This window comes from Zootoca vivipara, chromosome 2 (genome assembly GCF_963506605.1).
Source record: "Zootoca vivipara chromosome 2, rZooViv1.1, whole genome shotgun sequence".
Classification (NCBI taxonomy): domain Eukaryota; kingdom Metazoa; phylum Chordata; class Lepidosauria; order Squamata; family Lacertidae; genus Zootoca; species Zootoca vivipara.
In genome coordinates this window covers 48,759,746-48,881,641 of record NC_083277.1, presented here as the reverse complement: position 1 = coordinate 48,881,641, position 121,896 = coordinate 48,759,746, and the positions used below count along the sequence as shown (strand labels likewise).

General features: G+C 42.2%; 1 protein-coding gene across 1 annotated transcript; it reads left to right on the top strand.

Moving 5' to 3' along the window:
• Positions 1–2,576: 2,576 nt before the first annotated feature.
• On the top strand, positions 2,577–93,890 carry SLC6A11 (solute carrier family 6 member 11). Its single transcript, XM_035106212.2, has 15 exons — positions 2,577–2,854; positions 3,215–3,447; positions 10,469–10,603; positions 11,417–11,557; positions 13,103–13,193; positions 33,701–33,833; positions 48,795–48,929; positions 77,276–77,379; positions 80,557–80,681; positions 80,880–80,992; positions 82,367–82,504; positions 88,982–89,084; positions 91,371–91,471; positions 92,441–92,611; positions 93,645–93,890. Exons 2-15 carry the CDS (start codon positions 3,228–3,230, stop codon positions 93,789–93,791), a joined length of 1,857 nt encoding a protein of 618 aa, XP_034962103.1. The 5' UTR covers positions 2,577–2,854; positions 3,215–3,227; the 3' UTR covers positions 93,792–93,890.
• The last annotated feature ends 28,006 nt before the right edge of the window (positions 93,891–121,896 follow it).

Genomic DNA, 121,896 nt, shown 5'->3' with positions numbered 1-121,896 from the left:
TCTGTTTCTTTAGGTGCTACTTGCATGATATCAAGTGAAGCAGTATGTTCAGTATGTGTCTGGGGCTCACTTGGTGTCTTCTGCTTTTTGAAGAAGTTGCTGATACATAGCTAAACAAATAGAAACAGCTCTCCTTCTTTGCTTTTGTCTCTAGCAACCGTAAGTAGAAACTATTGTGCCTTCTTTCAACCCTCATCCAATCAAAACAATAGCACCAGAGCAGGGTATTTGCCACCCATTTCCTGAGGACCTTTTCAGAACTTTCAGTTTCTATTTCTCTGGGTTACTTTTGGTTTCTATTCTTCTTTTCTCCCCGACATGTTTATTGAAAGTTTAAAAAGTACATAATTATATGTGCACTATACATGATGAGATGTAAATAAAAGAGAGAGAAAGGGAAAGAGAAATTGTACCTGTGTAGAAGGGAAAATAAAGGGGGGAGGGGAAAACCCCAATATTGTATACAGTGTATTGCATACAGTGGTACCTCGGTTTTTGAACGTCTCCGTTGACGAACATTTTCAAACACCGTAAACCTGGAAGTAAATGCTTCGGTTTTCGAACACACCTCGGAAGTCGAATGTGCCATGCGGCTTCCTTACTGAGTTTTCCGTATTGAGGCTTCCGTATCGAGTTTTCAGTTTCGAATGTTTCGGAACTCGAATGGTCTTCCGGAATGGATTATGTTCGAAAACCGAGGTACCACTGTACTTTACAAAGTTGTTATTGTACTACACCAGATTTTAACCTATTACAGTATTTGTAAGAATGGATTCCAAATATCATTGAATTTGTCCATGGAAAGTCTGTGTTTATATGGAAGTTGTTCATATGTTGCGATTTTGTACAAATCTTCAATCGTAGAAGGGAGCTGCATGTTTATTTTTCCAGTTCATCAGTATCAGTCTTTTTGCTATGGTAAGGGCACGGAGAGCCCAGTCGTACTGTCCTTTTGTACAGTTCCATGTGCTGGGAATATAATTCAAAAGAATATTTTGCTCTGTAAATGTAAGGTTGTTCCGTACAGTTCTGTTGATAGTTTCAGTCACCTTCTGCCAAAAATCTTTCAATATAGGACAATGAAAAAACATATGTTTTAGAGAAGCACTATCCCTTTTGCCTCTCCACTTTTGGTTTCTATTCTTGGCCACTGCTCCCATACTCCTCTTGAAAAGCAGGACCAGGTGCAGCAGCCCTCTGTCACAAGAAAGGCACCACAACTCATTTGTTTATATTATCATTGTATTTCTAGGGTTTCTAAACCTTGTAACATCTGTAGAAGCGGCATCCTTAGATCACAACAACAGTTTGAGCTGCCTGCTGCTCAGGAAGGTGCTCCTCCAAAAAAGTGCTGAGTTCAAGTCTAGCAGCTACTTTCAACAGGAATGGTCTTAGAGATCACTTCAAAACTCTTGTTGACTAGATGGCATAGCAGCCAACTCCTAGGGGCTGAGGGGTCTTCGGCTCCCCCAAACAAAATAATTGAGGAGCCCTATGGAACTTGCTCCAGAGGAAGCAGCTATGGCTACCAACTTGGATGGCTTTAAAACAAGATTAGACCAATTCATGAAGGAGAGGGCTAGCGATGGCTATCAGCCATGGCGGCTATGTTCTTCTTCCACAGTTTAAGGCAACAATGCTTCTGAACCCCGGTTGTTGGAAACCTTACCTTTGTTGGCTCACCACCACAGTGAAGCCAAGGCCTCTGCCACCTCAAGGCCTCCATTGAGGTCCACTGCTGCTGGAGACATATTTTAGGAAGCCAGGCTTCACTTCTGGAAGTGCAGGATGGTAAGTTGGCAGGAGGCAGTGGGCCAAGGCAGCCTGGGCACATTTGCAGGTGTGTGTGTGGCAGCAGCAGTGGGCCAGGTCAGGCGGAGGCCAGGTGCGTTGCATGGGTCACATCACAGGCGCATGATGCGCGTTGCCCACATGAAGTTACACACACGCATGACGCTGGGGCCCCTCAATCTGGAGTGCAAGTTGGCGCCTCTGCTCAGTGGTGAACTTTGGCTAGCCACGGGCACATCCCTGGCAAACACCGGTTGCCTCTGCTAATGCTGAGGATGCCCCAAAGGCGAGGCTAATGACATTGTTGCCCCTGGTTTTAGACCATTGCAATCTCGTGGAACATTTCACACACCGTGTCTCACGCGGGTGGCTTCTGGCTTCTCCTCCCATTCTCTCATTCGCCCCTCAGCCCAGCTTCGCCTGCATTTTGGCAATGACTTCGTTTTCTTCCTCGGCCGCATGGCGCCCTGGGCTAGCTTGCTTCAGCTTCCCGCACCCATGTGGCCAGGGCTAGTAGCTCTTGGCCTCCCCGCCCCTTGCTTTCCTCAGCTCGTAATGTCCTAAAGGCGGGAACGGGGGGGGGATATAGGAGGTGGAGGGGCGGGTAGGAATAGACACACATATATATTTGTCGCCGTTTAGGAGGAGGTGGAGCGCGGGCTTGTGCTGTTCTGCCGGCAGCGAAGCGGAGAGGAGGAGGGGAGGCGGGAGAGCTGGTGGGACAGACTGAGGTGGGTGGAGGGGGCGGGTGTTGTGCGTTTTCCTCAGCGAGCGCCGCCGAGCAGTTGCAAATTTCCCCCTCAGCAGCGTGGCCAGCCCAGGAGCACCCCAGCCTTTCTCAGGCAGCGACAGCGGTCAGGGAGAAGACCAGACGTCCCTGCCTATCACGAGCCTTTCCCCCTCAGCCACGGTTGCAGCCTCCGCCGCGGACGCCTGCCTCGCCGCGGGCCCCCTCTGCCCAGTTTGACGGCGCAACAGGACGAAGAGGGACGCAGCCCGAAGGCTGAGGGGCGAGCCCGGCACCGACCTCTTCCCTCTCCCAACAGCGCAGGCAGAGTCCTGGGTGAGTCGAAGAATCCGGCCTCCTCACCACGCGTTACATTCACCCTAGGAAGATGCCGGGCAGCCCCAGGGATGCATGGCAGTTTTGCAAGGCTGCTGCATTTGGTCAGGGGAGGGATTGTGGGGAAAGGGAGCGCAATGCTCCTTGTCTCCGTTTGTATTTGTCGCGCTAAATAATCCCAGCAGCAGCAGCAGCAGCAGGGATCTGGCAAAGTTTTGCATCTCCTGCGCTTTTTATTGAGGCTTTTGTGAAATAGGGGAGATGCAAAGCAAACGGTGTGTTGACCAAGTAGAAAGGGATGTCTCAACACCCAAACCTTCCTTACTATCTCCCCTCCCTTTTCTCCTTCTCCTTCTTCAGGCTGGAAAGAGTCATGACAGCTGAAAAGACTATTCCTATAATTAATGGCAAGCCAGATGATGCTCTGGACCCGGAAGCCTCAAGTACCAACTTGGTCCACAGCAACGATAAGAAAGTGCATGAAAGAGGCCACTGGAACAATAAGGTTGAATTTATGCTTTCTGTGGCCGGGGAGATTATTGGGCTGGGAAACGTGTGGCGATTCCCGTATCTCTGCTACAAAAATGGAGGAGGTAAGATGGCATCATGTGTAAATGCATAGCTTTCATGCCCTGGGGAATCGCTGAATGGTCTGTTTGCTTAATGTCAGGGAAAAGAGGTTTTCTCAGTGTATGCTAGTACAGTATTCAGGCAGGTGTGAGCATGGCATGTAAAATGCTCCACCTGCGGTATGGAATTTAGATTAATGTAGTGACTATGTAGAGTCGTGTTGATAAAAGGAAAGGTTTGTTGGCTAGACTGAATTGAAAACACACCATGCAACCCCTTTGAACCCTTTGAAAGTGGTGGTGTTTTTTAAAAAAAATTCATTTAATGACAAATATCAGTTTTGACTCTCAGGCAGAAGGTTTCTTTTCCTAAAGCTTGTTGCTGGTGAATATTATAGAGTTTAGACAAAATCCATGTTAGCGTCTCCTAGCAAAGCAGTGCTACCACATGGGTGTTTATTGTGGGGTTAGAGTTCCTCAGACATGCAGGTTTTTAGCAGCATTCACATGTTGTTGGGTTTAAAATGTCAGACTGTATCTTTTGCCCATTTAATCCAGATGTACAATTTCTAAGGGATATATGATGTTAACAACAGCACACTTGTTGCTAACATCCTATCTGAAAATCTCAATGGCCTATTTTCAAATTAATCCCCCATCTAAAGTAAAGGGAAAGGGACGCCTGACCATTAGGTCCAGTCGTGACCGACTCTGGGGTTGCAGCGCTCATCTCGCGTTATTGGCCGAGGGAGCCAGCTTCCAGGTCATGTGCCCAGCATGACAAAGCCGCTTCTGGCGAACCAGAGCAGCGCACGGAAACGCTGTTTACCTTCCCGCTGTAGTGGTACCTATTTATCTACTTGCACTTTGACGCGCTTTTGAACTGCTAGGTGGGCAGGAGCTGGGACTGAGCAATGGGAGTTCACCCCGTCGCGGGGATTCAAACCGCCAACCTTCTGATCGGCAAGCCCTAGGCTCTGTGGTTTAACCCACAGGGCCACCTGCGTCCCACTAATTCCCCATCTAGAAGCACCCAAATAACATGTGCATTGTGCAAGATCTTTTATCGGCAGCAACACACTTCTTTAACTGCATGGTGGACAGTGACTGCATTTGCGTGTTTGTGTATGTGCGTGTGCGTGCACATATATTTGCTAGTCTTTAAGGTGCCACTAGACTTTTTGTTAATATAACTTTGGAAAGTATTACCAGTTATACTGGCACATATACTATACTCTATACAGTTATAGAGATTTTATGTTGCATACTGAAGTTATGCTCACAGTACAACCTTAAGCATATTTATTCAGATGGAGTTCAATGGCGTCTTGGCATGGTGTTGGCACAGCAGCCTCAAGTTTCTGTTTTTACAAATTAGGTAGACTTCACTTATATTGTCATGGAGCTCTGTGATGACCGCCAGCTTTAAATAGCTTCTAAAAGTGATTTTAAGGTCTGCCATTGGCTACTAGCTATGTTAGTATTCAAAAATATAACCATCAGCCCAATTCAACACACAGTGAAATGCTTTTATAAGATCATCGATTCTCTGTGTCAGAAAGAACCTCTGAATGCTGTTCTTGGGACAGTCAACATGGAATGGATAGTTCTATTTTGCTTTGCTCATTGTAAACAGGTGTTAATATATCTGAGGATCGATTGAATTTTCCACTTTTAAAACATTTGAATAGTGATTCTTAAAGTCATGCCACAGTAAATGCTGCTTTTGAAAGTGTTTCAATAGTATTTTGCTATGATTCATTAGTGTGTGTCTGTGTGTTTGTGTGTTGGGGGAGAGGTGACTGATTCTTGAGAACCACAAGTCAAAGATGTTTGGGATGAGTAGAGCTAGTAGCATGGTTCATTGGATCCTGCCCTGAATGCTAAACTTGATGAACTTCTGCTCTGTAATAGCAGAAGGAGGCAAATATGATCAATGTTTTCAAAGGAAAAGAGGGTGGATTGTAAACTGAAGAAGGGACATACTGTTACAGCAAACTCTAAACAGCATTCAGCACAGTACTGTGATATTGTGAGGCAGGATGAAACGTAATTTGGATTAGTTATTATCCTTAGATTATTAATGACAAAATATTCTAGGTATTATCTATTCTAGGTATATATTTATGGATCACATTCATAATAGTAACTATACAATGTAAGAAACATATAAGCATATATGCACATATGATCAATGATAAGAAAATGCATTCTCTAGACTACTGGTTGCCTAACTCCCCCCACCCCGCCCCCATTATTAACCACTTGAAAACTGCTGAGGTTCTTGACAGTTGTAGCAATTATAATGCACTGGGCTAGATGCTGATTGATTTTCATAGAAATGAAATTGCAATTCAATAAAAACAATATAAGATATAAAAGAAGCAATAAAATACAGTTTAAAATGTAAATTAATATTTAATGCAGAGGCACTGTGTATCACCTTAATGAAGTTCATGGACTACTGATGGTCCATGAACCTCAGTTTTGGAACCCCCTACTCTAGTGGTTCCCAAACACCCCCCTCCAAGGACCACTATATTTTTGGTGTACCACTTAATGATTTTTCTGCCTCTTTAAGCAACTTTAATTCCACAGAATTCAAATTGTAATACAATAAAGTACAATAGAAGAAATAAAACAAGAAAAGTACAATTAATAATCAGCATAGATATTTAAAAAATGATGGATATGCCACCTTCCATCTTCACCCACAAATCCAGAGACATGGACACTAGTTTGGTATACATAGTTCCACTTCCCTTAAAGTTATAAGGCTACAATTCTAAGCACACTTTTGGGACTAAGGCCATTGAATATGAATGTAATTTATCTACAGATAAGCTTTTAGACCAGAATTTAAGCAATTGTGCAACCAGTTCCATGTGGTCAGGGGGAGATTTGGATTGTCCATTGAAGAGTAACCTCCCATACTATATGGCTAGTAGGTTATGCTTTGGCAAAGAGGTGATGCTCTTCAAACGTGGAAAAGTAGAGGTGCTGGTGGAAGTGGGAGGGACTATGATGTGTGCTCAACCTATTGAGTACACTTACAATGCCTATTTCTATCCTGACCTAAGGCATTTGTAAGCAGGTATACTGCAAAGATTCAAACACTGCCAAAAGACATGGGGATTGTGTTCTTTAAACAACATGAGGGAAACTGTGTGTTGGGTAGCCTGTCAAAGCAGCACAGAAAGTGTGAATCTTTGTTTCTTGTTTCTCTGCCAACAGTGCAGGGCCAAAATCTTTCGTGTTTCTGTACTGTGAAACACCATCATGAATTTGGCCCATTTGGTTTGCTACGTCTCTTAAAAGCACAGTGTGTAGGTTTACTTGCTTTTCTTTATTGTCGTCTGTTGCTACACAGTGGCAGGAAAACAAGATCTTCTGTATTAACAACGATTCTTGTTTGTTACTGTTAGTCAGTTCCTCATGCTGTTTTGTTACATGATGTTGACAAAGCTGGGGGTGTCATTTTTATGCCACATGATCAAGCAAATTTCCTACTTCAATGTATACATTCATCAGGGCAAAATAAGAAATATGTTTACATAGGAATACAGAAGCTCATTATTATTATTATTATTATTATTATTATTATTATTTGAGAGTCTAAGTACTGCTTTTCAGTTGTTAGTGCAATACTGACTCAGAACTTCACTTCTTCCATGTTAAATTTAGTTGATATATTAGAGACCATGGGACAAATTCAGCATTGCACTATTATGATCATTCCATCATTCCATTTCTGCTTGCCAGATGGAATGATCTCCCTTTCCCTGCCCCAAATGATGACATGGGGATTCTCCCAGTACCCCCAGACTTGAGGGGGGCACATGGGGGAGGAAAGGGGGAATGCCCCATTGTGCTAGTGGGACTCCTGCTAGCACAGCTATTCAATTGAATTCTGCCCATGGTTAAATTTGCATGAAACAAATTGATCATTGTTCAAATCACAGACTCAAGTGGGGCAAAACATGGTTTGAGGATTTAGGATTTTATCTAAGAGATGCCAACGAACCAGTTTCTACATAAATCATTAATTTGTGTGGTATGAGTGTTGAGTGCTAAAATGTATCACCTATCTTTTCTTGTTCACATGCATATTAGAGCATGCACATTGATGATACTTGATTGGTGGTGCAGTAAATGTACAGTTTTTGCTTAGGTATTTTGAGAATTGATGCTTGTTTTCGACACAGAAACTGGTTTGTTTGCTTTTTTATATATAAAGGCCAAACACTTCAATCCTATATATCTGTACTCAAAAGTAAGTCATACTGAGTTCAGTGGGTCTTATTCCTGGGTAAGCAGCAAGGGTTGCCATCCTTTCTGGTTTTTTGGAATTCTGAGAGATTATTTTGACACCACTACTTTGGTTGCTTTCCTCCCCACTTCCCCAGATCTCTTTTCCTTGCTCCTCAACAGACAGACAGACAGACAGACAGACACTCATGAACACGTCTTTGCTTTTATGAGGGGTCTAGGCAAAAGTCTGATCCAGTAGAACTAAAACAGACCTTGAATTTGCATGATTTTATGCATCCTCTGAAACCACAAAATTAAAGCTTGCAGTGGTAGACTGCACAGTAAAAATTACAGATCTGATGTTTTCTAGCACCACAGAAGCACTGACCCACAAAGGATCCTCATGGATCTTCATAATTTTTACAAAGGCTGATGACAAAAACCACCCAAAAAACTCACAGTGTACCCAGAGTACAGTGTACCCAAATAAAAATAAAATAAATTACGGTGGATTTGTGCTTTGCATCTAGGAAAGAACCAGAATTCTGTATTCTGAAAAGCTTTGAAACAATAGGTTTCAGCAAATGGCCAATGTAATTTATTTCCGAAAGGAAAACCAAGAATTGAAGGTGTTTCTGAATAAAGATTGTGCTCTCTTTGGAAGACTTGAAAAATTAAATGTTTGTTGAAATGCTGTTTCATTTTTCTCAAGTAGGTGTACTTAGAATATCATTACCTAATGCACTAAATTATTATTAGAATGCTTCAGTTACTAAGGTCCACTGGTGTATATGAGAGAGGTGAAACTGTACTGGAAGAAGATTCAGTTTCTTAAAAATTCTGCATGCCACTTGCTCTCTAGAACCAACCCAGCAATATTTTCTAGACTTTACCAAACTACTTAATGACACATGAAAAATATTCAGCTTTCACTGTTTGTCTCCCCCTTTTTAGTGAATGTCTATTACTGTGATCCTATTTACTATCCAAATAAAATAATTTTGTTTGCAAACTTATTTAAGGAAACCTGCTATATTTTCAGGGCTAAGTAATAGCATAGTATATGCTTTGGTGTGCTGCATGAATGGAAGGCAAAACAAGAATATTTAACTGTTAGTTTCACCAGTTAAGTTTAGTTGCTTAAAAAAGTATAGACAAATTAAAGTTAAAATAGCTTAGAACTATGCAGTTGGAACTATTATTAGTATCATTTGTTTAGGTAATTAGTCACTTTACTAGTCTCTAAGCAATTTACAAATACAGTTGTACCTTGGCTCCCAAACACCTTGGGAGTTGAACATTCCGGCTCCCGAACGATTGAAAACTGGAAGTGATCCAACGTCCAACGGGGCTTCCCCAGTCAAACATTTCAGAAGTCAAATGGACTTCCAGAACAGATTCTGTTCGACTTCCGAGGTACGACTGTAATAGTAAAATGCAATGCATAAAAAGCAAAAAAAGAAGTAATTCAAAGTGAAGTGCAATACAATGTAACCAGACCATAAAAGTTATACATTTACTAGTTAGATTTTCCATGCTACACATTTTGTTTACTGTTCAAGTATCTTCTCTTGTTACATTTGCCATTGGTGCTGCAGCAAATATAGTCCATATGGTGACTGATCAATGCTTGACCCGTAATAGGAACACTTATGAAATGAACTGTAGCCTTAATGATTTGGGTCTCCATGCCCACTTTCTACATTCCTTGTAATGACTGAAGGGTATGTGGAGGCACACATGACGGGTTGAGAATCCATGCAGTAAATGCTTCTAAATGTCTTCGGCTTGGCAGGTATCTTGCCACAGAGAGGTCATTTTGAGTCATGTCCCAATGGCATAAGCGTTGTACAGTAGTGCCATCAAGTCAGGGCTTTAGGACAGAAGTCAAGGGCCCCCAAACTCAGCAGGACTGGCTTACCGCATTTTGAAGTGAAGACAGAATGCCATCTAAGGAGGTCCCCCCCAACCTCCCCCCCCAATCAAGTCCAGGATCTATGATTGCCTAACTGCATCATTAGCACTGTGTGCTCTACACCAGGTCCAAGTCAATAACATCCAAGCATTTAACTGGGAATGTCAGTTCTATTGATATTTCTGGTTGCAAATATTGATAATATAGTAGTTTTTTATCCATAGTGTGTGAATGCCTTTGTTTTGTGAGTGGGTTTAATACTCACATGCACAAGATTATTATAGCTCGTATTTATAATAAATTTTTAGAGACCATGGGTACATGTCCCAGAGTATGTTAAATCTGTGACTCAGGTGTAAGTAAAAGTCAGCCTGAAATATGTATTGGATAATATTAAGCTTATTGGTAGAACAAATTGTTGGCATTTAAAAATCAATTTTGAAAATTCAGGGGCCAGAGCTATGCATCTTTACCCGCATGAATATTCCTTTGCTATATCAATGATTCAAGACAGAGGCTCATCCATACTTGCTCTTGTCCTGTTGCTTTCCCCTGGAGGAAACTGCTCTTCAGCGCTCAATCAAAGCAAACAGCAATTCAGGTTTCTCCCAGATTGCCATTTTTTCCAATCTATCACTATAGAGAGGTTTTTCCATTGGGAAGGAGTGGGGCAAGGGGGAAACCACTCAGACCCATGCTTTCTAGGCATGGTACAAGGTCAAGGGTGGATGAGCCCAGAGTGTTGTTTGAGATAAGACAATAAAGTGATGCTATGTACGGTAGTCTTGTATAAATAATTTATGCATGAAATTAAACTTATTACTTATCTTTAAGGACCTGGATCAAGCAAAATAATACATATCCAATCCTTGCTTTTAGGTGCTTTTCTCATACCCTATGTGATTTTCTTTATTTGCTGTGGAATACCAGTGTTTTTCCTGGAAACTGCCTTGGGACAGTTCACTAGCGAAGGAGGCATTACATGTTGGAGGAAAGTTTGTCCACTGTTTGAAGGTACACGTCAAATTATATCTTGTTTCCCATATATAAACATGTATGCGTCTATCTATGCATGTGCACACACAAAACATTCATGAGTTTTGAAAATATCTTACAAATGGAGCAAACATATTTTTTTACTGCTTCCTTCAACAACAAAAACATTGCACCAGCCATTCTACACACCTTTCTTACTGATGCTTTCAGAACTTAGTTAGCAAATCATGCCAATTCCTGACCAGTGCAGCACATCAGAGGACCAGAAAACTCAGGAATCCTCAGTTCAAATCCACTTTAGCCATGAACTCATTGAATAACCGTAGCTTTATCCCACCCAGTCTATAGTATGGGGATAATGATACAGTGCAAAAGTTAATGATACCAGATCACCTTACAGGTAACCATTAGCCAGATAATGCATGCAAAATATCTGGAGAATTTAGGAAAAAGTTAAATGCTTTATTAAAAGTTAAATGTTAAATGCTTTGTTGTAAACTTAGAATGTTTCCTCTTCTCTATACATTGAAACAGGACCTCTAAAATCATTTTTCCAACACTTTAACATGCTTTACTTACATTTGAACCCATTGCATAGCCCTGCTGTTCTCAGCCTTGGCCTTATTTCATTACAATGCCCAATTTGTCACATATATTCAAAGACTGCTCCCCCCATGACCAGTTCTTCCCTTACAGCCCTTACATTTATATTTTCAGGATTTTCTTTTTAACAAGTGACAAACTTAGAATCTGAACAAAAACTGCTTTCTGACTCTCGTTCCTTGTTCCTTTAACAATGCTGAAACAAGTTCCTGTATTTGTACTTTGCAGGTATCGGATATGCTACCCAGGTTATTGAGGCACATTTGAATGTTTACTACATCATCATTTTAGCATGGGCCATCTTCTATTTGTTTAACTGCTTTACAACAGAGCTCCCCTGGGCAACCTGTGGGCATGAATGGAATACAGGTATGGGCACAATGAACATACAATCTGTATGAATGTGTTAAAAGAGCAGCAGAGTGATTTAATATTTAAATGATTATGGGGCCAAACAAGATAATGGTGAAAATTAGCATAATTCAGATTTGCATCACATGATGTAAGAATAAAGGGATGAATTCCAATAATTAATGTTGATTATTCCAATAATAAAAGTAATGCCTTCAAATCTTCCCCCATACATCATTTTGCTTCATGAATTAAAGAGTCTGGTTTAAAAAGCATGTATTAATTTTCGAAAATCTTACCTTCTAAAACACACTGGTTTGAAAAGTGGTGGTACAATATGTTCCTTAACTGTTTATTAAAACTTTGCAAACTAAACATAGAGAGGGTATATGTAGGGGGTTTTTTTTACCTCTTATGTAATGGCATTTAGTCTTTATTATTATTATCATTATCATTATTATTATTAATTTTATTTTAAAAACTTACATCTGAGCTCACTGTAAACTTTAAGACAGCTACTGCTGGATAAAACAGCTTTCCATCAACAGATGGACACATTTGCATACTATTGTGAATCATTAAACATTGCAATGAAAAGTGTGTGCAAGTGTGTATATGGAGGCAGAGATTAAGAAAGGGTCACATGTGTGCACTAACACAAAAGGTGTGGAAGGGTTGCCAATCTGTTTATACTTCCAGTCCTACCCCTTCAATTTTTTGTGGGTTCTTTTTGTTGAGTCCAGTGGAAAGCCCCTCACACTAACCTTTGGCAAATATTAATTCTCTTATAAACTACAAACCAATAACCTCTTTTATTTGGTGATGTATAAGGGCACGTTGAATTAGTTCATCCCACTTGAAAGGGAAATAATAAATTCTTAAATGGTAAGGGTTTTATTTTCATATTCCTCATCTAATGAATTTTTAGTAGAATTGTACTCTTTCATCCTCATTCTTTTATTCATTTTAACAGTTTGGGACTCTTACTTGAATCTATTGATGTTTAGGTAAATTAAAAGTCTAGTATCAAGTCCATCAGAAATGATAGTGCTTCAGTGTCCTTTTTGGCATCTGTTTAGGAAAGCCTAGCCAATATTCAATGCTGTCCAAATAGTAAGTGTCAACTCAATAATGGAGAATTGCTTTGATCTCTTTCTACCATTTCTCTCATGCCAGAGATAACAGTGTGCCAAATGGTAGCTTTGTCACTTGCCATATTAAGTCCACCTTTCCTCTGGTAGAAAGAGATTCCCAAGCCAGTGATAGGCATTAGGAATTGAATTGCGGTCAACTGAATCAAGCACAATGCATGATTAAACTCCCTAGCAATCAGAGGAAATTATCCTATTTCTGCTGCCTCCAACTGGTCTGGCTGTTGCAGTTGTAACAGGACAAACCAAAAGCAGCTAGTGAAGACCTTTCTGAGGACAACCAGTATGAATTAGTAATCAAAGCATGTGACTGAATCTTGTTTTCAGATCTCTGTGGCCATGATCTTAACATATTCAAAGTGAACTTGTAAGTTTTAACATCACAGCATTATTGTTTTTCATTCTTTTATAGAACACTGTGTAGAATTTCAAAAAATTAATATGACCAACTGTTCTCAAGAATATTTGCAGAATGCTACTTCTCCAGTCATGGAATTTTGGGAGTAAGTATAGTTAAACTTTTATTCTAAACTAATTACAATATTAACTCTCTTCAAATGAAAGGTGTGGAGCAAACAATAATAGCTAAATGTAGGTTTATGGCAACGTGAGAATTTCAGCAGCAAACTGTTTTTACATAAAATTCACTTAGGTGACACCAATAACTCTTCCGTAATAATAGGAAATAAAAAAATATTTTTCTATGGGAATGAATATGTGCAATCCAGACACATTTACTTGAAAGCACATCTCATTAAAGTCAAACTTTGTTCTGCACATGATGGTTAGTATTTTGTGTATACAGTATGTGTATGCTTGTGTGTTAAGAGGATGGGAATGTTTTCATTTGAATATTACAGTATCTGTAAGAGTTCATTGCAAGACTTTCCTGAGTATGGCCCTGAAACTTCGATTTCTGTTGGAAGGGACTGCTAATCTCAGCCAAATATTATCAATGTGTAGGAGATGGCATATCGTACATAATACCTTATCTGAGCATTTCCTGATGTTTAGGAAATTTATTGCCCTTACTTTGGTTTTTGGCTAAGGTTATATTCCAGTTGTGTTCTCATTTTAGTGATGAATACTTGGCGAGGGTGCGGGAGAGTGTTCCTTTGCTTGTTTTGCTCCCAGTGCTTCAATGTTTCTTTGGCTATGTTTTTCTGTGCTAACTATGCTGGCTGAAAGATGTTCACAAAAATATCTAGTGAATTTTCCCCTGCGTTTCTAAGCATTAGGAGAAGGAAGCACAGGAGTTCTCTTCATGTGTGTTTATATTTCTGGCCATCTGCTGCTACAGCGTTTGTAGGGAGTAATTGCATCTAAAATGCAGAGACACAAAATTTGCATGGTCAAATGTGTTGAGTGGAGTTTCTCTATTCCTTTCTGCCATAACTGTACATAACCCAGGAGCTTGTGCCTGGTCATCTTTGGGAAGGCAAAGCAGTCTATTGTTTCCCCAACAATTACTGTTTTTCCCGTGTTGTTGTTTTTTTATATAAAAAAAACTTGCATAACTGGACATCATCCGTGGCTTAACCTTGAAAATTGATTAATTTCATTGGTGCTTCTGAGATGTTGCATTGTTCATCCTGAATAACTGCGACCTGATAATAACTCTCTTAACCATGAATTGTATCCACCACTCTTGCTCCATTCACATAACAGACCTCTGCTTATGCAATGAAACTTGCCTTTTCTCCCTTGCTGTAGAGGGTCCAGGTACACTCCAAAGCAGATTTTGGGGGTGTGCAGAAAGAGAGATGTTACGTTGTGAGAGTAGAATGCTGATTGTGCACCATTGGACACAACCACATGCGTCTGGGCATTTCCACTTCCTAGAATCCAAATATTAATCATTCAGTCCAAGTAGGAGTGTGGGCAATGATTCTGGTAAATGACAACTTACCAAATTTTAAGTAATAAAAAATAATTTATGCTAAGCCAATTTCCTTGCTATCTGGGCAATTTATTTGTACAAAATAACTATCCTGTGAAAAACCTGAAGCATTGAAGCATTTGTTTGGTGCAGAACTGTGCCTCAGAAGAGGAATAATTTGTGTGCACAAGCCGCTAAGACTTGTTTTTAAATGATTGATGAGAAATCCAAGCTTTCATTTCAGCAAATGTTGAGCAGGTTCTCTTGTGTTTTTTAACCCCATCAGTCATGCTGTGCTCAGTAGACATAAGTGTTCAAAGCAACAAAATTAAAAAGGAGCATGTGGTGGAGTATAGATGTGCTCAGAGGCCAGCTGCACACACACACACACACACACACACACACACACACACACACAAACACTGAGAGAGATCAGAGAGGAACCTGAGTCTTTCCTTTTAAAAGTGTAAATGCTGTATTTCTACTAAAATTCTGCAGTAAGGTACAGGGACCCCCTGACCATTAGGTCCAGTCATGACCGACTCTGGGGTTGCGGTGCTCATCTTGTGTTATTGGCCGAGGGAGCCGGCATACAGCTTCCAGGTCATGTGACCAGCATGACAAAGCCGCTTCTGGTGGACCAGAGCAGCACACGGAAATGCTGTTTACCTTCTCGCTGGAATGGTACCTATTTATCTACTTGCACTTTGATGTGCTTTCGAACTGCTAGGTTGGCAGGAGCTGGGACCAAGCAATGGGAGCTCACCCCGTTGTGGGGATTCGAACCGCCGACCTTCTGATCGGCAAGCCCTAGGCTCTGTGGTTTATCCCACAGCGCCACCCCTTTAGTCCCTCATAAAAAGATAGACACAGAACAGTGTTCTATAAAAGTATAAAAAGAGTTTACTCACTCACTCATTTTGTTCACAAATGGATTCTAGAAGGCAGACTTAAGTTACAAAAGTAATATACCTGGAAACTACCCCATAAGGAGATAGCGCCTTTGTCCTCTCTTGGTTGGAAGCCAAGAGAGCATATCAGACTAAGAAGATGTTGCTTCCTCAACGAATGGAGTCAGAGAGAGAGAGAGATGGAAACCAAAGTGTGGCTTCTGATTGGCTGCAGGAAGCTCCTGTAGCCAATCAGAAGCCCTATCAGATGTTCAGCTTCCAAAAATATTTCGCAAACCGAAACAGTCACTTCCGGGTTCGTGGCGTTTGGGAGCCAAAACGTTTGAGAACTAAGCTGTTTGAAAACCAAGCTACGACTGTATATTTTTAGGGATCCCTTAGTTGCACGGGGAATGAAAGCAAGTGTCTGAATTTGCAGGCCACAAAATGTAAAAAATAACCCCATGCCTCTGTATGAAACTTCATCTCTGATAAGCTGTGGTACTGCAGGGCTGTTGTGTGATGTTGGTTATGCTATAACTATAGTGGTGGAAGTTCCTTGATGTATCCAAGCCAAGATGGTGGTTTATTGATCCAAAGGCTGGAAACAGTTGAAATGTACATGTTATATAGAATGGGAACGAGACTTACTTGACAACTAAACCTTCATAGCAGGGAAGATCATCTTCTATCAAATGAGAAGGGTGCAGCTGAGGGAACCCATTGATGTAATTTTTGCTTACTGGCTCTGTTCAAGTCTTTTACCATGGTTTAGAAATACAGCTTGCTGCTTCTTAGAAAAGGATTTGGGTAAACAGAGGTGACACGGTGGTGAAGTTATTTCCACCTCAATAGTTTCCTTTGTTAGGCAAGTAACAACCCAGACCTCTGCTAAAGAAGACCTAGTTGTTAGCCTGTCATTCAGTGGAAGAGGTGGCATATCCCTCGTGTTTTCAAGTAAAGCCCAGTGAGAAAAACATTTTCTCAAAGGAAAATGAGCTATGCTCTGTAGAAGGAAAAGGTTAAAAAAAAAACTTGACAAAGTCAAAAAGAGTTTTTCCTGCTTTATTCAGGTTGCAAATAACTGCAGGAGACACATTGTTATTAATCCCCACAATCCTAGGAAAAGTCATTAGCATGTTTGGGCCTGATTCTGGTGCACTTAGCACCCACACACTTATTCAGTTCCTCTCTGGACTGGACCTTTTTTGTGCTCAACTTGAAGAACATTTTGCTGTGCCAGACTCGTCGGTTTGTGTTCAGTTCACAGAAGGCCGTGTGAAAACATTCTTTCATTTGGATGAACACAAGTTTTTCTCCGGGTTCTGCCTCGAAACCACAAGCTTTGCTTGGTTTTATTTGGAAGCACTGAACACGGCTGAACCACCTTCTCTTTGATACTAGGCAAGGTTTTGAGTTATAATAAGGCATCAATCCAGAAAATTTTAAATAGTTTGAGGAATCTGCATCATGTGTTTCTATGATGCACCCTAGACATTATGCTACCTGCAAAAGCAGAACTTTCCAAATGAATTTTGAGCAAACATGGCAGAAAAAATATTTTGCAAAACATATAATGCAAACATTTAAACCAAAATATGCATCCTGGAATACATCTTTCCTTGGGATTTTTAAAATATTCATTTACCACGGATTTCTTCATTATTTCTGTTTGGTAATTAGGAATGATGGCAGGTGCCTTGGGGGATTATATACAAGGACACAGAGTGTCTTGTCTGGACGTGGTGAAAAGTGACTCCTTACTTTTATATCTTGTAACAAAAACGAGGAGACATTTTTGGATGGTTTCAGAATGACTGGCAAAAATTGACTTCAATTTTGGGAGGCACTTACAATTGGAATGCCTGATAGTATAGACAACATTGCCCCCATTTTTCTTTTTTGCTGTTATGGCAAGTTACACTCCTAATACACTCCACAGCACCTTTGTGGAGGGACACCATGACACAACACAGCATCCTTCAAGTGATATTGTTGCAGGAGAAAAGGGTTCCATGATTTTTTGATTAAAGATTCCAGCTTTAGTCAGATCTCATTTTGGCAAATTTGGCATGATTCAAAAAGAGTGCTATAGAATCATAGTTAGGAGGAACTTTGGAGACTATATCCTGCACAATGCAGGCTGTTAAATGCAGAATGCAACTGCCACATTGCTTACAGAGGTCTGTCAAACGTCGTCAGCTTAAAATATGCCCAATGATGGCAAAATTCACCAGCACCTGAGACAGCCTGTGGCATTTGCATTTATCGCTATCAACACTATTTTGTTCTTTTGCTGCCTAATGCTTTTGAATTACAACTGGGTAGTTAATTATACATTGAAAGCAAAATAGGTTAATGGATGTTAGTAATTAGTTTATTGAAAAATTGGTAAAAATATGTGCTGAATCTTGACATGTCTAAACGTAGAAATGTTTACTCAAGGGTAATTAAACTTTAATTAATAGAATTACTAGTGAGATGTGGTTCTTACTTTGACTCTTAAAGGAACTCTATTTATTGGTGCTGCCTAGGAATGCTGTAGTGATTTTTAAGATTAAAACAGATACTGTTGTTCAGTTCCGTGCAATTATTCCACGTATTTCTTGTGTCCTGTTTTATATGATGTATTTTTCTTTCAGGAAGGATTGTATAGGAATGCATTATATCTAGGGCTATTAGCTGTTATAAAACCCAATACTTGATTAATATGCATAAGTTTAACTTATTAAAATGAATGAAGTGGGTTATTACAATAAAGACTCTTTCTCCTCCTGTTTTCTATGGAGTGCAACTCAAGATGAAGTGTTAAGAGCAATATCTCCTTTAAATAAATGGTGTGACTCAAAATCACACTTCACACTTCACATAAAAGTCCATTCCCTTACATCACAAGATCAAAACGGAGCTAAGAAACATGGCATAATTAAAGGAATTGCCTAGTACTTTGTGTTGTGCAACAGTGTGGTCACAGTCATCAAGAAAATGGAGAAATAATATGCATCTGTGTAGATCTTTGACAGCATAATGGAACTACCCAAGAAAAATATGTACTTCGACACTAGATGAAGTTTTAATGAAAGTGACAGGAGCTGATTATTTGGCAAATTAGATGGCTCAAGCAATTTCTGGCAAATATTTGACAAACCAGAGCACTAAACTGGCTGCATTTAAGAAACTGGTAGTTTGCCTGTTCTTTATGGAGTTGCACTCCACGTGAAGGAGCAGATATATAGCTTGGAAATACTCTTAGATCTGTCCCACATCACTGGAGACACAGAGGCTAAGACTGTTTTCTTCCGGCTTCAGCTAGTGTATCTGCTATGACCATTCATGGTCAGGGATAGCTTGGACATAGTGGTTCAGGTCTTGGTAACTTCTAGATTGGTACTGCTTTGTGAAGAATCTTCCTCCCCTTTTACAGGCCAACATAGAAGGTGGAACAACTGACCTGCCAATCACCTGAGGTAATGAAACCAGATGATTGGCAGGAGGATGGACCAGTGGGTAATCGGTACAGGATTATACCTAAAGGAATCAAATCTCTCATTGAAAATTTGGAGAAAAAATTATGAAAGTAGGCTTCTGCCTTCTGAACAAATGCCAACATGCATGGCCTGAAAATAGCTTTCTTACATTTTGAATTTAAAAGAAAACACAATAGAAGACCTTGGAATATCAAATTTGTGCTCATGAAATTCTCTAAGGAAGTTTCTTCTTACTATATTTCTCCAGGCTTGGAGAAAAACAACTGCAGATTTTGGCAGCAGTGGCAAGGCAATCTGAGACTGTAGTCCTAAAAACACTATTGGAATATGTGAGACATAATTACAACCAATGCATTTAGGCTTTGGGTACCAGTGATGCAGAACAGAGTGAGCGAAATGCCAATTTTAATGAATTATGAGTCCAGAAAACACTTTGCGCTCATGCAAATGCAATGAATCTTCAATAAGGGTTCAGTGAAACAAAGACCAATTCTAATGCTTGAGTCTTTTAAAGGGAAAAAAATTAAACTAGCAAATCCTTCCCTTAGGAGGATGCAAGATGGTGAGAATGACCTTAGCTATGAGGGTAGTTCAGTTTTTAAGTATTACATTCTGGTAATTGACAAAGGAAGGTCACAGAAATCTTTATGAAGTGCTATATTTATCAGAACTGAGCACAATGCTTTTCATTCCCGTTAACATCAACTACTGGGAACTACTTGGGATATTCTGCCCAGAATTTCTTCTGGGGGCACAAATGTGACTTTGCAAGCCAGGATTCATGCATTTTGAATAGGGTCACATTTTCAATTCCTTGCTGCTTACCAAGACTATAGTGCCAATCAGAATCAAACTAAGTGAGACTCAGTTCACACAATCATTAATTGTGTTTAGTTTTTAGAAAAGTAAATAGCTAGCATGTGGGAGAAGCACCAGATAGAGACTACAAATAGGCTACAATTTCAGACATTGTCATATATCAGAATATTGTGATGTTTAGCTGCTGATATATCATGATACTGAAAACCAGGTATTGCTCAGCCCTAGTTGGTTGTGGTTTTTTTTGTTTTTTGTTTTAGTATACCTAAGATCCTTTGATTATTGGGGGCTACCCCACATTTTGTTCCAAAAATTGCTTTGCAGAGGTAACTACCATAGAGTTATCAAAATGTTCAAAAGTAGATGGTCCGTGGCTTGGCTTTTGAAAAATAATGGGTCCATGGTAATTAGCTAATTGGGAACTACTTGGCTACAAGATTTTGCTTTTCACTGTGGTCCTAATATTGTGTGAATGGCAGTGCAAATAGCGGGTGCAACTGCTAATCTGGATCAGTAGCTCAGCAGGAATCAAAGGATTAAAGCTCCCTACTCCCAATGTCAGAGGGCTCAATCCAGGTGGACCCGGCAGCAACTATCATATATTCCGGCGTATAAGACGACTGGGCGTATAAGACGACCCCCAACTTTTCCAGTTAAAATATAGAGTTTGGGATATACTCGCCGTATAAGAAATACGATCCGGTATATAAGACGACCCCCGACTACGACTCCTGACTTTTGAGAAGATTTTCCTGGATTAAAAAGTAGTCTTATACACAGGAATATACAGTGTATTTACTTTGTAAGTCATTCACACAGTTGCTATTATTGAAGATGCATCTATCATTTAAAAATGTTTAAAAGAAAGACTTGATGTGCAAAAAGTGCTGGAGATCAAGACTACTTGAACCAGTAATCTACACCATAGCTTTCTTTTCCAAATTTTGAATCTTGTTTGGGAAGAGCCTCGGTAGGGTTTAGCATACTTCGGTGAATGTCCATCCACCTCTCAGCAGTGAGATTTGTGGAAGAGGCTCTCCTTTAAACAGAGATGCTTCTGAAATTATCTTCATCCTTATTTCTTTCTGAGTTTCCCAGATTACATGTACTTCTTTCTGAAGTGGAACTGATATTCTAAGAATTATTGGTTGTTCTCTTTTGGTTCTGAATTTTGTACAGAGCTGTGTCTGTAGAATTTGTCACAATGTTCTGTCAGTTCTGTCCTCCTCCCCATTATGCACCACTATGATAAAACTTTAAAAGCGGTCTTAATGTAATTGTATGCATGACTGCATCAATATTCTTTCTTTCATAATTTTTCAGAAAAAAACACAAGTGCAGTCGCAAAACCATCTTAGATAGTAAGTAGAAAACTGTATCAAGATTTAGTTTGCAAGGACTTCCATTTGGCATGAAGTACATACATGTATATCAGCAACACTGCACAAAATAGTATTAGTGCATTGAAGAATATTATGCATTGTTTATCAACTGGAAATCAGCAATGTGTGTTTGGAGAAATAAAGTAAAATGGGTGAACTGAAAACTGTGGCAAATAGTGTCTGTTCCAATAGCAGAATTAACTTTGATTCTCCCAGTTAAACTTGAGTTCACGAGTGGAAGACAGAGCAGAGAGTATCGGATAAACAATAATGGAATGGAACAGAATGGAAGGAAATCCGCTCTTCCCTAGCTCTTAAGTACCATTCAAGAGAATGGTTTATTGTTCAGAAGCTCAGAGCTGGGCTTTTGCAGTAGTTACACCACAGTTATAGAATTCTGTCCCCAAAGAAGCTGCCCAGACTAAGCTGCCTTATTATTGAATTTTAAGAGAGCAGTTACAGCTTTACTCTGATCTCTGAGAATAGTAGGCAATACTGTATATTGAATTTTACACATAGCATTGTTGTTATAAAATACCACCCCTAAGACATTATAATGAGAACAACCATAATTAACACATGTATGGAGTTTAAAGCCCTTCACATGCATTATTAAGCTTTAATCCTTACAACGGCCCTATAACGTTATTATTCCTCATATTATAGATGAGGTACTGAGAGAGAATGGCTTGCCTAAGGCCAGAGACACTGCAGTCCTGTGCACATTTAGTCAGGGGTAAAACCCATTGTGCTGAGTGGGACTTACTCCTTGATAAGTGGGTTTAGAATTGCAACCTCAGTGAATTTATGGCCCAGGTAAGATTCAGTCCAGGGGAATTCCTGATTTGCATGCCAGTCTATGCTCCTCTGGCTTTGTTTGGTTTAACAGTGCCTTGGGCTGCTGTGAAACAGGAAATATGAAGCGTATTTAAAATATGTTTGCATGGGAGCTGCCTGCGTTTACTTTATATTGTGGGGAAGATGCCTTGTACATGAAACGCTTTTCTGTTTGCTCCAAGTACAGGTGTAGTGGAAGTTCTGATTAATTTATGAGAGAAGGAACCTGAATTGATACCCAGAAAAGTATGGAATCTGTGAGCCCTTAATTTTTTTCTCCTTTCTATGCTCCTAAATGGGCTTTCCATATTTATTAATTATTAGTGAAATTAATATCCCACCCTTTCTCCCAAAGGAGCTCAGGGCTTCTGAAAAAACCAGGCCCAGGGCTGCCCACCCCTCAGTATGCCCTGCTACTCCATACTGGTACTTTTTAATTTTACTTTGAGTGACAGCCTATCCCAAAAAAAAGAGGAAAAAAAGACCTGCATCTCTCCTTAGAAACTCTGGTCTGTTTGGAGTGGGGGGAGGAAGGAAACTCTCAGTCCCTTGCTGGCTGTGGGAGATTCCTTCACTCCATGTAGGGGCTTGTTTTAAAAAGCAGGGGGGGGAATGACAGGGATGTCCCTGCAGGTTCCAAGTGTTGTTGCCTGCCAGTCAGCTGCAGGTGTTACTTTCTCCCTGTGTAGGGGCTGTTTTTATAGTTGCAGAGGAGGAAGGCACATCAGGGATCATCCCATTTGCCTTGCTTGTTAGTTGCTTCTTAATTGGATGTAGTGTATGCGTGTTCACTCAATATGCTGTCTGTGTGTCCAGAAGAGAGAGAGAAGGAGGAATATGTGTGTTGTCTTTGTGTGTACATGCATGTGAGAGAAAGAGAGGGTGTGTGTGCACATGTATGCGCAAAAGAGGGAATATGTAGGCGAATAGGTCTGTAGGTATGTGTGGTGGACATATGAAAGAGAAAGGGGAAGGAAGTCTGTGTAGTCTGTGTGTATCTGTGAGATGCACTTGGGGAGGGAGAGAGAGAAAGAGAAGAGAAGAGAAGAGAAGAGAAGAGAGAGAGAGAGAGAGAGAGAGAGAGAGAGAGAGAGAGAGAGAGAGAGAAATATATTTGTGCTGTGAGATATACAGTGGTACCTTGGTTTACGAATTTAACCCGTTCCGGAGGTCCGTTATTACACCAAAGCGTTCTTAAACCAAGGTGTGCTTTCCCATAGCAGCGGAGGACTCAATTTACAAATGGAACACACTCAACAGGAAGTGAGACATGTTCTTATTCCAAGGCAAAGTTCACTTCCAGGTTTGCAGCGTTCTTAATCCAAGTTGTTCATAAACTAAGCTGTTCTTAAACCAAGGTACCAATGTACATAGATATATAGATAATATACTCTCTCTCGGGGGGGGGGGGCTGTGTGTATGGTGAGTGCATGTTTGTGCTGAACGTGCATCTGCAAGAGACAGTGTGAGGCAGCCAGCTTGGATAGTTTCCCTAGAACTGGGGAATGTTCCTTGTTGTTAGGCAACAACAGCATCACTATGCGTGTGTTTGTGAAATTAGTAGTGTGATCCCCTCAGTCCCTGAGCTGCTCCTTTTCATTTTTTTCCAAAATAGTATATTCAACAAATATATGTCTCTACAGGTGGTGTTGTGGGTTAAACCACAGAGCCTAGGGCTTGCCGATCAGAAGGTCGGCAGTTTGAATCCCTGCGACGGGGTGAGCTCCCGTTGCTCGGTCCCAGCTCTTGTCAACCTAGCAGTTCAAAAGCACATCAAAGTGCAAGTAGATAAATAGGTACTGGTACTGCTCCAAGCGGGAAGGTAAACTGTGTTTCTATGCGTTGCTCTGGTTCACCAGAAGCGGCTTTGTCATGCTGGCCACATGACCCTGGAGCTGTACGCAGCTCCCTTGGCCAATAACCCAAAATGAGTGCCGCAACCCCAGAGTCGGTCACGACTGGACCTAATGGTCAGGGGTCCCTTTACCTTTACTAGTTTAGTAGGAAGTACCTCTTATGTAAGAATTTGGTTCATTGGTTATGATTTCTACTTCTTTGCAGTTTCAAAAGAGTATTTCAAATAAATATTACTATATAGAAAGTTCATCTCAACGTCAGTACAGAAGGAGAGGAATAGGTGTTTTGAAATTTATCAGGATTTGAGTACCAGTCTCTAATTTTTATTTTTCTTCAAAAAGGGCCTGGCCAGGGCTGATGCCAGTGTAACACTGAATGATTTTATTCTGTTATTTTTAGGTAAAATTGTAACATAGCCAGCCAGAGGATATGCTGTACACCTTAGTTTATGGACCACTCATATGGCAGCCTTTGTCAACCTGATGATATTTTGGAATACAGCACCCCTCAGCCCCAGGACCTGTAATTCAAAACATCTGGCAAGCTCCCGTATGGCATTCTTGGTGGTGGGGAGAGTAACATTTTGCTAGTAGTGACTGGGATATTATCCCTCTTCCTTTTAAGCAGGTTACTTAATTTCCTAGGACTGTTATAAATCCCTTACTTATTTTCAGTTTGAAATTTATTAGCAGTCCACTGATACCTAATTCATATTGTATGAAGATTTTATTTCTTGTCACGCTCAATTTTAGGTAGTCACAGCTTTTCATATGAGAGGGAAACTGTTTTGTTCAATGGCTGCTGTGGATAGAACACAGGTTAAGCATTAAAAAAAGAGTCTTGCTATAAAATTGTTTAGAACCCAACTGGGTCAGATAAAGCATGTATTACCTCAAGTGTTTTTTTCTTTAAAAATGCTGTTTCAAGTGGTGCAATAGGAGAAATAAACTCTAAAGACCTCGTCCCCAGATTAACAGACACCTTGCATACTGCTCTAAAATAGTTAACAGACACAACAAGACTTTCCCAAATAAGCTGAATTTGTTCTTTAGCTTCTCCAAACCATGAAACAATGCAGTAAGTACTCTGGTACATTCTTTTCCATGAAACGTTGGCAGTGATTAAACCTCTTGCTATTCAGGAGTGTGTTACAGCTCTACATGCTGGAAAGCTCTATTAAAGAAACCCTTTCCCAGGAAAATTCAGTGTACTCCAAGCCCATGGGAAATGTAATGCTGCAGCTACTTCATCCAAAATGGGTACACTTGTGGAAAATGAGGCAAACACACTGTCAGGCTTCCAAAGTGCTAATCTTTTGAATTCAGATGAATATATTGCATGTTTGTTTCTAATTGGGGGGAAGTTGCACAGAATTCTAGTCCTGAGGACCAGGGAGAGTGTTGGGCAGAAAGAACTATTCTAGAAGTGGGTTTGTCTAAGATCTTATCTCTATGCTTTGTGAAGCCTTCTGAGGACATTATTAGGGCATGCCCAATTTTTTTGAATCAATGAGGTGTATTCACAGGTTAGTAAAAAACTAAATGCAGCAAACCAGAAATAAGCCATGTTTTCTTTAAAAGTGGTGGGGAGCGTCTACAGTGGTACCTCGGTTTAAGTACACAATTGGTTCTGGAAATCTGTACTTAACCTGAAGCATACTTAGCCTGAAGCAAACTTTCCCATTGAAAGTAATGGAAAGTGGATTAACTCGTTCCAGACGGTCCACGGAGTACTTAAACTGAAGCGTACTTAACCTGAAGCGAACTTTCCCATTGAAAGTAATGGAAAGTGGATTAATCTGTTCCAGATGGGTCCGCGGAGTACTTAAACTGAAAGTACTCAAACCAAAGCGTACTTAAACCAAGGTATGACTGTATTTAAATATTATTATCATAACTAACTAACTAATTAAATTTGTATACCAACCTTCTTTTGAAGATTTTAGGGAGATTCACATCAGAAATATACACAATGAGAACATATGGTACACATTAAAACAAAAACAAACCAATAACATCCCCCCTTTCCGCAAACACATTTAAAAGGCCATAGAATGTTAATCACCGAAAGGGTTGGTTATAGAGAAATGTTTTCACCTGATGACTAAAGATATGAAATGAAGGTGCTGGGCAAGCCTCCCTGGGGGGAACATTCCACAAACAGGGAGCCGCTGCAGAAAAACACTGTTCTTCTGTTGCCACTCTCTGGACCTCTTGTGGAGGAAGCACATGAAGAAAGGTCTCAGATGATGATCTCAGGATCTGTGTTGGTTCAGAAGGGAAGAAGCTGTCTGCAACAGGCCCTGCACTACCCAGAAAAGCTGCAATGGTGGTGCAATGGAGGCAACAACGTATGCCTTCTTTGCTGCCTTCACTGCCACTAGGTAGGCTTGATGATGAGCCCTCACCAGTCTGGATGCAACAGGACTGGATCAGGTCAGGTGTCCATCTAGCACAGCATCCTGGCTCCCCAATTTCATCCAGATGCACCATGAAGCTCATAAGCAAAGTTTGAGGCTCATTTTAATTATGCTAAACAGTTTAGAGGTTTACTACAATCAAGCAGTATATACATTTTGTTAAATGAATAAATGTACAATATTAGTTATATGAATATATAACACTTTAAGAATGAAAGCAGATTATTACTGTTTTCCACAGCAGCAGCACCATCTATCCATCCAACCAACCACAGTGGCTATAGACCTAAAATGTGTTATTGCGGTTCAATCCCGTATGCTCACTGTCTCTGTATGAGAAATACAAGGCAACAGAAAAATGCCCAAGCCTGTTGAGTTTGTTTTATATAAAATATTTTCCAGAGAGCCAAGCAACCTTCATCCAAGGGGCCTTTGTGTTACACTTTCCCCCCATTAAATGCAACCAGTCACACAGTTTTGGTACAGTGGATAATCAGCCTCATATGCATTCTAAGGAAGTTGAAATTCTGACTTTTCTGCTAATATATTTCACCTGATAAAATGGGAAAGGGGGAAATGTACGGATGAACAAAAATAGAAAATGGGCATCCTGGGCATGGTGCCTTGGATTTACAAGAATAGAACTGGCTAGGCTTCTGGCATGACTCTGGGCAGCCAGAGTCTCAGCAGGGGAGCTGAGGGGAAGGAATTAGGCAAAGCTGTGTTGTGCCTGGTGAGAAAATCACTGTTTTTCTCTTTTCTTACATGTATTCTTTGCATAGAGAGTTTATGGAACATTGTACTTTATGGATTTATTATGTTTCATGCTTTCTACCATTGGCCTCCATGGTAGTGAGGCCAGGACAAAACAGAGTCCCGCCCCCTCTTTTCTTTGAAAAGCTTTGAATACCATATGCCACTAATTCAAAGTGATTGGCAGCATATATCTTTGAACAGGAAGGCTAAACACCCAGATGTAAATTTTCCTTGTATTCATTCCCTAGGCCTAGGCAAAAAGCTTCAGCTGTGAATTAGGTAACTTATTAGAGAAAGTAAAATAAAAAAATTCCTTCAGTAGCACCTTAAAGACCAACTAAGTTTTTATTTTGGTATGAGCTTTCGTGTGCATGCACACTTCTTCAGATACTTCTTCAGATATTTTGGTAGCTCATACCAAAATAAAAACTTAGTTGGTCTTTAAGGTGCTACTGAAGGAATTTTTTTATTTTACTTCGATCCAGACCAACACGGCTACCTACCTGTTATTAGAGAAAATTCTTGTGGTGGCTTGTCTGGTCTCTTACTCAAACAATACAGCCACAACCTCAAAGTGAAATACACACAACACTCCTGCCTAATTTACTTAAATCATGATGAATTTATCTAGATAAGAAAGGGGGGAAATCTCTAATCTATCAGACTGTCTGCACAATTACCAAAATAAAGACTGCAGTTCTTGGGTGCTAAAGCTTCTGTCACTACTGTATGTCCTGACCTCTTACAGGTGCCCAGGAGAACATTTGTAGGGCCTCTAGTTTCTAGAGGTAAAAAAATGTTATGCAAACAAAATGTACTTCTATGCCAGGGATGTCCAACACGTCAATCACGATGTAATCCCTGCAAGGTTTCTGTAGATTGTGGTCAATCGCTGGCCCCCTTCCAGCTCCAGCTCTGCCCCCGCCCCCTCTCCCTGCGCCACCCTCTATTGTTTCAGAAGGCAAGCCGGAGTTTAGAAACAGAGGCTGTTATCTGGCCAGTGATCTTCACCTCCCCCCCAAAAGGTCAACCACTTTGACCTGAACCCCTGAAAAACGGGGGTAGATCACTGCCAGATTATAATTTTGAAAGTAGATTGTGGTCTCTCAGGAGTTGGCCTGTTCTATGCCAATCTTGTACCCTCAGATAGCTGTACAGAAGAGCTTTTTTCAAATGGGGAATAAGTTGAAAATCTCTGCCCAGTTTGCAGTGTCAGGGGAGTATTCCTGCAGGTCTCAGCAGCTTGCTGTAACAATTTGGGAAAACAATTGGAAGATAAAATTGCTCAGATTTGTGTGTGTCCCACAATTACATAGTAGATAGTAATTGCAGTCATAGTAGATCGCTCGATGAAGATGTGGGCCCAGTGTGCAATGGTCATAAAAATGGCAAATTCCATGCTGGGTATCATTAGGAGGGGAATTGAAACTAAAACTGCCATTATCATGTTTTCATACAAATCTGTGGTGGGACAGCATTTGGATAGTGTATGGTGTGACAGCATAGTGTACACTACTAGTCACTTAATCTCAAAAAGGATTATTATTATTATTAAGTTATTATTTATACCCCACCCATCTGGCTGGATTTCCCTAGCCACTATGGGCGGCTTCCAACTGAATATTAAAATACAATAATCTATTTCAAGGATATTGCAGAGCTGGCAAATGTTCAGAAAAGGGCCACCAAAATGATGGATGGATGGAGCAACACCCTTATGAAGAAAGGTTGCAGCATTAAGGACTTTGTAGTTTAGAGAAAAGGTTAATAAAGGCAACATGATAGAAGGTTATAAAATTATGCATGGTATGGAGAAGGTGATATAGAAAAGTGCCCCGCTCCGGCCCCATCTCTTTAACACTAGAACTCATGGACATCCAATGAAGCTGAATGTTGGAAGATTTAGGACAGATAAAAGGAAGCACTTCTTCATTCAGCAACTATGGAACTCACTCCCCCGGGAGATGACCACCAACTTGGAGGCCTTAAAAGAGGATTAGACAAATTCATGGAGGGCTATCAACGGCTACTAGCCATGATGGTTGTGCTCTACCTCCACAGTTGGAGGCAGTAATGCTTGCTGGAAACCATGGGAAGGGAAAGTGCTCTTGTACTCATGTTCTGCTCCTGAAGGAGCGTCTCCACCCCCATTGTTCTGAGGTCCAGTACCGAGGGCCTTCTGGCGGTTCCCTCGTTGTGAGAAGCCAAGTTGCAGGGAACCAGGCAGAGGGCCTTCTCGGTGGTGGTGTCCACCCTGTGGAACGCCCTCCCATCAGATGTCAAAGAGAAAAACAGCTACCAGATTTTTAGAAGACATCTGAAGGCAGCCCTGTTTAGGGAGGCTTTTAATGTTTAATAGATTACTGTATTTTATTTTTCTGTTGGAAGCCGCCCAGAGTGGCTGGGGAAACCCAGCCAGATGGGCGGGGTATAAATAATAAATCATTATTATTATTATTATTATTATTATTATTATTATTATTTCCTCACAGGTACCTGATTGATCACTGTGAGAACAGGATGCTGGACTAGATGGGCCATTGGCCTGATCCAGCAGGCTATTCTCCAGAGAATCAGTTTTTAATTGTTGTTGATGATGTGGAGATGCTGCTTGTATCTGTGGGATGCATGTGGACAGCCTGCTTGTATCAGCTAACCAGGTACCTCCTCAATTCTTGATCATTGTGGCTTATTAAAAACTAACTGAGGGAATTGACAGGCTGGGTTAATGATGCCTCACTATGGGATGGTGAGCTGCCACCTGCCTTGAAAACGTTAGTGGTGTGCTCCCTCCATAAGAGGATCTCACCAGCCCCAGCCACAGAACTGTTAAATAACAAAAAAATATCACCCAGTTGCAAATATACCCTCCATAGGCAAGGTGCTCAAGAAGGTAGCAGTGGCACTGCTGTAGGCATTATCTGAATTCATTTCTGGCTTTAGGCTGAGATTTAGAACCAAAATTGGTTGATGACTTGTGGTGGGGAAGAGAGAGACAGGAAGAGTGCAACCCTGTTATTCTCCTTAACTTCTCCCTGGTTTATGATACAGTTGGCTATGGGTGTGGTAGGAACCATGGTTATGCTACTTAGGGGACAGGTTCCAGTCAAAGCAATGGAGGACACTGTTCAGCACCATGGAAATATATCTGTTCTTTTCCCGCCATACGCCATCTTTTACCCAGTTTAACATCCTTATGAAGCTGTAGGAAGCTGTCATCAGGGCAGTTGGAGTGATCAGCACGCTGATCATACACAGATTTGTCTCCATTCCATCTGAATCAAGAGAGGATGGCCTTGGATGTAGTAATGGGCTACATGAGGGCCAATAAATTAAACCTGAATCCAGACAAGATGGGAAGGTTTTGTGGTCTGGGTTATTGAGTGGAAGTCTGTCTTACTTGGGTCATACTTTCCTGGAAAGGGCACATCTGTAGCTTTATCCAGCTTTATCACTTGAGGCCATATTTGGCAATGAGTCCCTATTTCCAGCTGCAGCTGGAAATATGGACTGTACCAGAAAGATAAGACTAGGGAACTGTATCCTAGTAACCTTCCATCTGGATTACTGTAATGCATTTTATGTGGTGCGTCCCTTGAAGATGGTTTGGAAGCTGCAGTTAGAAGCAGAATGCAGCTGAATACATGCAAGTGTGACTGGGAGATCTCATGCAATTCCTATTATGGGACAACTGCACTGGCTGCCTGTTTGCTTCCATTTAAGGTTTGTCTTTGGCATATGAAGCCTTAACAACTTGGTCTCACATACCTGAAAGATCCACTCCACTTACACAACTCATCCCAACTGGGGCTGTGTTCATTGGGGGAGGGGGCTCTGTTAGAAGCTGTTCATCCTCAAGGGTTCAAAGTGTGACAGAATGTGTAAGAACCTTCTTGGTAAAGATCCCCAAGTTCTGGATGCACACTTAAATTGTACACAGTTTGGCAACATGCTATGATGCATCTTTTCACCTAGGCTTTGAGAATGACTGAATGTGAGTTTTCCTCTCTGTATCTGATGCTGTATTGCTTTTACAGTGCTTTATGCTTTTTATTTTAGATATGATTGTATTTTTAGTCTTCTTAGACCATACCTTGGGAATTGTGTGTTTGTGTAAAGGGCAGGTAGCAAATATTTATAAAAAATATCAAATAAATATAAATATCAAATAATCGAGGCAAGGTTCCTGCAGGAAAGTATTTAATTAAGAGAAAAACATTTTATTTTTTTTGCTTCTACTATTAACACTGCAGCCGTTGCTCATTGATATTGCTGCCCATGCCTCCTCTTTCCTGTTGCCAGCTCTTGAAAGGCAATTTTTTCATACCTGGCTTGGATGCAAGAGGAGAGGGAGAAGCAGAGCCAGGTGGATTAATGGGAAGAATCTGACAGCATTAATAGTGGATACCATGTATTTGGGGACAAAGGCCAGAATTAAAGAGACAGAACCCATAGAGTGTTCAAGTATTCCATGTGCTTACAAGTACCCGGCCATCAGGTAGTAGTACATCTAGGCATGATAGCAGGTTAACATAGGTCATCCAAACACTAACTCAAAACTTTTAGTGAAATGTGCCTAGCTGTTTTGTAATGAGCACAGAGCAAGAATTAAAAGTGCATAATTCAATGATATGAGAGTACCTGTGGGAGGCATGAAGTGTGTGTGTACACACCCACACCACTACAGTATGAGCACAAGGAGTGTGGACTTGTGCACAAACTGATTTGGCCAAATGTGCCAACTTTAAACCACTTTATGATCCTGGCTTGTTAGAATAAACCAAATTTAAAACTTACCACACTACCTAGTTTGATCATAAAAGAAGAAGAGTTTTGGATTTGATATCCCGTTTTATCACTACCCAAAGGAGTCTCAAAGTGGCTAACAATCTCCTTTCTCCTCCCCCCCCCACAACAGACACCCTGTGAGGTGGGTGGGGCTTCTGGCAACGAGGGAACCACCAGAAGGCCCTCAGTACTGGACCTCAGTGTCCGGGCAGAACGATGTGGGTGGAGACGCTCCTTCAGGTATACTGGACCGAGGCCATTTAGGGCTTTAAAGGTCAGCACCAACACTTTGAACTGTGCTCAGAAACATACCGGGAGCCAATGTAGATCTTTCAAGACCGGTGTTATGTGGTCTCGGCAGCCGCTCCCAGTCACCAGTCTAGCTGCCGCATTCTGGATTAGTTGTAGTTTCCGGGTCACCTTCAAAGGTAGCCCCACGTAGAGCGCATTGCAGTAGTCCAAGCGGGAGATAACCAGAGCATGCACCACTCTGACGAGACAGTCTGCAGGCAGGTAGGGTCTCAGCCTGTGTACCAGATGGAGCTGATAGACAGCTGCCCTGGACACAAAATTGACCTACACCTCCATGGACAGCTGTGAGTCCAGAATGACTCCCAGGCTGCGCACCTGTTCCTTCAGGGGCACAGTTATCCCATTCAGGACCAGGGAGTCCTCCACACCTTCCCACCTCCTGTCCCCCACAAACAGTACTTCTGTCTTGTCAGGATTCAACCTCAATCTGTTAGCTGCCATCCATCCTCCAACTGCCTCCAGGCACTCACACAGGACCTTCACTGCCTTCACTGGTTCTGATTTGAAAGAGAGGTAGAGCTGGGTCTCATCCGCATACTGATGAACACCAAGCCCAAACCCCCTGATGATCTCTCCCAGCGGCTGCATGTAGATGTTAGAAAGCATGGGGGAGATGACAGAGCCCTGAGGCACCCCACAAGTGAGAGCCCAGGGGTCCGAACACTCATCCCCCACCACCACTTTCTGAACGCGGCCCAGGAGGAAGGAGCGGAACCACTGTATGACAGTGCCCCCAGCTCCCAACCCCTCTAGACGGTCCAGTAGGATGTTATGGTCGATAGTGTCAAAAGCCGCTGAGAGATCCAGCAGAACTAGGAAACAACTCTCACCTTTGTCCCTAGCCCGCCGAAGATCATCAACCAGTGCGACCAAGGCAGTTTCGGTCCCATGATGAGGCCTGAATCCCGTCTGGAAGGGATCCAAATGGTCCGCTACTACCAGGCATGTCTCGAGTTGTTCAGCAACCACTCGCTCAATCACCTTGCCCAAGAATGGAAGATTTGAGACATTCAAGAATAAAACATCTTAAAGGCTTAAAAAATAATAATTTTTCATCATGCTAGAATTGTGTTTGATCCAGCCGGATTGTTTCTATGGTACATATCAGGCCAATGTGGGGACCAGACTGTGATTACTTTTTTTTTACTGAATATGTTGTGTGTCTGGTAAATGTATACCAGACTTGAATCAGGATAGCAGCTAAATGGAATAGCTGCTTTGGTTTGATGGTACAAATTCTACCACCAGTTGTCTTGGTTTACAGAGTATGCACTGCACATAAAATTGGTCACGGAGCAGGTGCCTTTTTGTGCTTGCTCTGAGCATATGAAACTGCTGTATGAATGGGAACCAACTTTTGACACATGTGACTTTCCACATTTAGTTGGCAGTTTTACAGATTGCCTTTTTGTTATACTAACTGTAACACTAGCCAATGTGAAAGGTATCATAATAATTGACAATGATCCTTGCTTAGCACATTGATAGATTTCTAGCAATTCTTTTGCCCTCTTTCTTTCAAACTTTCTATAGACTTCATTAAAAGTTTCCAGCAATTTATGGCTTCTTTTATTCTTGTGCAGACGCAGGGTGTTGGCCATATCTGATGGAATTGAACACATTGGGAATCTTCGCTGGGAGCTGGCACTATGTCTTTTGGCAGCCTGGACTATTTGCTATTTTTGCATATGGAAAGGAACCAAGTCAACTGGCAAGGTAAAAGTAATGGTTCTATATACTATGTAAGCTTATGATAGCTTGTCATAATGGGCTGAATCCACCACTGCAGCCCCATTGGCACAAAAGGCTTCCCACAACACAACAGAGCTGATGCTTCCTCTCCTGTCTCTTCTAGCAACATGTGCCCCCTAAATCAGCTCCAGGGGGCTGAGAGACCCTCCAGAGCAGGTTTTAGTGTGGAGAGGAGAGCATGTGGAAGTCCCTTTGCACTCGTAGACGTCTGCTACCACAGCTTTCAATACAACCCACTATATTGAAATGATAATATTATTTAGGCTGAAAGCCTATGCACTATTATCTGGGAGTAAGTTATAATAAAGCCAAAAGGGCTTACTTCTGAGCAGATGTGTATAACTTCACACTGTTAGTATGAATAAACAAACAATAGCAGTATCTTTAACATATATGAAATTTGTCTTTTGCAAAACAGCTTAAGATTTCTGGAAAGGCAAGCTCATCTAATCAATAGAAAGGAATGAGAAATTTATGTACTGTTTTGATAAATACACAAGATGAGGCCAGCCACAGAAATCATGTAAATGTAAATTGATAGGGCTGTGATTTGCTATGAAATTGTCAAGTTCATTGTGTTCACATAATTTAGACAGCATTTATTTAGAAATGCTATTCTTGACACTTCTGTTAATGCAGAAATGAATATTTACCCGCATTCAGAGTACAGTGAATTTCACAGATTCAAAGCCAACAAATTATAATACCGTTTTTTTTCTGCTGCATTTCAGTGCAGTTAAGATCCGTAACAAAACCCACATGCTTTTCCCCAAGTACAAGCAGGGGTGGTCTGTGGCATTTGGGCACCTGAGGTGAAACACCTCACTCCTACCCCCGTGATGAGTTTCTCCTCAAGAGTTTCTCCTCAAGACGTTGTTGCAGAGTCTTCCCCACCAGGCGCAGAGGGGGGAGAGATCAATTCTGGATTCCCTTCACCCACCCAGCAGCAAATTGGAGCGGGGAGAAAATCTGTCAGTGGCAAAGCTGGCTGGTGGAATGCCTCCCCTCTCATTGACTCAGCAGATGGGGAGGTGTTCGGCAGAGCTTTGCTACTGGTCCCTCTCTGCCAATAGAGGCTGGGCAGACTGGTGGCAAAACTGAGAACAAGTGTGCCACCTGAGGCAGCTGCCTCGTCCTGCCTCATGAGCTGGCTGGCTCTAAGTACAAGACAGCCTACTTCTGAGCACAGGATGCCATTGTACACTGCTGAGCCCTCAGTGCTGCTAGTCACCCAATGGGATCCAAATACAGTGGTACCTCTACTTACAAATTTAATGCGTTCCGAACGCACATTTGTAAGTCGAAAAAAATTGTAAGTCGAATCCCATAGGAATGCATTGAGGGAAAAAATTCGTAAGTAGAAGCAACCTTATATAAAAATTCGTAAGTAGAAAAAATCCTATCTAAACTGCATCCAAGATGGCGGATGGAGCTCCATTCGTAAGTAGAAACATTCGTAAGTAGAGTTATTCGTAAGTAGAGGTACCACTGTACCTACTTCAAGGTTTCTCTGTGTGCTCACAGAAGTTTCTTTTCTATGAAAAAGTGACTCAGGGCTGGCTCTAGGGGTAGGCTGGGTGGCGCGGGGCGCCAGGGCGCCGGGCTGGCAGGGGGCGCCTCACGGCAAAGCCACGTGGAAGCCGTGCTGCACGCTGTGCCCGCCCACCAGGGCGGGGGCGCCGGAGCAATCTCCGCACCACAGCACCAGGGTGCCTGACCTGCTTGAGACGGCCCTGAGCTGACTGTCACATATCACAAAATGTTCGCTTCAAAATAGTTTGATATGTGTCAATGCAAGGCACATACATCTACATGAGAGCAGTGTGGAGAGAAACGTGGCAATGTGGGGCACTTTTATTTTTATTGCATTTATTTGATCCTTGTTATATAAAATGTCTCAAAGCAACTTACAATTGCAAGACCCTTATATCCATTATTTTAATCATGCTGGCATCCTTTTTGGATTTGTTTGTTACTTTCACATCTCAAATACAATTATTATTAATGTGGCCTTTTTAAAATGGATTCCAAGGACTTTATGGATACTAGGTGATTGAAGTATTATTTTGTTTAGCCTTTTAATTTAATCTGCACTACAATCCGTTGCTTGACTATTCAGAAGTAAGCCCTATTGAATTCAGTGGGGCTTACACTTAGGAAAGTGTGCATAGGACCCTTGTGCATACTGCTCTTATAGATTTTGCTGCTTTAGTGTATTTTTGTTTATTTTTAACTTGGTTTATTTGGATCTCAAATTTTGTAAATTTTGGGGATTTGATTGAAGAGCAGGGTATACATCATTTTAATAAATAGGTTAAAAAAATGGCCATCCAGTTCACTTAGAATCCTTACTTTCTAAGTGACCTTTCCTGTACATGGTGTCTTCCAGATGTTTTGGACTAAAATTCCCATTCACCCTGGCCATCACAGGTGAAGGGACCAGTTTGAAGAAGACTGATCTAAGGTTACTCTTGCTAAAAAAAAAAATGTATACCAAAAACTGGACTAGTTCACACCTCACAGTGCGCCACAGTAAAAAAATGAAAGGGGGCTTACTGTGCTGGTACAAGCTTATTGGTTGCTCCTGCTTTGCTTTGCTTTGCCTTGCTCTGCCTGGAGCAAGGAGAAGCAAAAGCTTAACATATATGACAAGTGTACATGCTTTATTACTCTCTGAAGAAACCATTTAAGTAGATAGTCGATTAAAGCCTGAAAGACTACACCATACAACCAAAACTTGCCATGATTCTGCAATGGAGGAATTGTTTTATTGTGCTGTCAGAGTAGTGTTAAGCCTTCACTGAGATGTAGTGGGGAAATGCTTATCATAAGTATTTAAACAATCAAATGACCATTGCACAGTGTTTCTAGCTCTGTAAGAAACTCATCATGCAAAAAAAAAGTTTTTGATTCTGTAAATTGGTCCTTTGAAATACCATCATTGCGGTTTACTGATGTGAAAAAAGCTTCAAAACATGGAATTGTAACCTAATCTTGCTTTTGCATTGTTCATACATAATCAGTGGGAATGGAAAAGGTAGCTTTTGCTTACTGAAAAGTAGCAAATTGTTCAAAATTCCATTGCTGTACTTTCCAGTGAAGCTCATAAGTGCTGTAGTGTGTGTATGTGATTAGTATGTGTTAAAGTACATAGCTATGGTATGCTTTATTGAATCACAGAACATAAGTGGCTGCTTGATCAGGCTAAAGGCCTGTCTAGTTCAGCATCCTGTTCTCTACTGGCCAACCAGATGCCTTTAGGAAACTAGTGAGCAGTACCAGTACAGTACAGCAGTACAGTAGCACTATCTCCATTTGGTATAGAAACACGGGTGGGTGCTGTAGTCTAAGCCCCTGAGCCTCTTGGGCTTGCCAATCAGAAGGTCAGCTGTTCAAATACGCGTGACGGGGTGAGCTCCTATTGCTCTGTCCCTGCTTCTGCCAACCTAGCAGTTCGAAAGCATACCAGTGCAAGTCGATAAATACAGTAGGTATTGCTGTGGCAGGAAGGTAAACGGTGTTTCCGTGCACTCTAGCACTCGCCACGGTGTCCTGTTGTGCCAGAAACGGTTTAGTCATGCTGGTCATGTGACCTGGAAAGCTGTCTGTAGACAAATGCCGGCACCCTCAGCCTGAAATGTGAGATGAGCACCACACCCTATATTCACCTTTGAGTAGATTTAACCATCCAGGGGTCCTTTACCTTTAATTTTTAACCATTTGGTATTCCCAGCAACTGGTAGGCAGAACTGTCTAGCATTCTCAAGACAGCTAAGACTGTTTCCCAGAGCAGTTCCAACCAATCAGTGAAAAAGTTGGAAAGGTAAGAGTCATCATATGAACTGGGGGGAAAATATTCTCTGTGAAAATTTGCCTTCCCCTATTTGCTTCTGTCCACTGAAGTTGTGTGGCAGAGTTTTTTACATTTTCTTCTTTCATGAAAACCTTTGCACACTGACCAAGAAATATCTACTTGTTGCAGAGGATTCTGATGATTATTTTTGAGTGCACATTTTGTTAGGCTGGGTGCTGATTGGGGCCCTTTGGGACATAACATTCACATCTTGCTAAATTATGTTTGTCAAGCTGAGATCTCAGCGGTTGTTAGGTGCACCACCAAAGTTCATAGCTACTTGGTTTGCTAATAAATCTAGACAGTTCATAATGCTAAAACATATTAAATCAAGGAGCATTTCACCAAAACTATTTTCTGGCTCAGAACATAAAACATTCTGCACATAGACGGCAGCATTCAGCAGATCAGATGCCAAAAGCCAGATTCTTTGTAGGCACATCCTCAAAGATTCATTAATATTAAACCCTCTTCATCAGTGCTATTTTTCTAGAAAAAGAGGTCACCATGAACTTCTTCCTTGTTCTCTTAGCATGGAAACGGTGCCCACCTGAGAGGTGCCGGAGCTGAGCTCTGGTAAGATCCTGCTTTTGGGGGGGGGCTGCGCTTCATCTGACTGGAATTATGAAGTTACATGAAACGCCAAGCTAGTACATTGTTCTTGTGCCACACCTCTCTCTACTTGGACTTTCCAGAAGCTTTGGATTTCTGCCATTTTTCTTATCGTGAAATGTTTTGAGCCAGAATGTATTGTTCATTTCTGGAGATAGTAACACCTGGCAGTGGTGTATTCATCCTTTGACTGAACTTCTCAAACTGACAATAACATTACAAATTCAGTTGAAATGCGGAGAGTAAGATGCAGAAAATTGCAGTTCATCCTGCTGCTATTGCAGACTTGCCAGTCACTTATCACCAATTATTTTTTTGCTTGTTTAGAGGAGAGTGAGGATAAGAAAGCTCTCATGTAGAGGTGAAGTTGAGCCAACATAACATGTGCACATGTTCATAAAGTTAAGGAGCAGTGCCTGTGTACCTTTCACCTTCTAACTCTAAAATAATCTCATCAGAAGGAGTTAAACTGTACTTGCCAGCAGTTAAGGCTCACTCAGTAGTTCCACACAGAAAATTTATTTTATTTCAATAGTAGACTGTATAAAGAGTCTAATGGATTCAATGAGGCATAAGGAAAAAGTGTAAAGGGACAGCAGAAGAAAATAAAAGAGAAAGATGTGCGAAAAAAGAAAGGAACTGGGGACCATTGTAAGTCTTCAGGAAAGGGAACTAGGCAGCAATGATTATATCTCCTGAAGTGTCTTTTGTTTCAGCTTGAAGTAATAGCAGAGAAAAGTCCTTCGTAGTGAAGCTTTAACATGCAGCCCAAGATTGATCTCTGTATTCAGGGGAGGAAAGTAGAACGTTCATGAGATGCATGCAGAGTTTTAGGCTTTCCAGCCTTTTCTCATTGAAGTTTTAAAACACTGAAAAACACTGTTTTTCTTCTTCTTCTCTTAACACATTGGTGAGGTTTTAAGGACATCTCAGAGCAGCTTGCTATAGAAGTCTTTCAGGGTTGCAATGTATTTCACATGCAATTGCAATCAGCATGGAATTGCAATAAAAACAAACTATTTAATCCCTCACCCCATGTGGTTTTCTGTTGCAGATATCTTTAATTGGCACTGGAGACTAGATTAGGCTTCAGTCTAATAGACATGAAAAGGAGTTCAGCTTCACCCTAAAAATTAAGCAGGAATTTTTGGGCTCTGACAATGCATACATTGAGGAACTTGGGGGTCATTCCCATGTGAGAGATAACGTAGAGTAGTTTCAGTCTTACAAGTGGCCTGATTGCCTGAAATTAATATTTTCCTTTTTTTAAATCAGAGCTTCTGATTTCTCCTTCACCCTGTCTATTTTTAAAAAGGTAGTACTGTACAGGGAAGTGAGTCAATAATAGCCTACTAGGTAAGTAAGTGACTGATAAAATAAAAAGACAAATACTTTTACATACAACTACAGCGATTATTTCAGTGTTAATAATTTATGACTTGACATATTCAATCTGTATTACTCACATAATCTCATACTAATGAAAATGTATGTGTAGATTGTTAATTATTTCTCATATAGTCAGAACCACATTTTAGCCTCTTTAGATAAAAAAGGGATGGCAATGAAAAACTTTTGCAGACAATTTGAGTTTGCCAGGAGACACTGTAAAGAGTTATGCAGAATAGCTGAATGACTTTTTGCATCTAAGGCAAAAAAATAAATAAATCCAAAAACCTAGCCTCACTTTGAAATTATGTTAAAACTTTAATGGTAATTGTGCAGCCTTTAATGTAATCCCAAATCTGACAACTGAGATGAATATCAGTCTTCATAACTGATTCCATTCACTCATACATTTTAAACATTGTTTTTTCTGTTGTTTAATCCCCTCTTAATTTCACATAAAATATTTTTAAGTCATTGCACAGGTCAAGCATCTGAGGAATCCTAGTGGAAGGAATAAATAAATAACACTAGTAAAAACTCATTTCTAAATGAGTATGGAGATTTCTAGTCAGGCCAACATTCAAAGCAAAGGAAAGCAAAATGTGTTTTGGTAAATCTGGGCAAAGTTATAAAACGCTAAACCAAAATGCAACCATAATTGTTAAACTGAAGTGAGAAAAGTCTCACTGTAAGGGATTGGGAGCCTTCAGGCATCCTTTTCTTTGCACGTTCATGATGATTTGCGCACTTTATATTATTGGGTTAGTCATATATCATCCCATTTTTCAGTACTGTTTGCCCCTGCAAAAGTTTTGGGGTGGTTATAATGTCTTATTTCCAGTTGGTGCATATCCCTGCTGAAATCCTGTAACTTCTTATATCACAAATACTCTGGCTTTTCTTTTCTTTTTGTCCCATGTTTGTTGCACTATAGCCCCGCTGGACAGCAATAATGTGGCAGCATTTGGGGAAGCCACCACGGAACAACTAATAAAGCAGAATTAAACCACCACTAATGCACTGTTATTGTGTCAAGAACATTTAGCAGAATACAGTATACCTCCAATAAAATGGCAGTCTGGAGGGGCCCATTTTTGCAAATAAATAAATAAATAAATTTTGATTGGCTAACAAATACCATGGTATACGCACAATGCAAGTAAAGCAAAAGAGTAAGGTTCACTACAGCCAACTCTTTTTTTCTGATTCATCTTGAAGTTGTGGTGATATAGTGTGTGAACATTAAACTGACATGCTGCGTTGTAGCAGCAGCCTGGGAAATCTATTTTTAACTTTTCCAGCTAAATTCGCCATGCTGAGTGCTTCCTATTCTGTCTCAACAGGTTAAAGATAAACTGTATTGTTCCTCCTGAGGTTTGCCTTACTTCTGTACTGGCTCTCCAGAGTTAAGTGTGCTGCATTGCAAACTGTATATACTGATCAGAAGTCTCAGTTTATGTAATGACTCAAACTTGCAGTCCAAACAGATAGGCTAGATATTTGTTTTGTTTTCTCAGCACACTGACATTGCTGGGGCATAGCGGTGATGTGGAGGAACTATTTTGAGCATTGGTATGCAAATTAATACACTAGGCAATTAGAGGCAATTAAAACAGGATCTAGTGTAATTAGAAACGATGTTGTCCTTGTTTTATTCAGAGAAGTTTGACATGTTGGAGAAAAGAAAAGAAAAAGTACAGGAAGCTTGCAATGCTTTTTGAGATGTACCCAGTAATAATAACAGCAACAAAGCTCCATAATGACGGTACAAGTTAACAGGTCCAGGTCATTAAGTGGGGAATCAAAGGGCAGAAGTTGTATTTAAGGATGGGGATAGTACAACACTGAATGTTAATGCGTAGTATGCGTGACTCAAATTTAATGTATTGTAAATGGGAGCCAAAGCACCCAAATTATTACCAGGATATCCTGCAGTGCAGACTAATCTAAATGTACTGTTTAACTGATACTGCAAGTCCAAACCTTTGATCCAGGGCGATCATCCATTTCTCTCCCAGGAAAAATTCCCTACATTTCCACAAAACGACTCAGCCTTTGGAGTGGTTCCTGAGGCATCTCCTCTCATGGAATGGAGTCAATCCAACCCATTGGTCCTCTATAGATGATGAAACATGTGAAACGGCGATTAGAGCAAGATTGGCAGAAAGCTCTGAATCAATCAGACCGAACCCAGGTTGGAGCCTATTTGAAGATCTGTTTTGTGGCAGTGTAGGGAGCAAAATTATTTTTCCCCTCTGTCTCCATTGCAGCAGCAAGGAGCTGTCCAGCAGAGCTCTTTCAAGTCTTCAGGGGTCTTTTCGACCACTTGACAGCCTGCTGTGAACAATCGGCTTAGCACTTCAGGGACAAAATCGATCCTTTCTGACTTGGAAACTTTAGTTGATACAAGTCCAGTGGATTTAAACTATGGCTTCTGCTTGCTGGATATTTTCAGTTTGTACAGCTCAAGGATGTGGCAGGATACTTGGAAATGTGAGAGCTACCATAGGTATACTAGAGCCTTGCTTTTACAGGCTCATCAAAAAGGCCAGCAGGGGACAGGAGAAGTGTGTCCCTGTAGGTTCTGCTGGACATTTTGGAAGCTTTCAATAGCATAGACCAGGCATCCCCAAACTGCGGCCCTCCATATGTTTTGGCCTACAACTCCCATGATCCCTAGCTAAGAGGACCAGTGGTTAAGGTGATGGGAATTGTAGTCCAAAACATCTGGAGGGCCGAAGTTTGGGGATGCCTGGCATAGACCATAGTATCCTTCTGGACTGCCTTGCTGGGGTGGGACTAGGGATGGGGCAGTGGCTCTGTTTCTCCTTGGAGGAGTGAACCCAGAAGATGGTGCTGGGGACTCCTGTTTAATGCCTTTGCTGTTGACCTGTGGGGTTCCTCAGAGTTCTTTTCTGTTCCTCGTATTTAACATTTAAATGAAACTTCTGGGAGGAGGAGTCTGAAGTTTCCTGGTTTAGTGTCACCAGTATGCTGAGAACACCCAGCTCTATTTCTCCTTTCCACCTAAATCCATGGAAGCTGTCTCGATTCTATGTTATGGTCGATGGTATCCAGCAGAACTAGGAAACAGCTTCACTTTTGTCCCTAGCCCACTGGAGATCATTGACCAGTGCAACCAAGGCAGTTTCAGTCCCATGATGATGCCTGAATCCAGACAGGAAGGGATCCAAATGGCCCGCTTCTTCCAGGCATGCCTGGAGTTGTTCAGCAACCACTGGCTCAGTCACCTTCCCCAAGAATGGAAGATTTGAGACTGGACAATAGTTGGCTGTATTGGTTGTATCTAAAAATGGTTTTTTAATAAGTGGTTTGATAACCGCCTCTTTCAGCCGGTCAGGGAAGGCTCCCTCACAGAGAGAAGCATTCACCACCCCGCGAAGCCCATCGCCCAGCCCTTCCCGGCTAGCTTTTATAAGCCAGGATGGGCAAGGATCAAGGAGACAGGTGGTTGGTTTCACTCATCCAAGCAGCCTGTTCACATCCTCGGAGGTAACAGATTGGAATTGATCCCACACAACTGGACTAGACAGGACTATAGTACTCCCACCCCGGCCCTGCTCCCATGGTGGAGTCTACCTCTTCCCGAATCTGAGTGACTTTATATGCAAAAAACTTAGCGAAATCATTGCAGGAGATCATGTGGCCTGTACTGGGCCCCAATGGAGCAGGTGGTTCCGCTAAATTGCAAACCACCTGAAAGAGTCCCCTGCTGCTGTTTTCCGCGGATGCAATAGAGGTGGTGAAGGTGGTCTTCACCGTCGCTATCGCCACTTGGTAGGCTCAACATTGAGCTCTAACCCGTGTCCGGTCAGATTCAGAATGAGGTATATGCCACTGGCACTCTAACCATCTCAGCGATTGTTTCATTGCCCTCAGATCCGTGGAAAACCATGGGGCTGTCTGGGCTCCATGCAATCGGAGAGGGCGCTTCGGAGCCAAACAGTCAATAGCCCTGGTTAACTCCACATTCCAGCGGGCCACCAGGGAATCAGCTGAAAGGCCATCAACATGGGATAAAATATCCCCTACCACTCTCTGGAAACCATTTGGATCCATTAAGTGGTGGAGGCAGACCATCCAAATCAGTCCCACCTCCCTGCAGAGGGGAAGGGTCACGGAGAAGTCCAGTTGCACCAGGAAGTGATCTGACCATGGCACTTCTTTAGTTTCGCTTTTACTTAATGCCAGATCACCAACATCCATAGAGGTGAACACCAGCTCTAAGGCATGCCCACGGCTTTGAGTTGGGCCAGACTTATTCAGGGACAGCCCTATGGAGGTCATGCTTTCCACGAAGTCCCAAGTGGCACCTTGTAAGTTCGTGTCGGCATGGATGTTGAAATCCCCTAGGACAACCAAACCAGGTGTCTCCAGGAGAACATCCGCCATGACCTGAAGCAGTTCAGGCAGGGAATCCTTGGTGCAGCGGGGAGGTCAGTACACCAAAAGGAATCCTGTACTGCCCCTATTACGCAACTTCCAGAACATGCACTCAGAGAACTGGGTCTTCCCAATAGGACGCCTGGTGCAAACTAATGACTTCCTAAAAATCACTGCAACCCCACACAGCTTGCTATGCGTAAGAGAAACCTGGTAGACAGGCAGTGGCAAGGACGGGCCTATCTGCTTCATCCAACCAAGTCTCTGTTCTTCATGGCAGGTCAAGTTCTCCATCCACAATCAAGTCATGGATGGCAGTGGTCTTATGAATCATTGACTTGGCATTGCACAGCAGCACCTTCAGGTCATGTGGGTATTCCTTGCTGATTCCAGTATCTGTCTGGTCAAGACCAGACGCGGAGGGAGGGATAGTCCTCAAACAATGACTAAACTTGCTTCCTCAGTAATGACATGGTCTGGTCTTAGTGCAACTCCTCCTCCTACCTGTGATCACTGAGTGATTTTGTTGGCTGGGACCCACTCCCAGGCAGCCCTGACCCCTCACCTTAAAATCAAATTAAAACCTATACAAAAAACAAAAACAAAACAAAACAGTAAAAATTACAAACATACCAAAATTAAACGAATTCCTACACCCAACTAAACATCCATCCCACCCCCCACACCTGAGGCCTCCTTGGAGCCTTATAAGCTGTGATAGTGAGTATGGGGCCCGCCCCCAGGCCCAAGATAGAAAATGGACTTCAAGGAGGAGTTGTCCTCCCCAATACTCACAGGCAAAGCAGCAGCAGCAATGTTATGTTTTTAATTTTTTATATAATTATAATTCAATTAATTTTCTTTTTTTAAAAAACTCCCTGTGTATGTTTTTAATCTGTTCTTATTTTATCTGTAAACCACCTTGAGTCCCTGTCAGGGAAAAAGGTGAAGTATAAATATAATACAGTACTAATATTAATTTAAGGGTGCATGGGCGTGCTGCCAGAAGACAGAGTGCATAAAGACCCTTCTGTATTTAACATTCTAACTTTACTACACTTCAGTGAAAGTTCTTTATGTTTATACATTTGCTTCTGTTTATATAAATGCAGCTTTATTTGCAGTCTAAATTTAGTCTTGAGCTTTCTTGTGTTTGATTTATGGATGAGTAGAAGAAAAATTCAGTGCAAATACATACAACTTGTGATCATTTTGCTTGGGATACCACAGTTAATGCAACTGTGGAAATGGCTTGTCCGTTTGTTTTGGATAGTTTATGAAGGATGTAGATGTGGTTTTTGGAGGTGTGAGACCAACCACTGGTATGCTCCTCCACCCTTGCCCTTCCTGGCTGATAAGAGCAGCCAAAGGAAGAATCATCAAGTGGGTAATGAGGGTGGCAAATGCCCCCTTGAAGGATAACATAATTGCAGCAAGACTGAAAGAGATGTGTGACAATTATCTAGGGCTGAAGGTATCCTATAACTGTCTTACTATTTTACTTTCCTGGCTTTGGGGATTTATTTACCCAATGAACTCAATATTGTAGAGTCGACATAACTGAGTTGCAAGTTTAACAGTTTTAAAATTGAAACTGTGCACACAGATATACACAGCTTCAAACAAAGCAAATAGTTTATTACACTTCCAAAGACATGTCAGTCTACTTGTGGAGGTGGCCCACCAGAGTCCAAGCTAAAATTCCATCCCAAGCTTAACTTCCTAACCTCTTTTATACGGTTTTTGGGTTTGCATATATGGTAATGATGGGCATGCCAGTATTCTCATTGGTGTCTATATATTCTGGACACATGCAGAGTGTCTTCTCAATTTGAATCCTAATTCTTACTTCCTTGTTCCCTAACATTTTCCTCTGTTTTCCCATTTCTAGACAAGGACATATTGCCTAATCTTTTACTCTTCTTCGGTACATATGTTTGGTTCTGGATTTCTAACTGTCCCCTGATCTAACCATATTTCCTGCTGAAACCTGTGCCCACCAACTTCCTACTTATAATTTTGCCCATGTCAAAAATGATTTTTTTCTTTTCTGTGTTCACTTTTAGCTATTTTTCTGAGTTAAATCTTAGGTTAACTCTTTCTAAGGTAAAGGTAAAGGGACCCCTGACCATTAGGTCCAGTCGCGGACGACTCTGGGGTTGCGGCACTCATCTCGCTTTATTGGCCAAGGGAGCCGGTATACAGCTTCCGGGTCATGTGGCCAGCATGACAAAGCCGCTTCTGGCAAACCAGAGCAGCGCATGGAAACACCGTTTACCTTCCCGCCAGAGTGGTACCTATTTATCTACTTGCACTTTGATGTGCTTTCGAACTGCTAGGTTGGCAGGAGCAGGGATCAAGCAATGGGAGCTCACCCCATTGCGGGGATTTGAACCGCCAACCTTCTGATCAGCAAGCCCTAGGCCAGGCATCCCCAAACTCGGCCTTCCAGATGTTTTGAGACTACAACTCCCTTCTTCCCTAGCTAACAGGACTAGTGGTCAGGGATGATGGGAATTGTAGTCCCCAAACAGCTGGAGGGCCGAGTTTGGGGATGCCTGCCCTAGGCTCTGTGGTTTAACCCACAGCGCCACCCATGTCCATCTACTCCAGGCATGTCAAACATGCGGCCCTCCAGATGTTTTGGCCTACAACTCCCATGATCCCTAGCTAGCAGGACCAGTGGTTGGGGAAGATGGGAATTGTAGTCCAAAACATCTGGAGGGCCGCATGTTTGACATACCTGATCTACTCTTTCTACTTATACCTTATTGAAGTATGATTGATACATATATGTGCATGATATTTTAGCCCTACGGAAATGGTGCCTCATCTTGAGTTTTCCAAATAAGGATTAGTTGGTTCCATCTTAATCTGGGCCTGATTATGTCATGGTCTTGGTTGCTGTAGTGAAATTTATATTTCAAAAACTGGACAGGGAGAAATGTGTCCCTGTAGATTCAACTGGCTCTTCCAGTATCTTTTGATACCATTGACTACAATATTCTTCTGGACCATAGATTAGACTGGGATGCACTGCTTCAATCTGGCTCCAGTCCTTCTTGGAGGGGCAGTTTCTAGCAGTGGTTGTGAGGGTCTCTTAGGTAAATTAGAATACCCCTGCTGAACAAGCCGAAGGCCCATCTAGTCAAGCATCCTGTTCTTGCAGACAACTAACTGCCTAAATGAAGCCTGGGTGCAACAGCATTCTCCACACTTTTGATTTTGATTTACAGCAATGGTTATTCAGATGCATGCTTGGGTCTGTGGTGTTCCTCAGGGTCCATCCTGTCCCCACAAGATGTTTAACATCTACCAAAGCTATGGGGGGAAACCATCCAGGGATTTGGAGTGTTGTAGCACCAATATGTTGATAACATTCAGCTCTGGTTCTCCTTTCCATCGTATTTTAGGGTGGCTTTTGAGGAGCTAAGCTGATGTTTGAACTTAGTAATGGACTAGATTGGTGGTTCCCAACTAGCTCAGTACTGCGGACCCCCTATTTTTAAAAAGCCAAGCCATGGACCCCCTACTTTTGAAAATTTTGGAATCTCTGTGGTAGTTTTTGTTATGTGAATGGTGCCACAGACCCCTGGGTGGGTTATGCAAACCCTCTGGGGTTCACGGACCTGCAGTGGACCAGATGAAAGCAAATGCCTGTCTTTCCAGGGAAGACAAAATTGATGTTGATGAGTAGGATTGATCTGAAAATTGGAGTTTAGCCTCTCTTGGGAGGGTACTATTTCCCTTGAAACTTTTGGTTCAGAGTCTGATAATACCCCTGAATCTATCTGTGGACCTGATGTCCAACTTTCCAAGCCTTCTCGGTTGCTACACCAAGGCTTTGGAACTTCCTCCACTTAGCTCAGCCTTTGTCAACACAATATCTTCCAGATGTTTTGGTCTACACCTCCCATCAGATTGAGTCAGCCAGGACTGGTGGAACTTTTACTCCAAACATCTGGAGGTTACCAGGTTGACAAAGGCCTGCCTAGGCCAATTTTGGGATAGTGGTGGTTCATGTTTTTTTTATATAGGTCTCAATGTAATACCCAGCATCTCCAGGTCAGGGTGTGAATGAATTTTGTCTGAAACCCTGGAGAGCTGCTGCCAGTCAGCTCAATATTGAGCTGGATATATCAATAGTCTGACAGTATAAGACACCTACATTGATTTGAACCAAGATCTCCATATCCAGCTCCCTGGCAACTAAAGTCTAGCTACAAGCCTTCCATTGCCCAGAGAGCGCAGTGGGTCAGTGCATCTGGCTGTTAACCAGAAGGTTGGTGGTTCAACCAGGGATGACTGTGAGCAGAATTCCTGCACTAGATGGGTTGGACTAGATGAACTTCAGGGTCCCTTCCAACTCTACAATTCTATGATTCTGTTATATACTGAATCAGCATGAACATAAGAAAATTACATAAGAAGAACCCTGCTAGATCGGACTAAAGGCCTATCTAGTCCAACATGTTTCCACAGGGCCAACCAGCAGCCTATTGGAAGTCCACAAGCAGAGCATATAGGCAATATACCCTGCCTGTTGTTGATCTCCTGATAGGCATCTGGATTAGTAAGCATACATAATATTGTTCTCCATTTATGAACTGCAGCTGAGTACTTTTTATTGCTAAAATAATGTGTTTTCTCCCACTTGTTCTTCATAGGTTGTATATGTAACAGCTACATTCCCTTATGTCATGCTCTTGGTACTGCTGGTTCGAGGAGTAACACTACCTGGGGCATCTGAAGGGATAAAATTCTACTTGTACCCTGACCTATCGCGACTTTCTGACCCACAGGTAGGACCAAATAAGATGTAAACATTCAGTGCATTGTTGTTTTCCATCAGGTACCCAAACTTTTGTCTTCTGTGTTTTTATTTTAGGTTGAAACAAGGGGTTCAATCCCTATAGTTTCAAATAGATGTTAAGTAAGCAAAGCTAGTTTGGAAACATTTGTGCTGTGTTTAACTTAATTGTACCTAGAGATGTAAAAATTTGAAGAATTTTGAAAGCATGAAAAGAATACCATTTCCTTTAATTTTTTCGGGAGGGGGGTTGGAATTGGGAGAGATGTTTGGAATATATGCAATACGGTGGTATCTCTAGTTAGGAACTTAATTCTTTCCGGAGGTCCGTTCTTAACCTGAAACTGTTCTTAACTAGAGGTGTGATTTCACTAATGCTGCCACTGCACCGCCAGCACACGATTTCCGTTTTCATCCTGGGGCAAAGTTCTCAACTTGAGGTAGCTCTTCCAGGTTAGCGGAGTTTATAACCTGAAGTGTTTATAACCTGAGACGTTTGTAACTCGAGGTACCACTGTACATACTCTGTTATCAAACCAACACTTGTTTTACTGCTTCAACGCCATAAAATGCAGAATTCATAACTTAATTAGCATATCAGATTGTACTGCTTGGCATATTAATGAAATTTACAGAGAAATCCTGTATATTTTTCTTAGAAGCAAGACTCACTTATTTTATTTCTGGAACAACTGTTGCCATATTATATTTCTTTACTTTAAAGCAAATTGGTTTAAATCTTGGGTGGCTACTCCATGGGCCCATCAATAGCTGCAGCTTTATCTCCCATCAGCCCCAGTCAGCGTAGCCAATGTTCAGGGATGATGGGAGTCCAACAGCTGGATGGAAGGCCACAAGTTCCCTGCTCCTGAAATAGAGATGTGCTGCTTGAGAGCAGGGATGTTGTGGGCACGATCCAATATGCATCTGATAGTCAAGCAACCACATTTGTTAAACCACTCTAAATGTCAATAGTTTCCCTATTTAGGAAAAGAATCACACACACACACACACACCATACTAAAATTAGTATGTGACAAATGGAAGCATCCACACCACCTTTATTTCAATGCAGAACAGGCTTAGAGACACTTTACTTCAGGCATAGGCAAACTCTGGCCCACCAGATGTTTGGGACTACAATTCCCATCATCCCTAGCTAGCAGGACCAGTGGTCAGGGATGATGGGAGTTGTAGTCCCAATCATCTAGAGGGCCGGAGTTTGCCTATGCCTGCTTTAATTGTTAATAAGTCCTGGGTAGCTCTTTCACTCTCTTTTATCTAGATTTGGGCAAAAACCAAACAAACCCAAGACTTGTGATGTCTGTAGGTGTATGGGTGGTTGGGTGGGGGAACTGTGTTAGCACTCCCACCTTGATTATAGACAGAGTCCAGTAAGTAACTGCAAATTCTTCACCTTGTAGTCTCAGTGAATGGTTAGTCACAGTGGGTGAGGTTAGAATCTGTAGCAAGACAAAAACTTAATCAACTCCAGCATTCAGAATAAAAGAGCAGACTTATTTAAAACAGTATAAAACAATGGAGAGAAAATGCAAAGCTGTGATTTGAAAACAACAACCTAACTATATAACGTCTAGGGCAGGCTTAGCAAAGTAACTTCAGCTGTCATGAAAAACAGCCTGTGTCGTCCCAGGCAATTTGTAGCAGGCATTCGAACCATTGTTACGGAACTGCACTTTTTATCTGTTGATATTCAGGTGAGGGGCTTGATTGTGTGCACACAAGGATCCACTCAGATAGGATTCTGGTTCGGTTAGATTCTGCACAAAGGCACAGAGAGCAATACCTAACATACTGTTTAAAACCCCTGGAAGAGGCTTTAATTGGTGTAAACCTGAGGACATGTTTCTAATTTGGATTTGGCAAAGTACATTCTGTGTGGATGCTTGCTTTTGAAATCATGGAGATAGGACTCTTTGGGCAGAAAAGCAGCATTCTGAAAAGAAAGGGGTGCTGGGTTTTGGGTTTTAGTTACAAAGCACTTGCTTATTAGAAGATTCTGGATTCCATTCAACAACTGAGCATTTGGTATACTTTCCACCACTTGTCAGAAAAGAACTTAAAAAGGAGCTGGGAAATGAAGGCCATTGAAAGTGATTTATTTTATCAAGGCTGATGTCTTAATAACTGTTAGACTTCATCAAACGTAAAGTTTATGGTGGAATTAGATGGAGTCAAATAGATAATAGAGGTGTTTGTCAGTCTTCATTTCTTAAAGTAGCTGCCCGAGTCTAGTGGCAACTCCTCTTTCGAAAGGCTTTTGGTGGTGTAAGATTTTTTTTATAATTGGATTTGTATGGAATTGGTGAAAAAATTAATGCTTCCCCCCCTTTTTTTCTATGTGATATGGTTTTTAAATTGTTTCTGTTGTATTGTTTTCTGTTGTTATTTATGTAAACCAACCTAGGGCTTCCTGGCAAAGGGAGGTATAGCCAACTCTGAAATAAACAATTAATAAAATAAACAGTGAACATCTCAGCAAAGGTACATTTTAAGGTAATATAGCAATTCCCCCAAACTTTTCCTCTAGTACTTCTGAAGTTGTTAAAATGTACAAATTTCATTTGGCAAATTCTTGCTAGATACGACCCTGTGTTTTAAGTATTTGTATGAATCATTCTCTTGTTCAAGCAGTCAAAACTTTTGAAAAGCAGGACTTTTTTCAAATCCCCTTTGCATGTCTCACTATTTCTCTTCTTCCACACTTTCCCATTCAATAAGATGTTGCTAATATTCTGATATAGGACCTTGAAACGGAGGTTTGCATTTGATATCTTTATCACATTTTTTGTTTACTTTTAAAGTCAGCATGACACCTACATTTAAGCATAGGTTAATTACATAGTACTGTAACTTTATTTTGCCAAATTATGTATTTTAGCAGTTTCAGAAGCACTAGGGTAGAAGCTTTGGGAATTTTTGTTTTTATTTTTGGGTATACAGGAGGGCTGTCAGTTTTAATTGGTTTCAGTGTTAGATTAATCAACTCAAGCTTTCATTTATTAATTGATGGAGGTCTGTTTTAATTGGTGAGGGCAATTTTTAATTGGTTGGGCTATGAGTAAAGGACATCCTTGGATTTTTGAGGCTATTTTTTTACTGTGTTGGAAAAGAAACTATTCAAGATTGCTGTTCTTCAAAGAATGAGGAGGTAGCTTTTGTGAGTTACCTTAAAGTTATTCCAGTGTCTCAAAGACATCATTCTATTGAGATTTTGGTAATATGGACTTTTATTTAAATATAATTTGTTGTTCAATTAATTGGTTAAAAGGCATATGTTGTACAAACTAAACATGGTTTAATTGGTTGACAGTCTTGTGTGGACCATTTTTTTTGTTAGAGTTTTATGGACAGGTGGTGCTTTTGCTTTTCTGCTTTTACTGTCATTCTTGCTATGGCCATTTGTTGTTAACTGCCTTGAACCTTTTGAGGAAAGGCGAAACAGATTTGCAAAACTGTAAAAAGTTTTTTTAGAGTCCAAGCAACATTTCACAGTAACCCAAACAAGCTTATGCTGCCCTCATATTATATTTCAGAGACATAAACTTGTTAAGAAAGCGGTAATTATTTTAGCAGAGTTCTTTGTTTAAATAATGAAAGCTTTATTAAAACATTGTTCTTCATAAGATATAGTTCCAGAAATATAGACTCAGTTACAGAAACACAGAGGCAAGATGTTCATGACTGTCAGGTTACACAAACTGGGCGAAGAGAGTCAAGCCTAGAATGGCAGTTGACAGTTACACTTATGGCAGTTGGGATTTGACAGTTACAGCCTGCCTTGCTGTCCCTGCTCCCATGTGTCTTTGTCACATGACAAGGGGGGTGTTAAATGACATGGAGTCAACTTTTCATGGTTGCTATATAGTCAAGGCAGTTAATTAACTAATGCATTTCTGTGCCATACTAGAAAACATTCAGTTCTTGGATATCAGATTGCCACAAGTTCCACCATTTGTACAGTCACCAGAAAGATTGTAAGGCTATACAGACTTCACTGAAATACAATTAATATGGTTTGCATGTACCTTTTTATAAAAAGTCCAAAAATTGGAATCTCTGGACTTTCATATCTCTTTCCTTTTTACACCCTGAGACAATTCTACATAATTATTCTCAATTTGTAACAGAATCCTATCTGCACCCTACCTGCACTTTAATCCTTGTTATGATTGCATATTCCTTCCTTGCTGGCACAGAGATGTGAACACACTGGATCCCTTCTATAAATGAAAGAAGGGCCCTTTCCATGAACAGAAGAGAAATGGATCCTTTGGAAGCTTTGGCTTACAGAAGTGTGGGGAATGGTTTTCACTTATTTCTTTTCCTGCTAGAGTCACACACACACCCATACGCCTAGGCCATTTCTTATACTGTTCTAGAGGTTCCCCAACACACTGAAGCAGATATTCGGGGGACACAGGTAGGGAAGGATGAAATTAGTAGTGTCCATTGTGTCGCTGTTCACTGTAAAGCAAGCTGGTTTTATTCTGCTGCCATTCCATTTCCACCCATTACATAGCTATCCATCCTGGTTTGCTATGGTATGTCCGCAGTTGCCTTCCCAGTATATTCCCTTTCAAAGTTTACTGAATTTCCAGAGAGGCAAACACAACCAAGAGCCTTGTGGCATCGCTCATCACAAAGCCATTTATGGCTACAAACCTAACTATGTCTATTCAGAAGCAAGTCCCACTGAGGTCAGAGAAGCTTACTTCCAAGTGGGTGGGGTTAGGATTGAAGCCTTGATTTCACAATTCAGTAAAAATCTGTCATCCTATCTCATTTCCCTTGCTCAGGCATCAGGGAGGGACAGCTTCATTATAAAGCAAAATAACTGTAGCAGAGGGTTGGAGAAGTAAAGAAATTTTAAACTTAATTTTACTTAAAAATACATAATTGGTGTGGTAAAAATGGTTCAATCCAGACAGTTCTCCCCCACTTTAACAAAGAGGTTGGAACTAATGGAGGAGCACAGATAAAATTCACAGGTAGCAAGGGATTCTTTCCATCTGAAAAGAGCAATAATGAGCTATGTATTCCATTGTTGTTGTTTTTAAATTCACAATAGGAAGCAAATTAAGGCTGAAATTCTAACCCCAGTTACTGGTGAGTAAGCCTCACTGAATTCAGTGGGATTTTCTTCTGAATAGGCATGACTAGGACTGCAGAGCATATAGACTGCCGTTGGCAACAAACAGCACTTCAGAAATATGAAACGCAAAGAGTCACCTGTATACATCAGTGACTTTCTCGCACCTTGATAGCCCCTTTATCAGCCAAAAACAAATACCTTGCATTATTCGCTCCCCTGTGTGTTCTCTTTCAAAGTAAATGAAGCAGCTAGCCACTCATCAATTAGCCATCTCACCACAGGGTTCTAAACCTCTATTGATCTTCATTGTAGCAGTCTGAGGAAACATCAAGCGAAGTTTGCTATGGTATGTCCGCAGTTGCCTTCCCAGTATATTCCCTTTCAAAGTTTACTGAATTTCCAGAGAGGCAAACACAACCAAGAGCCTTGTGGCATCGCTCATCACAAAGCCATTTATGGCTACAAACCTAACTATGTCTATTCAGAAGCAAGTCCCACTGAGGTCAGAGAAGCTTACTTCCAAGTGGGTGGGGTTAGGATTGAAGCCTTGATTTCACAATTCAGTGTGACATTAATTATGTATAATTTATGGACTTAAAAGAAAACCAAACCCTGCTGTGAATGAATGCGGATTGCAATCTCTTAAATTCCAGTCCTGAACACTAAGTGAACATGCAGCTGGAATTTCCATATGTCTTTCTGTTTAGCCTGGAATTTTCTGACATCCCTAGACACGGGGGAACCAGGGCCTGAGAGTGCCTCTGTTCTGTGAGTGTGTGAAATGCATAATCAGTAAAACATAGAAGCCAGACATATTTTCTAGGAACCAGCGTGGAAGAAAGAGGAAATGGAGACATGATGTTACTGGGGGATAACAGATACTGTTGATCTGCTCTGGTATCTTTTCCTGCCTTGTTCCCGCCAGACCTTAAGGCGGTGCTTAACATGGTAGTGCTCAAGCCTTCCTGGAAATCATCTGACTTGGAGCCCCTTCCTCTTCCAGAGGCCTCATACAGCAGAATAGATGGCAGGAGAAGATGGCATCCCACCAGGTTTCAGTAATGCCTATTAGGCCATATTTCCCATTCTATATTAAGAGCAATTCATCTTACTTAATTCCCATACTCTGTGGGTTAGTATAGAGACAACAGCAAGTCATTCCCTCCAGCTGCTTCCTTCTTGTAGTTTCCTGCCCTTTAGCAGGTTTCTGCAGCACCACCTCAGTTTCTTGTGCATCAATTAGGCTATTACCCCCAGTACCAAGTGTTCCACTGCCATTTGTAATATTGCCTCCCTCCCCCTTTGATCAAAAAGGAGCCCCCAGTCTGAATCTGGGGCCTGTACCAATTTCTTGCTGAAAATTATCCCACTCTACACAGTTCTCTGCTGCTTAAGGTACTGTTTGCCATAAAACATATTCAGGGCAACTTACGGTGGGTGCTCATTTCAATGGAATGCGGGCTCAAGACCCCAATCTAAATCAGGAGCACAATCCTGTTTGGAGCCCTATAGCTCTTTCCCCCTCCTCTGCAAAAAAAGTTGACAGTTTAAACAGGTAGTCCTGATACTGGTGGGCCAAGTCATTGAAGGCATTATAGGTCATTTTATCATCTTAAATTGGTAGTGAATTAGCAATCAGTGTAGATCCACACAAAAATGTGTCTGGTCAGATAAATCTAACAGCAGCCTTACCGTTGTATTTTGCAGTAATTGCAGCTTCCAAACAGTATTCAAGGGCAGCTTCATGTAGAGCACATTGAAATAGTTCCACTCTGAAAATTACACAGGGCAAATATTATTGTAGTCAAGCTATAGCTATCCAGAAATGTCTGTATATGCAGACAGTTTTCTTCAAGGGAGTAGCTTGAATCTAAGCGTGAGCATTGCACTCTGCACATGTGAGGATATGTGTTTTCCCGTTGAGTACATTTTCCTGCTGTCTTAGCCACTTTATTTACATTAAAAAAACTTTTAAAAACACAATTTAAATCAACATCCCAATCTTTTGAAAGCACCATTGCCACCTTGAGGCAAAGATGTGTTAAAACACCAACAAAATGAAATGACATAAAGGACATTTCACTTTCACTTTCAAAGGGAGACTGTGCTAATAATAATAATAATAATAATAATAATAATAATAATAATGGCACCTGCCCTTGGCCATAAGGTCCCAAGATGGGTTACATTATTAAAAAAAGAAGATAAAGGGTATTTTGGGAAGGGTGAAATTCTATATAGAGCTGCTTCTTCTTTGGCAATTGCACTCATAGCCAAGTAAGATTGTCTTCCATGAACACGGTCTTAACAGTGAGTCCATAAGTGACTGTGCAAGCCAATTCTGGATCCACATATCCTTCCAAAGTGGGGACATAGGTTTCCGGGCGGAGGTTGATCATGGTGAAGGTTTGCCATACAGCTAATTAGGGTGTGAATGTGGGGAATGAGGTCTACCTGTGCAATTATACTTTCCCCTGTGTGCTCCTGAATCCTATTTGGGGGCTTTCCCCACCCTCCACACCAGATTTAGAGGGGCACCAGGGGGGAGACAGGGGACCTTGTTCGGTGCACATAACTTAGTTAAATCCTGCTGTAAATAACTTTGCCCCAGATTACCATACTGAATCTACAAAGAGACAGTGCCTGACACACCTCTGTAGTGAGGATCTCCCACAGTTTTGTGGGGCATTGCATAGAAGACTGTCTCATGAGCCCTCTCACCTCATACTGCCAAAGAAGATATCACCATAAGAATTGTCTCTCCTCCTGTGGATTGCCATACAGGCAGGTATTTGGGTCCCAAGTCATTTAGGGCTTTAAACCCCAAGGTGAGCACCTTGAATTGTGCTTGGAAGGGAATAGGCAGTTCGTATAAGTGCTTTAGGAGGTGTTACACTTGTCCTGACTGTTGGGAATTCCATTCCACCCTTGCTGCAGATGTGTGGGATTGTTACATGTCACATGTCTGTTTACATTCCAGCACAGATTGTTGGAGTCTCATGAGCGGAACATCTGCTCTGTATTGGGTTTTTTCTCTCTCTCTCCGAGAAGAATGACAAGGAGAGAAGCCATGTTTTCTTTGTCCTGATTTATGTACAATAAATGTAGCCTAGTATCCACACCTCGAGCCAGATCTGTTGTGTGTTTACCCTGCTGAGTAATGTGTGCTCATGCATGCCAGCATGAGTTTCAGACACACGGAGGAGGAGGACGACGACGACGATGGAACTCTGTAGCAGCAAGGCTGAGAAGGGAGACACTCCAGCTGGGGCCTGTCCAGCTGGCTTTCCATCCCATGGTTCCAACACTGACAAGTTGTCCCAGCCAGGACAGGAGTGCCACATTGTTCACTAGTTGCACTAGACAGCCCCGTATAGAGGGCATTGTAATAATCTAATCTGAAGGTTATCAGAGCATGGAATACAACGGTCAAATCATTACTGTTAAGAAAGGGCTATTGCTGGTATACCAGCTAAAGCTGGAAATAGGCACTCCTAGACATCAAGTTCACCTGGCCTCAAGCTACAACAGTGTCTCAAGGAATACCTCCAAGGTATGCACCTGTTCCTTCCAGCAGGAGTAAAACTCCACCCAAAACAGGCCATCTCTGCACCTCAGGGTCTTGACAACTCTGCCCACATAGCACCTCTGTCTTATCTGAATTCAGCTTTGTGACTTACACAGCTGTTCTCTTAGATAACAGCAATCTAATTCAATTGAGCGCTTTTTCTTGGTTATTTTGCCTTACTGAGATAGAGGACAGTAAGGACCTATCATTACTAACCCAGAAGTATGTAGGATGTGCATCTTGCATACTTCATACTCCTAGGAGGAGGACAACTCCTATGCTGGGCAACAGTCTCTCCAGATGTTTTTAAATGTCAGCTGAAAATGTTACTAGTGTACATTTCATGTGGAAACTGGGAGTGAGAGATTTCTTGTAACACCTTAAATATGAAAGCTCTTTCTGTGTGACAGAGGAAAGTTGTTTTATTGGAATTTCTTGTTAATTCTTTAGTAGCACTCAAAGTAAGAGCACTCATAGAGTGGTGCATGCCTCTTTTGCCAACATAAGACTGCATGGTGCATTTAATACTGTGCTTTCACTGGCACCCCTTGATGGGGTTTTCCATTTCATTTAATGTTGTGTCTTGTCACTCAGAGATATTCCTCTACTGATTTTTCTCCAAATGCAGCCTGTACATACTTGACAATTTCCCCAAACCTGGATAATCAAACATAATTATCTGCTGCAGTCTCTCTGCTGTTCATCTGACTTATAGGCACATTGCAGTTACAGCTTCTTCAACAGCTCATAACTATACATGTATACTCAAAAGTAACACTTGTTAAATGGGATGAGGTTTACTCACAGGTAAGTAGGTAAAAGATTGTCCCTCAGTCAGCTCTTGTCTGAAGTCTCAGGTGCAGAAGTGATTCCTCCTTCTTTGGAGGTCTTTAAGCAGAGGCTTGACAGGCATATGTCAAGAATGCTTTGATGGTGTTTCCTGCTTGGCAGGGGGTTGGACTGCATGGCCCTTGTGGTCTCCTCCAACTCTATGATTCTATGATTCTATATCTTACATACTTATTCTCAAACCACATCCTTCTGACCCAAGGTTGCACAATTATAACATACTACATATTGCTTTTTTGCTTTCTTTACATTCTCCTTTTCAAGCTTGGCATAGCAAATGATTGGGGAAATATGCTGGTCCAGTGTGGTGTAGTGGTTAAGAGCTGTAGACTCGTAATCTGGGGAACCGGGTTCGCGTCTCCGCTCCTCCACATGCAGCTGGTGGGTGACCTTGGGCTAGTCACACTTCTTTGAAGTCTCTCAGCCCCACTCACCTCACAGAGTGTTTGTTGTGGGGGAGGAAGGGAAAAGGAGATTGTTAGCCGCTTTGAGCATAGCTGCCAAGTTATCCCTTTTTTACAGGGATTTTCCCTTATGCTGAATAGGCTTCCTCGCGAGAAAAGGGAAAACTTGGCAGCTATGGCTTTGAGACTCCTTCGGGTAGTGATAAAGCAGGATATCAAATCCAAACTCCTCCTCCTCCTCCTCCTCTTCTTCTTCTTCTTCTTCTTCTTCTTCTTCTTCTTCTTCTTCTTCTTCCATGCTGCCCTATGTTGGTATCATTTTATAATATAGAAACAGTGGTTTATTGCCAGGGTATATTTTGATACAGCTTTATCACTTAGAACCACAACCATTATCCTTAGTGCACGATGTGCTGGTATCCTATACCAGATTAGTGGAGCTATAGCTGGCTGGGCATATCAGTCCTATAATACTCTCCTCTAATTTCACATCACTACTCATTAAAAAAGGGAAGATAATGTTATTTACAATACTCTGACAATTATTTCTTCAACAGAACCTTTTACAGTTTTATTGCCCTTGCATAATCTCCCACATATACTCATTAAGCCAGAGCAGACATAAGGCTGAGAAATAGTTAATGATTGTTAAGATATCAAGAGCAGGCTGTGGGATCATGCACTCCATGTCACTCCATGACCTCATTCATGCCTTTTCATTTCTGTCTGACAACACATCAGTTGTAGCTAAAGCTTACAGTGGCACTGTTCCGAACCCATGGTTAATGTAGTTGTTATAGCTAAATGTATATGGGTTAGGCTGGGGAATTTGTGTGTGTGTGTGTGTGAGAGAGAGAGAGAGAGAGAGCGAGAGAGAGAGAGAGAGCGCAAGGGCAATTTTTGTGAGTGAGGCCAAGGGTGCAGAGGAGGGAGCATAGAACTGGTCTGACTGCGCTGGCCACCAATTACTTTCCAGGCCCAATTCAAAGTGCTGGTTTTGACCTATAAAGCCTTAAATGGCTCAGGATCATACTTGCCAAGTCTCCCGCTGAAAAAGGTGGGATCAGCAGCGGCGTGGCACCGGAGGTTGCGTAGAAGCAACTTCTGGGGCCGCTTTTCCCATGTGTGGGCACCGGAAATTGGGCAGAGCCGCACCGGAAGTCGCTTCTACGCATGCCCAGCGGCCATGTTGGTGGCGGCCGCATGGCGGCAGCCGTCACCAAGATGGCCGCCAGGCATGCGTAGAAGCCTTCCCACACATGGGAAGAGTGGCACCCAAAATGGAGGCTCCTTGGCAGGTAGGAAATCTGGGGCATTTCCAGGATCTTTCCCCATTCAGGAGAACAGCAGGAAATGGATTAAAATCTGGGGGTTTCCCGCTAAAAACGGGATACTTGGCAGCTAAGCTCTGGACTGCAATTCCTCAAGAACCGCATCTTTCCATATGAACCCACCCAGACCCTGAGATCACCTTCTGAGACCCTCCTTCGTATGCCTCCTCCTCGAGAGGTCCAGAGGGTGGCAACATGAGAACGAGCCTTTTCTGCAGTGGCTCCCCATCTGTGGAATGCTCTCCCAGGGAGGTTTGCCTGGCACCTGCATTATATACCTTTAGGCACCAGGCAAAAACATTCCTTTTTAACCAGGTCTTTGATTGATTTGATTTACATCCTATGCCCTTTTTGTGGTGGGTTTTTTTTGGGGGGGGGGTTATTGGGCTGTTTTTATTTTGATTATGTATTTTGTGGTTTTATATTTTGATTTTATTTTATGAACTGCCCTGAGACCTCCGGGCACAGGGTGGTATATAAATTCAAACAACAACAACAACAATAACAGCTGTTTCAAATCTTGAACAAAATCACCAGCTTCCTGTCCGTATCACCTCATAATCTCTCCCAAAGTAATGCATCTCTTTTTTATAATTCAGAAAGGCCTGCAAATTACCAAATAGGATAATTATGATGAATTATCACATAAAAATATCAAAAATAAAACCAGCATAATAATAATAGTGTTAGATTTATCCCATACAGTATTTCCATGCATGAGTCCCAGTTAGATCTGTATTGTCTATTATGAAAAGCCTTCATTTAGTTAGTTGCTATATTTTATTTATTTGGATCCCACCACAGTGCTGTGGTTTCTGGGCTTGTAATTATTTCTATAAATGAAAATCAATACACTAAGTCTGCATTCTTGTGTCATTAATTCGTACTGAGCCCCATTGAACTCAGTGGGATTTACTAAATACACATAAGCTAAGTCTGCATAACAGGAATGTATACTTGTATGCATATGACCTATTAAAATGTCATCAACTAGCTAATGACTGCTGTTAAATGATTGTCCAGGGTTAAAAAAAAGATCCTGTTATGTCACTGACAAATATACTCAAATTCTGTATTTGGCCATATACTATAGGTTCACATTTTAGTCTATAAGATTAAAAAGTGATTAGTGATTTGGTCTGTCCCCCCAATTAATCACCTCATATTTTGGGATTTAGGAACAGGAAGTGTTAGTGTATGACGGGTTCTCCATTACAGAGAGCACGATTTGCGGTGGGGGCTGAAAACCACGCCTATGGCAAAGGTGGGGGCATGAGTGGCCACCGTTTGATTGGTTAAGGGCTGTTGTTGGGCAAATTGGTATGTATCATTTTGTGAATCAAACCTTGGGGTGTATTTAAGCTTAACGTTGGTTTTTTCTGGACCCTTCTCTTTGGCTGCGTTTCTGATCCCCACCCTCCCTCCCTGTTTTTTAGGCCTCTGTGTTGACATTGCTATGACTTTTCTTGGTCGCCTGTATTCAGGGGCCGGTAGGAATTTTTCCCATCTGGCTGATTGGCTGGTGCCATTTGGGTTTTCGCCTACTGCATAGCAAATAGTCACAACTTGTAAGGTTGGCGGTTAGGCATTGGTTATGATGTTTGTATTAAGGGTCTCAAAGATTAGTTGGCCCCAAGTTTATGCCTGAGTGGTGGGGAAATCCTGGTCAGGTATACAGTGGCTCTATGCTGTGTCCGTAACCCCTAGGTAGGGGCCAGGACGGCATATTGAAGCCTCTGGGAGCCTGAAGGGAGAGGGGAGAGTTCTGTACACCCGGTCCCCGTCTCTCCCTGTGGGGATTTCCCCGTGTTGACAAGGCAAGTTTATCTTATTGTGGTGGGGAAATCCTGGTCAGGTATACAGTGGCTCTATGCTGTGTCCGTAACCCCGAGGTAGGGGCCAGGACGGCATATTGAAGCCTCTGGGAGCCTGAAGGGAGAGGGGAGAGTTCTGTACACCCGGTCCCCGTCTCTCCCTGTGGGGATTTCCCCGTGTTGACAAGGCAAGTTTATCTTATTATCAGTTCTGTCCTTAGGTGACAGTTGGGAACCAATGCCTACGCAACCACTCACACATTGTTTTGGATTTTAATAAAGTTGTGGCCAAATTCATGCCAAAAACCATTAAACTTAATTCTGTGTACGTTGTGATTTATTTAGGGGTGGTTTGGGGACCTCCACACGCAATAAATAGTTGCTGGAATGGTTGTGTCTGGATAGAAGTGAGATAAATGGTAACATCTTTTGACAGGTGAAATAATGTGTTGTTTCCTCAGATGTGAAGTCTTAGTTTGTTGGGGAAAAGCAGCCAACGGACGTTTATCCCTTCAGCAGCTCATTCAAATAATTAGAAATAATTTTAGTTTAGAAAGACGCTAAAGTGGTATTAACAAAAGAGCATGTGGCTCTTATCACAATGAGAATGAAAGTAACAAGAACAGTGAACAATGCCAAAGCTGAAGAAAGCGCATTGGCAATAATGAGTCAAAGAAAAGGGAAAGGATTAGAGGGAATACAGGAACCTACTATACAATATGACTGCAGCTTTTTAGTCAATGCTTGAAGGTAGAAGGTAGATAGGAATGAAAAGAAGTAATTACTAAGAGGAAAGACTCATGGCTCGCAGAAATGTGTGGTTTACTCATAAAATGTTATCACATGATTAATCTGCAGCTAGAGGACTGAAATGCCAAGTATCTAAAAGATTGTGGTCTATGACTTTTGCCAATGAGGCTTCTTTCTGTTATCTCTTGCATATCCGCAGAAGAGAGGAAACATTTTTCGTTGAAATTCTGCTGCCCCTATAATGAATTAAGCAGTACTAACTGAGGCCCTTGAAAGTGTGCAAGTCATTAGAAACTATGAGCCCTTAACCCCGTATGATTAGGTACCTACATCTGGTTCCATCAGTCTAATGGATACCTGTAGATCGGAATGGCCCATTGTAATCCATTAGCATTATGGCCAAGAGACACAGGCAGACTTGACCCATGTATAATCATAGGCATTAGACTTATGGAATTTTGCATTGCCAGTTTTCTGTTTACTTCAGCCTTTCCAAAGTTGACATTGCTGCTTTTGGTTGAATAGCAAGAGAATTTTTACTGTTGGACCATAGGAATTGGCAGCTCTAGACATGCTGAGATGAAAGATGTTCCTTGTGGTCAAAATCCCAATGCTGATTGACAGAACATGAAGATAGTCTTGGGATTCTGCCACTGTCATACCACTGGAAGGCAAGCTGGTGAAGTTTGGGGAAAGTTCCAGGATAAGTGGCAATGAGCCCTCTTTCCTTCTACAAGTTGAAAACTCTGTAGTTGTTCTAGCATTGGGGTAGCATCCCACAAAGAGATGGGGTGGATAGGAGTGGCCCAGTTGCTAATGTGATCTGCTTGAACTGTTAGCAGAGATGCTTTTGTTTGAGTTGTTAAAAGGTATGTAAAGCGAAGCGAGCTAAATAGAGGGCAAGCATGATTCCCTGCTAGTTTCCTGGTGTGCAGAAACACTGAAAACAGCATGGGGAATAAATGGGAATACAACTGATTCAACACCCTCCCCTCTAGAGCAGGTCCAGGCCCTCCCTCTCTCACTTCCTCATATGTGTGTATGGACAAACAAACAGGATGAATATTTCAAAGGAAAGCCTTGGAAGAGACAACTAGTTGCTGCCATCCTAAGTATGCTAGCATCCAGACTATGGATACCTTTGCTCTCCCTCCTTTGATTTTATTAAGTTATTGTATTGTACTGGTTCTTTATGATTTGTAAAATGTCTGTGGGTAGGAGGCAAAATACTTTGTGCACCAGCGTGGGCAGCAAGGAATTAACATTGGAGAGGCTTGTGGAATTAACAATGGAGAGGAATGAAACAGAGGTAATATAGCTACTAAAATGCATAGTGCGGTTATAAGAGCTAAAGTAATTAGAATATAATTAGAATTAGAATATACAGCTACTACCGGTAAGTTAGTGTCATTCAAACATGAATATGTAATGGGTATTCCTAATCGCTCCAGTGGCATCCATCTGTCTTGGGAGACCATGGAGGAGTGCATCTTTTGAGGTGAAGTCAAACTGTTGGAAGGTTGCAGCAGCTGCTGTGGTTGTAGAGACTGAAACAGGAGAGACATGTTTTGTTGCGGCTGGGGCAGATGAAAGCATCCATTTGTGCTGCTCCAGATGCACCATGGTGTTTCTTCTCTCTGCGCTCCACCAAGTGGTCATTCCTCCTCTGGTCACTGACTGGTCACATGCACGACCTGACTGTCTGTCTTCAGGCACTGCAGTCATTTACAAGGGCAAGGTTGATGTTCCCACCTTCCATGTCACATTTGCAGACATCTTTGTACCGCTGAGTGCATGGAGTGCTGGCGATGTCCTGACCCAAGATATTGGTCCTCATCAGGCTGAACTCAGTGCAGCCTTGGGCAAAACAGTTGATGAGTCTCTGAAGAGCTTCCTTGGAGTGCATTGTCAAGGCTGTGCGATTTTGCAAACAACATCTCTCAGATAAGGACACACCACACTTTTGTCTTGGTGTTGAGATGCCCTAGGTTGAACAGACCCCCGTCACTCCTTGAATGGATGTACACACCATCTTCAGTTGAGCTGAAGGCATAGGAGAACAACAGGGAGAAGAATATGCCAAAGACACTTGGGGTGATAACACAGCCCTGTTTCACACGGCTCTTTATAGGGAAGGCATCAGAGGATCAGCTGTCATATTAGACGGTGCTGTGCATGTTTTCATGGAAGAACACAATCATATTGTGAAGCTCAGGTGGCCATCCTATCTGGTTTCGTCCTTTTTGGCTAATGAGATCAAAGGCCTTGTCCATGAAAGTGCTGTCTAAGGGGCATCTCTGCTCTTGGCATTTCTCCTGCAGTTGGCACAGCAAGAAAATCATGTCAACTGTTGACCTCTGAGCTCTAAAGCCTCATTGTGTCAATGAGTGACTGCAATCTGTTGAGAACTACATGGCCGAAGGCTTTCCCCACAGGGAGATCCCATGGTAGTTGTTAAAGTCATGGTGGTCATATTTGTTATTGTAGAGGGTCACAGTGCTGGAGTCATGCATGTCTTGTGGCATGAATCTTTGTTCCCAACATTGCAAGAGGAGGCCGTGAAGCTATGTCATGAGGGAAGAATCGAAGCTGGCTTTCAGCGATTCTGCCCTGCCCTGGGGCTTTACCTCATGCCTGAGAGTAGATGGCATACTTCAGCTCATCAAGGGAGAGTCTGGATACTGTCAGTTGCTATGATGTCAGAGACCATGCTTTCCTGTAAGTACAATTCTAGATAGTGCTCAGCTCATAACTTCATCTGCTTGCTGTGGTCTGTGATGCTCTCTCCTGACAAGGTTTTCAGCGGCGCAGTTTTCCTGACTGTTGGTCCAAAGGCTTTCTTCATGCATGTGTACATTTTGCAAGTGTTGCTAGTGTCATCAGTGAGTTGAATGCTCTGACAGAGCTTTAGGTAGTATTTGCTCCCCTGATGATAAAGGTAAAGGGACCCCTGATCATTAGGTCCAGTCGTGACCGACTCTGGGGTTGCACGCTCATCTCGCATTATTGGCCGAGGGAGCCGGCGTATAGCTTCCAGGTCATGTGGCCAGCATGACAAAGCCGCTTCTGGCAAACCAGAGCAGCACATGGAAACGCCGTTTACCTTCCCGCTGTAGCGGTTCCTATTTATCTACTTGCATTTTGACATGCTTTCGAACTGCTAGGTTGGCAGGAGCTGGCAGGAGCTAGCAGGAGCTGGGACCGAGAAACGGGAGCTCACCCCGTCGCAGGGATTCGAACCGCCAACCTTCTGATCAGCAAGCCCTAGGCTCAGTGTTTTAACCACAGCGCCACCTGGGTCCCCCTGATGATATAAAAGGGGAAATAAGTTATTACCCCTCCCCAGCTGAACTGGGAGAAATGAGTGCTTTGAAAGAGTGAAATGTGTCAGTTGCTAACCAGTGTAACAAGAAACAATTGTTAGCTGCAAAATGAGCCCGCTTCAAACAATGGAGCAAGAACCAGGCTTGTTTTAGCTAGACATTTCTCCCAGCTGAACTGGGAGAAATGAGTGCTTTGAAAGAGTGAAATGTGTCAGTTGCTAACCAGTGTAACAAGAAACAATTGTTAGCTGCAAAATGAGCCCGCTTCAAACAATGGAGCAAGAACCAGGCTTGTTTTAGCTAGACAGTTTATATTTACTTTCTTCCTCACCAGGGTATCGCCCCTGTCCCATTATGTGCCTTCCTTCTCTCCCCATTTCTTCGCTCTCCAACTGTATTGAAACTTCCTTTGGTTTTGGTGTAAATTGTTTTCCTCTAATCATTGCTGCAAAATGGAATAAACAGTTTTCTATTTTGTTATATTCTTTTAAAAATGAAATTGATTTAGCAAGTAAGTTCTCATGGAAAGATGGTTGGTAAGGAGGAGGCAAAGCTGTTGTGTGGCTGCTTAGCAGCACCTTTTGCAGATCATTCCCTTTTTTACAACTTCAGACCTTTTGTTTTGTTGTACACTTCAGACCTTCATTGTTGATATCTGTATTTTGTTATAGTCCCATTAACCATTTACAGTACAATTAGTTTATTTGCAACAATAAACTATGTGAATGATGGTGAAAACGGCTTTTGCTATGTGGGTAAGGTTTTCCTATGCTTTCAGTGTTTCTTTAAAATTTCATCAGGCAGCTAGAAACACATGAAGGTTAGTTGCCTGTCAAAGTAGATCAGTGACTGTAGAGCTAAGCTAGTCTCGGCCTCCTCCCAGAGGAATGGCTCGGTTTGTTTTGGTGAGCTGAAATGAACCTTCTATTTGAAGAAGTGGTGAAAAGAACTGAATCTCAGTAAGTGCCAGCAACTCTTCAAACATTTGGGCTTTGTAGACAAACCACCACACCTTTCATGTATGCTTTTTCTTCTAATTCCCAGTTAAGCAGAATGCCTGCCTTTCACCTCAGGCATTCTCTCAAAAGATGAAGTGGTGAACATTCTTTTCATATCAGGAAAAGAAAGGCACCTTTAAGTTTATTTCAGAGATGAAGGTTAGAGCCATTAAGAGCAATGCAGCACTACTCAGGTGCAACACTGGATAAATTGGATGGTGGTCCATCTGCTGTCCTATTTGGATGAAGATTTCCCTGCTTCAGTGGGCTACACTCTGGTACTACAATGTATTAAAAGTTGTACTACTTCTGAGGATGGTTTAGAAACTACAGCCCTGCCAGTATTCCTGGCTCAGCCTCTCACCCTACTGAGGGGAAGGAACTACAGCCCCATACACCCCTGTGTGCAGTAATGATTTGTTCTGCTCCATGCATCTGGTCTATGATTCTGCAAAGCGAAATTGCTTGTGAGTGTGTGGCCAGTACTGTAGTGGTAGTGACAGAAATGGAATGCCTCAGATTCACCAATGGAAAGCTTGTATGCATGCAGGGATGATTGCTTCCAGGGGTCAGCAAACTTTTTCAGCAAGGGGCCGGTCCAGTGTCCCTCTCACCTTGTGGGGGGCCGGACTATATTTTTTTGGGGAAATGAACAAATTCCTATGCCCCACAAATAACCCAGAGATGCATTTTAAATAAAAGGACACATTCTACTCATGTAAAAACACACTGATTCCCAGACCATCCGCGGGCTGGATTTAGAAGGCAATTGGGCCGAATCCGGCCCCCGGGCCTTAGTTTGCCTACCCATGGCTTAACATGTGTGCTTTCAGCTTCTGCTCATGAAGAACATGGCAAGGAATGTAGTAAGGGGATGAGGAAAGAAATGAAAAGTAATGAAAGCAGTTATATTTTGCAGCATGGAGCTCCCTCTTTCCTTGTGAACCTGTGTGATGTACTCTTCTTTGCATGCATCCCCAGTTGGGAGTGCTGTTGGGTTTTGAATGTGGAGTCCTTGAGGCAAGGTATAAGAACAGAATCATAGAGTTGGATGAGACCTCAAAGTTCACCCAGACCAGGGTTTCCCAAACTTGGGTCTCCAGCTGTTTTGGGACTACAATTCCCATCATCCCTAAACGCTGGTCCTGTTAGCTAGAGATGATGGGAGATGGAGTCCAAATACAGCTGGAGACCCAAGTTTGGGAAACCCTGATCTAGCCCAGGCATTCCCAAACTGCGGCCCTCCAGATGTTTTGGCCTACAGTTCCCATGATCCCTAGCTAACAGGACCAGTGGTCGGGGAAGATGGGAATTGTAGTCCAAAACATCTGGAGGGCCGAAGTTTGGGGGTGCCTGATCTAGCCCAATGAACTGCTGGTGCAAGAAATCCACTGCTACAGAAACCCCAATATGTGTCAATCCAGCCTCAGCTTTTAAAAGTGAAAGGAGAGTTCACCAGCTTCTGCGGCAGCCTGTTCCTCTAAAGCAGGGCTTTCCAAGCCTCTCTGTCCAGCTCTTGGCTACAGTTCTCACTGGCCCTGCTTGCCAGCCCTTTTAAGTGCTTTTAGTCAGAGGAAACTTGCACAAATTGTTTAAAAGGCAATCTGTCTCTCCTACCTCAAATAAGTAGTTGTGAATTTTGTTGGTTGTAGCACCTCTTGTCAAACTTTTACAGTTTCAATGGCGAGATTAAAACACTTGATGTATCTCTTTACAAATACTCCAAGACATTGGGCTAGATGGACTGTTGCCTGACTCAGTATAAGGCTTGAATAATCCCAGGTTCCTCAGATCAGTACGTTTTTGTGTAGTATGACAGCCTAGATTGTGCCAAGCTCAAACATCCAAAATAAGAATGTCATAAATCTCTGTCTTGCCACTGGGAAGGTTTTGGTTTAGAATGGTTTTTTTTAATAGTCTGGCCAATGAACAGCCTACTTTCTTGTTTTCCTGTGTGCATATAGCTATCAGGGGGGGGCGGGTAGAGATGTGGGAGAAATTTGATTCAAGTCTCATTTAAAGCTGGATCTATCAAATTCACACTTTCCAGAAGGATATGCAATCCCCCATGCTTTAAAATTTGGGATAGTAAAATTAGGGATAGTAAAATTCAGATAAATTCGCCAACTATTGTTTTAAAAAATGCTTACATTAGGAGAAAGTGTTGCTGAAAATGAATATATTGGTGGAAAAGACATAGCATTACATTAGGGGAAATTGCTTGCAAAAACTGCAAATAAGAATGTGCTTATTAGGAGAAGTTTGCACTAAAATCCTGGTGGATTTTCATTCGGATTTTAAAAACAAACAAACAAACCCAAAACCACAAATTGCAGTGAAATGTTGAGACCTGAATTTAAGATTAGAAAAATGAAGCGAACTGAAATTGACAGGTCTTTCAATCCCTAGTCAGGTATTCATGGTTTATGCTAGACGTTTTAAAGAAAAAATGTTGACGCATCTTCAAGCTAAGTGGCTAGAACATAGGATTGCAGAAGGGCTACATGAAGTTCTCCCCTTTTTTCGCTAGACGCAGTCACTCTGGCAAATGACTTCCTACATTGGTTGGCACCACAAAAACATGACACAAGTGTGACTTTTCTTCCAATAAAGATTTTTTTAATTTTTTTGCTTCATTTAACGATAGATAGGTTCCTACTAATCATGCCTGGACAAATTAGCATTTAAATATGTGTAAAGTATTTTGAGTTATAGTGCTTGGTGCTGGAGGCAGCAGTGAATAAACAACAACAACAAAACTTCAAGTATTTAGGCCCTTCTATCCCTCAGTTCCTTTTTCTCATAATGAATATGCTGTATTCATTGGTGTCTGTAAGTAACATTAGCAGAAGGTAGGAGAGGGACTGCTTAGCAACCCACAGAAATCCCAAAGAGAGGTGGAAAGGAAGTGATTTTCATGTAATTATTCACTGCTACAAAAGCTGTTGTCAGGTAGACACTAGAAACATAGCTGTTTTATTATTCCCCTAACCTACTTTTAATCTTTTGAGAATCACTTCCATTAAAAGAGGGGGAAAGAAAGGGCTTAATTCAGCCATTTTATGCCTAACCATTTAAGTTCTGTTTTCTCCCCTAATGAAGCCTCTGCTTACAGAAGCTGTGTTGTTGAAAACCCCATGGTAGTAAAACCTCAGAAACAAAATGAGTCCTGTATCCAAATACTGCACATTTGCTGCTGTTTATACACACAATGTAGAGTTCATATTTTGTGTTGCTTTATTTTCCTGTTGAATTACAGCATTTAAGGGAGAGGCAAAGTGAAGGTGTAATAAGATTATATGTAAACATAGTAATGAAAAGCTTAGATTACTGTGGTGAAAGGTTAAACATACTTATATTTTATCATGCTGGAGCACTTTCCGCACTTAAGACTCCACAGAGGGCACAATTTAAGTTTTATCAGTATGTTTGCTTTTACAGTTTTCAGTGAATGCTGAAGATGCACCTCTTTACCCTGACCTTTGACCACTGAGATGTTCGTTTTTAAGACCGACTCTATTTTTGTGATTTTTTCAATTGTAAGTTTTAAATCCATTTAAACAGTATTTTAAATTGTAGTCTACTCTGGGACCTTTAAAACAGCAACAACAACCAGCAGCCCATAATTTATGTAACATCTCAGCGACAAAACTCTTCTTAAGCAGAGGAAGCATGTCTACTATCATCCTCGCAAACTTAGAGAAAGGCTCAGAGGTATAAAAGAATTTTCAAAAAAGATTTTTGTTTTCAACTTCAGGAAAATTGCTATTTAAAATGTAAATAATGCCAAGACTCATCAGCAATAATGCATAATTTATGTCAGTCTTCAACTAGAAAATGATTATTCATTCCTTGATGGAAATAAGCATAGTAAACAGCTTTCTCTATCTGGAAGAGTCTGTTTTATATAGTAGTAAATCTGAATTTCATTATAAGTGCTCTGGGGTAGGGGGAGGGAAATGTTGTTGTTGTTGTTGTTGTTTAGTCATTTAGTCGTGTTCAACTCTTCGTGACCCCATGGACCAGAGCACTCCTGTCTTCCACAACCTCCCACAGTTTGGTCAAACTCATGTTGGTGGCTTCGAGAACACTGTCCAACCATCTCGTCCTCTGTCGTCCCCTTCTCCTAGTGCCCTCAATCTTTCCCAGCTTCAGGGTCTTTTCCAGGGAGTCTTCTCTTCTCATGAGGTGGCCAAAGTATTGGAGCCTCAGCTTCAAGATCTGTCCTTCCAGTGAGCACTCAGGGCTGATTTCCTTAAGAATGGATAGGTTTGATCTTCTTGCAGTCCATGGGACTCTCAAGAGTCTCCTCCAGCACCATAATTCAAAAGCATCAATTCTTCGGTGATCAGCCTTCTTTATGGTCCAGCTCTCATTTCCATACATCACTACAGTGGTACCTCTGGTTGCAAACAGGCTCCGTTCCGGAGCCTCGTTCGCAACATGAGCAGTATGCAACCCGCGTCTGTGCTTCTGTGCACGTGCAGGTCGCGATTTGGAGCTTCTGTGCATCCGCATGACGTCATTCGATGCTTCTGTGCATGCGCGAACCGCTGAACCCAGAAGTAACCCGTTCCATTACTTCCAGGTTCTGAGCGTTCGTAACCCGTGTTGTACACAACCCGCAGCATTTGTATTCAGAGGTATGACTGTACTGGGAAAACCATAGCTTTAACTATACGGACCTTTGTCAGCAAGATGATGTCTCTCCTTTTTAAGATGCTGTCTAGGTTTGTCATTGCTTTTCTCCAAAGAAGCAGGCGTCTTTTAATTTCGTGACTGTTGTCACCATCTGCAGTGATCATGGAACCCAAGAAAGTAAAATCTCTCACTGCCTCCATTTCTTCCCCTTCTATTTGCCAGGAGGTGATGGGACCAGTGGCCATGATCTTGGTTTTTTTGATGTTGAGCTTCAGACCATATTTTGCGCTCTCCTCTTTCACCTTAATTAAAAGGTTCTTTAATTCCTTCTCACTTTCTGCCATCAAGGTTGTGTCATCAGCATATCTGAGGTTGTTGATATTTCTTCTGGCAATCTTAATTCCAGTTTGGGATTCATCTAGTCCAGCCTTTTGCATGATAAATTCTGCATATAAGTTAAATAAGCAGGGAGACAATATACAGCCTTGTCATACTCCTTTCCCAATTTTGAACCAATCAGTTGCTCTGGGGGAGGGGGGGAGGGAAATGCTGAAGTTGGGCTAAAACATGTGTATAGCCACTAATATGCAGGGAACTTTTTTTCAAACATTTATTGTGTGTGACCTATAGATGAATACTGCAGAGGAAGTGTGCAGATTATATTAATATAATCCATCTATAAAGTAATTAATTATACATTTAAAATATAGAGGTTGTTCTCTTCTATTGAAACTCAAAATTTTAATGGTTTCAGCAAATTTCTGAATCACACATTTAACTGTAAGAAATTGTTATCAGTCACCAGAAATCATGGTATTCAGTTTAATGTAATGCATGTTATACTTAAACTCATAGGGAGGAACAAAATAATAATAATAATAATAAATTCCTTTCAGTAGCACCTTAGAGACCAACTAACTTTGTCATTGGTATGAGCTTTCGTTTGCATGCACACTTCTTCATCTTCATAGGGAGGAATTCAACATAGCGCTAAGTGGGGAATGCACATGAGGAACTGGGTACTCATGCAAGGGGACTTTGCCACATTCTCCTTTTCCTACACCCCTCCGGCCTGTTCTGAGGGTTTGCCCAACTCTGCAGAGCAGATTTAGGGGGAAAGTCCCATTGTGCAAGTAGAACTTGTTCCACAACTGCAACAATGTTGTTGAATCTCACCTCCCGGTTTTAGCAAAATCATGTTCATCATACCCTCTTCTGAAATATTAGCTGAGTGTAAGGAAACAAAAATGGAAGTTGGCAAGTGTCCACTTTTTTGCTCTTCAAAATATGGCAATCATACCAAATGAACATCGCTTCATCACATAGCAATCCTTCCTGTATTTTATTGACCCCTTGTAGATTCTTATACTCACTGAGGAATGTGTTTGTGAGCATTGCTTTCTGATCTTTGCAATCAACACCATCAAATGTACGTTCCAATAACATGCTTGATAAATTTGTTAGATCTGCTAGATTTCCTTGTTTGTAATATTTTACAACCATGATATATAAAGCAGCTGGCAATGATGGCATGTTTCAAAGATATCACTTCATCTCTTCAAGTCACTTCATTACATTCAATAGATCCATTGTAGTTCCAGCTTTGTAATTGGCAGCTTTGTTGTGATCATTTTTTAAAAAAAGAAGTTTTGAATGACTTATTTTTACCACCCCCTTTCTCTGGAGCTTCAAAATATTATATACAATAGTTTTTCCTCTTTCCAAACCTATGGTAAAATCTACAGGGCTGGTGTGAACTGACTTCCTCATCCCACCCTCTTCATAGCAGCCTCCAAAACCCCACCGTGAGGATTCAGGAAGCCTGCTGAATTGGGAGGGGAACTGAGGTGTGTTGGGCTGATTAGAAGGGGGGGATTCTTTAAAACTGAGCGGAGGCTTCCTCCCCAAACTGAACTCCTGTTTGGAGAATTTGTTTATGCAGAGTTTTCAGAGATTCCTCCCTTCTCCCCCTGCGGCCATGGAGTATCACCTTAAGGGAGCCTGGGCAGTGCTTTTTGACCATAATGGGCCATGACGTCCCCCTTGAGTGGTCCTGGTGGTCACCCAGAGGCACTGCACGATGCAGGGTGACCTTTAACCTTGGCTAACCCTGAAAAGACATCTACTGTCAGGATAGTTGATTTCAGGATACACACCAATGACTACGCCAAATCAATTGACACCTGTAATTAACAAAGTTATGGCCTTTTCAATGCACCTGTCCTGTGTCATTTGTTGATGTCACTATGGCACCACCGCTCCTGGCTCTACTCGGCTTTGCTGGGTGTGGTGGTTGTGGCCACAATGACGCCATGGCAGGGCTGGTCTCCCTTCCTCAGTCTTTGGCACAGTGGGAGGTGATGCTCCTGGTTCCTCTCGCTGCACTGGTGGCTAGCTACTTACTTGTGAGGCCAATTGCAGGTGAGCTGGGGGTATGGCTGGGAAGTGGACCTAGGGGAGAAATTATTCTCTGTGGTTGACCTCCTGGCTAAGAAAGCTGACTGCACTCTGGGTGTCACAGTTGGCCAATGCTCTGTTTCCCACCTTCCCTTCCTTATTTCTGTGCTTTCTGGGCTGCCTGAAGGTGAGCAGGCATGCCTTTGCTGGACCTTGCTATGGGTTGCTTTCGGTCTCTGTATTTGGGGCCAATGAGAAATGATTCCTTGCAGATGTGTTGAGCCCATCTGCGTGTTTCACCTACCTCATAGCCATTGTCACAACGTCTTGGCAAAAAAGGCATTGGGTTGGATCCTTAGTCCAGGCGGTGCACCCCTGTCCTATGGTTGTGGGGTATCCCCTTAAGAGAGCCTATGGGGTGCTTCTTGTCCAGATGCCCAGCTCAGGGTCTAATGGGCCACAATGTCCCCCTCAGGTGTTCCTGGTGGTCACCCAGAGGCATTGCATGTTGCAAGATGACCTTTAACCTTGGCCAACCCTCAAAAAAATATCTACCATCAGTTGGGATGTTTGATTTCAAGATAGACACCCAGTGCCTACACCAAACCAGCTGACGTCTATATATAAAGTTGTGGCCTTTTCAACCCCAACACTTTTGTCATGTGTCATTTGTTGATATTGCTGTGGCATCACTGCCACTGGCTGCACTGTGCCAGCGTCCATAATTAGATGCACGTGACATTCCTCATTTTCTTCCATGGAAAGTACATATGTCCCTTCTCAGTTCTATGGCTGGTACCCCCTCTGAAAAGAATTAGACAAAAATGGCTTCAAAATGATTTCTTCAAATTCATTGTTCTTTCTTCTTCCAAAAGTGTGATCTCTGGCCTCGTCGCAAAGGTTTATGGTATCAAGCTGATCTAGTAGATAGCTTCCTCCCTATAAACTATGCAGATATTATTAGTAGTAGTAGTAGTAGTAGTAGTAGTAGTAGTAGTAGTAGTATACCGCCCATCATCCGTTGATTTCAGAGCACTTCACACCATAAAATACAAGATTTTTTTAAAAAAAAAGCATAATAAGGATACAACGTAATAAAAACAAGAACAAAACAAAATAATTATCTTCCTCCCCCCTCCCTCTAGCTATTTGGCAAATATGCCATCACAGCAATTCTGACATTTCAATTTTGCTCCACTGATACAAGTGTTAATTCCAAAGGTAGCTTCAGTATGGCATTGGTAAGATGTATGTTTGAAAATGCATTGTAAAAAAATTTGCTGCAATATCCCACCTAATTAAAGAATTGTGAGATTTTATTTCCAAGAGTTTGAGACCACTTTAGCCCACAAGTGATCTTTAAAAATCCATTTTGGTTTGCCATGCAATGTAGAGAACTGCTGTTGAACAAATGAGACCTCCAGACTTCTTAGTTAAAATGTGTTCCGTATCCATTTTTCTCACGATGAAGTAGAACATTTTACAGATGTAATAAGCTATATTTTACTCATCATGACAGCAGTGAAACCATTTTAACTTGTGACACAAATTAAATGTGATTGTACTAGTGCTTCAAAACAGAAACACTTCCACCTTTCAACAACTTGAGAAATCAGAGCCTCTTAGAAGTTACATGTAAAATGCATTTTATCTTTTTTATGATTTGGAGTTCCATGAGACAACTGGTAATTCAATCCAATTTCTATCTTGCATTAAGCATTTTGTCGTGAAATTTTAACGGTTAAATGATCTTCAAACAGAATAAATTGCTAGATAGGAGTATTATCCATGGTTGGATTTTTTTTGTTATATCTCTGGGTAGCTAACCTGTTTGCAATATTGCAAAATGCTTTTGAAACTCCCTGTAGTTCCAAATGCAGTTTCCTGTGATCGACAAAAGAAGCAGAAATGGTTTTACAGTTCATTGATGCTGACCATAACTTTTACATTCACTAATTCATCATTATATTTGTCTTTATTTATTTGACTGCATTGTCACTTATTTAGGCACTATCATGAAACCTTAGGGCAAGTTACTTATAATGAAAGCTGTTGACGATATTTTAGTGGTGATAGTACTGTATACTCAGCACAGAATAAGTTACAGTTCAGCCACATCTGGAATGCAGTGTCAGAGTTGGGTTTTGGGTAGCACAACTGGTTCCACTGCACTGGGCGTTGAGCCTAGGGGGCACCACTGGGTGTCACAGCTATGATGTAATGAACTGAGCAGAACAGAAGGCAAGTGACAAGGGCCACCAAATTTTGGCCTCGCACAGGGCACAGCTGAAATTTAAAGTTCAAAGCTGTATGCAGTTCTGGTTGCTTCATCTAAAAAAAAGAATACAGTAGCACCTTGGTTCTTGAATTTACTGTAATCTGTTCCGGGAGTCCGTTCGACTCCCAGAACCATCCGAAAGCACGGCTTCCAATTGGCTGCAGGAGCTTCCTGCACTCAATCGGAAGCCGTGGAAGCTGCATCGGACATTCAGCTTCCGAAAAATCCTCGCAAACTGGAACACTCACTTCTGGGTTTGCAGCATTTGGGAGCCGATTTGTTCGGGAGCCAAGCAATTCGAGTACCAAGGTACCACTGTATAGTTAAACTTGAAATGATAAAGGAGAAGGGGCTGGAGTTGCCATGGGAAAATGGTGGTGGGAAGTGCATGGCATGGAGACAGTGGGTATATCTATGTGACTCATAAAACCTTAAGAGTTGGAAGGAATGCAGGAATATACAGCTGACCCTTATGGGGATTGAACCTATGACCCTGGACTCACACTCCTAGAATTCAGGGTTAACTGATGAAGTGGCTTGGCAGTAGATTCAGGACAGGGAAAAGAAATTTATGAATTTTACTGTCAGAAGATGTAGCAATGGCCTCTGGTTTAGATTACTTTAAATTGAGGTGAAAACAAATTCATGGGGGATAGGTCTATCAACTGTGAGCCACTGCTGTTTGAACCCACTGGAAATGGTTCTGGATCATAGGTATGGTTCTGACACTGTATGGGTGACAAACAGCATAACGAATGAGAATAAACAGAATTATTATAACCGTTATATAGCCATGAAGGAAGTTCCTTATAGCCATAAGAATTTTTTAAAAACCTTTTTGAAATTATTGCTATATTTTGTGTTTGCAGGTCTGGGTGGATGCTGGAACACAAATATTTTTCTCTTATGCCATCTGCCTGGGGTGCTTGACAGCCTTAGGGAGCTACAACAACTACAATAACAACTGCTACAGGTAATACACGATAACAGTCATGTTAATTTTTTTTCTGTTGAGTGGTCTAGTCTGGCAAATATGTACATGGCTGTTTGAGGTACCCAACTAAATAATTGTGTATGTGGAACAACTTCTGTGAGTGCAATGGAATTTCCCCTCTCCCTGCATGCCCCCCCCACTCCGCCGCTAAATCTTTGCTGGAGGGTTGCAGGAACTCCCAAAGCAGATTTAGTGGGTGTGCAAGGGAAGGAGAGAAAGATACACAGAACTATACATTCACACATGCTTGAGTACTGTGTTTCACACAATGACATTTTAAGGGTTCTGAGCATTACTTGATCAGTTTACTTTTGAACTGATTTTTTTTAAAAAACGGTAATTTGGGAGGAAGAATTAATGTTCCATTATTAAAGTTATAGAGATAAATATAGAATAAATAATACATTAACTGTATTTTAGGTACATGCATGATGCATTCATTATACAAAAATTGACTAGCACAAATGCTATCATTTGTGAATATTTTTTCATGTACTTAGATTTCAGTCATATCCACCTACATGGGAGGAAGCCTCACTGAACAAGCTGGGACTTAATTTTTGAGTAGACATGTAGAGGATTGTGCTGTTCAGAAAATATATGGCCAAAGTTATGTCACCCAACCCCTTTTTTATGACAAAGATTAATCTAGAGTCCCACATGGTGGTACATTAGCATTGGTGCCATACTGTTATAAAATTGTGAATTTGTTCAGTATTCACTGTAGGTGTGGTGCCATCTTTCAGTACATTAAATTACATAGAATGGCTAGTGGTTCTGGTATGATATTTTGGGGATGAAAAATATACATAGTATACCCTTTGGAGAATCCTGGTTTTCTGAGTGTTTGTAAACTGGCAGGTAATGGATAGAACAAGAGCAGTGTCCATTTCATAAACATTTTGTAAAAGCTATAACCCACATCTTGTATTTCATAAAGAATAATAACCTTGTATTTCATAAAGAAATTTGAAAGTGGTGTATTGGCTCCCTCTAGTGTAAACGTTAATGCTTATCCCCTTTAACTGTAAAGCCTGCACATGATACATGCCCTTAATTCACCTCTTATTTTCATTTTTCATAATTCTAAACCATCATCTGCTTGTTCTTTCTTAAGACTACTATGGTGTATTATTTATTATTAAGTCAGCTGATTCTGGGACCATTGTCTGTTTACTTATAACAGCTTTTCTTCATAAAAACTACATTAATTAGGTAAACATTACGATTTTTTTTGTTAATAAGATAGTGTGTGTTTGTTTGTGTGTGTGTGTGTGTGTGTGTGTTAACTGACATTTTTTTTAAAAAAAATGATTTGTATCACATGGGAGAATTTGATTTCTATCCTGGGATAGCTCAGTTGTCAGAGGATGAGACTCTTAAACTCCGCTGAGATATTCCCTCAGATGGAGAATCAATTATGATAGTATTTTGAGAACATTAAATACCAAATATATTTTTCATGAATTTTTATTGGATTCATAATGCAGCTGATATTATTTTACCTTCAAATTTTACCCTTTTAAAATCCCAATACCTAGTCACTAACAAAATTTGCATAAAACATACTAAGGTTTCTGGGAGGAAATTTTAAGATGTTAATCGGATGCTGCTAAGCTGCAAAAAGGAATTTGAAATGTACTGCAAAAATAAAGTCAGTGTGAATTTTATTCCCACTATCCTGTTCACTTACCATGTTTATTGAACCACAAATTCAGCTGGTTGGTCTATTTATTATGGAAAATAGGAAGGGAAGAATATCCAGTTTAAACAGATGTCATACAATTATTGTAACTGATACATATATCTGAAGCACAGTCTAGCATTTCCCCCTAATCAGTGGTATTTATTATAATGATTTTTAATGCAACCAGTCTGAAAAAAATGTAAGATTTTTTACACATTAAAATGAACCTCTTTACAATTTATCAGTTCAGTCATTAAGAAATGATGCCTTAGGCCAGAACTTATTTTAGTAAATTACAAGATAAACCAATGTTATGTAGCAGATCCAACTATTCAGTCATGTCTGACATTGTAAGTCATGCCAACATAATATTCATCAATGTTGAAATCTTATCATGAGAGGAGAGAACGAGCCTTGGGCAAAGTTTACACATTTCTTAACAAATTCCAGAGAGGTAGCTTTGTTAAGCTGTTGCAAGAACAACAATGTCTTGTGGTAACATAAAGGCTTTTAAGGTGCCACAAGTCTGTTTTGTTTACATTTTTCCACTTTTACTGACTACTGTGAAATTACAAATTGTATTGTAAACATTTACTCACACTTTTCAAACAGCATCCATCAAGATGTGAGGGAATCATATGCAGGATTTGGTAAAACAGATGGTTTATCAGCAGGGCCAGATCACCCATGAGGCAAGGTGAGGCAACTGCCTCAGGCAGCAGGATCCAAAGGGGCAGCAGATCCCAATGTAGATCTTTATTCCTCCCTTGTTCCTGATGTAAATCTTCCCTCACATCTTCTTCCCTGGCAGGGAGCGGAATGCCATTTTGTGGTTTGCCTCAGGTGGCAAAATGTCTTGGGCCTGTTCTGTTTATCAGTATCAAAAAAATTGGTTACCTGAAGTGTGTCACTGGAAACAAAGCTGACTATAAACCTGCTTCAGGCAGCAGCCCTGCACATAAATATTTATTGCATATACTAAAATGTACCACTGTTGCATTTATAGTATATTATCTCTGAAGGGTCTGTGTCACTTCTTCTAAGGTTAAGAGTTTTCTCTGTTGACCTTGAAGTGTATCTGCGTCACTATGAACTCAGCTATGTTGAGACCCATGAATAATTGCAGATCCACAAAGGAGTGATTTGGAAGCTGTCTTACTAGATACTGAGTGGAGAATTGGAAGCAGTGAGGAAGCCCTGCCTATTGGCAAAGTCTGCCAATCACAGAGGTTGGGTTGTACTAGGGCCACTTTATTTAAGATTAAACCATAATAAAACCTCTGCAGAGGGGAAGGAACCCTATTGCTGCTCTAAGGGGACCAAAACACTTGTCTCATTGTCTGGTTTTTCTAATAACCGTGGTGTCTTGATCTACATATGTACCAAATTTCAAAGCTGTTGTAGCCCCACAAAAATATGTGAAGCAAAGCCACACACTGAGAACAAGCGATTTGCTCTTTCTTCCACAGAGACTGCATTATGCTCTGTTGCTTGAACAGTGGAACAAGCTTTGTGGCTGGTTTTGCCATCTTTTCTGTCCTTGGCTTTATGGCATATGAGCAGGGAGTGCCCATAGCAGAAGTTGCAGAATCAGGTAAGTACTAAAAGCATACATTTATTATTATTATTATTATTATTATTATTATTATTATTATTATTATTATGTGTATTTGATATACTAGTGATACTGCATACTTTAATCGTTATGTATTATTTGTTAAATTTATATCTCACCCCACTATGCAAGACTACCATATAAACAATTCCTATTTAATTTCTTTTCTTTTTTCAGGACCCGGGCTTGCTTTCATTGCTTACCCAAAAGCTGTAACAATGATGCCTCTTTCTCCATTATGGGCAACTTTGTTTTTCATGATGCTGATATTCCTTGGTTTAGATAGTCAGGTATGGATCAAAGATGACTTTAAATACATTTTAGAACATCCTTTCCAGATGTAACTTAAGCTGAGATCTGAATTTAAATCAAGCTGTAACTTTAAATTAAATATAAAACTAATTTAAATTGTCAGCTTAATATTGCTGAATTCTTGCTTCACTGTACTTCATTTTATTTTATTATTTTAATGTGTCGCCCACAGGTGAGTGAGAAGCAAGGTTATAAGATAGGAATGAAAAGTTATGAGCCCCAATCTTATACAGTGGTACCTCGACTTACAAAGGCAATCAGTTCCGCGGCGCTCTTCAGAAGTCGAAACCTTCAGAAGTCGAAGCATCCATTTTGTGCATGCGCAGACTGTGTGCGCCGCTTGCGCGCAGCAAAAATACTTCCGGGTTAGTGGACTTTGGAAGTCAAAACCTTCGGAAGTCAAGGCATTTGTAAGTCGAGGTACCACTGTACTGGACATGAGTATGCAGAGCCTCTTTTCAAAAGCTAAAGTGATGGGGACTGCATCTAGCTCTTATCTAAAACAGCTAGTTGGTTGGAATGCAGCTGCTTTGGGGAATTACATGCACACAGCCCTGCTCCATAAGGTTGGAAATCATAAAGTACAGAACCCATTCTTATACAGTCTTACACACTCACTTTAGAGACACTCATATAGATGGGTTCTAGCAGGACTGAGGCGATGAACTAAAGAGCAGAAAATACATTTAAGACTAGAGCAGGCTAGCAGCATGGTTCAGGAAGTATTGACATGAGACATAAAACATGAGAAATATCAACTGAAATCATAGAATTGTAGAGTTGGAAGGTTCCACAAGGGATCGTCTAGTCCAACCCCCTGCAATGCAGGAATCTTTTGTCCAACATGGGGCTCGAACCCATGACCCTGAGATTAAGAGTCTCATTTTCTACCAACTGATCTATCCCAGCTGAATAGCTCCTGAGCACTGATAGAATCATAGCCCTGCAGAGTTTGAAGGTACCCCAAGGGTCATCTTGTTCAACCCCTTGCCCTGAGATCTACAAAAGAAGGGCAGTATACTAAACAAACAAACAAACAAACCTCAGGTTACTCATGTCACAGGGCTGTCATTTAAGGTAGTGCCTAGTGCCTGATGCAGTACTTTTCCTGTGGTCAGCCTGGAGGAAATGCCATCGTACAAGAAAAGCATGCAGAGAGCTCTTATCGGGGGGGGGGGAGCAAGTATGGCTAGTTAGGTGCTATCTTTAGTGGTGATACTTAAAGATCTATATAGGAACAGGCTATAAATAATGCAAAAATAAAATAAAGCAAATAGTGCACTGACATGTGCTGAGGAACTGGTAGATCATTTACTCTATATGTCATTTTTCCCTGCATTTGCTTTGTCTAGTTTGTGTGTGTTGAAAGTCTTGTGACAGCCGTGGTAGATATGTACCCAAAGGTTTTCCGGAGGGGATACAGACGAGAGCTGTTGATTCTTGCTCTTTCGATTGTATCATTCTTCCTTGGTCTAATCATGTTAACGGAGGTAAGATATATTTATTTGTATTTGGAATGATGGGGAAGAAAATTGTTTCCATTCTTTTTTTAACTTAGTGGCTTGAAACTAGCGGCTTGAAACACTAAGTGATATCTTTCCCCGTGCTGAGTGAAACTTTGATCTGCGCACATGTCATCATGTGCACACACGCAAAAGCCACTTGAACCATGGCTTCCCTTCTCAAATCAGATGGAAGTTGGTTCTAAGCAAAAACACATCAAAGAGCTACGGGACACAGGTGGATTGTGACTAACATCATGTGAGCCCACCTTTGAAAACTAGCAGTGGGAGTGCCCTAGAACTGCAGTAAATAACAATGTGAGCACAGCCTTAGAAATCAAAGCAGAACTATTTGAGGATTGATAAACTCCTGGAGTAACAAAATATTGATCAAATGTTGTTCTGTGACAAAATACAACATACTTGGAAAGATTAAAAACTCCCCAAAGGAACTGCGGAGTCACATCTGGGGGGCATATGGGAACATACATTATTGTATTATAGTGACAGGAGCCTTTTCACCCTCACTATCTGATATACAGCAATTGAACATGGTCATCTGTTGCTTTTGGCTCTAAGGTACCTATATTGTTAGTCTAGTTTTAAATAAAGAGATGAGTGGCTTGGTGCTCTTGCAGCAATGCAGGACTCTTCACATATAGGCTGGCAGCCTCACAGGAATTCCTAGAATGTCCGCATGGTCACATGATGCCCTGTGCTCACTTGGAAACTGTAGGAAGTGCTGTGAGGAGAGATGCTGTGTTTGTAAAGAACTCTGTTCCACTGCAAGTGTGCACAGTATGTTTTAAACATGTCACAGAATCCTCTTTATTGTGTATAAGGTAAGAATAGCACACGTTGCCCTTCTCGCTGAGAATAGTCTCTGAAATTCTCACACTTCCTGGCCTCTTCCTAAACATCTGTTTCACCCTCACCATCTCTTAAGTTGCTGAAAATTAAAATGGTTGGTGGAATTCACCTAATGAACCCCATCAGTGGAAGCCTTGTGCAAGGGCTTCTGCTTATGCAATGAGGCTCTCCCCCCCCCACAAACCCCCTGAAATTGGCTCTGGGAGTGTTGGGAGAACCCCCAAAACAACACACAGGAGGAGGAGGATTCCTAACAGAGGGTCCATGTTGTGCATGGCCCTGGAACTCTTCCCCAACTGGCTTGTGGGCAGGGCTTTAGCCAATCAGCAACTGGCCTTTAGCCAATCGGCAGCGCGGCATGGGGACCCTCTCTTGCTTCACGCTGTCGAACACCCGCCCACCCACCTGTTAGTTAGGTTGTGTCTGGCCTTGCTTTGGATTTCGGTTGGTCGTCTGTTTTAGAATGGGGGCCGGGTAGGAATTTTTCCAATGTGGCAGATAGGCAAAAACCAAGTGGCCACAGCCAACCTCTTAGCAATCATCACAATTTTGTAAGGTTTGGAGGTTAGGCATTGGTTTAGGGCAGGCATCCCCAAACTTTGGCCCTCCAGATGTTTTGGACTACAATTCCCATCTTCCCCAACCACTGGTCCTGTTAGCTAGGGATCATGGGAGTTGTAGGCCAAAACATCTGGAGGGCCGCAGTTTGGGGATGCCTGGTTTAGGGGAATGTGGGGAGGAGAGGTGCGGCCACCACCTGCCCCTCCAATTAATAGGTATTCTGTTAAAGGAATCCGGGGGTCTGGATCTCTTCCAAAGCCCAGGGAGGGGCTAGGGCCATGCCAGGACTCCTGGGAACCCCAGGGGTGAGCACCAGTCAATATACATTGATGGAGCTCCCCCTGCTGGTTTTTTAACCTTCCAGGCTTCCTGCAGGTAGACAGGAGCCAGTTATAGTTTTGATACCAATGCCTAAGCCAATACCAGTCACAATTGTGCATTCAATAAAGTTGTGGCCAAAAATTTGCCCATTAACCTTTAAACTAAATTCTGTCTCCACTGTGTCTTTATTTCCATGGGGATGGGTTTTGTGGCTCGGAGCACAACATTCCATTGGGAGGCAGATATGCTGCTTGTATACACAGAAAACTTGCTATAGTGTGACTTTGAATTCAACCCTGCAAAATGTTCAGCGCACTACTATTTATTGTTCCAATCTGGCTGAACTGTTTCTTTCTTCCTTTTTAATTATTGTGCTATTTTATAGATCTGCTCCTTTTAGTTTTTTTATATGTGATTTTAAATGGCATCATATTGTATTGTATTTTTACAATACAGTGACAGTTGCTTTGAAGGGTAGGATATAATTTATAGTAATGGATGAATAAACAGGGTTTGGAGAAGCTAAGGCATGTACTAAAGATGGAATGGCTTAGAGTAGGGAGTTGGGGACACACATTTTCTCTACAAGTTTTCAGGATCCAGCATCAGTAGAGGTCCTTCCCTGCCTAACTAGTAAGATGTAAATAAACAAATGCATACATTTAAGATTCATTACATGCATTGACATACCTGAGGCTGTTAGAAGAAAACAGATCATTAGTCACCATCTTGCAAGGGTTTTTCTGTACATAAGACCAAGTAATTGTGCTATAGATATCTATTATCTACTCTTAATGACTAGTTTCCTACATAACGACATCCTGAATTTGTACTTCAGGATGTTAACATTTAAAACTGCACAGCATACTGTATTGGATATTATTATTAGGCTAAGTATTAATTTGGGAGACAATCGTATTTCACTAGAAGAAAAAAATGAGGTTGTTGAATGTCCATTTAAAATTAAATCCCAAGCTTTCCAACCTTTGCCTTTCAGTAAAAAGAAAGAGTTGTATAACCATATACTGTATTTTTCCAGGTATAAGATGCCCCCCATGTATAAGACAATCTCTCTCTCTTTTTGAACCCAAAATGAAAAATTGGGCCAGAGACAGAGCCCAAGCCTGAGCGCAGGCCGCCCGCGCTAGAGCCTGAACCTGAGTGTCAGGATCTCTGGCAGGTTTATAGTATGTTTATTTACAATTAGCACACAGAGAGTGACATCGAGCCAGCATCCCTTGGTAATGAGTTGCTCACTCTGAATCTCTGCCCCTTCTGCAGCACAAATCACGCCAAAGTCCAGTCTTCCTCCCTTGCCCTTCCATTGCATTTTAACCCTTTCAGCCCTCCTGGTTTGGGAGGAAGGTGGATGGACTTCCCCTCCACTCTCAAATGAAGATTCTTCTAAATGCTGCCTCCCTTCTGGTTGCATAGCAATCCCCTCAAGGCCGTCTGTTTCCTCCCCCCCTCCGACTGTGAGCCTTCTGTGAGCCTATCTGCGGCTGGAAACTCAGGAAGAAGGGGGGGGTCCAACTAACCCACTCTTGCTCTATCTGTGACTGCATTCCCTCATCTACAGAGTCAGACTCTTCCCAGGTGTCCAACTCAGCCATGCCCCTGACATTGAGCCACCCACACCAGAGCCAGAACCCGAACCCATGTGCATTCACTAGTCACATACAAGACAACCCCCATTTTTTAGCAAAAACCATAGTCTTATACACGGAAAAATATGGTACATATGAGCGGATCTCCTGGTCAAAGTTCACTCTTGCTGGAGTCCCTTCTGCAAACAGGAGGACTGCTTCCCTTTGTAGAACAGACATTTTGCAACCACCCCAATATGTTTTACATTTAGTTTCAATCTTTTGAGCGCATTATTGCCCACACAAGCATAAGCACACTGAAGTGTGCATCCGCACAGCTAGTTTAGACCAAAGGCCTATCCAGTCCAGCACTGAGTCCACAGTGGTCAAACAGTTGCCCAAGGGAAGCCAGGAAGGAGAGCAATAAACCCCTCACCACTGTTGCTGTTCCCCATCAATTGCCATATAGAAACACAATCCAGCTTTGTTGTCAATTTTCTCCTTCCTTTTCTATGTATTTTTCAAGCAAGTCCACCTTGTCTCCATGTACAGTTGTTACTCTTCTCAGAGTTTCAGAGTCAGGCTCAAACTCCTAGTTGGCTTTGTTTGGATTTGGGCTGGCAATCCTGCTTGAGGCTGGACTAAGCATCAAGGAATAAGCTATTATTCATGGTGATTAATTCATCTTCCCCATTCTGTTGTGTAGAATGGACCCATAGTATTCAATTGTTACTTCAGTACTTTCGTGCTTACCCAACCGTTTTGATGGGCTGCACAAAAAAGAGAAGCAAATTGTTCCAAATCCCAGCACGGCAGCTGCTGTTGTTTCTGCTGCCGGGAAGAGTGCAATGTATGCTGTGAAATAGGCACTCTGCAGTATAAATCAAGTTGCAGTGTGCATCATGTGCCACCAAATGGCACTGTTGTGCAACATTCCATCGTGTAAATAATTTCTTTAGAGCTCCTTCCAAAACGTTCCAAGGAGCTTGGCGTAGGGTACAGAAATTCACTCCTGTTCAAGAGGACTTGATTCCTTGGGAGCACTTGAAAGCAATACTGAAGAGGGTTTGTTGTGCAATGAATTTCAGTCTCAGTATGCCACTGCAAAGCCTGGATCTAGGCCAGCTCTCAAGACGGCCTCAATAATTAGCTGAAGAGATAAATGGCTAGTGTCCCATTCGATATTTCTGACTTGGGCTGACTGATAAAGATTAACTTTTGACTCTGAAGCTTTAGAGTATTCCCAAGTCCCTCACCATGTGCACTCATATGATTATGTCTAAAGTTTCTTACTTGCTGTTATTATAAGAAAGATACTGGTGCCAGTGACACAATAAGACTAGCACATTGATTAAGATTTTGATCTGCTAACGGAGCATAGATTACTCTGCCTCCATGTTCGGAGGCAGTGTGCTTCTGAATCCCAATTGTGGAAACCACAGGAGAGGATAATGTTCTTGTTCTCGAGCATCTGTTGGCCACTGTGAGAACAGGATTATGGACTAGATGGTCAATTGGCTGGATCCAGAAGGCTCTTCTTATGTTCCTACAAGTTACATTCCTATCTTACCCTTTCATGAAAATGTTCCATGCACCCTGATAGATGCCATTCACCGTAGAATACTGTCTGTGGTTTTGTACTTGCTCATGCAACACACAACTGAACAAATCTGAATATTCATATAATGTACTTCAGAGACTAAAAGTGTTTTCAGTGATTAGCAACTCAAACCTGAATATATGCAATTGGAAACACATCTCGAAAGAGCAATGCTTAGTGCAGTTGGAAACACATCTTGAAAGAGCAATGCTTAGTGCTCTGTATAAGACATCTTCGCCTGTTTCCCCCCCACCCCTTCCACTCTAGATATATATACCTGTATACCTGAAGGAGCGTCTCCACCCCCATCATTCAGCCCGGACACTGAGGTCCAGCACCGAGGGCCTTCTGGCAGTTCCCTCGTTGCGAGAAGCCAAGTTGCAAGGAACTAGGCAGAGGGCCTTCTCAGTGGTGGCGCCTGCCCTGTGGAACGCCCTCTCAACAGATGTCAAAAAGGAAAACTACTACCAGACTTTTAGAAGACATCTGAAGGCAGCCGTGTTCAGGGAGGCTTTTAATGTTTAATAGATTACTGTGTTCTATTTTTCTGTTGGAAGCCGCCCAGAATGGCTGGGGAGACCCAGCCAGATGGGTGGGGTATAAATAATAAATTATTATTATTATTATTATTATTATTATTATTATTATTATTATTATTATTATTGATGTTTACAATGTGTATGGAAATGGGCTGATACAGTGTAAGACTTTTTATGTAATAGATATTGCCTTAAAATTCCTGGGTGTTTAGGAGGAGGAGAATTCATAGTTCATGTGGTGTCTCAACCTGCTGCCAAGGAGAAATACCATCACTCTCAAGTGTATGCTCCAAAAATAAACACAAGGTGTGAGGAAGAACTTCTTTAAGACAGGAGATTTTTGTGTCTCTCACAGTTTCATTCGCCTTCTAATGTTGACAAAGGGCCTGTTTCCAAAAAGCAATGTTTCTTGGGTTGAATATTGTTACCCTTCTGGCAATACAATTCTTAAATAAAATAAAAGGATGGAAGAACATGGTGTAAAACATAGCAAAGCAAAGGATTGCCAAGGGATAAAACAAACATGCAGGTTGTTTTTTAAAAAGTGGTTTTATTTCTTGGTATATTTTGTGTGGTGGAGTAATAATTCTCAAGATCACAACAGGCACGGAGAGCTTTTAAAACTCTTTTATTTCCTGCTCCAGTCCTGAGGAAAGGAACAGGGGAGGAAAGAATTAAATCCCTCCTCCGTTGCAAATGATCAGTCACACCTCAAACAGATGATGTTTGCTTTTAATGGTCCCATAAATACACGCATGCATTTAACATTGCATCTCATTTGACTCTTCACCAACTTGGTGCACTCCAGGTGTTTTCAACTACAACATCTACCACCCTTGGCCATTGGCTTTGCCACCTGGGACTGATAGTTGTTGTAGTCCAAAATATCGGCTGGTTTAGAAATTTCCCAAGTGGAGGAAAACCTTATTTCAGCTGTAAAGTGTTATTTGCACTCAACTTTTCCTGTTTTTAACTGTTTATCTTCCAGGGTGGAATGTATGTTTTCCAGTTGTTTGATTCCTACGCAGCCAGTGGAATGTGCCTTCTTTTCGTTGCTATATTTGAATGCGTCTGCATTGGCTGGTTTTACGGTAAGTCAGCAATTCTTGCAACATTGGGGCTAATTCTGAAATCACATCATGCATTTTTAGAATGAGTCTTACCGTGTTTCCATAACCTACCTTGCCCATACATCATCCTGTGGATTTCAAGGATCAATCTTTTTTCACAGTCTTGTTTTCATATTGCAAGTTGTATATATTTCCCCTTCTGGTGGATCCTTTTCACATGTGAATCTTCATTTCATAGTACCAGAAGAGTCAGTACAAGTTGTACTTTCTCTATGCATCTAATATAATATATGAAAAGGAAGTTGTGCATCTGAGATAAATCTGCTGCTCTTATGCCTGTAGCTTGTACATCTCATCTTCACAAGTCCTTTTTCTATGCATTGCTAGAAAAAACACAGCTTGCACACACCTCCTCCACTCCATTGTAATATGTGGAGTTGTGTTACATGCCTTTCCCTGGGTGCCAAGGTTTATGTTAATTGTGCAGTTAAATTCAGCCAAACTATTTGGGTTTGTATCCAGCCGTGTCCCTGGAGCATTTGACTGTGTTGACCAAAGCAAACTATGGCAAGTTCTTAAAGAATTGGGAGTGCCTGGTCACCTCATCTGTCTCCTGAGAAATCTCTATGTGGGACAAGAAGCTACAGTTAGAACTGGATATGGAATAACTGATTGGTTCAAATTGGGAAAGGAATACGACAAGGCTGTATATTGTCTCGCTGCTTATTTGACTTATATGCAGAATTCATCATGCAAAAGGCTGGACTGGATGAATCCCAAACCAGAATTAAGATTGCCAGAAGAAATATCAACAACCTCAGATATGCTGATGACACAACCTTGATAGCAGAAAGTGAGGAGGAATTAAAGAACCTTTTAATGAGGGTGAAAGAGGAGAGCGCAAAATATGGTCTGAAGCTCAACATCAAAAAAACCAAGATCATGGCCACTGGTCCCATCACCTGGCAAATAGAAGGGGAAGAAATGGAGGCAGTGAGAGATTTTACTTTCTTGGGTTCCATGATCTCTGCAGATGGTGACAGCAGTAACGAAATTAAAAGACACCTGCTTCTTGGGAGAAAAGCAATGACAAACCTAGACAGCATCTTAAAAAGCATAAACATCACCTTGACGACAAAGGTCTGTATAGTTAAAGCTATGGTTTTCCCAGTAGTGATGTATGGAAGTGAGAGCTGAACCATAAACAAGGCTGATTGCCAAAGAATCGGTGCTGGAGAAGACTCTTGAGAGTCCCATGGACTGCAAGAAGATCAAACCTATCCATTCTTAAGGAAATCAGCCCTGAGTGCTTACTGGAAGGACAGATCGTGAAGCTGAGGCTCCAATACTTTGGCCACCCCATGAGAAGAGAAGACTCCCTGGAAAAGACCCTGATGTTGGGAAAGATTGAGGGCACAAGAAGAAGGGGACGACAGAGGACAAGATGGTTGGACAGTGTTCTCGAAGCTATCAACATGAGTTTGACCAAACTGTGGGAGGCAGTGGAAGACAGGAGTGCCTGGCGTGCTCTGGTCCATGGGGTCACGAAGAGTCGGCCACGACTAAACAACTAAACAACAACAACAACCCTCTTAATGCTGAGGATACTGAAACCATTAGTGCTCAGCTGAGATTTCACTGAAGAAATTCAGCTTTGGAATGTAAGGAAAATCATAAAGGGGTGAAATATATATATATATTTGCTTTTGGAAAAAGGTATGCTAGACACTGCCTGTGGCAGTGACAGCATCAGATCTCTTTCTGGTGTCTATAAGCTCCAGCCACCATTTTCTTTCCACCTCAGTGCTGCTGGATGACATACCCTCATTCTGAGGGAGTTCTTGGGTAAATACTTGGCAGCCTCCATACTGGTTGCTATTTTTTCATCAAGTAGTTCTCTCAGAATTTCATTATGTTATTCTATAACATCATTCCAGGGGTAAATAATTATGACGAAAATAACATGTCAACCAAAGGTCTCCAGCTGCTGGGAATGTAGCTGCTGTATCATCTCTGCAGACACTAGAGGTAAAGGAGGGCTTCAATTTTTCAGCAGGCCCTCCAAAAAACTTTTCTTATATATGCTAGTTGTGAATGGGATTGTGAAAATTGGGGAGGGGCATATTTTCATCTCATTCCCACCAACTGCATGTACCTCATGTTTTGAGGCTTTCCTTGCCAATGGCAGAGGCAAGGAATATTCTAAGAATGAAAGCATATATTCTAATGAAGCTACATCACTCCAGTAACATAAGCCCTGGTGACCTGTGTTCATTTTCTATTAATTTTCATATTGGTTTTATTCAGGAAGCAATCGTTTCTATGACAACATTGAAGATATGATTGGGTACAGACCACTGGCATTATTTAAATGGTGTTGGATGTTTCTCACTCCTGGCATTTGCGCTGTAAGTAATGAAAGTGTGATAACATGGTAGAGCAATCTGTAAGGTCCTTGGCATGACCTTTCCCCAAAGACTTTGTGGAAATAATTTTGCAGAAATAGAGCATAATCATGGAGCCACACACATGTGTTGGAACAGGAAGTACACCTCCAAAATGCAAAATAGTTTAACTTCCTGGTATTAGAAGAAAAAAAGCAACAATTCCTCATAAATTAAATAAAATGTGATTTAAAAACTTAACTTTTCAAGCAGATGTTGTTTATTTCATTATTTTAAATTATTTAGGTATTTCTTTGCTATTGGTTTTAGACTTCAGTAGCCCCTACTTTTTCTTTCTCTTCCCCCACCCCCTACAATATGATGAGGTATGACAACTTCTTTTTATGTGTTCACCTATTTCTGTTCCCACATCATAGTGGTTTCATGTGCACTCAAGGTGTCTATTATAAATTCATGTGTAGGTATTAATGGAGCAATTGTATGCTACTGTGCTGTTTACTTACCGTGAAACTGAACTGAACTGAAAACAACACAAATTAAGGGCTAGAATCCAAAGGCTTATGTATGGTAGTCCTCACACACCCTAGGTGCAATTTTTCAGGGTGATATACAATGTGATGCATTTGGGGGCGATACAACTGGTGGGGCATGAGAGAATCATGACCCCCCTCTTGTGTGTGCAGAAGTACTTTCAAGCCACAAAACAGATCCCCTCCCATGAGTCTCTTCAGCACAGATGTAACTTGCTGTCAAATTGGAGGGGAAGGCCAATTTCTATGGTCCTTAAATGAAGACTGAGATTAAATGTGAAAAGAAGTTCCAGTGGAAGGAAGGAAGCCAGCCAGCCTGCCTGCCTGCTTTCTACCTGTCTTGAAAGCTGAATGTAGCAATTCAGTGAACTGGGGTGAATAAGTTTCCCAAATATCTTTGAGTTGTTTCCAAAAATGGATAAAATGACCATCTCCATTTCAGGGAATCTTCATCTTTTTCCTGGTGAAATACAAGCCTTTGAAATACAACAACGTTTATACATACCCAGACTGGGGTTATGGCATTGGGTGGATGATGGCTCTCTCCTCCATGGTTTGCATTCCTTTGTGGATCTGTATTCAATTGTGGAAGACAGAAGGAACTATCTTAGAGGTACGGAATGTTTTCAGACTATTATTGCTTGATAGAGTAGGTGAGCATATTGAGCTGAATGCTGCACATTTTGCTTACAATCAGCTATTCAGAAGTTACAAAATCTAAGCTGGTGTCTATGCGTCCAGCCCAGTTTCTGTGATGTAACTGTAGCCAATAATCCACGTATCCACATTGGCTGTGATCCTGGGAAGTTTCATAGTAATAATTATGAAAAAGAAAACAACAGTGGGTTGCATTGTCACAGATGTTCAGTGACTAAAACATTAGAAGTAACAATGGTAGGTTCAACTCTGCCCTGGTTTGGATGAGCATATTTTGTCTTATTAACACAAGCTTTCCCCCGCCCGCCCCGCCACCCGCATGCACAAACTATTTGCTTCTCCTTTTGCACTGCACTGTGACTGAACCAGAAAGTCTCTGATTATAGTTTCCCATTTCCTAACTATGGTTACAAGATTTGGAACATGCCAGGATGTTAAACCCTAGTTTGAAGTTGGATTAATATCCTGGCTTGTTATGAAGTTGTTAACCATAATTTTCCAGTTCAGACAACACAGGAAACTTTAGTTAATGTTTGCTCCTAACATGAAGGGAGGAGTGAAGGCGCAAAATATGAATATGAAGGTTTTCCTAAGAAGGATGGGCAGAAAGCACTTGTCAGGAAAACTCATGGGCAACTTTCTGGGGGCCAGAAGCAAAAGTGGACAGACCACCTGATGCAAATCTTACTTTTGTACAGTAGGCTACATTCCAGCCATGCAAAGGTCAGAGGTATTTGCACCCACAAAACACAGACCTTGATCCAGGCAAGCAAGAGGCATCACCACAGCTCAGGGACAGCTTCCTGCCAGGCAAAAGCATTCAAGGAGGATGTGGGGCAGAGTCAATGGTGGGATGTGGCCTAGGAAGAATCCTTAGAGTCAGATAGAGAGGACTGGAGGTTCCAAGCCTCTGATCTGGATGGAACGTGCTTGTGACCAGGCCACAGAAATGGCTAATGCCTTCCATTTTCTTCATTCCATGCCCCCAGAGATTTAGAAAGTTGATTGTGCCCAGCCCAGACCTGAAGATGAGAGGGAAATGTGGAGCATATGCTGCTACAGTAAATGACTGCGATGCCAAACTGAAAGGTGATGGCAACATTTCAGCCATCACAGAAAAAGAGACGCACTTCTGAAAGAACTTTCTTCTTCTTCCATTGTTGTTGTTTTTTGTATAAATAAATAAGTAAATAAATAAATTAAATACTTCACTTAATTATAGAGGCCAGCTTGTTTTGCACAACTTTATTAACAAGTTAATTTTAAAGTGAACTTGTATACTTGTTTAAAAGTGATTTTTTTAATTATTATATAAGTAACGATTATATATAAATATAAATATATATATATATAAAATGAAATAGAATTGTTAGTGATGCCTTGTAATATGGTGATTTCAGTAAGTGTTTTATAGATCCTAGAAGGACCTGTATAATGTGTTGTAAAACTTTTATACTTTTGGTTTTTTTAAAAAAAGAAAAAAGGTATGGTGTTGTATAGCTATACACATTCTAATTTGTGAGCATCTCAGACCATTTCAGCTTCTACTGTATGTATATAAAGGGGGTTACAATGTCCTCCTATTAATATCTAAGGGAATTGTCTTTGGATGTGTAGCTCTGTTTCTGAATTTGGGCCCAGTCCAGTGAATGACTTTGCCAAATGTCACTAGACTCAAACCCTGGCAGTCCTTCCATCAGGGTGGTCAACCTTTTTAAAGTTGAGGTCCGTATTTCCTTGGAAGAAGGTGTATGGGTACTGCATATTGGCAATGGGCAAAGCCAACATCAAAAGTGGGCAGGTTTTTCTTTCATTCACACAGATATGCAAGCATGTACCAGACTCATCCTCAATTCATTCTCATTCTCTATTTTTCACACACACACACCCCTCTGGCTCAGTTCCCAGCACTTACCTTCATCTGCCAGTGTACCCCACTCCTCCACCCCAATATCTTCATGTTCTCCATACCTTGTGATTTCCACAGTTCTGTTGTGCCACAAGTTGCCACTGCAACTGTCAGCTGTCAGAAACATGCATGAACCAGCAAGTTTGTGGTGACCAGTGTGGTTCTGAAAGGCACTCCGTTGGATGTGGATATTTGAGTGTCATTTTGAAGTGTGTGCTACCCATTGAATTATGTGGTTGGGTCGCATACCTGCCTGCTGCCTCTTTCTCCCATCAACTCTTCTGTTTCTCTTCATCATGGGAGTATAAAATGGTACAAACACAGTGGGGTCATCAGTGTCCAAACAGCCCACCAGCCACCCTCCTCTACCTTTTGCTTTTCTACTGATGGAATGACAAAAAACCAACCTGAATTGCCCATGTTTAACTCTGATATTTTGCAAACATGCTGTCACAGGTTTGGAGGCAAAGGGTTTTATTCGAAGTAGTGCTAAGTAGTGCTTTGTGCAAGCAGAATGACTTCCACTTATGAAACGGGACTTCTTCTCTTTTTTTGCACTCTCCAACCTGTTGTGCCCACTCCAAAATCTGTTTGGGCGATTCTCTCAATCATCCAGAGCAAATTTGGGGATGCTGCGGACCACACAATGGAAGAAGAGAGTAGGAAGAAGTCCTGATGCACAAGTAGAATTAATTCCAGTTGCACATTTATTTAGTTGGATACCACCCAATGCCTTTGTGAACAATTCTCTGGATCTGATTCCTGCCTTGCCCATTGGATGCAGCCCAAATAACTGACTAGCAGCTTTGGACCTGCATGTCTTGAACAGCAGCTCCCACACCTCATGGAAGTCATCTTTGAAGCTTGCAGGAGTTTCAAAAGCAGCTTCTAATATATCATGGTGTCTTCTGTTTCAAGAAAAGAAGTTAATTTATTTCTAAACATGAGACAGTTCTTGGCCACCCTTGTAGTTGTTCTGTGGATGTCCATACTTAGTGGATCATGTCTTTGACTTGTAAAGCAGGGAAGGCAACTCCTCCTTATTTTGGAGCAAAATGGGAAAACCATCTCAATATCCTGCTTCCCCTGACCTGCTAACCACATTTGTAGAAGCTATTTTTTACTGAACTCACTTTAAAAATTATTTTTATATATAAAAGAGCTATTAATATAGCTGTGACCTTAATAGAGTTTGAATTCACAGGTGCTGTATCACAGGATTTAAAAAAAACTTCCACATTTTATCTTTTTTTGATTGACCCCAGTGACTGCATAAAGTGTCTCACCGTTTGGATATTTACATGTCTTCACAGCGAAATGTGTATGAATTTGTGCATGATATTCTGCATGTGACATTGAAAGTGAGGTATAATTGGACATGATGGAGTCAGGCTTTGGTATCCATAAAGACTTTTAAAAGCTACTTAAAGTAAGCAGATGTTATTAAAACATTGATGAATGTGATAGGGACAATACAAAACATTTATATGACATTTTAATATATTATTGTACTCCTTGTTGTTATATCTATAATAGCTGCCACCTGGGCCCACTATTCATAATTACTAAAAATAGATTAGAATTTCGAATCCATCCATAAGCATGCATGTCTTAAATGCTTTATGGAAAAATGCACCAGTCAATCAGCATGATTGTGGTTCTAACAGGGCAAGTAGATTAAAACCATTTTTATGATAAGTAAACTATATTGACACATTCCGAGTACTCCTGGACAGGTATCCATGATAACATAAATCTTCCACCACAGGCAGAATGCCTTTTGTCTTAAATATTTCTGAAACTGATACTCATTTTAGCATAGAATACGTATGTATGGGAAATATAGGTAATGTGATTTTAACTTGCAGCTGAATACAAATAAAATGGACTTAGAAGTCAGGAGTGAATGTTATACGAAGTTTAGAGTCATCAATTATGTTGTTTAATGGACTGGCCAATCCATAGAGTCTCTCAGCCAGGCTACTAGACTCAAAGTAGCTTTTTGCAGTGAATTTACTTCAATATTTATGGCACATTCCACCATGCAAACCTGTATACTGTATAGCTACAGCACCAGTTTTCATACTATTTCTGGTAACAATCTTAAAATAGCCTGCCACTATAAAGAACAACCATGATGTGTATTACTTTACGAGGAACAAGTTCTTCAGAAGTGCATAATGGGGAGCAACAACAGAGACCAAAACCCATCTACGTTTAGGCTATAATCCTATATATATTTTCCTGAGAGTAAGTTTCATTGAACTCAGTGGTCCATATTCAGAGATGCTGTATGTCATCCATCTCACCTATCAACCTTATTGAACTAATTATAACTAATAATTCAAATAACCCCTTAACTGCACCTTTGCAGTTTCATTTCTTCCGCCCATAGGTGTTATAGGTTCAGAAAAAAATGAGAAGGAAAACCATTTACTTTATTTGCTCTTCTTGAATCTCTTGACCATAATAATTAGTAACAAATCATTATTATTGGTATTTTTTATTATTTACACATTTTGGTTGGACAACTATCCACTGCTTAAATCAATGCACTGACCTTTTCAGGTTCTAGAATTAATAAGTATGAGTCAAAAGAAAATCAAGCTGTTAATTTGGAAGGTGACTATTCTGCATTTCTGAACTTATTTTATTCACTGCCTTAGTTTGCATGTAACACTCAGTCAAATCATGGCTTAGTGTGGATAAGCAAGTGTGTGGCTTTTCAGAGGAGATCATGGCTATTTTGGTCCTTCTGAATCGTTTTGCTGCTGCACTGCAACCTAACCTGGCCTCGTGGTTAACTCTCTCCAGACAAACCATGAGATGTAAGCAATGTTTGACCTATTGTTTGCAGCGTATGGTTTGTCTGGAAGAGGTAAAACATGAACCTGGATTTAAACAACATGCTAAACCAAACCGTGGCTTAGTTCAGTGCAGCAAGCAAAACAACCAAAGAGGTGCAAAGTGATTGTGGTCTCTTCTCTGGGAGTCCACACATTTGCTCATTCGACTTACCATTATGTGCAAACACAGGGATGGTCTTCAAGTGAATCTCTGAGAAATATATCTCTGCGATTTGTAAGTATTGGATGCCTACAATAAATAGTTTTAAGTGATCATCTTCACCGGAACTGTTCACATATAAGAATTTCCCAAAGTTTGCAATGATATGTCTCAAATGCATGTGTTTATTACTTCCACATCAGCCAGCCATAATCCAAATAATTTGAGGTAGTCACCACACTCATTTAAATTAAAGGATCTTTCAGCCAAAACCCTATATAGAAGTAACTTCCACTTCCAAATAGGTGTGGATGAGAGAAGATGGTTCATGGATATGGAATGTTACATGTGGAACGTTTTCATCCAACCATCCCAAAAGGTACAATTTATGGAACATGATTCCTACTCTGCTGCTATGAACTACTTCACTAATAGCTTTATACACATACATGTGGTTTGGCATGGTCTAAAGCAGTGTTTCTAATTTGCTGTGCTTGTAAATGTGCACATTTAATACTTGACCCATTTAACACTTGTGCTTTTATTCTTTATTTTAAAGTGTTGGGGAAGGGTTGAAATTCCTGACTAGTTCTGTTTTTTTTCTTGGAAAAGAATATGAAGATAAACAACAATGATATTGTGATTATTTCTTTTGATATGCAGCAGTAAACAATAATGCCCTTTTCTGAAGTATACATGCAGTATTATTCATAAGTAAAGAAGAGCCCAGATTTATGTACTGTTTTACACAAAGAATGTTTTTATTTGGTATTCAAGGAAGCACAACATTTTGTTTGCTTACTCCTTTTTAAAAAATTAAAGAAAATGGGTAAACATACTGTGCTTGGTGCATTGTACTTTGTGTATGTTACTATACCTATATAACAGGAGTGGGGAACCTTTGGGGGCTGGAGGGCCACCCACCTGTCAATCATTTGATGTCATGATGGTGTCAGATGACTGATAGATGAGTGGATCTGCCCTCCTGTCAAAGTTGACACGTGGGGGGGGGGGCACTCTGTTTTGCAGCAACCAGAAGGACTGAAATTTCCATGCACAAGCTGATGGGTATATTAGCACAGCCTTTACAATTATATTCGAACAAATTCAAATTGAGGAGTCCCATATTACAGACAAGTATGCAAGCATTCACTACCATAGCATATAAAGCAATGGCATACCAAGGCCAACTATTATTGGCACTAATGCGCAGTTGCTGGTCCAGAATCTGGTTCTGACAGAGATGCTTTAGTCATCTATTCTATCAGCACCAACTGGTTTCTTACACTGGCACCAATGAGAACTTCTATTGAAATGCAAATAGCAGCTGCCAAGGGGGATCTTTTGGCACAGAAAGAGAGAGAGAGAACTGCCCCTGCCTGTCCTTATGGTTCTGAACTTGTTCAAGCTTCCATGCAGCTGCTATTTACATAACAAAAATTGTGTACTTATAGAATCCACTTTTGGCCACAGTACTTGGGTGTAATTGCTCAGGGCAGCTTAACATGATCAACTTCTTCCTCTAGAGGTGTCGACAGCAAATGACTCATGAGCCTGTATTGTGCTGCATCCGTGGCAGTTCCCCCCTAAACATTAATCTAAGTAACACACGGCTTCGTAATGAGGAGTGAATGTTCTTGTTAATCCATCTTTTATTTTAATAATAAAAGAAAGCTCCACTGTTCTCTTATGATGCTCATAGATGAATCACTTTTTACTGTGTTAGGCCAGCGGGTGAGTAGCATGCAAGGAAGGCAGCGTTAGAGGCAAGCCATGCTCAAAAGAGCAGGCTACAAATATTCACACAGACACCCCCAAGGGGCAGCTCTAACTTGGGCTCTCGCCGTTGATGTGGGCTTTAGTTCTGCTCTCTAGTCACTCACTCACCACCATCATGAATCCTGGCACTTCACTGAGTCATAAAAAAGGCACGTACAGGCAGAAGGAAGAATATGAAAGATTGTGAGATGGCAGCCAAACCAACATAGGATTCTTATCTCATTATACATGATAAAGCGATCTTCAGCCATCCCAACCCTTGCTTTTTCATGCAAGACCATTTGCAGTCGTTCACAGTCGTCAACAGCTATCAGTCAATCAACCATTTCCACCACCCTTCTGAGTGATACCCCCCACCCTTTCCCTACATAAGCGCCTGGGGACTTCTGCTTCAGTGTATCTGAAGAAGTGTGCATGCACACGAAAGCTCATACCAAAATAAAAACTTAGTTGGTCTTTAAGGTGCTGCTGGAAGGAATTTTTTTACGTCAGACCAACATCTACGTCAGACCAACATGGCTACCTACCTGTAACTACAATGTGAATACATGCTATGGAATAACCTGGTTGTGATGCCAGCTAGAATACACAAAGTTTAGTGGGAGTTACTTCTGAGTAAATCTGTATAGGATTTGGGCTGAATGATGCTTTCATTTAAACAAGTGAGGGGACAAAGACAGCAAGCGTAGATGGCACATCCAGTGAGGTTTAGCGTACAGTTCTGGTTGCCTCACCTAAAACGGGATATTGTCGAGCTAGGAAAGGTTCAGAAAAGGACAGCCAGGATGAGCCGAGGAATGCAGCAACTCCCCAATAAGGAAAGTTTACAACATTTGGAGTTTTTCAGATTAGAGAATAGGTTGAGTAGGAGGTGGCATGATAGAAGTGTATAATATTATACACGGCTTGAAGAAAGTGTTGAGAAAAGTGGTTCCCTCTATATCATCACAGTAGGACATCTAACACTGAAAGAGTCAGGACAGATGAAGAAGGTACTAAAGCTAAACTATGGATTTGCTCCTCCAGGAGGCAGTATTGGCCACCAACTTTTAAAGTGGATTGGACAAATTCATGATCTATGATCAATCAAATCAAATGTAGGCAACACAGAAATGTACCTGAATCTACTGCCACCCCTGAGCACATGTGCTCTGATAACTGAGCACCCCTTATTGCTAGATGTACTTGCTTTAATACAGGCCTCATTAACCACTCTGGCTCCCTGTCCACTAGTTGAAGACATAGCTGCCAAGTTTTCCCTTTTCTCGCGAGGAAGCCTATTCAGCATAAGGGAAAATCCCTTTAAAAAAGGGATAACTTGGCAGCTATGGTTGAAGATTAGATCAGTGTTTCTCAACCTTTTTTGGGCCACGGCACACTTGTTCCGTGAAAAAAATCACGAGGTACACCACCATTAAAAAAGTTAAAAAATTTAACTCTGTGCCGCCCTATATTATAATTATGACTGTAAGAAACACTTGCCAAATATTGCTTTCCGGCGGGTTAGCGGTGTTTATTGGCGGCCGCCAGGCACGTGACAATGCAAATCGCCCTTCTCGTTGCCGCACGTCGCGGCACACCAGCCAGCGTCTCGCGGCACACTAGTGTGCCGCGGAACAGTGGTTGAGAAACGCTGGATTAGATGCTATGAATAAAGAAGCTGGTGGCCTTGCCATAGATAAACCTCCCTCTTTGCATTGTACTGATAATTCAAATGGTAACCAATATCAAGATCATGTATTGATAATAATACATCAACAAGTGTATAGTATAGTATAGTATAGTATAGTATAGTATAGTATAGTATAGTATAGTATAGTATAGTATAGTATAGTATAGTATAGTTCTGCCCTTCTAAAGGAACTATGGGCATTAAAAAGTCCCTTGCATTATCCTTCTTTTTCAGATTACTGCACCGGTCTGTATTCTTTTCTCTTTCATATGGACATCCAAACAGCTACCCTTGCTCTAGGCTGCTCTGTATTTACCACTTTAAAAACTGATAATATACTAATTTTGTACCATCTGGTTAGCTGTGGGAAATACTGTGATGGAGAAAGAGTAATAACTAACTACTGGCCATATTCTGTTCGAGTGAAATGTCTTTGTGCCATCATATGTAGCTATTTTCCAGCTGTTGTTCTCAGGGTCAGTCAGAAGTCAAGTCCATAACCATGACTTGCCATGTGGTGTATTATCCCAGAGCAAAATGCAGCAGTTCAGCTAATTGGGTTTCTAGCCCTCCCCCTTCTCTTTGGCTTTGATTTGAGATAGACTCTGCACCCTGCCATTGAAAGGCGTGCTTTCTGTATCATTAGGTGGCAGCAAATGCCAGCAGAAAATAATTTGTTCCACCCTGGAGCAAATGAGTAGGGCCGCTGGGAGAAAGAGCTTTCATTTAGTTCAGGCTCTGCATACAGACCTGCGATTCACTTTTTCCTCAAGACAGAAAGGGGTTGAAAAGGAGTCGGTGTCAGCATTTGCAAGGAAGTAATGTAGACATCAGAATGAATCTTGCTACCTCGTTGACAAACATTTTCACAGCTGCAGCTGTAGCGACATACAAATTCATTCTTACAAGTGTAAGGAGCACTCGATACACTTCTGAAAGGGGAAAGTGGGAAACAGGGTAGAAGGGATCTCCCAGGGTGGGAGGCTAGGGGAAAGAAATAGAAGTTCCCAGGAGAGAGCTGGGAAGGTCTACTTTTCTGTATATGGATGAAGGATATGAAACAATTGTGATAGAGGGTTTTTACTGTATATCTATTTCTTGTTCTTATTTTTGCTCCTCTTTATCTTTTTAGATTAGTTTGGTTTTTCTTTGTATCTTATCTTATGTTGAAAACTTTCAATAAAAATATGTTTAAACCCTGGTAAAATGGTGAGCTATTTGAATACCTTGCTGTTTGCTTCTTTAACAGCACAACAGCACAGAAATAAGAACCACTGAGTATAGGATTGCAGCCGCACTGTTTAAGAACTACCAAAGAACATTCCTAGTTGAAACTGCATATAGATAGCAATGGGACCTGTGTAGTCATGACACCATGATGTGGCATTGGCTTCTATTATTTGTGTTATGGGTTGTGTGTGTTTTTTTCATTTGTTTGGGGTTTTTTTGTTACACCTTAGATATACATCCCCTCCAACATTTCTCCAATGAAAAGAGGGACGTCCAAAGGGAAAGCAGAACAGTCTGGGATCAAATCAGAAACTTAACTCTGGGAAAATCAGAACTCTTGGAGAGCCTGCATGCTGGAAAAGCCTGTTACTCTGAAATGGGTAGTGGATTGTTCTCATTTCTAAGATAAAACAATAGTAATAAAGGGTCGTGGTTCCTTTGTCCTTGGGTTCTGGGCTTAGGTAGGTCAGGCAACTGATCAATCAATCAATCAATCCAAGGCAACAAACATGGAATACTCGCACAGTTTTGTTTTGGTGATGACAAATTCCAGGTTTCCAAAAATCAGTTCACAATTTGGAGTAGCCAGAACAATCAGTTTAAATGGTTATAATGTCATCACCAATTCAATTGCATTCATGACTTCTTTGCAATCAGCTGCTGTGTTATTAATACTGCATAAGCAATTTACTACTCTAGCATCTTTGTCTCTGTTTTAATATTTTCAGGTACAGTCCTTTAGATATCACCACATAAGCAACACTCTGCTTACTGCAATTAAAATCATCACCCTATATATGTTCATATTTAACAGCTCTGAGTTGGAAAAAACATAAAATTATTATAGCAACATAGAAATAATTGACCCAGGCCAAATCACAGAAACTAACAAAGCAGCCAATCCATTCTAATGTGCTTGTGGAAGGGGATCCCACAAAGGACTGGAGACTCTCTCCTTCTCTGTCAACGGCCCTCCTGTATTACTGACCTGCTATGGGAAGAGGTCCTCATGTACAATAATCAATTCTGTTCCTCTCCAAGGCTATGATCACAGGCAACTTGCACTGGGAGTAAAGAGGTGAGGGAAGGAAGCAGAATAGCAGGAAATGTACTCATGCCCTAACCTAGTGGATTTTCATCCATTGTGGACTACAGTCATACAAACCTATGCACTGAATCCTCGACAATACAAAGTTGACAAAGGGCACAATTAAAGTGCAGCACCGCAGGGTGATTGTAGTCCACTTGCCTCACACCAATTGCTGCTGTAATCACATCAGCCAGGCTACTTGATGTGTTTTTGCAGCCGTGCAGGTCTTGTGAAATCAGGTTGTCTACTCTCATTAAGGTCCTTGGCTTTAACTCTGCATCTGACAAAATTCTGCAGGTGGGGCAGGGAGGTTAAAAATGCATGAATTTTGCTTGTGATTATATTCACCACATGTCCAGAAACAAGTGGTACTTTACACAATCTAAATGAAAAATGTTTTCCTGAAATTAAAAAATAAAATCCAAAGACCAAGTCAAATCAAGACTTTGTGCTGGGATCAATTTGGGGGTGGGGGGTAGGAGTGGGGAACCCTGTATATTGCTTTGTTACTCCTCACGGGGATGTTTTCTCCTGGAGACACAAATAAATCTGAATTCTTTACACATTTCACATGAAAAGGCAATTACGGTGCAGTTTTTGAATAAAGAGCTTGATTTGCAATCATAAAGAGGCCCTCCTATCATTACTTCCCATAAACAACAGCATGAGAAGAGAGCTATTTAAAGTTCCACATCAACTTTGCATTTTCCTTGACGAGGCCGTACATTGCTTCTGACATGCAGAGTGACATGTGTTGTGGCATTTGGATGTTCTAACTGCATTAACGATGTGGTCCTATTTACAAACGCCATTCTTACAGCAGCAGACACTGACTCACACACATAGAGCTGAGAGCAAGACTTGGTATTTGTGGCCCATGTGCTGCAACTTGACTGGTTCATTAGCCTTTCTTTATGTGGACATACGTTTTGAGTCTGACATGAGCTATTTTGGGGGATGCATCAAAACTGTATTTCAATAACAGTTTGGTTGGGGACGAGGAAACACGCCACATACAATGTTATAAGTAGATAAGATGGCTAAGTTCCAGCATTTATTTATATGAAACATTTCTTAACCACCCTTCATGAGAGGATTCCAGCATGATCTACAAAAGTATGAATAAAACTGTCCTCACATACCTGAAAGAGCATCTCTACCCCCATTGCTTAGCCCAGACACTGAGGTCTTCCTCCAAGGGTCTTCTGCTGGTTGCCTCACTGCAAGAAGTAAAGTTACAGGGAAGCAGGCAGAGGGCCTTCTTGGTTGTGGCGCCCGCCCTGTGGAACACACTCCCTGCAGATGTCAAGGAGATAAAGAACTATACAACTTTTAGAAGACATCTGATGGCAGCCCTGTGTCAGGAAGTTTTTAATGTTTGATGTTTTATTGTGTTTTATATATTCTGTAAGCCGCCCAGAGTGGCTGATGGGCGGGGAATAATAATAATAATAATAATAATAATAATAATAATAATAATAATAATAATAATATGATATTCAAGTGGGAGGTGGAATTTTAAAAACAAAAAAGCTAACAAAAAAAGTTAAAGGCCCCCTCCAGACTGGTGGAGGCTTTTGGCGGGGGTTATGAACACAATAATAGTACACCAGTGTTGGATTATCTGGTACCATTCACATACCATTCACTTTATTAGTTGTTGTGTGATACTTTCCCAATGTTACAGCAGTTCTGTGCTATAGTGCAAAAATGGGGAGGGGCAACTCTCACCCACCTCCAAACATTTGTTGCATGAAAAGTTGCAGGATTTCAGCAGGAAGCTATAGGACATGTACAAGCTGAGCACAAAGCAGTATGTTGGGCCCCAAAACTGTTACAGTACAGGAACAGAAAGTAGTGAAAACAAAATTGTGTATAACTGCCCCAGTAGCATCATGAGCAAAAATCATTGTGAATGAATAATAAAAAGGTTGTCGGGAGAGGGAAGAGGTAAGCTACAAATGCATCAGTTCCATCTCATTTGTAAGCTACAAATGCATCAGTTCCATATCATTTAAAATACCCAAGAAAATAGGAAAGAATTAACTTGGTGCTAAAAAGATAGTTCCTGCCAACCTAGCAGTTCAAAAGCACGTCAAAGTGCAAGTAGATAAATAGGTAAACGGCGTTTCCGTGTGCTGCTCTGGTTTGCCAGAAGCGGCTTTCTTTGGAAGATGTATACTGGCTCCCTCGGCCAATAAAGCGAGATGAGCGCGCAACCCCAGAGTCAGTCACGACTGGACCTAATGGTCAGGGGTCCCTTTACCTTTACCTACTGTAAAAAGATTGTAATGTAGGCACCAAATATGCCTCCTTGGGTAGGGCATTCCAGAGTCTGGGAGCTACCACAGAAAAAGCCCTCTCCTTTGTGAATATATACTGTAATTCAATTGCTAAGAATATTTAGAAAAAGACAAGCTTCATTTAGCAGTGAGATCTGCCAGGAGCACCACGACCTAGGTTTGACTTTCTTTTGGATAAATTATCACCAAAGACTGCTGCTGTGTCTTTCTGGTCACATTTTATTTGTTTACAAGATGGAGCGGAAACCTCCTTCCCACTCGTCACATGTTGCAGATCCACTGTGCCACACCAGATTCCAAGAAAAGGAAACCAGCATCCCAAGACACTTTCAGCCTTCAGCTAACTCTCTGCCTCTCTCTGTTTCTTCCCACAGACAAAGGCCTTATATCACCTCCTTAGTTTGAGCAAGGAAAGGTGTGTCACTTTCTCACAACTTCTCACAATGAGAAATTATAAATGACACATCCTGGCCAAACAATCTCCTTAAGGAAAGGAAGATTTGTCCTGGAATAGCTTACCGTAACACCATAATAAGTTAATTGTAATACAGTGGTAGGACCCAGGTGGCGCTGTGGTTAAACCACTTAGCCTAGGGCTTGCTGATCAGAAGGTCGGCGGTTCGAATCCCTGTGATGGGGTGAGCTCCCGTTGCTTGGTCCCAGCTCCTGCCAACCTAGCAGTTCGAAAGCATGTCAAAGTACAAGTAGATAAATAGGAACCGCTACAGCGGGAAGGTAAACGGCGTTTCCATGTGCTGCTCTGGTTTGCCAGAAGCGGCTTTGTCATGCTGGCCACATGACCTGGAAGCTATACGCCGGCTCCCTCGGCCACTAATGCGAGATGAGCACGCAACCCCAGAGTCGGTCACGACTGGACCTAATGGTCAGGGGTCCCTTTACCTTTAATACGGTGGTACCTCGGGTTAAGTACTTAATTGGTTCCGGAAGCCCGCACTTGACCTGAAGCGTACTTAACCTGAAGCAAACTTTCCCATTGAAAGTAATGGAAAGTGGATTAATCCGTTCCAGACGATGAAAAACAGCCCTAAAACAGCAATTTAACACGAATTTTACTGTTTAACAAGACCGTTCATCCATAAAATGAAGGCAATAATCAATGTACTATACTATAAAATAAATAAGACAGTATTGTAGATGAAAAAAAATTAACATTTATTTTTTTCTTACATGCACTGATGATAGTCAGTTTGGATGGGGGGCTTTAATCCATTTCAACCAGTAGCTGAACTGGGTTCCACACAGTCACAAAAACAAGTCACAGAAACGAAGTCACAAGCCACAGTCACAAGTCAGTCCCATAAAATGAAGAAAAAGTCACAGCCAAAAAACCCGAAAAAGCCACACAAACCAAAACGCAAAAAAATACAGTCGTACCTCAGGTTAAGTACTTAATTGGTTCCGGGGTGCCATTCGCACCCCAAAAAGTACTTAATCCGAGTGGCGATAGCACGCATGCGCAAAGCGTCGACAGAGCGCTTCTGCGCAGGCACGAAGCACGCAGATCGCTTCTGTGCATGCGCACGCAGCGGAACCCGGAAGTAAACACTTTTGGGTCCGCGGAGTACTTAAACTGAAAGTACTCAAACTGAAGTGTACTTAAACTGAGGTAGGACTGTAATCCTGTCCACAAAGCAGCCCCTTGTGGAGGAAGCAAGGGTGCCAACTTGATCAAAATATTGGGGGTGGGGTGGGCAGGTATGTCCTGCCCTGCGTAACTGATCACAAAGGGAAGCACATGCACACCATCTGAATGGCAATGTTCACCAATTTTGGGGGTGCCCAGCCCCCTCGAATATTTGATTGGCACCAAATCAACAGGACGCCTCACTAATGGAGTTTCTCTCTCCCTATAAAGTCCTTATTAAGAACTTAGAGAACCAAGAGACACCACCTCTCTCTCTCAGCTCATACACACAAATACAAATACTACATAGACAACCCTCCCCTCTACTATGCACACATACATTTCTTTCTCTCACAGACCACACACCCCTCCCCTCCCTCACCCCCTCTCTCTCATACAGAAACCATACATCCCTGTTTCCCTCTCCCTCACCACCACAAAGACATCTCTCTCAGTCACACAAACACAAGTCCCTTCATGAGGTGAAGCAAGTGCCCACTGCCAGCTCCACATGGTTGGCAAGCAATAAGCAAGCAAACATGAAGGGCCACTTCCCCCCCTCTCCCCAAATGTCATTCAAAAGTAACCAGAATTCAAGGGGGCAGGCCCTTCCAGCTCTAGAAGCTGCTCTGCCCTTAAAAAAACAACAACACACAACCAACAGCATATTGAGGGTGACCCACTGATGACATCCACATCCACCGGTTTGGCAATTCCCAGCCTATAAAGTGAGGTGAGGTAAATCAATCCAATTAAAACAAGGTCCAAACATCCGAAATGGTGAACCAGGTACATTGCGAAACAATTATCATCAACTACACCAATATGTTTTCCTTAAATCAATCAAATGTTGCCAATGATTTTGATGAGAGCAAAATTAGATCTTGGGTTTTCATCCTTATCCACATTATGCTTTAGATGGATGAACGCTGCAAATGTCCAGGAATGAGGAGAAGTCATCAACAGCTCCAGGACAAATGCAGAAGCCAGACGCAAACGAGCGGTTATGAGTCTGAATAAAGGAACAAATGAGGACACCAGCAAATAAAAGGCACAAGTGTAGATAACTAACTGACAAGGCTATCACTTTATGTTCCCTTGTATAGAATCTATGGTGTTTTATCAAACCAAAGCTAGTACTAATGACACATTGGTGTGGGGAAAATGTGTCCATTGTTTCCTCATATAAATGAAAGCCAATAGTAATTGTGAAGTCTTTGGCTTCGATTGCAAGATAGGCATAGCTGTCAAGTTCTCCCTTTTTTTAAAGGGAAATTCCCTTATGCTGAATAGGCTTCCTCGCGAGAAAAGGGTAAACTTGACAGCTATGAAGATAGGTGAAAAGAAGGAATTTCACATAAAGAAAGTTACCAAAAAAATATGTTCTCCTAATCCTTCCTTTTGCCATTTCTGCCCAACCATGATTCCCCCTTACCCAGCAGCCCACCTGCCCCATCGCTGTATGCTCTGTCCTACTTTGTTCAAATGAGCCCCCTTATACTCCAGAGGAGGAATGTACTCCAGGGAGGAGGAATGGTCAGAAAATTTTCCTTCCAGAAACTACTTTACAATCCACCTATCCACTTTACTCTTCATATTTCAGATCTGCACACATGTGCAGCAGTAAACTTGCTAACATAAGACAATGCTTACATATTATTAGCATTGCCCCTTTACCACATTTCTTATTCCTTTATATTTGTTAGCAAAATTAATGCCCTCATTGGCTAAGGAGAATTACAGACCTGCCTCTGTTCAGAAAGCCCACTTGCAAGTATGAGGGCAAGGCTGGCAGCTGCAGCAGTGTCACCAGTGATGCCCAAGGGATGTGTCAGGAGCCCAGGCTGCTGCCTAGATAACAGAGAACACAAGTCGTAATTAGCTTGAAGATTTATTGCAAAACAAACAATCAGTCTCGGACGCTCTATCGGAGCTTCTGTACCTTATGATTCAGTTGACCCTTCTGAGGACTGCTTCCTGGATCTGCGAGACTGTAGATTGAGATGAATGTCTCTGAGATCTGGGGATAGAGTGAGGCAGTAGCTACCCCGGTGCCCTGGCCTATGGCCACTAGACCATGCCACCATGTTCCCAACAACATGGTTGCCTGTGGGGAACAGACAAGCAGGACCTGAACACAACAGCACTCTGCCCTCTTGTGGTTTCTAGCAACTGGTATTCAGAAGCATTGCTACCTCCAGCCATGGAGGCAGGGCACAGCCACCATGGCTAGTAACCATTGATAGTCCTCTCCTCCATGAATTTTCCCTATTATCTTTTAAAGCCATCCAAGTTGATGGCAATCACTGCCTCCTGGGGGAGTGTGTTCCAGTTTAACTATGTGCTGCGTTAAGAAGTATTTTCTTTTATCTGTCCCGAATCTTCCAACATTTAGCTTCATTGGATATCCAAAAGTTCTAGTGTTATGGTTACAGGTAGGTAGCCGTGTTGGTCTGGATCGAAGTAAAATAAAAAAATTCCTTCAGTAGCACCTTAAAGACCAACTAAGTTTTTATTTTGGTATGAGCTTTCATGGTATCTGAAGAAGTGTGCATGCACACGAAAGCTCATACCAAAATAAAAACTTAGTTGGTCTTTAAGGTGCTACTGAAGGAATTTTTTTATTTTACTTCTAGTGTTATGGTGAGGCTTTGTTGTAGCTTCCTCCTTTGAACGGTGTGCATACATGCAGGGGACGAAGAGAATTTGCTTGAGTTTACCTTTAGGGAAGCGTTTAATGTTTCACAGACCATTGTATTTTAATATTTTGTTGGAAGCCACCCAGAGTGGCTGGGGAAACCCAGCCAGATGGGTGGGGTATAAATAATAAATTATTATTATTATTATTATTATTATTATTATTATTATTATTATTATATACCCCACTTTCTATGGTTATGCGCACTATACGACCTAAAACATGGCAGCTGGTTTCATTGCCTTTTTCTCAAGCTAGTACTGTGACTGCCTGGAAATGTACCTCAAATGAGGATGTGAGCATTGCCTACACAAAAATGAAAGGGGTGATGAGAGTGACTAAAGAGCAATTACTCACTCGTCTCCTAAGTACAAAAGCAAGGATGAAATTGACTGGCAGCAGATTTCAAGGAAATAAAAGGAAGGAGGCTTGTTTATTCTAGCATTCATTGCCAGCGGATATTGTGAGGAGTAGTGTTACGGTAGGATTTAAAAGCAGTGTGAAAGGTTCATTGAGAACAGGTCTCTCAAAGATGCTTTGCCAAGATGATCAGGAATATGACCTCATTTTAAACAAGCCTTGAGCTCTTGTTCATTGGAAGGGACATGACAAAGCTCTCCTGGTTCAACTTGCTGCATGCTTTCTCCACTGCAATATACATAAATATGTCTTAGTGAATCTGGTTAACCCAAGTGGGGGTTGCAAGAAATGATGCACTATGAAGAATGCTTCTGTTCAAGAAGTCCATCTGAACCTGGTTTTCTATTCCCAGGCTCCCCCTGCCCCCCAAACATTCAGTCATCATTCTTTGGCTACATGACGCAGTCTTCATTCAACTGTAAATGGGTTTCCCCAACTCCCATCCCTTTAGGGGGTTAGTTGTTGTTTTTTTGGGAAATAAATAATAATATTTATATTAATAAGAATAATATTTTCCCGTACTTCTGCACATTTGTGGGTTTTTCATTGCTGGCATGATGATGGTGCCATAAAGATCACTATTAGCAAATACAAGTGGGAATGCTGCTGCGTGGGGTGTTTCTGTTCAGGATTCCAACCACTTCACTCCATCCCCCTCCCCAGCTTCCTGTTTCTTTCCCCATCAGCATCCCATGGCCACTGAGCAATCCAGCAACCAGCTGAAAAAAAACTGGGTCTTGATTCAGGCACACGGCACACATTTAACTCTTTCCCTCCAAAATAAATGGGACTTTAAAATGCCGCAGGTTAGCTGTTTCATGCCCAAGATCTGCTCAACGCTCAAATTCTGGCTGCATCTGTCAGAATTTGCTCTTCACTTTGCGCGGTCGGGCAGAGTTCCCCCAAACCCCAGGTAGTCCCCGAGCGGAATAACGACACAGGACAACGTTCTATGGAATTAAAAATTGGCCACAGCTTTATTAAGATTTAGATGTAGGGAGACCTTGGCTCAGGCATTGGGCGTTTATCCTTCCCAGCCCCCCAGCCAGGGGTCTGGGTAATTTCAGGGTTATCCAGCATGTGTGGGGGTTGGGCTAGCTCTGGAGAACATATGTTCAAGTAGATAGCTCGCCCCCCCTTTTGCCGCCGCTGGAGGGGGAGGGCAATGACGGCCTCTGGGCGTATGGTCAATGCCTCCCCCTTTGACCCATTTTCAGGAACCCTGGTATCACCGCCCCCACCACCCCCATTTATGTAGATGAGTAAAGGATTCTGCCCAAGGCCTGCAACCGCCAAAGTTGTGACGAATTGCTACGGGAAAGGCGAAACCTGCCAATGCAGGGAAATTCCTTTCTGGCCCTTCAACAGCGGCCTTGTCATAGCAGCGCCTGCGTGCCTGTACGCCTGTGGAAGAGGAAAAAGAAAGGTTAACCTGTAATGCAAGCATTAATTTTGGGGGTGGAGGGTGGGGAAGCTCTGGAGCCATCGGCTGCTTCCCGGGTATGTCTCTCCTTCTGCTGTGTGCACTGTATGGTTACCTCCTCCTACTTGGCCAATCCCCCTGGCAACACCTCCCCCGGCTGGATTGGACGGCTGACTGTGTGGGTGGAGTCCACAAGCATCCAGCCCGGGAGGGCGGCGCCAGCCTCCGAACTGCTAGGGCTGTCCTGGGGATCCCAGGGGGCTACACACGACTGCGCAAAATGCACACCCCTTTTATGTGGGGAACGGTCATTACTGGAACAAACTACCCAATGAAAGGTCTGTGCACTATTAGGGACACTAAATAAAAAATTAACAAGATCTGACATTATCAAAGCTATTCTTTTGCTTGCAGCAAGTATAAATGATGTGTTTTCAGCCTTTCAAGCTTAATTCATTCAGACATTAAGCTACTGAAAAGCCTTTACTCCACAGCAACACATGCTTATTTTTTTTCAAAGATGTTGAAAGCTGACAATAGCAAAATACCGTATCATTTTTCAATTCTTATTGTGCTGTTTGTTGAGGGCAAAAGCTGCAAATTTATTCATTTCCCTGTGATCTTCGGAGGAAGGGCAGTATATAAATTTAATAAACAAACTATAAACAAAAAAGACACCTTCAGCAAAGTGTTGCACTATTCAAGTCAGCCCTAACCCTATTCCATAATATTCAATCCAATCTATCCCCCCCCCCCACACACACACACCAACAACCAGCCAGCATTCCATGGCTACTGAGCATGGCTGATCTCATAGGACTGCCCCCTCCTACCTTAGGGTTTTGTATTTTTCCAAAACTTGGGGTTGCCCTAATGTTGCTGATCCTCTAGTGTGAGGGTCCTGCCATTTTTCCCTCATAAGCAAAAGTGTTCACTTCTGAACATCAGAAAAAGAAGAAGCTATTGTACCTAAGAGAAAGTTTTACTAAAACTTCTAACTTTGTCTTCTAGGATTTTGCTGTCATTGGTTCCAAAAGCTTCAGGGACACAGAGGTACTCGTATTCTGCGGACTTTCATTAGCTTGTCCGATCTTAATTCAGTAGCTGCTGAAAGCCTTCACAGTTTCTCCCAGTTCCTGTTCAACGAGTTTCCATTCACTGTGTTTTAAAGTGTGATTATAAACAACTCTCTTGATTATTTGTTTTATGTAACTGTTCTAGAGCTTCTGATTGCATCCTTGATTAGGAGCTTGATTGTATTATTGGTTTTTGAGTATCATAAAAAGGGAGTCAGATGTTGGCTGCCATTCAACACTTTTATTGCTATTTTTGTGTGTTTCCCCTTTGAGATATTACCTCCAAGTTCAAAAAGTAGGTTATACATTTTTACAAAGAGAAATGCCACCCCTCTCCCAGTTCATCTGCTAAAATGTTCTGCATTAAATCCACCCCATGCTTTTTGAGTTCTGCAAATGATTTTAAACGTTTACATGGAACATGTGTTCCCAATCCCTTGGGTCATAACTTTGAACAAGACATTCACCACCTAGTCCAATGCTGGTGCTGGTGGTGATGATGATGACTTGTTAAACACTTGTTACCCAAAGACCTACAAGTGACTGTATGTATGTATGATTGTATGTATGTATGATTGGATGCTTCTGCAGTATCAAAGCATGCGTGTATTTCAGTGTAATGATGATAGTAAGTCACAGCTTTCACCCTGATATCAGTATTTCAATGTAAAAAATCCCCACAATGCAGTATTATTGCTATTCTTAATAACTGCATAACTTCAAGTTAGAGTTTTTGACATCCAGAATGTCCTGGTAGGATGGCTGAAAATAGCAACACAGTCCTCTTGGAATTAAATTATAGTTCTTTGTTCTGGACCGCAGGTCGAAAGGAGGCCTCATTGAAGTGGTTGTATGCAGAGATACCAAAGAAGGGTGTCAAAAACACCAGAGCTCCAGTGCTTTTTAAAGGAAAAGGTGTAGACTTTTTATTGATTGAGGAACTCATTTTAGTGGTTTACTGTAATCATTGCATTATTATGTCCTGTTAAATAATATGTAATAATAATACCCCCTCCCAATTTTGTAAGTCATGTCATTTTGGAAAAAAAATGTGTCTTCAATTTTGTAACAAGAAAATAATTTTAAAAATAAATAAATTATGCATCAAGTTTAAAAACCTACAAATTGGTTAAAAGCAACGGCCATCAAAATCTAACACATCAATACATAAAACAAAACACCACCCTTCACATAAAACAAACAAAAACTTCCACCCCTGCTTCCTGTTAACTGGTGGGAGCTGCAAAGGCATACAGGAGGAAGAGAGAGGTCTGTCCGTGCCCACTATCCTAGTGCCAGTAGTGGTATGGGACAGGCAGCTTTCCTATAAGAGAATCTCATGCTTTTCTGAGATGTGCCCTGAGAGTACTGCAGTCTCATCAGCAACATATGCAAAGATGACATCAGAAGACCATAAAACAAAACAAGAAACTCACCGCCTGCATGCTATTTCCCCCATCTCTTTCCTAAACATAAAGGGTCATGCACTATCAATACATTGCATCATTTCAGAAATGCAAGGTGAGACATACAATGGCGTGGCAGGTTGGCATTTATCACTCAGGAATAAGGCTTTGTATCTGCACTCATTATTTTAGCTGAATAGTTGTAAGCATATACCCAAGATATCTTAAGTGCCAACTTTAAAAGGTAAACTCTGAATTTGATGAAATTGCATTGAATTACATGACAGGGCATGTATCATATAAAGGACATTCGTTAGAAATCAGCATTGGTTACGGTTTCCTCGTGAGTGTATATGCTGAGCAGCAAATCAATGTGTCCTTATGCAAAATGTTATGTAGCATTTAAATGGCTTAGTCTTTTTCTGCTGATCTTTGGGATCTCCAAATAGCTTTTCAAATCTCCAGAATATCAGGACAAGCTAGTTTGGAAAACAGAATGGTTGTTTGGCGTCCTTCTTGTCTTATTTTGTCTGAGCTGGGCTTGCCCATCCCTAATTGTTCCTGGCAAAATGGGACACAGCATGCTCAGAATTAGTTAATGGAGCATGAAATCTTACCTGAAGATGCTGTGAATCCAGCAAGTGGATGTAAGCTATCAATCAGGTCCAAGAGCAGCCTGCTTCGTTGCACATTCTCAATTGTTTGTATTCTTGCTTACAACATTCACATCACCCTTATCATTCCAGGGACTGGTGAGCTTGGATAACTCATTGTATGCATTTTGCTGAGGGTTGTATTCCCGCCCCCCGCCCACTCTTTTTCTTTTTGGTAAGCCACTTCCACATTATATGAATAACCTTTTCAATCAAGTCTGCTCCTCTCAACACAAAATAAAACCGGGGGAGAGCCCATCTTTTACAATGTATATATTTATAAAGCATTCAGTAAACACGCAGTTTTTCTGGGGCCAACTCTATTATACCCTATTATTTTTAATACTGGAGTTTTTCCTGCTTCAAATGGCATGATAAACATATCTATCCTTGCTTTTCAGTTCTGATGACATGTCACGTTTGAAGTCTAAAATGTAGAACTGCACCTGTCCCGTTCAGCTTCTGTAATTGTGAATTGTTTTTTGTTACCTCCATAAAACTTGAAAGAAACTTTATAAGGATACTAATTGTAGACCTGATAATTTAGAAATTCTCAATTCTGTGGTGTTATCCCATGGGCAGCTGGCCTCAGGTATCTTACCTGACAAGGTTCATATACTTTAGGTGTGATAACAGGGCAGAGCTAGGAATCAATTTAAATATTTATTATTCATAAAAAATTAACTGTTGTGGGCAACCAGTTGTGTTCTTACTTGGTGCATACCGACAACGTAACGTCAGGGCAGGAGGGAAATACTACTGCTGTAACTGTGTTCATTTGTAAGTTTGCAAATTAGCTGGAGATAAATGTGATTCTATGTCAAATCAAGTCACATCTCCTTGTGTTGTGTTGTGTTGTGTTGTGTTGCCAACCCTCCCTACCATATTCTTCTTATTTGATTGCTAGGGATGGGAAGGAGGTAGTGGCCCCTGTACAAAAAAAATAATGGAAAGTAACATATCCTTTTTGAAGTCCTTTTTGAAGAATCTGTCAGATGTATACTTGTTTTGTATTTACTTGAAAGGTAATCTCTTTTTAGAAAATGGGTAGGCATGTTAAGTGAGCTAAGTTTCAAAACACATATTTGGTAATTACCTTGCAAAAGGTTTTTTTTTAAGCCAGGTGTTTTAAGCTAGCACTTAATAAAAAGCCTGTACACACAATTGCCACAATGAAAACCCACTTAATAAATACAAGCAAAGTTTATATGATAAGTGTCACAGAGGCCGGATCAGGCTACTTCAGAGTGACGACGCTACGCAGCTCTGCATTTTATTCTTTTATTGGTGCTGCGTATTTACAGTGCTGAAGTCATTGCTATTTACAAGGAACGATGTGGTCATTCGGTTTCAGAACCTCCGAATGGCTTTTGGCGCGTCTTTCTCCAACACAAAAGCTTTGGCAGACCCATCCTCTTTCCCCTCCTCTTTCTGCGTAATTCCGGAGTTGGGGGGATGGGTCTCCCCCCCTTATTCGCCCCTTCCTGTCCCACCTGGGACCCTGGCTCCTCTACCTTGCCTGAGCCTCGGACACGACTTCCTGCTTCCCCACTGGAATCGGAACTCTCTCTGCTTTCCCCTGTGCTCGGGGATGGGCTTGAACTCAGGAGGGGAGGGACTTCGCGATCTCCCCTGTCCCTCACATCCACCCCCCTCCCAAGCTCTCCTTCACCCCTCCCCAGGTCCCCCCCCCGGTGTCGGTGACGACTGGAAGCCTAAGAACTCAGTGCTTTCCGAGCCCGTTGGTGTGAACACCTCCCCCCAGTCCTGCGAGCCCCGCCCTTCCGCCTGGGAGGACGGGAATCCCAAAAAGTCCGTGGCGTCAGAGCTGGTGGGGGTAAAAATGTTCTGCCAATCTGCTCCTTCCTCTGACTGGGTGGATCTCGGTGACGCCCATACCTCATCCTCTGGTTCCTCAAACTCCGCTTCCCAGCGCCATGGTGAACTGCTCTCCCGTGCTTCCTCCCCCTCCCCCTCCCTTTCCATGTGCCAGGGCTTGGGTCTGTGGGGAAAGAGGGCGTGAAATTCTTCTACCAGGAATTCCTCCTGTATCTGAGTGGCTGGGACCCATTCATTCTGGGACGGTGGAGCATCCTCCCATGCCATGAGGTACTCCAGGCCCCCCACCCCCCTCCTTGAATCCAGGATGGCCGTGGCCTCATTGAGTTGCTCCCTGCCTTCCCTCTCCCCCCCTCCCTCGGGGGTTTGTTCGCTGCCTCGGAGCCTGCTGCTTTCCCTGTACGGCGACAGCAGCGATCTATGAAACACTGGGTGCACCCTCATGTTCTCTGGCAGTGCCAGTCTGAAGGCCACCGGGTTGACCTGTTGCGTGACCGTGAAGGGGCCCAACCTTCTGGGCGCCAGCTTTTTGCACCTCCCTCTGATGGGAAGGCCCTCCGAGGACAACCAAACTTTGTCCCCCACCCTAATGACCTCCCCTTGTCGCCTGTGGCGATCTGCCCCCTTCTTGTACGCTTCCTTGGCTCTCTCCAAGTGTTCTCTGAGCTGCTGGTGCACCGTCTCCAGTTCCTCTGCCCAATCCTCAGCCTGCGGGCCCTCCTCCTCCTCCTCCCCCTCCCTCTCTGGGAAAGATCTGAGGTCGCGCCCATAATTGGCCTTAAAGGGCGACACCCCTGTGGAGACGTGCACTGCATTATTGTAGGCAAATTCTGCCAGTGGCAGGCGATCCACCCAGTCTGTTTGCCTCTGGCTGACGTAGCATCTGAGGTACTGCTGCAGGATGGCGTTGACCCTCTCCGCCTGTCCATTAGTCTGCGGGTGTCTAGCCGTCGACAAGCTGACCTCCACCTGCAGGAGGTTCATGAGTCGCCGCCAGAACCTGGAAACAAATTGGCGGCCACGATCCGAAATAACTCTTAAAGGCAATCCATGCAGTCTGAAGACGTGGTCAACAAACAGTTTGGCCGTTTCTTCTGCGGAGACCGCCCTGGCACACGGTATAAAATGGCACATTTTGGACATAAGGTCCACCACCACCAACACTGCGGTCTTGCCTCTGGAAGAAGGCAGGTCTGTGATGAAGTCCATGGACACCACTTCCCACGGCCTGTGTGGTGTGGCTAAGGGCTCCAGCAATCCTGCTGGCGGTGCTCTGACCACTTTTGCCCGCTGGCAGGTGTCACAGCCCCGTACATAGTCTCGAACATCTTCCCGCACCCCTGGCCACCAGAAGTGTCTCATGACCAGGTGAGCGGTCTTGTCCCTCCCAAAATGACCCGCCGTTGGGTTGTCGTGCATCTGCTTGAGGACCTTACGTCTAAGCTGGGTGGTGGGCAGGTACAGTGCACCCTTGTAGAAAAGCAGCCCACTGCGTTCTGCAAAGTCTTTCGCCTGCTCCCTCCCCCCTCTCAGTTCTCTGAAGATGCGGGTGGCAAATTCATCCGCTGCTGTCAGTGCTGTGAGTTCTGCCTCACTCACCACTGCTGCTCCGCAGGACCATGCTGACGGGGGGAAAATGTGCCTGGGTGCCGGTGGCGCCTCCTCCTCCATGTACTCCGGTGTGCGGGAGAGGGCATCCGCCCTGACATTCTGCTCCCCCGGGATGTAGTGGATGGAGAAGTTGAAGTTCGAGAAGAACTCTGCCCACCGTATCTGTCGCTGGTTGAGCACCCTGGCCGTTCTCCAGAACTCCAGGTTCTTGTGGTCTGTGCACACCTGGATGGGGTGCTTGGCGCCCACCAGGAAGTGTCTCCAATGCTGGAACGCAGCGTGGATCGCAAGAAGTTCCCTATCAAACACCGTGTAGTTGCGCTCTGGCTGGGTCAGCTTCCTGGAGAAGAAGGCACAAGGTCTCCACTCCCTGTTGGCGTCCAGTTGCAACAAAATGGCGCCCAGAGCTCTATCAGAAGCATCTGTCTCCACGCGAAGGGGCGCGTCCTGAACCACGTGGAACAGGTTCTGGTCTGAGGCGAACACCCTCTTGAGGCTTTCGAACGCTGCTTGCGCCTCTGGTGTCCACCTGAACTTCTGCTTGCCTCTCAGGCAGTCAGTGATGGGAGCCGTAACGCGAGAGAAGTTCTTGATGAACTTCCTGTAGAAGTTGGCGAAGCCTAGTAGTCGTTGGGCATCTTTGCGCGTCCTGGGGCTGTGCCAGTCCAGGATGGCCTGCACCTTGTCCTTGTCCATCGCTAACCCCTTGTCTGACAGCTTGTAGCCCAGGAAGTCCACCTCTTTGGTGTGAAACTTGCACTTCTCCAGCTTCACATACAGGTGGTTCTCCTTCAGGCGCTGCAACACCTCCCTGACGTCTTTCACATGCTGCACTGGGTCATTGGAGTAAATAAGGATGTCATCTAGGAAGACCAAGCAGTTCTTGAAGAGGAGGGACCCCAGGACGTGGTGCATGAAGGCCTGGAAGCATGCTGAGCCCCCTTGCAACCCGAAGGGCATCACCAGATATTCAAAAGAGCCCAGAGGCGTGAACATCGTGGTTTTCCATTCATCGCCTTCCCTGATCCTGATCAAGTTGTACGCCCCCCTCAGGTCGAGCTTGGTGAAGATCTTGCCCCTGCGTGCCGCTGTCAGGAGATCATCCACTCTGGGCATGGGGAAAGCCACTGGCTCTGTCACTGCATTCAGCCGCCTAAAATCCACCACCAGACGGCGCTGTTGCGTGTCTTTCTTGTCAACCCAGAAGACCGGGCTGCCCCCTGCTGCCTTGCTTTCTCTGATGAACCCCCGCTTGAGGTTCTTGTCGATGAAAGCGCGCAGATCCTCCAGTTCCTGGTCTGACATGGCGTACAGCTTGGCTGGGGGTATAGTTGCCCCTGGCACCAGGTTGATCTGGCAGTCAAAAGGCCTGTGTGGGGGTAGGTGGTCGGACTCCGCTTCGCTGAAGACCTCCTGCAGGTCCCAGTACGGCTTGGGTATCGCCTCACCCCCTTTGACGTGCATGGTGGCCACCGTGGCTATTGGAGGCCCCTCCCCTGGTTGGTGCTCCATGCAATGTTCCAGACAAAAGTCCGACCCAAACGTGATGCATCTCTGGTGCCAACTGATGGAGGGGTCGTGGCGCGCCAGCCAGCTCATGCCCAAGACGATGGGGGGGTCTGAGATGGTGGTGACGTTGAATGCCAGTGTCTCTGAGTGCCTTCCCACCGTCATTCTCATGGGGGGGGGGTTGATGAGTGATGGCCCCTCCCAGCAACTCTCTGCCGTCAATGGTTGCCACGTGCAGAGGAAAATCCAGCTGCAGAAGCTGGATCTGGTGCTGTTCTGCAAAGTTCCTCGAGAAGAAGTTCGCTGACGCCCCACTGTCAATTAGGGCGAGGACCGTCAGGGGATAGCCATTTGGGAGCGTTAGCGTCACTTCTAGAACCACTCCTGCTCTGGGAGGGGTGGGCTGGCTCTGCTCCTCTCTGTGCGGGTGGGCGGGCTGGGGCTGTTGTCTGCTGACTGTGCCTGGCTGCTGCCCCTTGTCTCCTGCAGCCAGGCTTTCCCGTTTCCCTGCTGTGGTGCTGCATTAGTGGGGGAGGGCATAACCGTTCCCGCCTTTCCTTGCCACTCCCTGCGATGTGGGCAGTCTCTGACGAGATGCTGGGGGGAGTTGCAGAGAAAGCAATTCCCGCCTCTTCCCTCCCTGCGTCTTGTCGCCGCTGGGGTTTGAAAAGCCCGCGCGCGCGCGCGCGCTATAAATTTGCATGGGTTCCTGGTCCTGGCTGGCCCCAGGCGTGGCTTGAAAGGGTTGTTGGGGGAGTGGCTTCTCCTGCGACCGTGGGAACCAAGCCCGCTTTGCGCGCGTTGCTTGCTTGTCGCTCCACCGGGATTCCTGTCTCACCCCCACCGCCAGAGCCGCTTTGCTCAGCTGATCCATAGTACTGGGCTTTGGACCTCTCGAGAGCTCATCCTTCACCTCCTCATGCAAACCCAAGTAGAACGCCGCTTGCATTGGGGCTGACTCTAGTTCCCACCCCAGTCTGTGCACCAGCATGGTGAATTTCGCCCAATATGCGCGAACTGTCATATTTCCTTGGCGTAAATTATGAAGTTTCTCCTTAGTCTGGTCCATATGACTATCGGACGAATACATCGTTTTCAGACCTTCTAGAAATAGTTTGACATTCTTCATGCAAGGATTCTTTGTTGCGATTAACGGTCTTAGCCACTCCCTGGCTGCCCCGGTAAGGTGCTCCACAATAAACGCTACCCTGTGCTCATCATCAGGGAACTCATCATGGTGCAGCTCAAGAGCATACACAATCTCAGTCTCAAAGCCATGATATTCCCTCGGGTCTCCATTGAACTTGCTTACTAGGGTCCCGGCTCTCCTTCCTGGCAGCACTTGGACTTGGGGTGCCCCTCCCGCCTTGTTTTTCTCTGCATCTAGCTTGTTTTGGAGGTCTACCGCCACCGCCCTTAATTGCTGCTCTCTTTCCTGAAGTGCTCTCACCTGTTCCGCAAGTTGTAGCCTGTCGTCCTGGACCTTCTTGGTTTCTTCTTTAGCTGCCTTTAATTCCCCCTGCGCCTGCTGCGCCAGCTGCTGCAGGTCTTGCTGGGCTTTCTCTGCGATCTGCCGCCATTTCTCCGCCTCTGACACACTCATCCCGCCAACTCCAAAGTAGCCCCAAAAAAAGATTCGGAGGTTGCTGTCACAGAGGCCGGATCAGGCTACTTCAGAGTGACGACGCTACGCAGCTCTGCATTTTATTCTTTTATTGGTGCTGCGTATTTACAGTGCTGAAGTCATTGCTATTTACAAGGAACGATGTGGTCATTCGGTTTCAGAACCTCCGAATGGCTTTTGGCGCGTCTTTCTCCAACACAAAAGCTTTGGCAGACCCATCCTCTTTCCCCTCCTCTTTCTGCGTAATTCCGGAGTTGGGGGGATGGGTCTCCCCCCCCTTATTCGCCCCTTCCTGTCCCACCTGGGACCCTGGCTCCTCTACCTTGCCTGAGCCTCGGACACGACTTC

Excerpts from the sequence above, each read along its gene's own strand:
- SLC6A11 (XM_035106212.2), top strand. The coding sequence starts at position 3,228 with ATGACAGCTGAAAAGACTATTCCTATAATTAATGGCAAGCCAGATGAT. Across the intron at positions 89,085-91,370 it reads CTGCATTGGCTGGTTTTACG|GAAGCAATCGTTTCTATGAC; the intron begins GTAAGTCAGCAA and ends GGTTTTATTCAG. Across the intron at positions 91,472-92,440 it reads TCACTCCTGGCATTTGCGCT|GGAATCTTCATCTTTTTCCT; the intron begins GTAAGTAATGAA and ends TCTCCATTTCAG.